General features: G+C 50.6%; 29 protein-coding genes across 29 annotated transcripts; 13 read left to right on the top strand and 16 right to left on the bottom strand.

Moving 5' to 3' along the window:
• Positions 1 to 14515: 14515 nt before the first annotated feature.
• On the bottom strand, positions 14516 to 18624 carry QBC33DRAFT_574652 (uncharacterized protein). Its single transcript, XM_060430768.1, has 4 exons — positions 17604 to 18624; positions 17423 to 17551; positions 17130 to 17324; positions 14516 to 17001 (listed from the first exon to the last, which is right to left on the bottom strand). The coding sequence occupies exons 1-4, from the start codon at positions 18222 to 18224 to the stop codon at positions 14755 to 14757; spliced, it is 3192 nt and encodes a 1063-aa protein (XP_060278107.1). The 5' UTR covers positions 18225 to 18624; the 3' UTR covers positions 14516 to 14754.
• A 310-nt stretch (positions 18625 to 18934) lies between these two features.
• On the bottom strand, positions 18935 to 20943 carry QBC33DRAFT_316855 (uncharacterized protein). Its single transcript, XM_060423545.1, has one exon. It carries the CDS (start codon positions 20757 to 20759, stop codon positions 19005 to 19007), a length of 1755 nt encoding a protein of 584 aa, XP_060278106.1. The 5' UTR covers positions 20760 to 20943; the 3' UTR covers positions 18935 to 19004.
• Positions 20944 to 22140: 1197 nt separating this feature from the next.
• On the top strand, positions 22141 to 22810 carry QBC33DRAFT_564344 (uncharacterized protein; the record flags this gene model as incomplete). The annotated part of the gene is made up of 2 exons (XM_060430371.1): positions 22141 to 22597; positions 22653 to 22810. The coding sequence occupies 2 exons, from the start codon at positions 22141 to 22143 to the stop codon at positions 22808 to 22810; spliced, it is 615 nt and encodes a 204-aa protein (XP_060278105.1).
• Positions 22811 to 23129: 319 nt separating this feature from the next.
• QBC33DRAFT_564343 (uncharacterized protein) lies at positions 23130 to 25443 on the bottom strand (the record flags this gene model as incomplete). Its single annotated transcript, XM_060430370.1, has 3 exons — positions 23130 to 23803; positions 23859 to 25013; positions 25065 to 25443. The coding sequence occupies 3 exons, from the start codon at positions 25441 to 25443 to the stop codon at positions 23130 to 23132; spliced, it is 2208 nt and encodes a 735-aa protein (XP_060278104.1).
• A 312-nt stretch (positions 25444 to 25755) lies between these two features.
• On the top strand, positions 25756 to 33524 carry QBC33DRAFT_564342 (uncharacterized protein; the record flags this gene model as incomplete). The annotated part of the gene is made up of 7 exons (XM_060430369.1): positions 25756 to 25915; positions 25976 to 26026; positions 26089 to 26502; positions 27173 to 27643; positions 27696 to 28792; positions 29783 to 31746; positions 31814 to 33524. 7 exons carry the CDS (start codon positions 25756 to 25758, stop codon positions 33522 to 33524), a joined length of 5868 nt encoding a protein of 1955 aa, XP_060278103.1.
• Positions 33525 to 33909: 385 nt separating this feature from the next.
• QBC33DRAFT_564341 (uncharacterized protein) lies at positions 33910 to 34850 on the bottom strand (the record flags this gene model as incomplete). Its single annotated transcript, XM_060430368.1, has 4 exons — positions 33910 to 34077; positions 34152 to 34286; positions 34310 to 34711; positions 34827 to 34850. The coding sequence occupies 4 exons, from the start codon at positions 34848 to 34850 to the stop codon at positions 33910 to 33912; spliced, it is 729 nt and encodes a 242-aa protein (XP_060278102.1).
• A 344-nt stretch (positions 34851 to 35194) lies between these two features.
• Positions 35195 to 35579, top strand: QBC33DRAFT_603709 (uncharacterized protein; the record flags this gene model as incomplete). The annotated part of the gene is made up of 1 exon (XM_060432205.1): positions 35195 to 35579. Exon 1 carries the CDS (start codon positions 35217 to 35219, stop codon positions 35577 to 35579), a length of 363 nt encoding a protein of 120 aa, XP_060278101.1. The 5' UTR covers positions 35195 to 35216.
• Positions 35580 to 39758: 4179 nt separating this feature from the next.
• QBC33DRAFT_603701 (uncharacterized protein) lies at positions 39759 to 42564 on the top strand (the record flags this gene model as incomplete). Its single annotated transcript, XM_060432204.1, has 3 exons — positions 39759 to 42159; positions 42426 to 42444; positions 42560 to 42564. The coding sequence occupies exons 1-3, from the start codon at positions 40150 to 40152 to the stop codon at positions 42562 to 42564; spliced, it is 2034 nt and encodes a 677-aa protein (XP_060278100.1). The 5' UTR covers positions 39759 to 40149.
• Positions 42565 to 47146: 4582 nt separating this feature from the next.
• On the top strand, positions 47147 to 47503 carry QBC33DRAFT_603698 (uncharacterized protein; the record flags this gene model as incomplete). Its single annotated transcript, XM_060432203.1, has 1 exon — positions 47147 to 47503. One exon carries the CDS (start codon positions 47147 to 47149, stop codon positions 47501 to 47503), a length of 357 nt encoding a protein of 118 aa, XP_060278099.1.
• Positions 47504 to 51574: 4071 nt separating this feature from the next.
• QBC33DRAFT_520056 (uncharacterized protein) lies at positions 51575 to 53868 on the bottom strand (the record flags this gene model as incomplete). The annotated part of the gene is made up of 9 exons (XM_060426335.1): positions 51575 to 51598; positions 51674 to 51717; positions 51937 to 52075; positions 52109 to 52160; positions 52360 to 52553; positions 52769 to 52849; positions 53026 to 53174; positions 53616 to 53727; positions 53815 to 53868. 9 exons carry the CDS (start codon positions 53866 to 53868, stop codon positions 51575 to 51577), a joined length of 849 nt encoding a protein of 282 aa, XP_060278098.1.
• A 4732-nt stretch (positions 53869 to 58600) lies between these two features.
• QBC33DRAFT_520055 (uncharacterized protein) lies at positions 58601 to 59243 on the bottom strand (the record flags this gene model as incomplete). Its single annotated transcript, XM_060426334.1, has 2 exons — positions 58601 to 58684; positions 58734 to 59243. The coding sequence occupies 2 exons, from the start codon at positions 59241 to 59243 to the stop codon at positions 58601 to 58603; spliced, it is 594 nt and encodes a 197-aa protein (XP_060278097.1).
• Positions 59244 to 64896: 5653 nt separating this feature from the next.
• QBC33DRAFT_564333 (uncharacterized protein) lies at positions 64897 to 65217 on the bottom strand (the record flags this gene model as incomplete). Its single annotated transcript, XM_060430367.1, has 1 exon — positions 64897 to 65217. One exon carries the CDS (start codon positions 65215 to 65217, stop codon positions 64897 to 64899), a length of 321 nt encoding a protein of 106 aa, XP_060278096.1.
• A 3333-nt stretch (positions 65218 to 68550) lies between these two features.
• Positions 68551 to 70526, top strand: QBC33DRAFT_564331 (uncharacterized protein; the record flags this gene model as incomplete). The annotated part of the gene is made up of 7 exons (XM_060430366.1): positions 68551 to 68877; positions 68959 to 69013; positions 69036 to 69232; positions 69301 to 69582; positions 69739 to 70107; positions 70165 to 70295; positions 70376 to 70526. 7 exons carry the CDS (start codon positions 68551 to 68553, stop codon positions 70524 to 70526), a joined length of 1512 nt encoding a protein of 503 aa, XP_060278095.1.
• Positions 70527 to 70716: 190 nt separating this feature from the next.
• On the top strand, positions 70717 to 71578 carry QBC33DRAFT_564330 (uncharacterized protein; the record flags this gene model as incomplete). Its single annotated transcript, XM_060430365.1, has 4 exons — positions 70717 to 70792; positions 70849 to 70899; positions 71092 to 71283; positions 71433 to 71578. The coding sequence occupies 4 exons, from the start codon at positions 70717 to 70719 to the stop codon at positions 71576 to 71578; spliced, it is 465 nt and encodes a 154-aa protein (XP_060278094.1).
• Positions 71579 to 73031: 1453 nt separating this feature from the next.
• On the top strand, positions 73032 to 74409 carry QBC33DRAFT_564329 (uncharacterized protein; the record flags this gene model as incomplete). The annotated part of the gene is made up of 7 exons (XM_060430364.1): positions 73032 to 73111; positions 73138 to 73265; positions 73306 to 73487; positions 73559 to 73727; positions 73815 to 73881; positions 73919 to 74199; positions 74291 to 74409. The coding sequence occupies 7 exons, from the start codon at positions 73032 to 73034 to the stop codon at positions 74407 to 74409; spliced, it is 1026 nt and encodes a 341-aa protein (XP_060278093.1).
• Positions 74410 to 76726: 2317 nt separating this feature from the next.
• On the bottom strand, positions 76727 to 78501 carry QBC33DRAFT_316828 (uncharacterized protein). Its single transcript, XM_060423544.1, has 2 exons — positions 77594 to 78501; positions 76727 to 77524 (listed from the first exon to the last, which is right to left on the bottom strand). Exons 1-2 carry the CDS (start codon positions 78299 to 78301, stop codon positions 76790 to 76792), a joined length of 1443 nt encoding a protein of 480 aa, XP_060278092.1. The 5' UTR covers positions 78302 to 78501; the 3' UTR covers positions 76727 to 76789.
• On the bottom strand, positions 78362 to 79409 carry QBC33DRAFT_603694 (uncharacterized protein; the record flags this gene model as incomplete). Its single annotated transcript, XM_060432202.1, has 2 exons — positions 78362 to 78609; positions 78668 to 79409. Coding segments are annotated over 2 exons (990 nt in total), but the record flags the coding sequence as incomplete, so codon positions are not given.
• A 1845-nt stretch (positions 79410 to 81254) lies between these two features.
• QBC33DRAFT_520050 (uncharacterized protein) lies at positions 81255 to 85395 on the bottom strand (the record flags this gene model as incomplete). The annotated part of the gene is made up of 15 exons (XM_060426333.1): positions 81255 to 81308; positions 81395 to 81700; positions 81881 to 82162; positions 82311 to 82569; positions 82614 to 82705; positions 82802 to 82945; positions 82986 to 83053; positions 83170 to 83507; positions 83594 to 83667; positions 83730 to 83812; positions 83926 to 83961; positions 84046 to 84126; positions 84822 to 84858; positions 85010 to 85110; positions 85314 to 85395. The coding sequence occupies 15 exons, from the start codon at positions 85393 to 85395 to the stop codon at positions 81255 to 81257; spliced, it is 2037 nt and encodes a 678-aa protein (XP_060278090.1).
• Positions 85396 to 87354: 1959 nt separating this feature from the next.
• Positions 87355 to 88130, top strand: QBC33DRAFT_603692 (uncharacterized protein; the record flags this gene model as incomplete). The annotated part of the gene is made up of 3 exons (XM_060432201.1): positions 87355 to 87465; positions 87742 to 87824; positions 87913 to 88130. The coding sequence occupies exons 1-3, from the start codon at positions 87374 to 87376 to the stop codon at positions 88128 to 88130; spliced, it is 393 nt and encodes a 130-aa protein (XP_060278089.1). The 5' UTR covers positions 87355 to 87373.
• Positions 88131 to 90264: 2134 nt separating this feature from the next.
• QBC33DRAFT_520048 (uncharacterized protein) lies at positions 90265 to 91948 on the top strand (the record flags this gene model as incomplete). Its single annotated transcript, XM_060426332.1, has 7 exons — positions 90265 to 90324; positions 90605 to 90790; positions 90855 to 91014; positions 91122 to 91196; positions 91501 to 91601; positions 91646 to 91761; positions 91918 to 91948. 7 exons carry the CDS (start codon positions 90265 to 90267, stop codon positions 91946 to 91948), a joined length of 729 nt encoding a protein of 242 aa, XP_060278088.1.
• Positions 91949 to 93539: 1591 nt separating this feature from the next.
• On the bottom strand, positions 93540 to 94826 carry QBC33DRAFT_564325 (uncharacterized protein; the record flags this gene model as incomplete). The annotated part of the gene is made up of 3 exons (XM_060430363.1): positions 93540 to 93935; positions 94030 to 94300; positions 94369 to 94826. 3 exons carry the CDS (start codon positions 94824 to 94826, stop codon positions 93540 to 93542), a joined length of 1125 nt encoding a protein of 374 aa, XP_060278087.1.
• Positions 94827 to 97237: 2411 nt separating this feature from the next.
• On the top strand, positions 97238 to 98278 carry QBC33DRAFT_603691 (uncharacterized protein; the record flags this gene model as incomplete). Its single annotated transcript, XM_060432200.1, has 2 exons — positions 97238 to 97576; positions 98114 to 98278. 2 exons carry the CDS (start codon positions 97238 to 97240, stop codon positions 98276 to 98278), a joined length of 504 nt encoding a protein of 167 aa, XP_060278086.1.
• A 233-nt stretch (positions 98279 to 98511) lies between these two features.
• Positions 98512 to 99238, bottom strand: QBC33DRAFT_603690 (uncharacterized protein; the record flags this gene model as incomplete). Its single annotated transcript, XM_060432199.1, has 2 exons — positions 98512 to 98622; positions 99065 to 99238. The coding sequence occupies 2 exons, from the start codon at positions 99236 to 99238 to the stop codon at positions 98512 to 98514; spliced, it is 285 nt and encodes a 94-aa protein (XP_060278085.1).
• A 1093-nt stretch (positions 99239 to 100331) lies between these two features.
• Positions 100332 to 100922, top strand: QBC33DRAFT_603689 (uncharacterized protein; the record flags this gene model as incomplete). The annotated part of the gene is made up of 4 exons (XM_060432198.1): positions 100332 to 100466; positions 100535 to 100703; positions 100798 to 100805; positions 100893 to 100922. 4 exons carry the CDS (start codon positions 100332 to 100334, stop codon positions 100920 to 100922), a joined length of 342 nt encoding a protein of 113 aa, XP_060278084.1.
• Positions 100923 to 103254: 2332 nt separating this feature from the next.
• Positions 103255 to 105543, bottom strand: QBC33DRAFT_582099 (uncharacterized protein; the record flags this gene model as incomplete). Its single annotated transcript, XM_060431314.1, has 5 exons — positions 103255 to 103296; positions 103401 to 104176; positions 104282 to 105154; positions 105216 to 105365; positions 105522 to 105543. The coding sequence occupies 5 exons, from the start codon at positions 105541 to 105543 to the stop codon at positions 103255 to 103257; spliced, it is 1863 nt and encodes a 620-aa protein (XP_060278083.1).
• Positions 105544 to 108071: 2528 nt separating this feature from the next.
• On the bottom strand, positions 108072 to 108924 carry QBC33DRAFT_520042 (uncharacterized protein; the record flags this gene model as incomplete). The annotated part of the gene is made up of 2 exons (XM_060426331.1): positions 108072 to 108644; positions 108898 to 108924. The coding sequence occupies 2 exons, from the start codon at positions 108922 to 108924 to the stop codon at positions 108072 to 108074; spliced, it is 600 nt and encodes a 199-aa protein (XP_060278082.1).
• A 1443-nt stretch (positions 108925 to 110367) lies between these two features.
• QBC33DRAFT_564318 (uncharacterized protein) lies at positions 110368 to 112897 on the top strand (the record flags this gene model as incomplete). Its single annotated transcript, XM_060430362.1, has 3 exons — positions 110368 to 110513; positions 112436 to 112530; positions 112587 to 112897. The coding sequence occupies 3 exons, from the start codon at positions 110368 to 110370 to the stop codon at positions 112895 to 112897; spliced, it is 552 nt and encodes a 183-aa protein (XP_060278081.1).
• A 1340-nt stretch (positions 112898 to 114237) lies between these two features.
• Positions 114238 to 116221, bottom strand: QBC33DRAFT_482523 (uncharacterized protein). The gene is made up of 2 exons (XM_060425367.1): positions 114534 to 116221; positions 114238 to 114453 (listed from the first exon to the last, which is right to left on the bottom strand). Exons 1-2 carry the CDS (start codon positions 116151 to 116153, stop codon positions 114307 to 114309), a joined length of 1767 nt encoding a protein of 588 aa, XP_060278080.1. The 5' UTR covers positions 116154 to 116221; the 3' UTR covers positions 114238 to 114306.
• Positions 116222 to 120231: 4010 nt separating this feature from the next.
• QBC33DRAFT_462534 (uncharacterized protein) lies at positions 120232 to 120537 on the bottom strand (the record flags this gene model as incomplete). The annotated part of the gene is made up of 1 exon (XM_060425074.1): positions 120232 to 120537. A coding segment is annotated over one exon (306 nt), but the record flags the coding sequence as incomplete, so codon positions are not given.
• Between the last annotated feature and the right edge of the window lie 1496 nt (positions 120538 to 122033).

The following is a 122033-nucleotide window of genomic DNA, read 5'->3' as shown; positions in this document are numbered from 1 at the left end:
GCTTGTAAATCTGTGTAAGTCTGCGTAATTGATGATGATCTTACAATTTGAGGCCCTGATCACGCTCTTATATGGAAGCGCAGAAAATCTGGTCCGAAGCTGACTCATCCTAGCCTGAAGCGGCCCGTGCCTTTTCCATTCACCACGTTAGCAAATGCTACAAGTCTAGCATTCTTTAACCTAGGCTATAGCAATATAGCTAGAGTTGTTGTAAGAGTTGACAGATTGCCAAGACTAGTCTAATTAGGAAAAGGCTACCAACTTGTTATTAAAGGGCTTTTAGGCTAGGTTAGCTTTGTTATGCTAGTTAAAGCGTTTGCAAGTATCTTAATTATTGCAGTTGCTGCATAGATTATGCTAATCATAGCTATAGTCCTTGTCTTAAGTGTTACTATTGCAGAGTTAGTTGCAAAGCTAAGCGCAGTCTTTGTTGCAGTTTTGATTGCAGTTGTAGGAATTTAAATTGCCTTTCTAATCATTCTTTTAGTTAGTATAATAGTTGTTATGCTAGTTGCTACGCTAGTCATTACGCTAGTTATTACAGCAGTTGTCACATAGGTAGTTAGACTAACGCTAAGAGAACTTGTTATACTAAGTATTAGCTTTAATTTGCAAAAGTAGAATCTTCTTCTCAATATCCTACAAAAAGGTTAGGTAGTTAATACCTTCCTTAAGAGAGTCGATTAGGTTGCAAATAGCTTAATCAAATCTTTCCTATATAGTAGTAAAAAGGTTATTGTCTGCCTACCTTTTAATAGCCTTGGCAAAGCAGTGCTAGCGTTATATATACTAGCATAAGCTGCTATAATCTTCAAAGAATTTGCATAGCAAGAAAGACATAGCCTTAAGCTTCCAAAGGCTTGTCATTTAGTCAAGCTTAAAACGCTTTTGCAAGTCTGCAATAAATCAACCTAGATTGCTTTTAAAAGCATTGCAGTTAGCTAGCATAAGCTTGTTAGTATACTACAACAAGGTTAGGCTATAAAGCAGTGTTAGGATTAAGCTTGTAAAGGCTGCTTTATCCTTTGCCTTTCAAAGAACTTCTAGTTGGTTAAAAAAGGCAAAAACATCAATGTAAACATTTAACTTGCCTTTAGTAATCATCCTATCCTTATTAAAATCCTTTACATTAAGGTTAAATACTTTAACATTGTCTTTCTTTAGACAATAGCCAAAGTAGTTGTTGAAAATGCTAGCTAAGATAGTAAATCGCTTCTATTGCTAAAAGGCTAGGCTATTTTAGTTAGAGAAGGCTAAGCTTTCTTAAGTATAAGCTAAAGTGCTGCAAAGGTTTAACTAGTTGTTAAATTAGGTTTGCTAAAAGCTACTATGCTAATTAAAGCAAGATTAGCTAAGGCAAAGCTAAGTAGTTAACTAGCGTTAAGCTTAGTTAGCTATATCAAAGCGTTTCTCAAAGCAATCTATACGCTTAGAAAAGGCGTTAATATAGGTGTTAAACTTCTTAGCCTAGATTATTAGAAAACCTAGCTTTTTTATAATCAAGTTGTTGCAGTTAGAGGTTAAAAGCCTAAGTCTTTCTTCTTTGTTGTTAGAAAGGCAAAAGAAGTTAGACTTGTGCCTTAACTTATGCTTTTAGAGATTGTTGTATAGGTTATTCTATATAAAATTGCCTGCTTTAAAAGATTCTAAAAGTTAAGTCTTTTAACCTATTATAGTTTTGTCAATATTGTTTAAAGCCTTAAAGCTTAGAAAGGTGTCTTAAAGCTTAGAATACGCTTTAAAGATGTTAATATCTAAGTTAAATAGCTTTTTATTATAGTAGCTTTTCTAAATCTTTGCAATATCTTTGTTAAATTAGTTAATAACTTCAAATACCTAGAGGTTTAAGGTATAGTATTAATTGCTTGATTTGCATAACTAGTTGCAGTTTTAGTAATAGAATTAGGCTGCAATATAGATAGCTAAAAGCTAGTTATTGGTAGGCTTGTTGCATAGATTGTTAATAATGTTGTAATTGTTAATTAGTATGCTGCTATTGTTAAGGTTTTTGTTTTTGTAATTAAAGTAATACTAATTAGTATCTAGTTAATTGTTAGAAAGGTTGCTAGCAAAGCTAGGAGGTTTTTCAGATTGACAGCAAAAAGGACTATCTAAGTAGGCAAGAGTGGCAAAGTCTGCCATTAACAGTCTTGCTTGCATAGGCAAGTGTCTAGAAACCAATTAGGCTATAGTAACTAGTTAGATTAGCAGGTTTAGCGTTGAAGGTAATAGCAATATAAAAGGCAAAACAATGTAAAAGTAGTGTAATGCAATGCAAAGAGTTAAGAAAGAAAGGATTTTCTTTGCAAATAAGTTGGCAAAGAAGGTAGGAAAGTAGTGAATATGCGAGAGACTTGCTAGTGAATACGCAAAAGGCTTAGGTATTTAAAGGTTGGTAAATACTTAAGCAAGTATTTAAACGTTAGTAGGAAGAGGCTTAAATACTTGACAGGTTAGGCTTAAATATTTGACAAGTTTGGTTAAAGCAGGCAAGTAAATAGTGCTTTACGTATAGATTAGTCTAATCAACACGTTAAGAGCTTGCATGTAGCTAACGCTATTTGCAAGCTCTTGGAGTGATTTTGGTATTACTAAAATTAGCAAAAATTAAGGTTTTTGGTGGTTTTGGTTTGTATTATAACTCTAACAAGTATATCTATGCTACTAATTTATAGCGCGTTAGCAAAAGGCTACTTTAATAGCAATCTAGTAATATTATACAAAGTAAAAGTAGTAATGATATTTGGTAGTTTCTATGCAGAGAGTGCATAGGCTTTGACTAACCTACGCTAGCGCATAGGCTAAGTCACAGGCTACTAGGGCTAATTTAGGCCTTGCCTTTACTGTCTATTTACAGCTAGTAGAAACTATCCTTTCTACCTCACCAAGCCTTACTCATTAGTTATGCATTTATTAGCATATAGTTGCTAGCTATTGTAGGTATTTTTTTAACTTTTTAAACTTTACCTATAAGGTTTAGAATATATTTTACTGTATAAAAATTATATTAATATAAAGCCTATAGCTTTAGATATAGCTTAAAAAAGCTTTACTAGAATTTTATTAAGTAATTAATGTTTATTTTAGTATAATGCTAAGTGAAAAAGCATTTTAAATAAAAGCGCTAATTATGCTAATAACTTTAATAATGCTAACCTTTATATATCTTGCTAAAACTTATTTATCTTACCTTTTCTTCTTTAGTTTGCTAACAAATATGCTTATTATAGATTTTTTTAATGCTTTAGCTATTACTTATTGTTGAATTTTAAGCTATTTTTCTAAAAACATTGTATATACTTACAAATCTTTTTAATATTTTTAATATTCTTTGTTTTATTAGCAATCTTATTATACCTTTTGATAAGCAAGGCAATATAATTGTTACTTTTTAACTTTTAAATGCTAGTAGTATTAAAATCTTTTTTAAAGTAAAGTGTAGCTTTACTATATAACTTAAGATTAAAGTCTTAGTTTTAGTTTAGCTTTTTTGAAAGAAAAGGATAAATAATGTTTACAATTAAGATAATTGCAAGCATTAACTAAGATAGTGTTTAATAAGATTAACTAAGGTAATAGTAGTAATATTAAATGCAAAGAGAGAATTTCTATATATTATGTTTTAACTAAAGACTTTGTTTTTATAGCTAAATATTAAGGTTTAAATTATAATTTACTAGGTTTTTAGCATAACTTATTAGCAACTTGCATTAAGTTTAAAGTTAAGTTTAATGTTAAGGGGTTTTACAAACATAGAGTGAAAAGCTAGGTAGGTGACAGTGGTAAAACAGTAGGGAAGTAAGGGGTTTAATGTTGTGCAAATTAATTGCTAGCCTCTCTTCTTTGGAAAAGAGGTTAGCTCTTTTGAAATACCTAATGTCTTTTTCTTAAAGCGTTATACATAATCTAATCTACTTTAGTCTTGTCCTTGGAAGTTTCTAGAGATAATGTAGAGATTTTCTAGTAACAACCTAGTTTGTAGATAATCTGTAGATAACATGTAAGCCTTTGTTTACGCATTCTTATAGCCTTTGCCAATCTACTAATCTTAACCTAAGCTTTTACTTGCCAATCAATTCACTATGTAGCCTTTTTAGCTAGCTATCTATATGCCTTTAACAAAATGCTTCTCTTTAAGTAAATCTTTTTAAAAGTTGTCTACTAGTATACTAGTAAGTTTTAAAAGCATGCTAGAAACTTTACAACAAAAGCCTAAAAATCTTTGTGCTTTTTTAGTAACTAGTTAATAACTAGGTTAGCATTAAAAGGTTATAGGTATTAAGCTGCTGCCTTTTTTTGTAATCTCTTTCCAATACAAAATCTAAGAAACTTTAAGGTTGCTAGCATAAAGCTACCTCTTGGTTTTAAAAGACATTTAGCATATAGCTAAAATGTTATAAACAGTTGCTAGCACAAAGCTACTACTTTTTGTCTTCTTATAATTCTATCTAGTAGGCTTTAACTAGCAGTTAGTAGCATAGCTTTCTAGTTGTAGAAATCTAGAGAATTTTCTTTGTCTCTCTTTTAAGTAACAATTTTGTAATGCTAGTAGTAAGCAGTATAGCATAAAAGAAGTGCTAATAAGGTAGGATATTAAGGTATAGTCTAGTTTAAGCTTGTTTTAAATAACTTTACTAGATTTAGGTATCTTACAAAGATAGTAAATCTTTTAATTTATAAGCTAGCTTTAGCTAATAAAAGCCTTACTTAAAAAATATATAAAGGTCTTGCTTTTTTAACTTTACAATGGCTTTTTCTTTTAATTACCAAGTAGAAATTTTTAACTTTTTTTAACAAAAGTTATAGCTGCCTTTCCTGTAACGGGTCGCAGGACCTAGGTTGGCAGCGAGATAGAGGCACGGGGGTGATTAGTCTGACTGACTTATACGAGGTGGCTAATTGGCACGGGTTTTGAGGGAGAAGGCGGTTGCGATAGTATTGCTAGTAAATTAGGTAGGAAACTGTCTTAAGTAGCTTTTTGGCTAGAACGTATATTGAAGCCTGCCTTTGTAAACCTTCGGGCAGGTCCATCGCGGTTTTTAACTCAGGGCTGCCTGGCGGTCCCTACGCGGGCCCCCCGCGAGGACCCCGTAAGACTGTCGACTAGGCTAGCTAGACCTTCCTACCTTGCAGGGTAGGACCGTACTAATTACAAGGCTTTCTAATTGAAGGCTGCGCTCGCGCTGATTACTCGAAGCTACTTTATGTGGCGGACTAAGCCACCTTAGCCACTGGGCTTTCCCAAGCCTCGCACGTGGAGGCTGGGGCAATATTGACCTAGGCCTTTGGGGCGTAACATTTCCCTTTTGGTTTTTCTTTATCATTAATACTTTACTACTTTGCTATTAGTTAACAATAGCTTTTGCTACTTTGAATGCAAATGCTGCTGCAGCTTTAAATGCTGCTACACTTTGCTATTCTCTATATAGTATATATATTTTTCACATTCTTATAACAATTTGTAGCTAACTTTTAAATAGGCAGTAGTAAATAGCTATTAAGCCTTTAATAGTTAGACTCTTTTATCTTTCACTTTAAATAATGCTAAGGTTGCATATATGCCTTGCTTAGCTACTTGCTACTAGTGTCTTTGCTAAATAGTAGCTTAGAAGGATAATATAAATCTTGTTAAGTTATTTCCTTGCTATAAAGACAATTTAAATAGATTGCTTCTTTATCTTTATATAGCTAGGATCTTGCAAGCTAACTAAAAGGTAGGTAGTTTTCTAAAATGCATTTACTACCAAAGTGTTAGCAATAAGATATATATTAAAACATGCTCTTTTTTAATTAATCTACTCTTATAAGTTACAGCTAACTACTTATAGCTTACTAAGTCTTTTGCAAATATAGCTTATAATATTACAAAGTTGTTTTAAAATGCTGTTTAATATAATAACTTAAAAGCAAATATAATAGTATAGTTGCTAAGAATGTCTTAAAAGATAGTAGCTAATCTTTTGTATAGGCTAAGATTAAGAAAGCCTAAACTATTGTTAAGAAAAGTCTAACAGGTTTTACAAATCTAAAGACAATGCTATCTAAAAAACAAAAAGAGATAGATAATGCTAAAGCTATAGAAATCCTTGCCTAAAAAGTTGCTGCTAAAGAGTAGATAGCTAACATGCTTAAGGATATTGCTAGTGATTTTTATAAAATACAGTGTAAAAAGCAAGCGCATTATAAAAAGATTACTAACTTGTTGCAAAAGGTGCATAAGGTAATAAAAGTTATAGGCAAGTCAATAAACAAGCTTTATAGCATGTATAAAAGCTTTGTTAAGTTATATAATGTAATAGTAAGTTGCTTAAAAAGCATTAGGTAATACCTAGCTAACATTTATAATAGCATGTCAATGCTTTAGCTAAAGCAGATAGCAAGAAAAGCAATAAAGGTTTTAATGCTAAAGCTTTTGAAAAAGGTAAAAAGGATAATAATAATAAGGCTAAAAAGTAATAGTTAGGTTTTAAACATATATTTGCTAGCATTTTGGTTTTTTAATAAAAAGTTTGCTTTAAAAAGTCTTTTAGTAATACCAAAAGCTTTAATAATCTCTAATCAATTTTGTCAAACCTGCTTTATAGTCTGCAATAATTTTAGAAATAATATTGCATTTTTTAACCTAAGAGTTTTCTTTTAGTCTATAGCCTAGCTATTTGATAAAATATTTGCATTAAAATGCAAACCTTTAATGCCTAAGTATAGTTTTAACCTTATATTAATCTTTGTTACTGTCTTTGATAGATATTTAAAAGCTTACAAGCTTTTTCCTTAGGCATTCCCTTTACTTTTCTAGTAATAAAACTAGAAAAATGTTATAGATTTAATAGTAAGATAAAAGCTTAAAGCAATATGCAAGTTTAGCAGTTTTGACAAGGTAGAAGATGTAGAAAAAGCTAAAATACTTGTTAGATAGCTTTTAGCTAGGTTTCTTTTGGCAGATATAATAGGCTAATAAAAAAATCTAATTATTAACTTTAAATTCCATTAGCATATGCTTGCAATTGTAATATTTTTTATAGTTAACTTAATTGTTTTTTAACAAGCATTTTATTGCTATATAAGTGCTTTGAATTTGCAAAGCATGCGTTTTGGCAGCATTAGAATATATAAACTGCCTAATAACTTCTAAAGCATTATGTGGTTTTTTTAAAAGAAAACCAAACAAAACCTTAGCTAAGGCATACCTATAAGCTAAATGCTTGCTAGTATTATAAATATGTTCTGCTAAAATAAGCTAAAAAGCCTAGTTATCTTGCTTAAAAATGCAATATATATAAAAATAGTGTTTTAAATTTTAATTCTAACGCTTTATTTAACTATTTGTCTGCAAGTGCTATGCAGTAGATAACTAACAAATCATTGCAAATAAAATGCAAAGAGTTTTTTAAAATCAACTTGTAAATAGAAACCTTTAGTTTAAAACAATGCCTAATAGCAATTTAAAAAATTAAAAGATATGATAAAACAAAAGAGTTGCTAGTTTATTTATAGTAAGTTAGCTAGTAGTAAAGATATATAAAGTAAACTTAGATAATTAGCATATAGCTACTAAGATAAAATTGCATTTCTTTCCTTTTACTAACTATAACTGCAATAAGCTTGTAATAAAATCAATCAATATCTTTTAAAATAAATAGTAAGATATTAGTAAAAAAGCTAATTGCCTATAAGGTAGATAGTAATAAGGTTTAGTATGCTAGCATATTAAACAACTAGATATAATCAATTGCATATTCTTATTAATATATTTTAAAAGTAAAATTAACTAATATAATGTAAAGTCTTAGCTATATCTTAGTAACCTTTTATTAGGTTATTATAATAGGCTTGTATTAGCATTCTCTTTAATAAACTATTGTTAGAAATATAAATGCGATTTTTAAAATATAGCAAGCTATTAAAGTTTATTTGGTACTATAACTTTCTAGCTTAAAACTAAATATATGCCTTTTACTATCTTTTGGCAACAAACCAGTTTAGCTATTAAGTAGCCTAGACTTTGTCAATAAATAAAAGTTAAAGATTAACAATAGCATAAGCTTTATCTAAAACCTTATTAAAGTCTAACTATACTATGCTTAGGCTAAGAGAGATTTTGAATCTTTTTATAATTTCTTGCAAATACTTTCTTTAAAACTACTTAATCTTTTTAGTAGTCTTATAATAATTAGGTTGTCTTAAAAGACTATCTACTAGGTTTTTAGCTTTTAGCTAGTACTTAATAGTAAAGTTAAATTTTGCAAGGTTTTTTAGCTATTAGCTTTGCTATACACTAAGCTAAGGTTTTGTAAAAAAGTATTTGTAATTTAAGTAGTTAGTTAAAACCTTTACTAGGTTTTAACAGTAAGCTATATATTAGCACTATGTTGCAAAAGACTATATAATAGCAAAAAGTTTAGCCTTTAGTATACTATAGTATAGTTTTAGCCTTTTAAGCTTTTGTAATAGAAAAGCAATAGGCTTTTAACAGTCTTTTTCTAGCTAAGAAAGTATTGCTTTAATAGCAAAATCTAATATATTGGTTTTGATGCAAATTGGCAAGGCAGGATTAAAATGTCTTAATATTAGCATTTTTTTAAAGAGATTCTTTAGCCTAGAGATAGTAATAAGTCTTTAATTATCTAGCAAAAACATAGCCTTTTCTTTCTGCAGTTAGTTAGTTAATAAAGCTATTATTTTAAAGTAGTTTTTAATAAATTAGCAGTAAAAACCTATAAATCCTAACAGCATTTAGATATTATAGACACTATTAAATGCTAGCTAGTTTTCTACTGCAATAACTTTGCTAGATTCTATAAAAATACTACTTAAAGTAACTATAAATCTAAGAAAGTTAATTGTCTATATATAAAAATTATACTTTTGTAAGTTAATATAAAGCCTTTAAGCAAATACCTAGTAAAGCATCCTTTGCATTGCTAGAATATAAGTCTCTATATTTTTAGTATAAATAAAGATATTATTAAGATATATAATATAGATAGTATTAACTATTTTTGCAAAGGTATAGTTAATATATTTCTAAAAGGTTGCTAGTGTATTGGTAAGACTAAAAGGTAAAACTATATATTTAAAATAGCTATATTTAGTCTAAAATACAGTTTTCTATTTGTCTCTTTCCTTAATATATGGTTAGTAGTATGTATTTTTTAGGTTTAAGCTAGTATAGTATTAAGCTTATAACAGACAGTTTAAAATCTTGTAAATTAAAGGTAAAAAGGTTTGATTCTTTTTTATAACCTTATTAAGTCTTTAGTAGTCTATGCAAAGGCATAGTTTGCCTTTTTTTTTTAAGACAAAAGGTATAAATGCTTTTGCTAGACTAGTGGAAAGTCTAATTTATCCCTTTAGCACTATATTGTAAAGGTATTAGCAAAGAATCTCTAGTTTCTTCTTAGCAAATAGGTAGATAGGCTTTTAAAGCAGTTATGCTTTGTCTTTAAGTTTGATTAGGTGATTTTATTTGCAATTTAGCATTAAAATGCTAGCTATAAGATTGTTAAAATGCCTTATGTTTTAATATTCTAAAAAGTCTTTGGCTTTAGAATTATCTTCTAAAACCTCTAAATCTTTACTAAAACCTTTCTATACTCTTGTTAAAGTAATAATCATAGTATATTAGATGCTTTAAGCTATCTTGTAGACTAATTTCCTCCTTGTCGCTAAAGTAATACTCTAGAGATATAATAGGTAAGTTTAGGCATTGCAAGTATAATTAATGCAAACCTTTGTCTTAAGCTAAAATAGGCTAAGAATAACTTGATATAAGCTTGTAATACAATTAGCAATCTAAAAAGGTTGAAATTGCATACATAACACATTTTATATATCTATAGCTTTCTATATTACTATCTAGTTACTCTAGGTAAATGCCTTAATAGTTTGTAAGCTAATAGGCTAAAAAACTATACTAGCTTTTTTGAAAATACAAGCTAAGTCTATTTCTTTTAAGAAAGCATAGTGACGTAGTGAATGGAAAAGGCACGGGCCGCTTTAGGCTAGGATAAGTCAGCTTTGGACTGGATTTTCTGCGCTTTCATATAAAAGCGTAATCAAGGCCTTAAATTGTAAAATCATTATCTATTACGCAGACTTACACAGATTTACAAGCAGCACTCTTTACACCTTAGTTATTTCAAAGCTTTCTACGCAATAATACTTGATTTACCGCATTCTATTCCTTCTTTACGCCTTCAATTCAATTAATTACGCTACTGGCGTTTTCCTACCTTACTTACACAACTAGATTTAGGCACTACTGCGAGACGTATTAGGGCTAATCAGGGTCACCTAACTAGTCACATGCGCTAAAGGTAAGGAAGGGGTATGATTTTATCTGCCTGCTAGCTAATCACGTAGCTGCCGCTACCGCTAAGAACTACGCCTTAGCGGCAGTATACTACATTGAGAGGTAGGTAGGTAGGTAGTTTTGTGTCTCTCCTCCTCAATAGTTAATAACATTAGCTTAGAATCTCCTGTCTATCAAAGCAGTTACTAAAACCTATTGTCTACCTAACTAAAGATATACTTTTGTTTTAACTAACTTTAAAAATAGCGCTTTTAGTTTCTATCAATTGGTTACTATTATAGTTATATAGTTGCTAAAAAGTTTCTAGTTTGCTTTTAAAGCTAAGGCAGCCTTAATGCAATTAGTAGCAATATAGCCTTTCTTTTTGCAGCAATAGCAAGTCAAGTGTCTTAATTAGTTGTTAAGTTTTTGCAATATAGCAAAAGTATTGCTAGTTAATAGCGCTAACAAAAAACCTTGCAAGTTAAATTAACTATAAAACTATCTATCTTAACCTTAGTTTTAAAATATTACTAAAGGCTTGCTAAAGCAATCTTATTAACACAAGTCTATACTAACTAATTCCTAGCAAATGCATAGCATGCTATTAAAAACAATTTGTTAGATTATAGCTAAGTCTAATTTAATAAATAATAGCCTTATCTAGTATCTTTCTAGTATAGCTTTAGATAGCTTAGCCTTTAGTATTGTAAAATTGTCTAGAAAGTTTTAAACCTTTTGCCTTAAAGTATAGAAAATGCTTTTATAACTAAAAAGGCTATTTAAGGTTTTTAAAACTTAAATGTTATTGTTGTCTAAGTTATACTTTAGCTACTTTTTAATATCTTTTAGTTACTTTTTAGTAAGCTGCTATTATAATTAGCAGTTAGAAAGTTTAACTAGTGTTGTTTAATTGTGTTAATTAAAGCACTAATAGCAGCCTAGATTTTATTATACTCCTAATAAAAGTCTAAGCCTTTTAGATAGCATTGGCATAACTTAAAGATAAAAAGCTTATACTTAGACTAGCTTAATCTTTTATACTTTAGAAAAGAAAGAAAAGTCTTTGTCTTATTTCTTTGCTAGCGTTTAGCTAGTAGGTTTTTAAAAAGCTGCATAAAAGTGTTAAAGTCTTTACCTCTCCTTAAAGCTACTAGTCTATCTCTCTTCTTCTACAAGGTATAAAGTTGCTTTTTGTTAGCAATCTTATAGTTAAGTCTCTAGTGCTTTTCCTCTACACTCTTAACACTCTAAAAGGTATTAAAGCTAGAAATCTCTAAGTCTATAGTCTTAATGTTAGCAATAGGTTACATATTAGCAATAGGTAGCATAGTAGTAGTAAGGTTTTTGTCTTAGCATAACAGTCTATGCTTTCTTTTAAAAGTTAAAGTGATTAATATGTCAAAAGGTTTTACAAATATAAAGTAAAAAGCTAGGTAGATAATAGTGGTAAAATAGTAAGAAAGTAAAAGGTTTAATGTTATACAAATTAATTGCTAGCCTTTTTTTTTAGAAAAAAGGTTAGCCTTTTTAAAATACCTAACATCTTTTTCTTAAAGCGTTATACATAATCTAATCTACTCTAGTCTTGTCTTTGGAAGTTCCTAGAGATAACGCAGGGATCTTCTAGTAACAACCTAGTCTGTAGATAATCTGTAGATAATACATAAGCCTTTGTTTACACATCCCTATAGCCTCTGCCAATCCACTAGTCTTAACCTAAGCCTCCACTTGCCAATCAATTCACCATGTAGCCTTTTTAGCCAGCTGTCTATATACCTCTGACATTTAAGCTTATGCATACTATAGTAGACATTAGCATTGAGATTTTTTTCAAGATTATTAAGATTAAACTAATAGCAAGTATTGCTAGGTTAAGTATCTTTACTAGATATTGCTTAGACTTTGTTTAACACAAATTAAAAAAATTAAATAAATATAAAGCTTTGTAAAGACTTACTTTAATAGTAGTATAAATAGCATTATTATATGCAAATTCTACTTTATAAAGTAATACTGCCTATTTGTTTAAAGCTTTAGCATTTACTATTCATAGATAGTAATTTACTATTTACATTATCTTTTTAGTCTAACTGTTTATATTTAAGTAATATGCTATAAATAGTTGCTATTTAGTTAACTTTGCATTTGAAAACTTTTGCTAAAAATTACTTATAAATAAAAAGTCTTAGTTTATTAGAACTTTTAGTAAAGTTTTAAATTAGCATTTTATATACTAGTATAATACTACTATAAACTTTAAAGCTATTAATATCTATTACATTAGAGTATAAATATCTAGCCTTGTAAACTAGTAGATAATTACTAAGATTGCTTTATGTATATGCCTATTAAATAGCCTTAAGTATAGCTTAAAAAAAGCTTTACTAAGATTTTAGTAGGTAATTATCATTTTAGTATAATGCTAAGTAAAAAAAGCATTTTAAATAACTAAAAGTGCTAATAATGCTAATAATGCTAACCTTTGCATATCTTGCCAAAACTAATCTATCTTGCCTTTTTCTCTCTTAATTTGCTAACAATATGCTTACTATAGGTTAGTTTTTAGCTTTTTAAAATACTATAGCTATTTTTTATTGTCTTTTTCTAAGCTATCTTTTTAAATATACTGCATGTCTTTTTATACTTAATAATTTAAAAGGCAAAGCATTTTTCATTAGTTAACTGTTAGGCTTTAGCAGTATCTAGTAGCTTTTTAAAATATAGTATAGCTTTGCTATATAGCTTAAAGATTTTGTTCATCTTTTTTAAGAGAAAATAATAGGTAATTTTAATAATTAGCATAATTGCAAAGATTAACTAAAGTAGTTAGAATTTAATAAAATTGTTTAAGATAATAGTAGTATTAGATTAAAATAGAATTTCCACATATTATATCTTAACTAAAGACTTTGTTTTATATAGCTAAGCATTAAAGTTTACAGCATAAGTTATTAGCAACTTGCATTAAATTTAAGGTTAAGTTTAAGCTTACGCATACTATAGTAAATATTAGCATTGAGATTTTTTTAAGATTATTAAGATTTAAACTAGCAGTAGGTATTACTAGATTAAGCATTTTCACTAATTATTACTTAAACTTTATCTAACGCAAATTAAATAAATTAAATGAATTAAATTACAAACCTTTACGCTATAAACTTTAAACTCTATATTTTAAACTACAAACTTTAAATTTTAAACTTTAAACTTTACATACCTAAGATTTGAAATATATACATAATAAAGTTTACTTTTAATTGCATGTATTTAATAGTTTGCTAAGACATGGAAAGGCAAGACAAAAAGCAAATGTCGCTAGTTTGAGATATCTAAAGACTACGACAAGGTTTACAGTTACACAAGAGAAGTACGTGGCTAGACTAAATTAATGTAAAGTGCATATCTGGAACCTTAGCTAAGCTAGCAGTGGCAAAAGGCATGCACTTAAGTAAAGTGGAAATAGCTAAATGCCTGCGATGGAAGAGAAAGCAACCAAGTGGATCAAGAGAGAGAGAAAGGACTAAGCGTCTAAGTGTCCATTGGGTAATCCGAGGATCCAAGCCGACGGACAAAGACACCGACAGGCAGGGTCGACAGGAAGACCAGACCACAGCAGCCAAGTCAGAGGAGAGAAGTGCCTACAGTGAAAAGCGGGAGGGGAGGGGTGGAGGGACCCAATTGTCCCAGTCCGAAGTCCGGTCCGAAGTGGAGAGCACCGGAGTGCCCAAGCCAGGACGTAAAAGCCGGGAGCCGGGGCCAAATGGGGGAACAAACCGAGTATCCAAGGGAAAAGCGAGCAGAAGGCGAGTATCTAAGCCCAAGCGAGAAGAAATTGAGTGCCTTAGTTGGTTGGGGAAGGACCCTAGGTGTCCGAGTCTCAAGTATGAGGCGTGACTCGGAAGAGTGAAACGGTGTCGACAAGTCCATGGCGGAACAAACCCAAGTGTCCGAGTCGCGTGTGGAAACCAACCAAGTGCCCAAGTTAGAAGGGGAAAGAAAGACCCGTGCCGAGTCCGAGTCCAAAGTGGAGAAAAGCAAAGCGCCCAAGTGCCCGAGTAGCGGGGGTTATGTGGGAAGAGACTGTGTATCCAAATGCAACAGGGCAAGAAAACAAGCGCCCGAGTAGATGGTAAGAACAGAATAGCTCGCGCGTGGATCATGGAAACACCGATGAGCCAAGATCGACCGCGATGTCGTCGAAGATGGTATGTTAAGGTTAACCGGTTAGGTAGTGGGGATGCTGCGACGGTGCGGAAGCAACGGCCAAACCCGATGCACCCCAATAGTAAAACGTTGTCGGCTGAAAAGCCAACACCGCGAGTGGCGCATGCGGCTGATTGGTGCCGTGAGAGATGCACCGATCTCGCCTGCTGTGGGTGGAAAAAAGTTAGGTGTTATCATGGCATTAGGAGGGGGTAGCCCAGAGGCAGAACCATGGCCGTCTTGGTGCCAGAGGGTGTTCAGGGTTGGGCTAAGATCAATAAGGCTTGTTTTTCAAGCTGGTTGTCACCGGTGTGAGTGGGGGGCGAGACAAACTTGGTCTTGTCTGTGGTTGGGGTGGAGTTGTTCTGAGGGGCAGGAGACGGGGTTGCTTTTTCCTGTCCTGGGGACTTGACCGTGTCGTTTGGGACCGGAGATGAGACAAGTGTCGTCGCGGCGCTCTCGGTGGCGGCGCTCTGGGGGAAATCGGCCTCGAGGGCAGGGACGGAATTGTAGAAGACGTCGGGTTCGAGCGTGGAGCTCTGGGAGACACCAGCCTCAGGGGAGCCCTCGAGGACACCGGCCTTGGAGATGGGGGCGGGGCTCTCGGTGAAGGACAGACCCAAGCCAAGTTGCTGGTCTGGGGCAGCGACAGGATCGGTGACCTGCCCCAGCGCCTCAGGGGTGGTGTAATTCTCCTCGTCACCGTCACTGTCGTCGCCCAGGTTGAGCTTGGGAATTTCCGAAATCAACCTCCCCCGCGACACTATCCCCCTCACTATTCTCTGATGACGTCCGACCTCCCGCATCCTCTTGTGGAAGACCGCGGTCAACCACACAGCGACAGAACCATAGAGCACCAACCTCCTCCTCAACCCCTCAAGCGCCTCAACCGAACTCATCATCTCCCCTACCAGCGCCTCAGCCGCCGACTCGGACATGCGCCGCGCCTCGCTCACCGCCTTGGCAGCCGACGCCGCAGCCCTCTGCGCCCCATCGACGGCGCTGGCGACAGCGGATCGGGGCGTGCCGACGCGGGCTGCACCGGCACGTGGCGTAGACATGGACGCGGGCAGAGCCGTGTACACGCTATTCAACTCCACGGCCTTGCAGCGCAGGACGCGAATCTCCTGCTTGCGCGCCGCCATCTCGCATGCGATCCCCCGGATCTGCACGTGGACCAGACCAAGGCGGTCCGCGGTAACAGCGGCGCGGACGTGCGCGGCCTTGAGGGCGAGTAGGAAGTCGTGGACGGGCGCTTCCTCCGCTTCCACTTCGGCCGCAAATGTCACGGCGGCGCGCTCGACGGCGTGCTTGACGGCCAGGTCGTGCTCGGCGCGGACGCGGGCGAGGGTGCCGGCGACGCCGGCGACGCCGCGGGGCACGATCTTGAACCGCCGGCTGGCGTAGAGAGCGGCCATCTCGGCGCGCAGGGCGTTGCTGTCGGGGGTCTCGGGGACGGGATCGGCCTGGTTGCGGCGCTTCGGAGGCCCGGCTGGGTTTCCGAACATGGACAGGCAGCGGATGCTCTCCAAGATGAAGACGCCGCAGTCGTTGGCGTTGGTCTGGCGGGGCGTCAGGGCGAAGGTCCTCAGGGTCGTGTTGAGCTCTTCACCTAGCACGGCGCTGAGAAAGTCGACGGCTAGCTCTACGGTCGGGTGTTTGTAGAGGTTCAGATTCTCCTCCACGGGAGGGATGGGGCCCATGGAGTCGACTAGCTCGAGACAGCCGTCGCTTCGGCAGTAGACGACCAGACGCCAGTGAGAGCGGTTTTCGTTGACAATGACGGCGATCAGGTTGCGGTTCATCTTGGGGAGATACTTGTGGCGGACCTTCTCAGTCAGGGGTTTCGAGTTGCGGAAGTGTTCTAGCTCCAAGGGGTCGACGATGGCGAGGTTGTTGGACTCGAACAACGAGGCTATGTGCATCATGGCCGAGTCATTGACCCAGTTGCCTGGCGCGAGCGATCGCAGATCATGCTGAACCGTGGTCTCCTCAGCATCGGGCGTAGACGATCGCGCGGGGCCGGGGGTGGGTGCCTTGATCGGCGAGGCCGGGGGCGGGGCCGGCGAGTCTGGCCGAGCCATGAACTCATCCGAGGTGATGTCAGCCATGAACTCGTCCGACTTGACGTCAGACTGGAGAGGCCCAATGCCGGGCTTGGGCTTGGCCGCGTCTTCACCAGATTGCGTTCCCTCGGCGAATAAAAGCCTCGCCAAGTCCGGTTTATTCCCAACAGTCTCCGACACCACGGGAGAACTGTCATACTGACGCTTTGGATTGACCGTCGCCAAAGAAGTGGTGGTCAACTTGGGACGCTTGTTAAGGGGGCGCTTGGCGGTAAGAGGCTTGAATGAATCATCAGACTCAAAGTCATCGTATGGATTGGCCACGGGGACTTTGGTTCCGACTGTGTTGGGCGACGACGGCCCAGCCTCAGCGTCGTCGGTCATCTCGTCCAACTTTCGTTTCACGTTTCGCTTATTTCCTCGTCGGAGAGGGAGCGACTAGCACGGTAGAAAGACATTGTTAGGCGGTGATGACGTAGGATAGAAAGGAGAAAGAAGCGGCCGGGGCGGTCTCCCAGGATGGTGGGAAGATGGAGAGGCACGGCGGGCAGCCGAGGAGTACATACTTCTTCATCGTCAATGTGCATATGACCGTCGTCCTCGGTATCTTTGTCAGTGGGCTGGAAAATGTTTGGCATCTCTTCGTCTTCCTCATCTTCCTCTTCCTCCTCCTCCTCCTCGTCGTCTTTCCGAACCTTGTGTGCAACCCGGGGTTCGGCTCGGGTAAAGGGAAGGCGTGAAGAACGGCGCGATGGGGTACCCTGGCGTCCAAATTGAGTGAGATCATGTCCTGGTATCAAGGAGAGAGAGAGAGAGAGAGAGACGGAGACTGGGGTCTAGAAGTAGAAAGTTGACTTACCTGGGTGTATTTGGTCCTGACAGCGCTGGGGATGGCTGATCCCTTGTAGGTCGGAAATGCGCGGCTAGATGATGCGGCTGGCGTACTACTCTGGCTCGACCCGTTCGCAGCAGTGACGGTCTGAGAAGACTAGACATGTTAATTAGTCCACTCTTCTTGGGTGTGGCAACTGCAAACTCACCTTGGCGAGATTATCCATCGCCGTCAAGATGTCATGCCGAATGAACTTGGTGAGATCCTTGGAGAGGCCCCTCGTCCCCTCGCCCCTCGGCTGGGACTGGCGGGACCGACGCACCGTGTTGATGGCGTCGGCGAAGTTGCGAAGGGAGATGACATCTTCCGCGTCGTAGCCATCTGGGCCTTTAAAGTGGCGGAATTTCGCCGCCAGCTCCTTGAGCATGGTCGGCTTGACTGCGTTTGGGGCCAGCAAGGCCAGCGGCCAGAGGTTGCGAAGTCCGAGACCCGCGGTGATGGACTCGGCACATGATTCGTAGGCACCCTTGAGGTTTTCAACCATGTCGCTGTACAGCAATGCGGCCAGCTCCTCAAGGTCGGTCAGGTCAAATGTGGTGGCGAGCCAGTAGCCCGGAGGCGTACTGGGATGGACTCCCTTGAAGGATGCCTCGAAGTGGCCCCACTGGCGCTTGACTTGATCTTCCGGAGCGCCAGCAATGGCGCTCCAGGCAGCGTCTCCCACCAAGTCGACGAGCTTGCGATCTTGCTCGTCCACGTGGTCTATGATTGGTCGAAGGCTGGATTCCGGGCCCCGAGGTCGGGGTCCGCCAGCGCGTGCGGACGACATGACGTTGTGTACCCACTTGTGAACCGTTCGTTGCTGCAGAAAGTGCAGGAATTTGATGCGAGATCGACGGAAGATCGATCGAGATTGGGGCTGAACGTGGCGCGATGTGGCCGAGATGGGTCCGAGATGGCTGAAATGGCTGAGATGGCTGAGATTAGATGAGCTTAAGAATGTAGGCTAATGTGCAAGTGTGTGTGGTGTGGGAGAGAAACCCGGAAAAGATTTTCAGCCAGGGCAAGACAACTCCGTGGCGCGGGCGCTTGGACCAATAACAAAGCCCACGTGTCCCATTGGATTCCATCTGATTCGACCTGGGTGGTTACACGAGGATTCCCCCAGCAACGCCACATTTTTCTCTCTTTTTCTCGTCAATTGTGGCACCAAGGACGTCGACTGGAATATTGCAGTGGAAGATGGATGTTGGATATTTTGTCGCCCAGACTTGGGCCTGCGAACTTGCTAATAAGCATAATTCTTACCGAACCAATAACAGAACTTATGCCAGGTTTTGCGCATTAGTGGCGGTGCTAAGCAACAAGGTTCGGCGGAGGCAAACCGGGGTAAGACGTACTGCGACCTTCGATCGAGCCAGAATGCCGAGTCTCCACTCTGCGGCGTGCATCGCTACCACCTGCCGCATTCGTACCCACCCATGCCTGTTAGTGCGGTGCTTAACTTGCGAGGATTCCCGAAGCCACCAAAGCCACCAAATTAATCGAGACTCCCATTTTTCTCCTTCATAAATCGGTATCCCCCCGATACCCCATCTCTTTTTCTTTATCAATCGTTATCCCCCAGTCGGAAATTCCACAAAGTCCTCTCCAACAAATCCAACCTCCCAACCCCAACCTGAAACCCCATCGCCAAACCCTCAGCAACGCCCTTATCCAAGCCCCTCCCACCTCCACGTCCTCCCCCTTGGGCAATCCTCCCCCACTCCTCCCTCAACTCCCCCTCAAACTCCTCCCGTACCGCCACCACCCCCCGCGCCCGCTTCTCCACCTCCTCCAGCGCAGCCTGCACCCTGTCCACCTCCTCGCCCAGCTCTGGGTCATGCCGTCGCGTGCTCTCGACCAAAAGGCTCGTCAGCGATGCCTCGAGGATGCGGCGGCACCGGTCGAGGGTTGCGAGGTGGGTTGATGCTGAGGCGATGGAGTCGATTAGGATGGTGTGGGGGGCGCGGAGCCGGGGTGCTGGGGCTGGGTTGGGTGGTTGTGGTTCCGGTCGAGTGCGGAGGGGGAGGGTGTAGAGATGGTGGGGATTAAGATGTCTGCCTTGGACTTGGACAGTCGTGGGAGGATCTTGCAGGTGATGAAGGGGCCGCGGTTGGGGTTGGGATTGCGGAGGCTGGTGATGTTGAGGTGGTTGAGGAGGAGGTCGAGGAACATTCGTCTCGGCCGGATCGGGTAGTGGGATGATCCGGTGACGGGGAACGGGGGGATACTCCGGCATCGTCTTCCTCCCTCCCTTCTTTTTGCTCTTGGGGGGTGCAACCGGGGGAACATGTGCGAGTGCGTTGCCGGTACCCTCCTTGTCCCCGGGAGTCGCAGCTGGGTTTGACCGAGCCCACGGAAGGCGCGCGAATGCATTGCCGATGATGCCTTGACGAGGAGCGGGCTGATCTGGTGCTTCTTCTCCCTGCGTGTTCCCGGGAGGTGGGTAGCCGGTGCGGACCGCACTGCTGGAGGCGGGCCCGGCATGCCGAGAATGGCGTAGCCCGCGGGGTGGCAAGGGATGCGCTTGGGCTTTGGGAGACGGCCTGGTCTCGTTGACTCGACGAAGGTCGCCGCCCTCCCCGCCATCCCCGCCATCACCATCTGTACCCCCATCCGTGGATCCGTCCGTATCCCCATCTGAACTCCCGTCCACGCTCAGTGCACCGTCGCCGCCGTTGTCCCCTACGTCGCCATAGTCTTCTTGCCGGGGCTGCGGCTGAGGCGGGGCCCGAAGCGGAGGCAAGGGTTGAGGCCGGGTTTGGGGCTGACCCTGCGGCCGGGCTGGAGCTTGGGGCCGGGGTTGGGGCTGGGGTCGAGCTTGCGGTCGGCCCTGTGTCTGGCTCTGGGTGTGGGGCCTAGCCTGGACCCGAGGAGGTGGCCGAGGCTCGGGCTGGGTCCGCGGCTCAATGATAGGCGGTGGCGGTCGCTCGACCTCAGCCTCAGCCCCGGCCACCCCCCGGGGCGTCCTCTCGTCGCCATCCCACCCGCTCTCAGCCCAGGCCCTCGCCCACGGCGCCCACCTCACAAACCGTCCCTCGGCCTCGGCATCAGCACCAGCCACCCTAACAAGCGGCGGCGGGTCCGCCTTCAGCAGGCAACCCAGCTTATACTCGAGGGCCGAGCAGATCTTGGGGTGGACGACGCGGTTGAAGGCGGCGTCGAAGGAGCAGTCGAGAGCCTCTGCGATCTCGAGCCGCAGGCGTTTGTGCCACGTGTCGGCGTCCGGGTGCTCGTGGGCGGCCGACGACCGGTGGCTGGGCGGGAACATGTGCCGCACGTCGAGGGGCCCGAGGCGGTGGCGGGCTAGGAAGGCGCTCATGATGCGGTGCTGGCGGCCCGTCCAGGGGATTCGCTTACATTCGCCTGATGCGAGGGCTGCGATGGGGGTGCCGTTGACCGTCTAGGGGGTGGTTAGCTTGGTTTGGGATGGAAGAGACGGGGTGGGAATGCATACATGACGGTCATTGTATGTCTGGTTGACCATGCGCTAGGTGTGTGACTGTGTGGACTTGGTGGGAAATTAAATTCTGGTAATAGTGTGATGATCCTTTGGAACTTGAGCTAGGTAAGTTGGGGTTTGAGCTTTCAGAATGGTGGGAGAGAAAAATAAGCAGCCCTGCAGCCTTGCAGGAGTTCCTGCCAATGCTGGTCGCCTGCGGACACATGCTTTGGCAAACCGGTTCGTCCAATGCAGCATGCTGGATCTGTATATGGTTCGCACGTACCGGGGGTGGGTTTAGCGACAAAAGGTCCCTGTGTAGCTTGTATTGGAGAGTACCTGGAACTAGCGCCGTTTTTGCGGCACGCCCGTTTCTCGCTGCTGGTTAGCGCCCGACCAAGATTCTCCGTTTTATTTTCACCCTGCACAACGACCGTGTCTGGCAGCGGGGCAAACCCCTTGTCCGAGACCAGTCAAGAAGCTAGTTAAGCGGTGTTAGCTTGTCGCTTATCTTTATAACTCAAACTCAACTGGCTGGAGACCAGATCGACACCATTATAGCGATGCCTCAACATTCTGACTTGATTTAACTCGCAGAACGACCACAACACCCCATGCATTGTAGGCTGCAAATGATATTTTTGGTGTCGCCTCGCCGAGGCATTTATTTCTGTATCGGCAACATTTGGTTGCGAAACTAGCTGCGACAGGGCTATCAATTGCTCTTGATCTGCCGGTGAGCCAGAATGCATTCTTGCTTGCTTTCTAAGCCACGGGGTGGTAGATGAATTGCAAGACTCGGTTCGAAATGTATGCTCAAAAGCGTGCCAAATGCATGCCAAATGCGTGAGAATAACTTCGTGTGGAGCTTCTATCTCGCCTGGGACCCAAAACAAGATCCCGCTTGGTACAGATTAAAGAAATCCCGTCCCATCAATGATTGGGAAACCCCTCAGCCCGTCACTATTAAATGGTATAATCCATCTCACAAAGATGGCGTCTTTGCCTAGGTCTTATGTCCTTAGGCTCCCTTTACTTGCCCTTGATGTCCAATGCAAGCTCTGCCCAGGCAGACAACGGGAACATGCATGCTGTTTGCAGCTGCCTCCCCACTTCCCGCCAGCTATAAACTCCGTCATGCCATGCTTCTCTTCCCCCAACCCTCCTCAATCTGTGACAACCCATCGAGACAAGTCCGTCCTTTCTACAAGTAATATCGTGGATAGATGCTAACATGACGATAGTCTGAGCCACACTCCCGATGGAATCACCACCAATTCCCCGAGCCCGCGGCAACGACAGCAGGCAACCACCATCCTCCAACCCCGCGAGACCACCAGTCAGCCCCGCCCACGCCGGCAACATGGGCTCTCCGTCTCCCTCGCAGTCGACATCAGCCTCGCGCCGCGACTTCCTCGACATCGTCCGCCGCGGCGTCGACGGGCACAACCTCGGGCCGCGAGAGGCGGAATTCGTCGAGGAATACATCCGGCGGCACCCCAGCCAGGACGCGGCCTCGTCGGGCGGACCGCCGCTCTCGCCGTCGGCGGTGACGCTGTCGCAGTACGGGAATCTGCCCAGCCAGGTTGGCGATGTGCCGCAGCACCTCGTCGAGCGGAAGATGAGGGAGACGTGGGACGAGTTCCGGTCGCAGGCTGTACGCGAGGCTGCGAGGGAGGTTGAGGCGGAGGCGGAGGCGGCGCGGTTGCGGGAGGATGGTAGGACTCATGCGCACCCCGATAAAAGTCCCTGCTGACAAGTGTGATGCCACAGCCAAGGCTAAAGCCAGTGATGCCGTCACTGCCCAGCTCAAGGCTGATCTTACCCAAGCTATTGACCGGTACCATGCCGCGCTTCAGGAGACGGTGGATTGGGACAAGGAGATCAAGCGGCTAATGAGTGAGCTCATGCTGCACGCTGTTTCTCAGTGAGGTTAACGAGGGTATTTCTGACCGAAGATGCAGTGTTGCGGGTGGATGGTGGATTGTCAGACAGGTCATAGCCATTGTGCTTTTCTTGGCGGAACTATCAAAGTGGTCGTGTAATCCAATGATTTCGAGGCCTAGACATCTGTTTGTCATAATAGAGTCAAACCCGGGTTCCTTGATCATATTGCCATTCTCGTTCAAGTTCTCATCCAAGGTCTCATGCAAATACCCTCATTGATCGATCCCGAAGAGAACCCCAGGACATATGGATACTCCTCCCAATTTCACCACCCCTTCAAGCAAGTCTAATCTAAGTCTCCCGTCAATCCTTCTCCGTCATCTCGGCCTCCTCCTCCAGCCACGCCAGCAGACCCTCGGCAAAGTCGCGGATCTCCTTATCGCTCTCCATGACGGCGACAAAATCACCGGGGCTCCGGACCATACCCAGCCGGGCCTTGATCGTGGTTTTTAGGTCTCTCACCTCCTGCGCCAGCTTCTCACAGCGCCGGACATCAGCAACAAGGGCCTTGTGCGCCCTCTTCGTCGCCTCGAGGCTCTCCCCCGACATCAGGCAATACGCCCACGACACCTCGGCAGCATATCTCACCAGCGCCATATGCGAGTCCGTCGCCGCCAGCACAACATCCGACCCCCCACCACCGTCCTCCCGCTTCTCCTCCGCAACAGCCGCCCTCCTCCGCTCCCTCACCTTCCCCCCGGCAACCCTCTTATAATCCCTCAGCCCCAGCGCCAAGCGACACGACCGCGCGTTGACGGGCCCCACACCTCCGCCGGCCTCGTCCAGCCACCGGCGCACGCGCTCCTCCTGCGCAACGCGGAAGGCAACCGCGCGGTCGACGACGCCCTCGATGCGGGCCAGGTGCGCGAGGACGGCTTCCTGGGATGCCGACACGGCGCGGGTGGCGGCGCCGACGGAGGCGCGGTAGGTGTACCAGGTTGTGGCGGGGAGGGGGGTGTGCGTTGCTGGGTCGAGGTCTGGTGGTGGGTTAGGATTGGGGGGAGAGCAGAGGAGGGGGTGTGGCTTTCTTACGGTATTTCCCGCTCTGGGATTTGCCGGTCCAAACTTTCAACATGGGCCCCTCGGCGGGGAAGAGGGCCATGTCCCGCAAGATGGCGCGGACCTCGTTGGTCTCGTGGCTGACCTGGTCTTCGAACCCGAGGCCGAACTTGTCGCTGAACTTGCACGCCTCCTTGGCTATCTCCGAGGTAGAGCGATGGGGGGATGTACTGTCGCCGTCCTGCTGCTTTTGGAGCACCAGCGTGTCCCACAGCTTGACCAATTCGCCGACATGGTGGTCAGGAATAGCTTCGTCCTCGACAGCCTCGTCAGCTCCTGCCCCCTCGATTCCATCCCCCCCCAACCAACCCTCCGCCATCCTCCTCGGATCAGACCTCTCAACCTCAGCCTCAACAACCACCGACCCATCCATCAACGCCCCCCTCAAATCCACAAGCGGCCGCACCGGCATCCTCACCACAGGCGTAGCACCTGCCCCCGCCAACTCCGTCTCAGCAACATACACCGTCGTCGTCGTCATCGTCATCGTCGTAGTCCTCTCTCCCCCGCCCCCCAGACACGCAACAGGCCGCACAACGCACCCCCACGCCGCGGCAACCTGCCCGGACACGTACACCTTGGCCCGGTGGCCCTGCCACCCGGCGACGAAGCGCGGGTCCGCGACGGCGCCGAGGAGGGCGCCTGCGAGGGCGGCGATGGTGCCGAGGGTGCGCCAGGTTAGGAGGGGGTTGGCCGGTGGGGCAGGAGATGGCGGGGTGGGGATGCTTGGTTGGCTGGCCCGGTCGGGAGTTTCGGCATCGGGGGTGGGGCCCGGGCCGTAGTACTGGCGGTTGTCGTGGTGGTTGTTGTGGATGTGGATCTGCCGGTGGTCGGCTACGATGGGGGGGCCGTTGGCTGGGGGTTGGATGCTTGTCCGGAGGAAGGTCTGGAGGGTGGCCTGCTGGACCATTTCGGGGGGTGGGCTGGGGACCGACGGCGGTGATTGTACGGCGTACTGCACCAGGGCCTCTTCGAATGCTCCGGGGACTTTGTAAGATTCGGCATCAACGGCGGGCATGTGAGGTGTCGTCTCGTTCGTTCTCTTCTTGGCACTGCTGCCAGCGTGGTGTCTCGGGACTCCGTCCGACGGATTGAAGCCAAAAGGGATTGTCGACGGTGCTTGGGCATCTGCAAAGTGTGAGAACGGAGGACAATGCAGGTTCCGAGCAGACAACTTACAATATTCCTCATCCGGGCCAAGTTCTTCGAAGACGCGGCCACGTTGCTTGGAGTCGCAATTCTCGCAGTCATGCACCGACGCGGTGGAACTGGCTTGCCCGCTGCCTCTTGACGACCCCATTATAGTCTCCTGCTTCTTCTTCAACCGCTGTAGATATTTCGCGTCAAGCACCCGCCCCTCTGACCTCTGACCGTCCTCGCTGATCGGGGGAGGCGGGATGCCCGCAGAAGATACAGAACTGCCCGATTTCCGACTGCCCTTGCCTGCGGTGATCTCGTCCTGTTTGGCCTTGAGCTGCCGGAGATATGCCGGGCCGAGAGTCTTTTTTACCGGGGCCTGATGACCGGGGGGGTCTCTGGGGGGTTCGCTGCTTGACATTTTGCATGGGCTTCGAGTAAAAACAAGTTGGAAGTGGAAATTATGTGGAGGTGAAGAATGAAACGGGAAAGTGCAGGGTACTGGGTCGAGATACGCGTTCGTTGGTGTGGGGCTTGACGCTAATCAGTTTCTTTGCTGTCACATAGGATAGGACGGCCGTTTCCCTCGTACACACACCAACTTTACCGAAATAAAACTAACTGTCAAAACTTGACTGGTTAGATCAAAGGACTTCCCAACTGAGAGTTCTCGACCGAGGACAAGACTTGTCAACCAAAACACCCCCCAGCCGATGCAGTTGTCTCACGAATCATGGAGCAAAGAAGGCAGATGCCGAGATATGACCAACGGCGCGGCCATGTGAGAGCCGATGTGAGGGCCGATGGCGCCATCCCCGCCTGGGCGTACTTTGGGGTGGCAGGGCTAGGGCTGGCGTTGTTGCTCATTTTCTCGTGGATCCGCGGCTGGTCTTGTAAGTACTTTCGCCTTTATTGTACAGCCTTTGGCATTAGCTAACCATCACATTTCGCAGCTCCCCCATCATCAACGAACCCCCCCGACAGCCAACTCGTTCTCTCCGATGGTAAATGCCCTCCCCCCCCCCCTTCGTCTCCAAGAACAACCCTCCCTCCTAACTCTCCCCAGACCCCCTCACCGCAATCTGCACCACCTACCGAACCATGCGCACCACCGCCCCCTTCCCCCCCGACAAACCCCCGCCGACGCTCTTCGACTTCCTCGGCGTCGACGTCAACGCCCCGCCGTACACGCGCTACCAGTACCCTCATCTCAGCTCCGCGCGCGACGAGTTCCGCTGGGCCCTAACGCAGTCGTACGCCAAGGCGTCGGCGCCGCTAGCCGCGCGGTTGGGGGGCGCGGTGGTGCGGGCTGGGCGGAAGGGCGGGGGGAGCTGGGTTGAGCGGCGGTACTTGGTTATGGTTGCGTCGTATAATATTCTTTATGGTAATAAGGCGAGGGATTATTACTTTAGGTATTTTATGAGGACGGTGAGGGATAAGAGCGACAAGGAGAAGACGGTGTGGGTGGCCAGGGGGTGGGGTGAGATTGAGAGGTTGTGTGGTGAGAAGCTGAGGGGGTGAAGCTAGGCAAGACTTTGAGTCATGGGGAGTTTGTGATGCTGCCCTGTCAAATTCACTAGAAACATGTATGGGCATGAGAGGGCATGTGGTATGGATATCATGATTTCATTCATTCACCCCTGTATGCTGTGAGAGTAACCTTAGGTTAAAATCGGGTTACATCACATAATGCCGATACTTTATCGAGATTTATCAGCAATCTAGGATCTAGAGTACACGTGCCAATGCAGCACTGGGGAAATCTCCGCAAATCGCTCTCTACCAGCTCCCAGAGATATCCCCGGATAAGGTCTTGGTTGTGGGGGCTGGTGTGGAGCTGCTCTAATAGGTACCACTGGCACGATTTTTTACACCTGGTAATTATATTTCGACAGATGGAGTATGGATATCCTGCGAGTAGGTAGATCTGGAGGGGTTTCTGGCCCCGCAGGCAAAGCTGTGCGTGGGAATACAGCCGTGAAACCAGAGCCCGCCCAACCAATTATTCCCCAAGCTTCCCCGTCTCAATCTCCTCTTCCATTCCATTTCTACCGTCTTCCCGCGCGAGCAAAACTAGGGGTATTCATATTGCCAACCCAAGCTCTCTTGCCTACCCGATCAAGGCGGACACAGCTGATCATCTTAAACAGCCTGTGCTCTAAAGACTCGCGCTCCCCAATCAGAAGTCAACCCGTTAGCAAAGCAGATGGCATCTCCCGAAGAGGGCCCTGGCTCGGGCCAGCCCGGTGCCGAACCCAACGTGATTATCGAGAGCATCACCCCAAAATACACGCCCGGCAAGGAAGATACCAGCCCCGACCTCGGCCCCGGCCCGGTCCCGAAATCGAACAAGCAGCTCCGAGCCCAGCAGATCCTCGCGTATCGGAACCATCTCCTCAACATGCCCGATGTGTCCAAGATAGGCGACAAGACACGGCAGCGGCAGCTCGACGCGATTACTCCCGACGTCATGGCCTGGGCCAAGAAGCTGTGCCCGTCCGGCGACCCGGGCGAGGGGTGGGACAGCAAGTGGGAGAATGGGAACTGCAGGAGCCTCAACTCGTCGATCGTCTGGATGAGACGGTGGGCGGCGGATGTGGAGGAAGGTGCCGATGCAAACGGTACTTGCTGTGATGCCCTCCATTTATTGGGTTTGCTGACACTGTGCTCCAGTTACACCTCTCGTTACTCCCGCTCAAGCCCAACCCGGTCCCCCTGACGGTCCTGAAGACGCCACCGAGGCCAGTCTATCCGTCGAAAAGAGAGTTGGGAATCTGGCAGAACAAAACCAGAGGAACTCGTCGGAACCCAGAGACGAGGCCGTGTTCTCTCCCAGATCAGGCTCCCCGGTTGGCTCGAAAACTGCCAACATCAAGACAAACACTGACAGTGAAAATCCCACTCAACCAACACAGCATCTGCTGCAGCATCCAAGTCAGATCGGATTCAGGAACGTGTTCTCCAACACCTTAATTCCAGCTCAGACGACGATCCCCTTAGCTCAGCCAGATCCGCCACCAGCCGCCACTCTCTCCCCCTCATCAGCTCCCGTGCTAGCCCCCGTTTCAGTCACAGGTCTAAGCCCAACCTCAATAACCCCCGCTCCAAACCCAGCTCCGTTGCTACCTCCAGAGCAAGGCACCCCCGCCAAGACCTTTACTCCGCCATTCCTGCGTCCAGCCCCAGCCCAGGCTCTAGTCCCGTCACCCCTTCGCTTCCAGAAGACCAGCCAAGCCCTCCACGTCAACCAATCCGCCCACATGCACGCCAAGCCTACGCCCTTCATGCAGCACAGCATCCAGAAGACACAGTTCCACAGGACAGACACGAGACTGTCAACAGTCCAAAAGAAACAGGACAACCGTCCATCCACCAAGCAGCTGAACCCGAAGGCGGATTTCACCCCACCAAGCGGTGATCTACGGACTGCTGGTTCAAGATACGCCAGTCCCAGTCCCGGTCTCAGCCTCTTTGACATGTCTCCGCACCGCCCATTGCCCGAGATCCCAGGCGGTGCCTCGCCGGCGGTCCGGAATGCGACGACTCACATGTCTCGAGGAGATGACACGCGCCCAGGTGCAGGGCAGCAGGCCCGTCACACCATAGCTCCCGAGATACCAACAACTCACGCCCCAAAGACAGGCACCGCGCTAAAGCCCAACACCCCCGTGACGGTGGTGAACTCCAGCCGGACGGAGACCTGGATCGAGGACCAGCTACAGGGGGAGAGTGCATCTAGTAGTCGTGCTAGACCGACCAAAACCCCCGGTGTGAGGGTGACCATGAAGAGGCAGGCCAGGGAGGGAACGGTGGTCTTGGACAGGCTGCCTGCAAGGGGGGATGGGGGGCCGGTTGTGGACTGCGGAGACGGGAGCTGTGGGAGGGGGAGGTGTAGGCGCTGCGTTGACAGGTGGTGGGTTTGGTATCAGGCGAGGCATGTGCGGCGGAGGGGGGGGAAGCCGGGGGACGAGGGAGTAGGGGATGGGTGGTTGGGTTGATGGGATGGGGTTTGGGGGGGTTGGGAATATCTCTTTGGGTGGGCTTGAGAGTGGACTTTTGGGAGTTGTCGCTTCGGAGTGGTTGACTAGGAGCAGGCTTATGGGAGTGATGTCTGGCATGGGTTCTCGGGACAGTTTTCGTGGGATGGGTTGCAATTAAAGGTGGGTTGAGTGGACATGGCATTGTCCTCTGGGTTGGACAGGGGGTGCAAAAATGGCGGCTTAGTAGGTTGTTTTTATGGGATGGAATGTTGGGAATAGAATGCTGGGAATGGTCTTGTGCGACCTCTCCGGAGCTAATCACCTGTAATTGGATTTGGAAAATAGACTCGGTGAGTCCGAACACAGTTCACCTCACCGGTCGAAGACGGCTTAGTGTGGTAGACCAATGCCGCTTCCCGTTCGGCACAGGAGAGAGAAAAAAACTCCCCCCCAAGTCTTTCATTCATTTTCCTCAATTTATTTATTTATTTACTTATTTATTATTTTTTTTGGCAAGGACATGTCCTTGTCTCTCATCTCAAAAAGAGACATTTTGGCATTCGTTCTTCTTGGTTAATGCTGAGCGGTTTTGGTCTCCCCTTCCGGACCAGGCCTACTGTTCACTCGATCAAGGCTTTTTTCATCAATCCGAAGCCACTCCTCCACCCCGCCAGGATGTGTCGCGCAAACAACGAAGAGGTAGACTGCTCATTTACTTGCCTAATTTTGTTCCTTATCTCCCGTGCAATTCCGAAAGTCGCACTGACTGACGCTTGCCAGGACATCTGCGGCGTGCCCGTGAGCTACTACCGCGACAAGCTCACCGCCACCCCGCGCGAGCGCTTCCGCCTCCGGCTCTGCCACGCCGAGAAGGCCAAGATCCTCGCGGCTCTCTGCCGCGCCGACCTGGCCCCGCTCCGCAGCCGCGACGTCGACCAGCACGACCGCTTCTTCCGCAACCTGTACGGGCGCTGCAACCTCGACTTCGACTACCGCCCGTACCGCCTGCGGCAGGTCGTTTACGACAAGTTCATCGACGTCATCCCGGGGCTCGTCCATGCCGCGAGGAAGGCTTTGGGGGGAGGACCCGGAGGTAGCGGTGGGGGTTGGAGATGGGATGCTGAGGCGAGGAGTCGCTTTGGCGACGAAGCGAGCGTCGCGGAGTGGCTCGCCGCGAGGGACAATGTAGGATTGCCGGGTATCGGCCTTGAGACTCAGAACTTGAGGGAGAAAGTCCAACTTCGGGGTGGCCCTGAGAACCAAGTCTCTCCTCAAGACGTCAGACGGTTGACCTCGACTGACGGGGACATGGCTGAAACCCAGGGCATTGCTGAGACCAGCTGGGACAGCTCGACTGGCCAGAACATGGTCAAGACAGTCCGGGATATTGCCTCGACCGGCCAGGTGTTGTCAAAATTGGACAGGGACGGCGAGAAGCAACCGTATCTGCATGATGGCCCTGCTGTGGGGAAACAGGACCAAGCCCGGCTGGACGTCGACGTGCTCCTCGCAGCGGCAAGCAACAACAAGGACGGGGTAGGATACGTTGGCCAAACCCCGGGCGGAACGCCGAGGTCCGGTGGCTTCGGACTGTCCACGAGGCATGCACCACGTCTCGAAGATAACCCCGGGAATTCGGTCAGAGTCGAAGGCCGGTCTCTCCGGGAGCAAAACCAGCCGCACCTCGGCTACCGGACAGAGCATCAGCAGCGCAGGACCCAGGCTGCCGAAGACGTCGACATGCTCATGGCTGTCGTCGTGACGGGGCTTCCGTCAACACCGACGTGGACGCAGACCTCGGCAAGAGTGCCAGCTACGAGCCCCCGCGCCGGCGAGCGTCGGGAAAACGACCCTCAGACAGGTGCCTCTCCCAGCTCGCCGCCCGTGACGACTCTTCCTCTCAGGCCTCGCGCCCCACCGACCACGCCGACATCACGAGCCGTCCCAAAGCCAGCTGCTGTTTCCGCAAGCATCGGCCGCCGTGCCGCTGAGCTGGCTCGTCAGCGCCTCGAGAAGCACCAGCGTGACGCAGAGCCTGTCACGCCTACTCCCGTGAGAAGAGGGGATCGCCCGCAGAGCACCGTCACCAACGATTTGGAGTACGCCAAGCTGGAGTCGAGTCTCCTCACTCTCGATCACACAACAAGGGACCGGCTTGCCGCCACCAACGCGTGGATGAAGCTGTCTTCGGCTGGACCGCTTCGAACGGCGGACGATTTAGTCCCGGGGGTAGATCGCCGGACCAGCACCAGCATGGAAGTTGGTCTCGACGCAGACGACCATGGCCGTCCTCGGTCGAGGCTGGGGCAGAGGGGCAGCGACGCACTCCGACTCGGAGCCCAGGACCAACCACCTCCCCACCGTCCGTTATTCCCGCCGTCAGCCGAGAGGCGAATCCACGACCTGAGCGCCGACAATCGCGCAGGTAATAATACATCATCCCCCTTCGGCCCTCCTCTGCACCTAGACAAGAGACCCCGCGGCTCCGGATCCGGCGACGGAGCAGCCCTGCACGAGAAACGTCGTCGTGTCGGCAGCGGCAGCGACAACGACGACATGTTTGCCGTGATGGCGGAGCTCAAGACCAGGTTCGATCTCATCCGGAACACCGACAGCGACAGCGGCTCGGGCTGCCGAAGACGTCGACATGCTCATGGCTGTCGTCGTGACGGGGCTTCCGTCAACACCGACGTGGACGCAGACCTCGGCAAGAGTGCCAGCTACGAGCCCCCGCGCCGGCGAGCGTCGGGAAAACGACCCTCAGACAGGTGCCTCTCCCAGCTCGCCGCCCGTGACGACTCTTCCTCTCAGGCCTCGCGCCCCACCGACCACGCCGACATCACGAGCCGTCCCAAAGCCAGCTGCTGTTTCCGCAAGCATCGGCCGCCGTGCCGCTGAGCTGGCTCGTCAGCGCCTCGAGAAGCACCAGCGTGACGCAGAGCCTGTCACGCCTACTCCCGTGAGAAGAGGGGATCGCCCGCAGAGCACCGTCACCAACGATTTGGAGTACGCCAAGCTGGAGTCGAGTCTCCTCACTCTCGATCACACAACAAGGGACCGGCTTGCCGCCACCAACGCGTGGATGAAGCTGTCTTCGGCTGGACCGCTTCGAACGGCGGACGATTTAGTCCCGGGGGTAGATCGCCGGACCAGCACCAGCATGGAAGTTGGTCTCGACGCAGACGACCATGGCCGTCCTCGGTCGAGGCTGGGGCAGAGGGGCAGCGACGCACTCCGACTCGGAGCCCAGGACCAACCACCTCCCCACCGTCCGTTATTCCCGCCGTCAGCCGAGAGGCGAATCCACGACCTGAGCGCCGACAATCGCGCAGGTAATAATACATCATCCCCCTTCGGCCCTCCTCTGCACCTAGACAAGAGACCCCGCGGCTCCGGATCCGGCGACGGAGCAGCCCTGCACGAGAAACGTCGTCGTGTCGGCAGCGGCAGCGACAACGACGACATGTTTGCCGTGATGGCGGAGCTCAAGACCAGGTTCGATCTCATCCGGAACACCGACAGCGACAGCGGCTCGATGGGGGTTTGGGCTCGTCGGGATGGCGTGGTTGGTAACGGGCTGGATGGGTTGGTGATGGTGACGGGGACGGAAGATCGGGAGGGTGGGTTGGGGACTGGCAGCCGGGCCCGACGTGGCCATCCCGAAGAGAGAGCGGGGGTGGCGCTTCCGGCAGCGTCCGAGTCTCGGCACGATCTCGTAGTCGATGGCCATGCGAATGTCTCCGTCTCCGTCCCCCCGAACCCCGGCCCGCGCCATGGCATCGCTCGCCTGGGCCTGGATAGCCCTTCGTCCGGAATACATCAACTCCCATCGACGCCTAGGGATGACGAAATTGACCCGGCACACTTGGCTTTGATCCCAAGGGCGGGCAGACAAGATAAAAACGGACGGCACACTATATCCGCCCACCACACCTCCCCTCCACCTCCCCCCCGCCAAGTGTCGCGCCAACTCGCTCCAACTGCAGTCGAAGATTCCAGACCAGTGAACCTCCCCTACAGACCCAAGGGACAGGTCACCTCCGGGCCTTCCGACACGCAGAAAGTCCTCCATCGCACAGGCAGCCTCGGGAGGCATAGCCCAGGGCAGCCAAGATGGAGCAAGTCGCCATCAGGACGCCCAACCACGGTCACGACCAGGCACCCCCAGCCTAACATCAGCACCGCAACTCAGACCACTGCATTTCCAAGGGGTATCGATCGTCTCCAGCCAAACACCCCCCCAACAGCACCACCTCTGCCGATCCGCACGTACGACCCATCCGCCCCCTTCCAGCACATCGGAGAGATACTACTCCGCGATGCGTCTCCCCGGGCCGGACGGGGATCAGATCACGCGCACCACCACCACCACCACGAGAGCGTGGAGTCGCTGCCACGCGGGTCTTGGGGTACTGGGAGGAGTGGGGGGAGTATTATCCCCCCGCCGATCCCGACAGCTACGAAACCGTCTGTGGGGGAGGTTACGGGTCTGGAGATGGAGCGGGATGAGGTTGGTTTGTGATTGGGGGTTGGGGAGAGTGGTGGTGGGGATCGGAATGTGGGTTGGATGGTGAGAGAGAGGTATGACGATTGCGCTAGCGGGTTGAATAGGTTGGTTGGGTTGGTTATCGAGGAGGCGGGGGACGCATGCGTGAGGAATGGTACGGACTCTTCTGGGCGGCCAAGCACATCGTCCTGTAGGGGCCTGATGGCCGGTGCATCGGATTCGGGCCGGTGCACCGATCTCCTCGTGCTGCGTTGACGCGAAGTGGCCGGAGCCAAGGTCTCTCGCATGGGTCGCAATGATTCGACCGGGTGATCCAATTCGCTTCTGGTGATGGTGATGCAAGGAACGACAAGCAAGCGGTCGCGACATCGCTGACCGTTCCGATGCGGCCGAGCGGATACTACACTTCCGGGATGCCGTGCGGGCGTCGAGGTCTAGTGGTCGCGACCGTCCCCGGCCCGTACCGGGCGCCCAAATTCTGGATCAGGTTCGACAGCCCGGCTTTCGCTGCGCCGTAGACCTCGTTGCCGAACGCTTCGAGACCGTCCACGGAGCCGATGCTCACCACCTTTCCGCCCCGCTCTGAGCGGAGGAGGAGGGGCATCGCCGTTGGATGCAGAGGGATGGGGCTTTGAGCGCGACGGCGATGTCGAGGTTGAATTCGCCGTTGGAGGATCCCTTGTCCCGACCGAATGCGCTGGTCGGATCCCCGAAGAGGATGACGGCGTTGTTGACGTGGGTATCCTCGTCGCCGAACACGACGTGAAGGTAGTTAGTCTGCGCCCTTCATTGCGGGGAACCTGCTCGATGTACCCGGACAGGAGCTCAGATTGATAATCGGCGAGATCCGGCATGTACCGCTGCTGTTTGACAACGTCCGGGAACGCGACGCCGGAGACGGAACAGCCAGCCAACCTGACGTCGGCGACCACGGCGCCGGCCTGCAGGCGGATGGCGCGTTCGCCGAGATCCGCCATGAGCTGGCTTGCACGGGCGAACAGGAGATCCCCCGTGAGGATAGCGGCGTTGTTGCCGAACACCTGGTGGCGCTCGGGACGCCGCGACGCTTGTTGGCGCGGGCGGAACGGAGTGGTCGGAGCACGATTGCGGACGGTCCGGTGCCCCGTGCGCTCGAATTGGCGGAACGGCTGGAAATCTGGCGTCCGTTCCTGGCGCCGGGCGTCGGGCTCGTCAAACCGCGCCTGGGGCGCCTCGGGGTCGTCGAATCCATCGCGGAGTCAATCGTAGCGTCGCAGCTGTTGGGTTTTTCCTCCCTGCCAATGCGGCGCGCTACCAGAAGGACTCGACTCAGCATACTTCACGCCAAAGGGGCGGATCCATCCGCGTCACCAGTACTGGCTTCGCTACGCCAAGTCAAGAGCTTGGTGTTAGCCTGCTTCAGTAAGACCAGGACAGGAACGGTGTCGAGACCGACACCCCCCGACGTGTAGAGACCTGTCCCAGCGGCAGGGCGGGGATCAATCTAGACTAGGGTCTCGGCTGTGGGAAGATTGGTCGGGAGGGCGACGGTGGTCTTCGACGCATCGCAATAATCACTGAAGATCGAAGACGAGGACGAGGAGGAAAACTATTCCGACCCTGTCATATCCGCTTTCACGACTCACTCTCGCACCCTTTCGTGCGATTCCTCCATGCGCAAGCTTGACCTTGATAAGGGGTTGTCAACCTAGGTCTATGCGCCGGTAAATGTCGACGAAGACGCGCCAATCGGTGCTTGACATGCCGACGTCCGAACCCAACATCATCCTATTCTCCTTCCAGCAGAGCTCTCTGGGGCGACACGACCTGCGGAACAAGGCCGGCGACGCGGAAATAGGCCCGGACCAGCCACAAGATTGGCACGAGGGGCCTCGCCGTGGAGATTCACTCGGCACCAAAACATCGGTACAGCGGACACGACGCGCAGGGCCCCTCCACGCTCAAGGCGACGATCCCCGAGGCATGGTGAGCTGCAACAACTACCTGACCAACACGGAGACACCCGAGCTGCACGAGCGCTTCCTCGGGCCGCGCTGGTACAGCTCCGACGTCGCCAGTCCCCAGGTCTAGCCCTTGACTTGCCTCAACCACGAAGCGCAGAATGACTAGGCCCACGCCAACCTCGCCCAGCTGCCAGAGAATAGCCCGTGGATCCTGCCGTTCCACGGCAGCCGGCCGCCTCGATCGTCTCAGAACTGCCGTGGAAGCCGAAAACCGTGTTCTCCGGTCACTGGCACACGAGCGCGGTCGGAGGGGTCGACAGAACGCTCCATGTGAACTCGCTGATGAGCTTCTTCACGAGCCTCGACTACACGCCTTGCTGCGCCTGGGACAAGGAACATTTTAACCTGATCAAGATATGCCGATGCAGTTTTTTGGGGACAAGTACCTCCAAGAGTTTGGGATTAATGTCCAAGCTGCCATGCCAGTAGTTCATCCTAGAGGCTTGATCTTCTGATCGAGGCCTTGCGATTTGGACTTGCTGGGCAGGCACGACCTCGTCCTCGTTGTAAGCAATTATGCCTCCTTCTTTCACAGTTAGCACCTGATGTCATCATTGTCTCCCCAAACACAGGCGGGTGGACGATCAACCATTTACCCTTGAGGGAACCATCGACGCCTTCTTGTTATTTTGAGATAACAGTTGACGTCGATGGGGGAAACCTGGTGGAGAGCAGAGCCTGAGCCGATCGATTTCCCACCTTGGCTGGCTGAGGTTGAGGCGCTTCCAGAAGTCCCACCATGAAAATAGCGCTGCTGAAGCATAGGGCAAGAGCTTGATCATGAAGTTCGGCCCGGATTTGTGGTAAGAGGTAGCTTCAGGTTAGCATCCACCACACCCAAGCTACGCTGTGGAGGTAGCTGGATAGATTCGGATATCAATTGACATGGAATGGCTCCAGGTGACCGAGTCTGAGACGTCGCACTGTTGTTACTGCGGCGACGCGGCTGCTACGGGTCGGGCGATTGGGGTAGGTCGGAGACGTGTCCGTCGCCTTGCCGTCTTCGCTCTCCGTCCGCTGGGCGGACAGGTCTGACCCCGGCCCCAAGATGTGCAACAAACACCATTCCACCCCACGGCACGCCTCAGCACCCATTCACCCAAGCACATTCGTCATTTTCAAGACATAATCCATCTTCCGCGCGCCATCCGGAAGGACGGGGAACTCGGAGAAGAAAGCGGGGTGTACGGCTTTCCACGGACACTTCCCACGTGCCCCGAGACACCCGTCGAGGCCGAACCATGTTCGCGCCACAGAGGACGTCCGGGCCGAGGTCGCGTGAGAGCACTTCTAGCTATGCTTTGCGGCTGGGACCGAGGAGATGGCTGACGCCTGCTAGGGCAGGTTCGTCGAGGGCGTGTACTTGTTCTGGAAGATACGCTGGGTTGCCAGGTTCGGGGAGATACTAAAAGATAATCTCACGGATGCTTCTGGGGGTTCTGACGAGTCGGAGTATCGGGGTGCCTAGTCAGGTTGGTGAATCGACAAATATGTCTTTTGTTAGACTAACGCAGGCGCCTGGGGTCTAGCTTTATTGACTTCATCTTCCCGTGGACAGGTGTCCTCCTGGAAACCAGTCTCGGCAATCGACGTTGGGTCCACAGTATCATTCATGCCAGACTTTGTGCGATCCATGAGGAGCGAGGTCCAGGCATCGAGGGGTGTTGGCGCATCCACGTCTCGCTGCATTTTCTCCGTCGAGACGCTGGAAATCGCCTCCTTCAAGAGATGGAATGCTTCTACGTGAGTGGCCTTCTCCGCCCTCGGTCTTTTGTGGTTCGGCTGCGGCGACCAGCATCTTCGCTGGGTCTGGATGGCGCGAGCTGGCCGTTTGCCATATGTCAGGAGATTAGTCGTACGTCTCACAGATCGGATATCCAGTTTTCTAACACCAAATCCCGTCGAATTTCTACTTTTATTGCGCATTGGCTGACGTTGTCATGTTGTGCAGCGATGCAGGTGTATGCTAGCGAAATAGTGTTGGGGAGGTCAAGGCTGTTATTAGTTTCTCCTCTACACTGCGACCAATGTCTGTTCCATATTTTCGTGTGCCAAAACGGGGCGGTCGCGTTTGTGGCAAGGCCCGTGGCCGCCGGGAGGTGCGGTTCTAGAGCAGCGCAAAGGGGGACTGCTTCCATGGGGGCCGCAGCTGTTCTGCAAGGACATGTGGTTCCGCGGCTGAGGCACGATCGCCGTTGTGCCGAGCGCTACCCTCGAGTACCCCGACGCGCCGGGCAGGCGGGTCAGCGACTGGGTCGCCAGCCCGGGGGGGTGGGGGGAGCCGGAGCCGGAGCCGGGGGCCGGGACCGGGAACCGGGGACCGCCCTGCCATGGATATCGCTTGGCAGCTGGAGCCTCTGGAAAAGATCAAATGCGTGCCCGCCCTTGTAGACGACTTCGTCGTCGTCATCGTCGTCGTCGTCGTCGTCGCCGCCTTCGTCTAGGAGCACCGACCGCCGGCGCCTAGTCGCGGACCCCGTGGTGCGCCAACATCGCAACCTCCCACATAGACAACAGGAACCACTTCCCGAGGCTGACAGCTGGCAATGCAGTGTGTTGAGCAGTCCAAGCTGGAGAAGTTCGACAGCGTCAGCCGAGACTGTCCCGATTTGCCCAGCCTGCAGCGCCCAGCCTGCAGCCTCAACATTGGAGATGGGGAACGTGGTGACACGCAAATAGGGCTGACAGCCTCGTAGAAAGCAACCGGAGCACATCCTCGAGAAGATGCCTCATTAGAAGGGGCCCATCAGACGGGGCACGGCGGCCCGGGCCAGCCCGACGTAGTGCCGGGCCATCTCCGCGGGGCCCCGGCTCACGACTGCCCGGAGTGGTAGTTGGGGCTGAAAATTCGGCCACGATGCCTGCCAAGAGCGGCGCCGCATTTATTTTGGCACTGTACCCAGCAGCACAGGACGGCGACGGTACGGTGGGCACCCTTTAAGTCCTCGCTTGCGAGACCGGGATTGGGGCAGGGCCACGTCACGGTCTTTGGCGAGGGCAACGACAAGCGCGAGCCCCGGGAGTTCCGTCGCGGATCGGGGCCCCGGAGGTCCGGCATGGCGGCGTATCTATAATGATCCGTATGCTGGTCGGTGACTGATGGCGTTATTGGCTGTGCCGCTCACCGCCACCTCTCCCTCCGAGATTCGATGGTACTAGCTCGTCCTGTCAACCCTTCGCTTGGGGACCTTGGCTCATCGATGTCACGGCGCCACCATCTGCGATTGTCGGGCTATTGAGGCCACATCCAAAGACACCATCTTGGAGGGTCAGGTGCTTCAGTAGCTGCCCTGTTGGCAAAACCCTCCCGAGAGACAAGCTTAGACAAACTTGTCCCGCACGTCGATGCTTGACTTTGAATCCCATATGTCGTTTGATAATACCCTGTCATGTTCTGTTCCCTTGATAACACGGAGACGCATGAGCTTATCCTATCCCAAAGCGAGCGTTTCCGTTGCGAGTTTAATGAGATGGCGTTGCACACCAAATTTGGGATTAGAGGTTAAAGGGTTGAGATGCAAAGGCGGATTGACGAATATGTAAAATGCCAGCTTCGTCCATCAGAGCAATCACCTCGGCGGGGGATTGGGTTTTGTTGGCAATCCCAGCGCTGGAATGGCTGTATGCAAAGAGTCGAGCAACTTCCGGGATGCTGCACCCAACTACTTGACTACTTGACTTGTCAGAATCCTCGTGGGCAAGAGAAGATTGAGATTCCTTACACCGGGGAGGTCGGTCAACTGGCAGGTCTTGGCGGAATCGGGGCAAGCTGTCCAGGTCCTTGGACGGTGGACTGACATAGAAGTCAACGATGCCTTTGGACTGCTCGGGCCGACCTTTGACAACACTTCAGTTCGAGCATTTGTAATAAGACGACTCCGAAAGCGGACGACAAAGGGTTTGTTCTATACCGCTGCAACTCGTCCAGGCCCTGAAATATAAGCACATCTCAACCGATGCAAATCAGAAGGTGCATTCCGCACGGTCATATGGGACGGTGAAGCATGGTTCTCAGCGGAGTGATTGAAGGAGGGAGATTTGGAGGCGGATGGGTAAAAGGTGGGTTTCAATGGGGATGACGATAACGTGAGATTAGGCTTCAGGGGCGTTGTTGGGCTTTGTCAAGGTGTCGGATTTGGCAAGGCAGCTCGGCTAGATCCGGCGTATGTCTCTGGAGCACGTGCAAGTACAGTATTCCGTCATTCCGTCTCCATCTCCAATCGCAAAACACCAAAACACCAAAACACCAAAACACCAAAACTCCATGACGCTGTCAGTTCGCTGGTAAATACCCGACCTCATCATTGCCATTGCGTCAATTTAGCATATTCATTTCCCCTTTCCGTCCAAACGCAGCAATCACACACGCCTGCGTATCTCACAATCGGGGACTGGCGGACTCGATCACGAGACTCGGAGACTCGGTCCAAGGGAGGAATGTGGCGTCAACCAACATCCTTTGTTAACAGTTCTAGCGCTTCAACTCCCCAAGTATAAATCAATCGCCTTCCCTCCCCAGATGTGAGCTGTCGCAAGCCATCCCAGCAGCCCCAAAATTCCCCATCTTTGTCGCGCAACCACTTTTGCGAAAGTTCCACACAAAGTCCCCCGTAACATCACGGTCTGAAACCAAAGCTATGGACGCCGCCGCCATCTATGATCCGCTTGGATTTGACGATCATGTCGTCGAGTCGGAATACGTATACCCCGCCGGCGTGGAGGACGAATATGACGGCAATGCTGTCATGCTCAATCCCCAACCGGCCGAGCACCATATTCGCCGCAACTTCAGCTACCTCAGATTGCGCGTTGGCTTGGACCCCCAATTGACGCGACCGGAGAGTGTCATTGGGGAGGGTCCTCTGCACGACGGCGACGGCGACGGCGACAGCGACGACGCCAATGACGCGTCCCCGGTAGCTAATATGCAGCCGGTCCAGCTTTGCTTCCACGATTCATGGCGCCCATCTGGGGATCCCATCTCTCTGCACTTCCAGTCTAGTCCTGACTACCAGAATATGGTAGTCCAGACCCGCCACCCCCCCATCGTCGAGCCCACGGCGCCGAACTACAGCTGCGACTGCGGAGATATCTATCTCAATCCAGTCAACAACCCCGCTCCCGCTTCCCCCCCGATGGCCGGTCTCAAACGCTTGTTGAGAAAGGCTGGGGCCATTTTCTTTGCTGGGTCGATAATCTTGTCCATTATTTTCCACCGCGACACACCCTGTCAACCAGCTGGGACACCCCACTGTGAACCAGCTGGGACACCTTACTGCACTCAGGAGGTCGACACAATTCTCCCGCTGCACCAAAGCCTCATCGACATTGCCAAATTGCACTCGACAATTGCCCCGCACGCACTCCTCTTGCAACCAGGCATGAAGCCAGAACCTTGGTCCCCCACGACCCTTCTCGTGGACTTGAAGTCCCTAGCCTATCGGGTGCTGGTGGATCTGGACGCCATCTTGCCTTCTAGCATAGGGGGTGCGCATTGGGACATATACGAGGCAGCGATGCGGCATCTCCAGCAGGCCGACATGCTCTGGTTCGAGCAGAAGACCCAACTGGCCCACGATCTCACTGCCCGGGCCTCATCCTGGCTAGTCGTGGCGTCACACAATCTAGGCTCACTCGAACCAAAAGAAGCGGCGTGCAGAGTTGCCGCCAACGCCACGACCAAGTCCGACCACACCGGAACCAAGTCATCTTCCTCGGAGAAACCCACAGACAACGACACATGCCGGGACAGAGTAGCCCAGTCCGTCCTCGAGCAAGTCTTCATCGAACGCCTCCTCCCAGACTCAACCCTCCCCTCAACCCCCTCCCAGCAATTCCTCGGCGTAGGCCTCAACCTCGCCGCCCTCGCAGGCAACCTCTCCCTCGCCCACGACCACCTCACCAACCTCGTCCGACTCGCAGACTGCCCCGACCCAGAAACCCCCACCTCCGACGACGCACCCGCCTCTCCATCCTGGGGCGACCGCCTCCGCACCAAAATCGGCTGGACACCACCACCACCCCCTGATCCCAACCCCAACCACCTCCTCTGCACCCGCATCACCACCCACATCCAACCCCGCCTCGCAGCGCTGGCCACCCTCACCGCCGGCGTTGACCACGCAAGAGACGTAGCCGCGGAGGTGGAGGCGCGCGTCGACGGCCTCAGGTACGTCGTCACGGCTCTGCTGGTCGGGCCGGCCGGGGAGGCGGGGGAGGAGCAGCACCCCGAGTGGGAGGCGGTGTCGGAGGCGCTGTTTGGGCATGTGGAGAGGGAGGAGTGGGAGGATGCTGGGTTTGCGGTGGGGGTGGGGAGGGGGATGTGGGTTGAGGTGGAGGGGGGTGTGGGGGTAGAGAGGCGGTGGGTTTTTGTTAAGAGGGGTGAGGCGGATGCGCTGAAGGATCTTGCTCGGGTCGTTGAGACGATCCGCCCGGCTGATAATGCGGCGTGGTTTGGGGAGTATGTTATTATCTACGACGGATCGGGGGATGTGTCGGGAGCGACTTGCGGCCGCGTCCGGTACCGGCTTCCTGGGGTTGCTGAGATGAGGGAAGCGATCGACTTGGCTGCTAGTGTCATTGGCTACGAAGCTCGCGGCACCTTGGCGGAATGGCAGCGCCGGGATGCGGCGTGGGAGTCTCCGTGGGTAAGGTCGTCTGCGGCGTGGCAGGTTATCTGGGAGGGTAGGGATAGGGGATTGGGAGAGAACTTTGGCAGCAAAGGGGGAGAAGACGAGTTTCGCGATTCTCCAAATCAACAATAGCCTGCTAGCTAGGGTAGATAAGGAAATACAAGGGTATATATATTACTGCTGTTAAGAAAAGTAAAACAATAGTTTATATTACTAAACCTTTGGAAAAGACAGTAGTACTTTAGGTTTAACTTTAGTTTGCTAATTTTTATATAAAATAGTTTTATATACAATGTTATTGTATGTGAAGTTTGTATAGTTTAAGTTGATATAGTTTGAGTTGATATAGTTTAAGTTGATATAGTTTAAGCTGATATAGTTTAAGTTTAAGTTAATATAGTTTAAGTTTGTATAGTCTAAGTTGTTAATAGTTTTATAAGTATTATTTACAAGCTTTTTAACACTATTATACTATTAAATATATAGTTTAAACTATATTAGTTAAAGTACTTTAGTTTAAAGTATTTTAATTTAAAGTGTTTTAGGTTAAAGTATATATGTAATTATCAAGGCTTGAAAAACTATAAAATAGAGTAAGAGGGTATAGAGAAACGCTAGCCTTGCAAATAATGATATTGATTAGACTTTTACTAATCTCTGCCTCTTTTCTCAATTAGAGTAATCTTTGCTATATGTATGGAAGTGGAAGCTCTACTCTTAGCTCGCCTTTTAGGCTCTCCCTTTAGCTATTATCCTCTTGATACTTGTCTAGTTCTAGCAACGCCTAGTCTAGGCTACGTTTTTGTAGTTAGTAACGTAACTAGAGACATAACTAGAGACAACTATGTTTAGTCTTTGTGTTAGGCGCGGCTCTCGCGTTAATTAGCTATAGTAGCTGCCTTAGACTTTTATTGCGTTAAGCTGCAACATTTTCTAGCGCGAAGGGTATAGCTGCCTTTAATAGTAATAAGCTAAAGCTTGCAAGGTTAATCTAGTAGCTAGTAAATTCTTTAGCATTTATTAGGTATTTTAAGCTATATATTTGCAAATCTAATGCCTTTGATACTAACAATTTTTTGGGGTTTTTATAGTTTTATTTATACTTGCAATGCAAATTAAAGCATTGTAGTATTTTTTATTTATTTTTTTCTTTTTTTTGCGTTAGATAAAATCTAAGCAATACTTAGTAAAAACGCTTAATGTAAAAGCATTATAATATAATATATATAGTAAGTATAACTTGGTATCAATGCTATACCTTGCATTTTATTCTAATAACTCTTTTAGCAAGTTAAAAATATAACAAAATCTTAATATGCATTTCCTAAACTATAATCTAACCCTATTTAAAACTAGCTTTTCTTATTATATATAACAAAAACCTTATTGCTTTTTATAAAGTCTCTTTTTCCTTTAGCTTTTGCCTTTCTATTCTTTTACATTTCAATTAATTTGCTACAACTATACTTGCAATTACAATAACATTTAATGCTATAATAATGCTTAATAAAATAGATAAGCTAAATTTTTACTTAATTGTTATTTTTAAAGACAATTTGGCAAATGGCATTTAAATAATAGCATAAACTTACTATCTTTATAACCTTAGCTTATTTATTATTACTAGATTTCTATTTGCTAAGATAAAGCTAACTAATTAGCAACTAGTTAATCTTTGCCTTTTTATATATGCTATTTAGCTAGCTAATAGAATAGTGTTAGCTAAATCTTATCAATAAGTTAGCAATATAGCATAGCATTTAGAAAACCTTGCATAACAATTAGTAAAAGCATTTAAAGATGCTGCTAAACATTTATTACTAAAAGAAAGCAAGGCTAAGCAAGACAAGATATAGCTTTAAAAGCTATTACATGCTATTAAAGTACTGCAGATGATTTAGTAAAGAGAAAGCAAAGGTAGTTGCTTAAGAAGATAAAGCTTAGACATTAAAGTAATTAGCTAGAAATGATAGATAAAGCTAAGACAAGATTTTCAGCTTATATACTAAGTATTTTAAATATAATTAGATTAAATTAAGAAAATTCTACTAAGTAATATAGTAAAATTAAACACTAAGTTTCTTTAGAAAAATTGTAATCACTTTATACTTTATAATTTTAAAAAGCAAAGCATTGATTATTCTTTAACTTTTAAGCTTTAATAATATTTAACAGTTTCTTCAATTATAGTATAGCTTTGCTATATTCATTTAATTTATTTAATTTGCATTAGATAAAGTTTAAGTAATACTTAGTAAAGATATGTAATTTAGCAATACTTACTACTAGTTTAATTTTGAAAAGTTTTAAAAAATCCTAATGCTAATATTGTACTATATGCAAGCTTAAACTAAAACTTTAAATTTAATGCAAGTTACTAATAAGTTATAATATAAATTTTAATACTTAACTATACAAAACAAACTCTTTAGTTAAAGTATAATATGTAAAAATTCTCTCTTTATATTTAATACTATTAGATACTATTTTAATTAATTCTTCAAATTATGCTAATTATTAATATTGTCTATTTTCTTTTTTTTTAAAAAAGATAGATACAAAGTTTAACCTAGATATCTAAAATATGCAATGTTTTCAAAAAGATAACTTAGAAAAACGTAACAAGCAATAGCAATAGTATTTAAAATAGCTAAAGTTTAATCTATAGTAAATATATCTATTAGCAAACTAAAAAGGGATAAAAACGCAAGGTAGATAAGTTTTGACAAGATATGCAAAAGTTAGCATTAGTAAGTTATTGTATTTATTATTTAATTTGCGTTAGACAAGGTCTAAGCAGTACCTGCTGCTAGTTTAATCTTAATAACCTTAAAAAAAATCTTAATGCTAATGTCTACCATAGTATACGCAAGCTTAAACTTAACCTTAAACTTAATGCAAGTTGCTAATAAGTCACGCTGTAAACCTAGTAAATCATACTGTAAACCCTAATGCCTAGCTATACAAAATAAAGTCTTTAGTTAATACACAGCATGCAGAAATTATATCTTTGCATCTAATATCACTACTACTATCTTAGTTAATCCTATTAAACACTATCTTAGTCAATTTTTGCAATTATGCCAATTGTCAACGTTACCTATCCTCTGTCTCTAAAAAAGCCAAACTAGAACTAGGACTTTAATCTTAAGTTGCATAGCAAGGCTGCACTTTACTTCAAAGAAAGTCCTAATACTACTAGCATCTAGAAGTTAGAAGGCAACAACTATATTGCCTTGCTTATCAAAAGGTATAACAAGATTGCCAATAAAACAAAGGATATTAAAAACATTAGCAAGCATATACAATATCTTTAAAAGAATAACTTAGAATTTAACAATAGGCAATAGCTAAAGCATTTGAAAAAGACAAAGTTTAACCTATAATAAGCATACTTGTTAGCAAACTAAGAGAGTATAAAAAGGCAAAGTGGATAAGTTTTGGCAAGACATGCAAGAGTTAGCATCATCAAAGTTATTGGCATAATTAGCGCTTTTGTTTAAGATGCTTCTTTACTTAGCATTATACTAAAATAAACATCAATTACTTAATAAATCTTAGTAAAGATTTTTTTAAGCTATACCTAAAACTATTATCTAATGTTTATTATTTAATATTCATTATCTAATTTTATTAGTTAGAGTCTATAATCTAAAGTATAATATCTAAAGTATGAAATTTAAAGTTTATTATTTAAAGTTTGTTATCTAAAGTTTATTGTTTAAAGTTTATTATTCAAATTTTGCTGTCTAAACCTTAATGTCTAAACTTTATTTGTTAAAGTTTGTTATGTAAAGCTTTTTTTATCTATAGTTTATCTTCCTATCTTACAATCAACTAGTCTATCTCGCCAAAGCGGCACATTTACAAAATATTCATAGCGTAGCTTTACTCTCAAGTCACAACAGTAGCGGCAAGATTTTACGCAACATTTACATAGTTTAGGCAAAGGTCTAATTCTTCCTTAATCTATTTTTTAGTCACCTTTTTATAACTAGGTGTGGCGTAACAAATTCCAGACTTTTAAGCTAAAGTGTAGCACTCTTTGTACTGCTAGTTTTAGCACCACCGTGAATATCTGCAGTTGGCATACTTATTAGTACTGGCAGAATTGTCAGTACTAGCAGAATTGTCGGTGCTGAGAGCTTTGTCAGTGCTAGCAATGTCAATACAGACATTCTGGATTTGTCAAGGGCTTTAACTAAGTTTCGTCCTTATCATCATAGGCGCACAACCACACCCTTCTGCGCCTACTCGCGAAGGGCGACGCTAGCGTCCGCCATGCTTCGTGCGCTAAAGGTCAGTCATGGTAAGCCTATAGAAAGTCAGCAACCGTTGGGCAAACCTAACCCTAAGAAAGGACGTTATGATATCAAGCAACCAGCTTATCAGGCAGTTCGGTTTTGCGTTAGAATCGTTGACGTTGGGATGACACTCTTCTGCTAGTATTTACTATACGTTGATGATAACAGTACTGCCAGTACCGCCGATACTGCCGGTACTGTTGGTACTGTTGATAATGACAGTTTATGTCGGTACTGACGGTACTGACGGTATTGCCGATACTGGCGATACTGGCGATACTGCTGGAGTCTTCTCTTCCTTCCACGGAATTCGAAGAACAGCAGTTAAAGCAGATCGGTTTGCCTCTTTGAGAGGGGCTTTATCGTGGCTAAGATTACGATGATTTCCCACAATGTGCCCACACGTTTGCGTGCAGGCAACCTCCCCGACAAAACAACTCCAGTAAATTGCCCTGGCAACAAAAGGGTCGTCGCAGGCCTACAGCTACTTGGACACCCAGCGGATGTCCTTGGTGCGAAGGATGACGCCGTGGTTGGTGACGGAACCTGGCAGTCTCAGGGAGTCGGAGCTGAAGACCTGATGCTTTCTATTGTTGTTGCTTTATGGCTTTTCAAGGCAAGTGATATGATCCAGTCCTTGATGCGTAAGTGTATATCAGTGAGCAAGTACTGGCTGCACCATCTGCAATGATATCATCATGGTTTGTATGATTTGCACATCTAGCGCGACTGGCACGGCACCGCCGTCGAACAAAAATAGCAGCGTCGGAGCCAGCGGTATGGCCGGCGGCGCTGGCGTACTGTTGCCGGCGTCCATGTTGCGCGGGGAGAAGAAGCGGGCGCGCGGCCGCAAAGGCACTGTCTACAACGAGGAGTACATCGTCAACAATGTACGGCGGCTGGTTGAGTGCGTCGGAGTCGCCGGGGACGAGGTCGCGCGGCTCGTCTTCGGCCTGGCAGGAGATGAATGGCCGAGAGGGCGAGGGCTGTCGAGGACCTGCTACAGAGAGGAATCCGCGCAACAACTGTCAATCCGTTGTGGAGATAGACAATGAGAGCACGATTGAACTTCCCCGCGCCAACCAACCACACCATGTTAGCCTTGAGATTCACGTTCCTATACCTCCATTTGTTCCGTACAACTTGTCTAGCATTCCAACCATGGATATCTCAAGCCTTCTCAACATGTTCTTGCGCTTTTTCCGCCTTAGGCAAGCGCCTTGGAGGATAGCCGTGGCGACCTTGCGTGCTGGCGACCTGGTTACCTGGGACGACATTGGGCTGGGCGGCAGCGGGCGTCTGTCTTGTCAACGATGCTTTGGCAGTTCCACGAGTACAAGCGCGGCACATTTTGACATGGCGGCATGGCATTGCAGCTACCTGGATGCGGCTGTCTGACGCGAGGGTGGCGAGCTCTGAGGCTCCGGCCTTACTCATGGCGACGCGCATGGCTCTTTATGGTGTGGTTGGCGGAGAAGGTAACCAGCCTTGGAAACCTGTTGGCCCTCAGCGGACGCTCATCATCGAAAATCCACGGCCACGGCGGCACCGTACCTCTTGAAGCTTTTACCGTGGTAAATACAACACCTTGCCTTACCAGCTGGACTATCACGACGCTGGGTTCATGGCACCAAGGCACCAGAACGCTTGAAATGCCGGAAGCAGAGGATCAAAAGGAGACTATGTTGGAGAATAAACTTAGCATTGCGTGTAACTAGGTATTATCAATGGTATTTTCTGGCAGAGTCTCCAAGTTGGCGCTAGAGACTTGAAAGCAGTGCTGGGAGCTCTGGGTGTCGATGTTGACGAAGAAACTGCCTATGAGAAACCAGCTTGAGCTGTTGGCCTTAAGAGAGGACGCTGTTAGCCAAGTCACTTATGGTGGCTAAGAATAGCTGCACCTTCTCCTTAATGTCTAAGCCTAACTTCTACAAAGGCAGGGGCAGGTTTGGTGGGAAGGCGCTGGGAGGTGGGCAACTTGAGAGGAGAGAGGAAAGTGCTAAAGAGAAAGACATGTCAAGCTGCTATGCTAGCAGTTGCACTTTGCCCCTATCGGCGACAACTTGCAGCAGATAATTGCTAGATAAGATTTGACATGTCTAAGCGCTTTGACTAGGCTTGACATGTCAAATCTCTTTGATTAGGCTTGACATGTCAAAGCTCTTTAGCTAGGCTTGACATGTCAAATCTCTTTAGTATGAATTGACATGTCAAAGATCTATAGCATGACTTAGCATGTCAGAGATCTTTAATGACTTAGCTTGTCAAAGATCTTTTAGTTTGGCATGTCAAATCGCTTCAAGACTTTCAACTCCAGGGGGTTGAGATGAATTATACTGGTGATCCTGGTGATAAGGTGCTCACCCTTGATGTGTCGAGCTATTTCCTTTCCAGTATCCTAGAAATGTTAGTTGGAAGACTATCTTTTCAAGTACGTTGCATGAGTGCAGCAAAGGCCTCGTCGTTACCGTTGTGGACAATGCGCTTAATAGGGTTGTCCTTTATCAAGTGCCACTTGCCCTCGACAAGCGCCTTACAACGTCATTAGCCCACAGTATGCAGCTACCTCCATATGCCCATTCAGGATTCCTTCGCCGCAGCACGCCACGTCGTGCATGACAGACATACAGCACCTGCCATAGCCTGCCTGTTTCCGTGACTTCAGTCGACTCGCTCTCATAAACGTCCTAGGCCGCCAGCTCAGCCCGGAACGCCGAGGAGACGGCTACGAGGCGAGCTGCCACCGCCGTACAATGCCGAGATGGCAGGCAAGTCCGTCTAGCGCGTAACTTGTCTTTACCTCGCATGGCGGGACCGGGGCACGACTCGCCAAGCAATGCACACCTCCACAGAGGGTCTAGACGTCTGTTTGTCGATTAAAAAGTTACATGAGCTTGGTTATATACGATTGTTAGTCCTTGATCTAGATCACGCGTCTGGATCACAGCAGCGTGTCAGTGGCGTGCGACGAGATCAGCGATGTGGCTAGGCTGAAAGTTTGACAAGATTGCGAATACACAGGCGAGGGGATATAGCAACCGCTGGGAGCTGGCTTGCCAAGCCCTTCCGGTCGGTCGCCACCCGCGCCAGAGACCGACATAGGTGGCTCCAACCGCGAACGCCGAGTTCGACCTAGGTCTCGACATTGCAGGTAGGACCTCCAGCCTTGTCTCCTCCCTCAGCTTTATCCTTCCCGTCACTCTCATTGTCTTCCCCTGTTGCGGGGTGTCGTGGTTTGTCAAGGCAAGGGCCTTGGCTACCGGTAGCACGGGCTTGATGCCGACAAGGAGGCTGACGGGGCAAAGCTGTTGGAAAATGGGAGGACATTCCAGTGGTGGTTGGTGTAGGATGTCATCGACCTTGGCCGCCGCCTTGGCCGCCGCCTTGGCTGGGTCCGATAGTATGCCGGAGAGGGCCTAGGAGCAGCCGGTTTCAACCACAGGGTTTATCTCCAGCCACAAGCGCCAGGAAGTTTCGTCTGTATCGTCATCTAGACAAACCATGCGGGTAAGGCTGAGGGAGGGTACTAGGTCTTGTCGGCCGTGCTGCCTAGGAACAACTTGGTCTTGAGCTTGCTGTGTTGCCTATATGGATGACGGCAACGAGCTGTTAGTTCTTAAAACGCCCTCGCCATGGAGCTGGTTGGCGAGGCAGAGATCCTTGCCAACTACCTAGTACGACTGGGGTCACATGGAATTGCACTTTGGTCCTGATGCAGCAAGTAAACCTCAGAAGTCGGTTACGCCTCAGCTATCAAAATATCCGTCTCTATCTTCCCTCCTGTGGACCACAAAACACGACAAAGTCTTGCTATTCAAGCCGTTCCTAATTGTCCTCCCCTTTGACCAAGCATCTCGCCATCGCCAGCACTAGCACTGGCTTCGGCGATTACAACGGGGACGATGAAGCTAAGACCACAACAACGGCCACGGTAAGGTTTTGTACGCAGCGACAACAAGAGCCAGACAAATATAAAATAAATGACAATACCAGAGCGACAGATACAGCGGCAATCGAAACCAGCATCATGATTTTAGCCCTAGCCAGCAAGCAGGCTCGGCTTCATTAGCAAGGCAATATGTAGATTCCAATCTTCAGTTCCCAGCAGCTTAACCCAGCTCCATCTGCCGTCTCCAACATTTCCCAGTTTGTCTTTCCCCTATTGTGACAAACTTCCCGCAAGCCCCAACACCAATCTCAAGCCAATGCCCACATCAATGCCCACGCCGTCTTAAATCTAGAACCAACAAGGCCATGCTGCGTCCATCCCCAACTTTGGCGATGCACAGGCAATTTCCAGGGTCTCGCAGACGCCCACTGCGGCGTGATAGCCGGTTTCATTGCCCGCGGGGTGGGCAGACACAAGTGAGGGTGTGAAACGGCGTGTCGGTGTCAAAAGCCACCAGGCCGGCGAGGATGAGGGCTACACACGCGTTGGCGATGTTGGGACCGGGGGAACCGACGCGGTTACCGCGGCGTGAACGTCTAGGACGTCGAAACCGGTGTTGGTAACCTTGTGCGTAAGTCTCCAATACGCCATTTCCAAGCAGCGTCTAGGGTGCATATCGGAAGCGCAATCCCTTAGCTAGACAATGTACTTGCCAAGGACTGCTTCCTCGTAGCTATATGACAGAAGCAGACCGACTGGCTAGTGCACCGGCAGTCCTTGCAGGCGAGCCCCTTACCGTCGACGTGACCTTCCCAGCGCTGAAGCTGTTCAACCTGCTGCAGAATAGCATGCATGTCTATGAAGGTGAACTTTGGCGCAACTTGACATGCACTTTGACTTGGGATTCCAGCGCGGCCCTCTGAATTAGCCCTCTGGCAAGGAGGTGGACTTTGACGAGGCAGCAGGGGTGTTATGCTACCGCTAGAGTATTTAGATGGCAACAAAATCACTGCGATCCTAGTGGGGCCGCTCTCCCTTGGTCCATTCTACCAGTAGAGGGTAGTCACAACACTAGCTTTGCATAAAAAAACGACACTCTCCCTTGCCTGCCAGCTTCCCTAATCTAACCGGCGGCGGCGATCTCTTCGATATTCTCGATACTCTCAACACTCTGTGGGATGAGGCAGATGTAATTGTTTGAGTTTCTCAAGTTTAATGGGTCACCGGTTTTTGCTATCTATTCCCTTGACTTCTGCTGTCCCTGTTAGACCATATCCAATCTGTCTAATCACCCCGACATGAACGTCAGCCCCACCTTAGATGAAACTGCGCTTACATTTGTCTCGCGCAGCTTCGCGTCCTTGCAATGAGAAAGGTTTGCTGGTATGCTAGAAGAAAGAGGGTCCGAATAATAATGCTAAAGGCTATGATTAACAATATTGGCAGCGAGATATTTCTATGCAAATGGTCGACCTTGGAACCCATATCGCCGCCTTTTCGTATGCATTATTCTTGTCCGTACCAACGGAGTGGGGTACCATGTCAAACTCCTGCAAAAGAAGGAGCAGGCGAAACACGAGCCTTTGATCCATGGCCAACCTTTTTTCGTCCAGCGGCGATGGGGTGGGTGGTGTTGGATGGGAGGAGGGGTCGAGGGTTGCGTGCCGGGCTTTGAGGGCTGCTCCGACACGCCTGCTGGGTCAAAGGGGGCCAGACCGGCGCCCGGCGCCGCCGATGCCTGCGGGGCGTAGTAGTGTTGCAATATCTCTACCTTCTCCAGGTCGGCATGATCATAGGTTATAACAAGAACTGAATCTCCTAACCTAAAACCAAGCCACAGGGTAAATTTAAGCCTGCTTTAAAGCAGAAGAAGGTTTGAGACCGTCCCTTTTACATGGAGTGAGGACGACTCTACTACCTTGAAGACTTGACGACGATTATGAAGGTCTTGTCTTCACAGGTCTTGCGACAATCTTAGACACTGCGTATAGTTAACGGTTATCCCTATAATCAAGTTGGTACTGGGTGTCGAGAACGCGGAGAAGATTCTGGGCGTCCTGGCGTTGAGCGGCGCGTTCGTCGGCCCCGTCGATCTCCGGCTGTCCATGGGCTTCTCCGGCACCCACGGCGAGGAAGACGAGCACATCGCCGCGCTGGTGAAGATAGCTGCTGCCGGCGGGCGTATGGGGTTTCCGGTTGACATAATTATTCGTGGGCTGCCATGACGGTCAATGAAAATCCGTATACCCGAAGGCTACTCCTCGTCTGCTCCAGTCATGTCATGGCAAGTCTCAACGGCAGTCCCTAGTATCTCGCGTATATACAATTGGGCTCACTGTCTATTTCTACGTCCTTGGGCAATTTCTTCCGCTGGCATCTTGCGAGCCATGGCAGAACGAACCGACCAGTGGGCCTACATGATCCCATTTACTTTGTAGTGGATGTCCGGCTTAACGTAGGCAGCCGCGGCATCCACGACCCAACCGTCGCGAGTCTCATCCTCGCGAATAAGCTGCTGTCAACCAGTCAGCATGTCAAAGTCCATCCTGCCCAAGACCAGGTTAACTCTTCATATTCTAGAGGCCCCTATAGGCCAGAGCTTATCCACTCCAACGCACCACAGACAAACGCAGGCTACATCTAAGGCTAGAGCGTCAGGAAATGCAGCTCCCCCTCTAAGGCGTTCACCAAGAGCGCATTTGAAGATGGGTATGACTTGAGTATCGGCACATTGGAGAGGGTCTTATCGCTGTCGAGGGCGTTCCTCTTCCTCTGATGGGCTTGCCGGCAGGTTGAGGCGCCGTCGCGGAGTTCTCGATTCTCGACTGTTGTCTTGCCTGCAAGATCATGCAGGTCATCAACTTTGCCTGCGAGACAATTCACTCTAGCTGGCCATTCTCTCATTGCAAACCACGTATCTAACCCTTTGCGAAGGATGAAGTTATACTCAAGTAAGACAATATCGAGCAAGATTGGCCGCAGTTCCTCGTCGCCTCCTTCTTCCTGTGCGAATGCCTTTGCTGGCTCCTCCTCAAGGGTCGTCGTTGAAATTGCCCACCAGCTTGCCAAAGCCGATGTTTATCAGGGGCAGGGTAACATAAGCTCCAATGTGGATGTTTCCATATAGGAGGAAAAGGCTACTGCTTAACAGCTGTTATAAAGTGAAAAGAGGCAGGAGAAAGTAACCTTATTGGTGTCTGAGGTAGAACAGAACCTAGCTAAGGAGCTGTTTGAAAACGACAGCTTCGCATCGCTCCCCAAGCCTAAACCCAACATACGGACCAATAGCCCGGGAAAGACAGCAAGATCTTCGGTAATTAGGAGCAGAGAATACCAACGTCGCCTGGCGCAGGGCCTCCCGCCGCCGTGAGTTGCATAAGCAGACAATGTCTATGCATTGCGCAGTCGCATTGGCAATACGCAAGTCAACCTTGCAATTATACGCCTAGGTGGAAACAGGGTAAACACCAGAATCACTTGCAAGGCAGCTGTCGCCAAAGAAGCTGGCAAGGAGCTCAGCCTTGAAGACATCGAGGTCTCTCCCCCAAATGCTTACGAGGTCCCAATAGAGATCTTATGTAATTAGATAATGGGGGCGTGCTGCTGGCTGGAGTAACGCAGCGTGCGGGTTTTACCCCTGCCTCTCTCTTGGCTTCCTCACGCCACGAATGCCTCGTCAAGGTGAACTTGCGTTCTCCAAAGTCTTATACTGGATCTTGGCAACCAGGGACAAAAAAGATAGAGGTTAGAGCGAGATACCAGCAACAAAAGCATGGGGTTATGGAGCGAGTCTTATATGGTGTGAGTTGGAGAAGCGGATAGATGTTGGGAGGCAGACAGCGTACAAGGACGAGAAGGAGGCCCTAAAGGCCTAGGGGCCCCTATGCCTGGTATTTAAGAAGAGGAGGGCTTAGAGTCTCTTGACGGCGTTATATTGATGATTCTCGATAATCTTGACAACCTTGGTTTTGCCCTTTTTGTCTAGGCTGTTGACGTTAGCGCTAGAAGTGACGAGGGTTGCAATGGAAGCCACATTACCCTAGGCAGATGCAATTCATCTTCCCTGTGCTTCCAACCTCCATGACCCTTTAATCCTTACAATGCCAGGCGTCCGAAGCCCTGTAGATCAACTGGATTGAGTCTTGCGGGAACACTGGCATCTGGGAGTATATGTTCGGGATTGGGAAGGACAAGCTTGTCAGGCAGAAGTAGATGGCTGTTTGCGACTTCCACGACCTGCGCGTCTCAGACACTAGGCTAAGCGTCTTGTGCTTCTTATTGACCGTCATGGTAAACCTGGTTAGCCTATTGCAGCTGTGGCTAGGCAGCTAGCCTGTGTCTAGGACAAAGAACCGAAGCGCACGCAGGCAACTGAGAGCAGGCGTGACGGTGCGCATGCAGCGCCAAGCCCCCGATCTCGCATGACAGGCCTGCGGCATCCATGACAAGAATTCCAACATGCGCAAAATACTGCGAGAGTTTGTCCCAAAGCCAACCAGGTTGAAATCGGTGGCAGAATATAGTCTAATGCATCTTGACCAAAGCTTGCCAAGTTCCACTTCGCCGAGCAGGGAAGCCCACAACAACGTTTGGATGCCTCAGTGGCTCTTTGGTCAACGTCTACTCTAGGGGCCAGATGCATAGCCAGGCTGCTATCGACCCCACGATGGTTGCGATTCGCCTTCTCTACGCCTTTACCTGGGTCATAGGGGAGGCAAAGGCAGACTGAGAATGTCGAGATTGGGTTAGAGTTCCATTTTTGGAACCTCATCGTAAATTAGTGGCCCTTTCTTGACAGAAGCACCTTTAAAACTATCGAGCGAATCGAGAGATGGGGAAGTTGACGTTGCTTCGGTTGCCGTTTCCTAGGATGCTGTCATGTCAATCACCTCACAGGCCTCTGATTCCATTGATGAATTTCATGGCGGATCTAGCGTAGGAAGGTTTGTCCTAAGGCTAGATCTCCCCAAGACAAGCGATTGCCCTTCCCTATCAAGGTAGAAAAAAAAACGTCACTTTCAATAATGCTCTCTTACGATAGATACTGGGGTCATAAATCAAGAGTAACTCCCATAAGGCAAGCGATACTCACAACCGCGCCCCACATCCCGCCGCCTATCGCCTAGGACCATCCCATGCTCCTCCATGTTCCCCTAACGACTACAACCAAGCTGGACCAGCTGACAAGCTAGTAAAAGTATAAGCAGTGCTTATTCAACGACACCGTGCCGAGCCTCTTTATCTGGGCGCGGGTTGGCGACGAGGTAAAGCTGACGCTGACAAACCCTGACGAGTTAGGCAAGTTGCATAACATTCACAGCTGCGCCTTGACAGGTCCCGGCGGCGGTGCGGTGGTGACGACGGCGGAGGAGGAGAATGAGACCAAGACAGCTTGGTTCTAGCTTCTGTGCCTAGGCTTATACGTGTATCACTGCGCCGCAGACAGCGACAGCGTGTAGGGAAGCACGTAGACGCCAAGAAAGTACTGTTGTCAGGTGCTTCATCAGCCATTAATCACATCACTGAAATTCAATCAGTCTAACCCTTTAATTGCCTACCATTTGCATGAATATGGATAACTAAGAGAGTCGACATAAGTAAGGCAATGGAAATATAAAGGAAAAGAACCAAGCTATATGCTAGACTTGACATGTCAGAGTACGACTTGACATGTCAGATTTCTAGTGTGACTTGACATGTCAGATATCTAGTATGGCTTGACATGTCAGATATCTAGTATAGCTTGACATGTCAAACAACTACTGCAAATAAATATCGCCAACTTCTCCATCCTGCAATACACCCATTGCTACAGCACAACTAAGACGCTTGTTCAGATGCTTGTCCATAAGCTGGGGGAGCTTGTGGGGCGGGAGGACGTGCTGGTCAACACCGTTGGCTTGGGACTGACGCTCCTCCGACAAAAGCGACATCTTGGAGCAAGAATGCGAATTTCATCTGCTTCACAGCTACCTGGCAGATTCACTGCTTCTGCTGTAAAGCGCCACCAACAGTCTCAAGCAGAGCAGCTGTCAGTAACCTCTCAACCCCAAGACATGCCTAACAGTGTCGCGCCCGCTGACCATTTCGATCCTCACGACAACGACGCTGCGGACGGTTCTTTCTCGTTGTCGCAATAATTAATGCCTAATCGCGAAGGCAGTACACGATAGCGCTCCACCAGCTCCTTGCGCAACCTGTTGCCGTCTCGGCACCCCAATCTAACTTGTCGTTGCATATGGCAACCGGCAACCGTCCCTTCGAGAAGCTCAGCGCCGGGCGGATCGGCGGGCCGGGCAAAGGCGGGGAGGTGCCAGATGCGTGGCTGTCTGGGAAAGCACTGGCGGATGCGAAGGACAGCAAACGAAGTTTGATCGCGGCAGGTTTCTGCATGCTGCATAGTTCATGATATCCTGCGTGGAGTAGGCTGCGACTTGTCGTCCTTATCCTTATCCGCATTAGCACTGTCCTTTTCCACTACTTTAGTCAACGTCTCCCCCTCTCCTATCCTCTGACCCTTGCTGTAAACATTATCCCGCACGCTCTGCAGCTAGACTTGCTTTGCTTTCGCGGCGGCCTCCTCTGCGATGGCGGATTGGTATGGTCACCTTGGCGGGGGGCTCTGGCAGCTTCTTTTCTTGTCCTCGTCATTCTCGGCGGGGACCTTGGCGGCTTTGGCGAAATCGATACCCTTGCCACGAGTCCGGCAGCCGACGACGTTGTCGAGGTAAATCCCTTGATTACAGCTAGATAATCCTCGATCATCCTCCGGTCTACGTGGAAACCTTCTCACCTCTAAAGGCTGTGTTAGGCTGTGTTTTATGGTCCAGTGGAAGGAATATCAAGCTAATCGCCAACAGTCGAAGAGTAACAGGGAGTTGTATTATGCGCTCACCATCAAGGTCGCTGAAACTGCTACCCATACCTGTGGTGCCGTCGCTTCCGTCCCTCCAGCAACCTAGGAGAGCATATCGCGGCGTTAAAGTTGTGACCTTGAAGCTTTACACACCGAGTGATGACGAGTTGCTCATGTAAGTCACTAACCAACCCAAGCTCCTCATCTAGTCGCTTTGCCTATGTCTTTTTTACAATAGCCTTGCCAGAGCCATATTGCGCCTCTTTAGAGTTGTGACCTCGTCAAAGTTGATACACTGGTAGAGCGAGAACTAGAGGGCTGATGGTATATCATTCGAGTGTGCCCATTGTGACTAACAACTTGAAAACCCTTTCTACCACCTTCAAGCCCAGCGCGGAATATGACAACTCGGTCCCATCGCAAACACCGTCGGTACTGTTGGCGGGAAAACCAGCTGCCTAATGGCTCCCTGTCCTCATGGCTTTCTCTGATTTGTCGTCTCACTTGACAAGACGTCGTCAAATCTTGACCGAGTGCGTAGCCGGGAATGGGTCAGCCAGTCTGGTGTGTCGGCACCGCTGGGAAAAAGGATCTCTCACCTTCTCGGACCGATCAGCAATCATATATCAAACTGTCCAGCTCTTATCCTCAATGAGACTCCGCAATGACGTAAGGAGAATACGGCAGGAGGTTGTAGCAGAAGGCCCTTCTTTAGGTGACATCTTTGGATGCCATAGTATAAGACATCCGCATACCAAGACTCTTCCAAGGAGGTAGTGTCTTGGCAAGCGAGCCCAGTGGCGGCCCGAAGAGGTCACGGTTGTAGTAGCGGCAGTAGCAGTATCAGTACCTCTGACGCCGGAGCCGGCAGTGGGAGTTGAGGAGCCGGATCTGGCTGCGGCACTAGTGGGCGGTCGTGTGTGGTTGAGGACAATGTAAAGGAGGTGGGCTTGCAGGTGCGGGCGGGCGAGTGTTGCTGTTGAGAGGCGTTTGGGATGAATGAATTGGCGCAAGGGGCTGTGTGAAAGTAGTCTCGCTATGTACAGCGGCGGGAAGTTGGGAAGTTCTAGGGGAGCTAAGTTATTGAAGTTTGCTTCTTGCCAGCATGTATAACATGTCACTGCATTAGAGAACAGGGAGGAGAACATGGGTACATATGCCATTATGGTTGAGATATCCTACTAACATCTCTCTCAATACCACGAAGCTCGTCTTTGCACCACAATCTAGGACTTCGCCCATTTTAGCATCACCATTCTCCCAGCTTCTTCATCCTCTCCTCTAACTCTAGCAAAGCAGCCCTCTCCCTCTCCTCCAACTCCTTTCTTTGTTTCCGTCTATGCCTTTCCCTTGCCCTTTTTTCCTCTTCTGCCACTTTCGCCTCCTTCATCACCTCCGCTCCTTGACCTAAGTAAGAAGAGCCAGGTTTTCCCGCAGAACCAAAACCATCACCACCATCTTGTCCCAAGGCTTTTGCAACTCCATCCTGCACTGACCTAGGAATCAGAATCCTCTTTAAATCACCCTCCATCCTCTCCACCTTCTCCGTCACCCGCTGCATATATCTCTCCCTCATCTCCGCCGCAGCAACCTCAGCAGCCGTCGGCCTCCTCCACACCCGCCGCACATACCCCCACACCACCGCCAACCCAGACGACACCCGCACCCCAAGCCCCAGCCCGGGAACCCCGCCCAGCCTCCTCGCCTCCGCCAGTTGGATAGTGGCACGCGACGACAGCAACGACAGCGATTTGAGCTGCGTCGATAGGCCGGCGGATTCAACACGGCACGCAGAGAGCGCGACTGCGAGGGACGGTTGGATGTTTTGGGAGAGGACTTGCCTGCCGGCTGCTGCTCCGGAATCGATGCGCTGGGCGAGGGTCTCCGCGTCGTGGCTGATCTGGGCGAGTCGGCGCTCTGTGGAGCGGATTGCTATGTTGACGTCGCGGCGGATGGCGGCAAGGCGGGCTTGGGCGGCGTGGTTGCGGTTGGGGAGGTGCGGGGCGAAGAGGATAAAGAGGACCAGGGTCGTTGAGAGGGTGGTTGCCATGGTGAGGAGGAGGAGGAGGCGGGGGGAGGTGCTTCCTGGGGTTGGGGGGGTGAATTGAGAGAGCGGTGCAATTGAGGTCTCCATTGGGATGGGGGCGGAAGGAATTAAATCTAGCCGAGGCTACGGCGCATTATTAGTAGAGAGCTCGGCGAGAAAATTGGCGCATGTTGTTTGTGTCGTGGATCACATACTTGCAAAGTTGAGCAAACGTTTATTCGCAGAGTAGAAATCAAGTCAACCGTGCGTTAGCTTGTTAACTCTGCCGCTGCACAAGTGGGACCATTCCTTGCTTGAGAAGGCATCCAACATATGAAGGAAACTTAGTAGAACCTGCGAAATGATTGAGAGGAGGTGAGGGAAGAGGGCATGCATGGTAGATAAACGGGAGTGGAAACACTGAGCAAGCGGAAATGTGGACCTCAGGCTTACACTTTAAGTGCCGGTGATTAGCCGTAGCCAAAGTCCTCACAGAGCCACCGCAGAAATCTGACGGTACTGCATTTGGCTAGATAATTATTACGGTATTGTGTCTCGATGCCACAGGACGGTACCAGTTTAAATTACCATATCACACAACCGTCTGGATCTTGTTTCTAGTCGTGACATTGTTTGAAGCTTTCTCTTCCCTTTCCCATTTTCATCGCGGTGCAGCCACAGCTACAGACAGCTACGCTTAATTTGGACACTCAACGCCACGGCAAACCAAGAGACTGACCAATATCCAATAACCTAGCAACCAAGGACTGTAGAGAGGGCCAATTTGGGACAGTTTTATTTCAGCCTGTCTGCTCTATCTGGGAATACCAAATTGCACCACTTTTGTGCTGGTCTTGACACTCGCAAAAGCCGCTTTCGTGGAGGACGCCTTGCGGCGCATAGGCGACCACAACCTCAGCGCAGTTGACTCAAAAAGGGGCAAAGCTCTATTTCCTAGCAACCAAGTACTGTAATAAGAGCCAATTTTAGACCAGTTTGTTCTAGACATACAAGGCTATCTAGAGATACCAAATTGGCTAACGTTAGTTTTGGTTTGAATCAAATACGGCGCCAGAGACTTGCTGCACACAGGCTACTAAAACCTCGGTGCATTTGACCCAAAAAAGGTGAAAGAGCGGCATTCCAAACAACTCTGTACCTCAATTGGAGCCAGTTTAGGCCAGTTTGTTCTAGACATTCAGCAGTATCTAGAAATACCAAATTAGTCGACTTTAGCCGCAGAGCAAGTCTTACCAAAGCGTCTTTCTGGCTTTGGGTCAAATGCGGCGCCAGCGTGGCCCAAAGCAGGTAAGGTCTACAACAGCAAGTACAAGCTGGTGGGTTTGCCGGGATACGGCCTGGGGGTTTACCTAGAACGGAAGCAGCAATTAGATTACTTCTAGCAGAAGGAGAAAGTGCTCCCACGTGCGTGCGTATCCCTAAGTGGGTTAGCGGTTGGCATGCCGGAGCAATCCGTCCTAGCGTAGGCTTCTTGGCAAGTGGTGTGAAAGAAATGTCTGGTGATTAGATAGCTGTAGATACCCTGTGGTGACTTATGTTGAAGTTAACGTAAATTAAAATATATCTAACTACCTTGGAAAACCATTTGCTAGCAAATTCCTTGTTTGGAAAACAGTTTGCTAGCAATCTCCTAGTACTGGAAAACTCTTTGCCAGCAAACTATAGTGTGCTAAATCTTACTTGACACTAACTACAGGCTTTTAAGCTAAGCCTGTCTCTTTGTTTGCGCAAAAATGGTTGACTAGATTGCGACTCTGTCATGTTGGTAGCTATTGGCTATGTTTGTCCCAGTAACACTAAGTTATGTTCTAACAAGTCTTCTAATTCTAGCGTTGTCTGATATGTCTAACTAGAGTTGTAACCTAGAGTCTGGAGAGTTTCACCTTGATATGCCGTTACTTACACACATAACCAAAAAGCTGGTGATTATGCCTTAGTGTTAAGCTTTTAGGGAATTACGCCTTCTAGCGCTTTACACTTTAAAACCTGTATTTAAAGGCAAAGTTGCCGACTAGGTAGATATGTGAATATAGGAACCAAGGTTTGTGCACATTGGAGGCCGACTTGCATATCATATCGGAACGAAACTCCTTGCGTCTAGGAAAGGCATGTCCCCACCCTTCAGCCGCCTATTCGCTTATAGGGTTTGACAGAACTATGGTTGGACATGGTTGCATTCTTCTGCATTTGGCTTTGTAATCCCTGCTTTTCTCTATTTCCTCTTTTTTGCCCTACTTTTGACCTCAGGTTTGGGTTGAGTGGTTCGGCGTGAGTGAGGGTATGATGGAAGGTGTCTGGGGATAGAAGGATTTGCTTCTGCCGCTAGCCCCGGGCTAGAACATAAGGTGGGTTAGAAGCAGCAACATCGGAAACCGCGTCTAGCCTAGCAAGACCGAAAACCGTGTCTAGCTTAGCAAAGACCCGTTGACATTGGTGACTTGCTCCACACCAGTCCATTCTCTCTTGGTAGGTCGGGCATTCCATTATGGAAGCTTCTTGTGTCTTTGATTGCAGAAGGAGGCTAATCAGGGGGGAGTAAAAGCCAAAGACGCTATACTGGGCTCTAGCGACGACGAAGGGTAATTATTGTGGCTTTTGTAGAGGCGCTTGACAAGACGCTAGATGTGTTTACTAACAAGCCTGAGACGTCTCTAACGAAATGTTGTCCTTGCCACCTGCAGATTCGCTATCTAGCAAGGCATTTTGGTGCTACAGTATGTTAACGTTTTATGGTCGACAACTCCATGAAGTGAATGCTTGTTACAAAAGTAACAAGGAGGACCGATCAAGAGTGTGTTACATCATGCCACTCACGCCTCCCATGCCGCCCATACCTATGCCGCTACCCAATCCCTTCTCCTTAAACAATAGCCACCTAGAGAAGACGACAACGCCGCCACTATGCATAGCCATAGAACAAGACTGGGCAAGGACTTTTATGGCAGTCGGGGTCTTTCTGGGTAAGCAGCACTCGTTTATGCACGATCTCAAGTGGTTTTTCTAGGACGACCTTCCTGCCACTAACTCTAGCCTCCAAGCATGAGGATCCTACGGGATTTGTTGACCTTAGATTGACATAGCTACCCTATACACCGTTGAGTATGATGTCGGTGTCTGTCATGGTAGTTGGGCTAGTTTTGTAGCATCCGGCAAGCGAGACTACCTCGTGCATCATCTTTAGTTTCAAGTCATGCTTGTCAAAATCCTCTACAGGCTATGGAGAGAGACCACGATGAATTGTCCATGCCACTGTCCTCTTACATACCTTGAACCTCATCTGACTGAACTGGCAAAAGGCGAAGATCCATTGGTTCACAATAACCGGGACTGAATCCTCGTCGAGTAGAAATGCGTTGATGACTTCTGATCCTGAGCAGGGTGTAACTTCTATCTCTACATCTGAATAGTGCGATTCTCATTTCTGAATTCTACGCAGCTGTACTGCCTTGCGGAGTTGGTAAGCCACTTTCTTGTCTTTGCCTGTGCTCTAAGAATTAAAGAAGTCGTCAACCCAGACCTGCCCCTTTGGCACGCCCTGTTGCCGGTATAGGTTGATGATGTGCAGCGCTGGGGCGACAGTGACGGGCGTGTAAAATGAGAGAGCGACGTCGAACTGGGTGCTCACCTTGCCTAAGCAACGGTGATCAGTTTCCCAACCCCTGTCTAATTCTAAGCTTGATAAGTAGGTACACTAGATGTCGGGGCTGTCGGCGAGAGTCCCTGAGGGACAAGCATAGAAAGACTGCTAGAAAACATGTTTGGCAGGAGTATGAGAAGTGGGGTTTTTTTCCCCCGAAAAGCTACGCGCCTGCGTCGCCATCACGCAGTCGCGCCTGCGTCGCCATCACGCAGTCGCGCCTGCGTCGCCATCACGCAGTCGCGCCTGCGTCGCCATCACGCAGTCGCTGCTGCTCTAGCGCAACCCAAACTACCGTAGACTGGGCCCAGATGGATTATGAGTTTGAATTGGTTATCATTATCGGAGAATGGCCGGGAATGCCACTACAGTGCTGGCCTTAACGCTAGAGCTGTGCCTGCGCCCTCCCACCCCTCCTTGACCTCAGCCTCCTGCTCTGGCGCAGAGGAACTCGCCTAGGACAGCCCAGATGAATCCCAAGCCTGCAGGCTTGCACTAGTGGACAAAGCAGTGCTTTGGCGCAGAGGAGAGCAGCCCGGCTTATATAGAGCCACAAGTACAAGCCTGCCTGTCCAGAGGCTAGGGACATTAAGGAGCAGCAAGTCAAGAGCCTGCCCAACTCCTACTGCATGATCCTGCTCATTGCGTTGTGCCAGTTCCTAACAGAGGTTGGCTCCTTGCCAAGCACTGGCACTCCCAGTTTACCTAAGCTGACCGTGCTTATGACCATAACCATGTCCGTGGTTGCTGCAAGAGGGTAACTTTCTTGCACAGACCAGAGCTGGGAAGAGGGTGAGCAAGACGGAGAGAGAAAGAGAGTATCAGCAAAGACTGTAGAAACTAGAGACTTCAAACTCCAAGATTCCAAGACCTGTGGTTGGGAGCGCGCTCTCGGCAGGTGCAGGCAAGATATTTATCACGCCATCTGGGATAGGTTGCTGGTTGGCTGAATGTGTAGGTGTGGAGTTCTAATTATAAATGGATGGTGTTTACTTTCCTCTGTGGGTGATAGAGGAGGGCTATGCGGCTAAGGGGTTTAGCATGCAGGTCAAGTAGTCACTGTTATGCACAGTCACATCACGGGCAAACTATGAGAGGCGAATAGGATGTGCCCATCCCAGACTACCTTCTGCTGTGTTTTTCCAGGTCATTTAGGTAAAGATGGCCTTATCCTTCACGTAGCGCTCCATGCCATCAGCGGCGAAGTTGATAAGCGCCTCCGCCTAGCGACACGGCCAGCGATTGTCGCGGTCGCGGTCGAAGCGTGCGGGCTTGATGTTTGAGTATTCATCTGTAAGACTCTGCAAGTCTTATATAGACAAGTTCTAGGGAGGGGCAAGCAAGTTCCAAAACCGAGAGGACGAGCTAGCATGGCCTGGGAAGCGGCATTTGCTGCCGATAATTACAATTGCAAAGGATAGCAACCGGGTAGTTGGAGATGGCAATTTACAGAGAGACACCAAATCAGGCGCGACTTTACAGATCATCAACAGTCAAGCCTCCTGTCTTCATGAGACGACCGTGCAGGCTAGGCCACTGACTGGATAGCAACATGTGGATTGCGGTGCAAGACGACGTCACCAAGTTCTGCCTCATGCACCCCAGTGGCACGTCTATCGTCAAGGCGAGGCGTGTCACGGCGGTCGATCAGTCAAATTTCGAGATGGAGCTCTCGAATCGAGGAGAGTGAGCGGGAGGTTGGTAAAGGATGAGGTTAGGGGACAAAAAAGGGGCCCCATTTTGTTTCTCGAGTACGAATCGAAAAACTCTGACAAAAAGAGAGGAGAAGAAGTTCACGCAACACCCATGACATGCGCATCAGCGCCCTCCTACCGCCGGGGTATACCTTCTCCTCCTCATTCAACGACAAAAAATATAATCCAATTTCGTTTGGTAGGGATTCCTGCGGTTTTCAAGCGCATCCTTAACCCCATCGCCGTCGCGACCAAGTTCCGGCGCCGGTCCCAGCCCTGACGAGTCTGTCTGCCACGCCACCAGGATGCACTTTTGCTAGTCAGGCTAGTCTAAGAGGTTAGGTCTGTTGGTGACGCCGAGTACAAAGACACCGCCAGCAGTGTCCTCTCTGCTAGACATGCCGTCTAGCCCCGCCAGCAACCAATACACGATTCTGTCCATGACTCCCCTAAGCGGTGGCAGCGAGCCGTAAACGTTGAGTCGATCTGGCCTGCCACATGTCTGGGTACTTTTGCTACTGTGGGCCGACACGCGGGACTTTAAGCGCCGCGTCGCCGACCCGGGCGACTGGGAGGCCTTGCTGAACGGGAGTGTCGTTGGCTTTGGCTGGACAAACGGCGTGATCCTCTTGTCCCAGCCGCGCATGTTGCAGAAGGTGTGGTCCTAGATCGCTCGACAACTTATGCGCACCGCTTTCACGTCGGCCGTATTGGCAATGGTGACATTTTTGCTCATCTGCAAGGCCATGGGGTCTTGCTATCACTGTTAGCCTCTCAACAGGCCATATCCTCCCTCTTCTCTTCTCTTATGTTTTGGGAGGATAGGAGACAGATATTAGCAGGCAGGGAGATAACCTAAGCTGACTAAAAAAGGCAAGATCTGCCTAGACTCAAGTTTTGACACTCACGCCGCTCTAGAGGCTCGCAGGAGCAGGCATGATGCCGTTGGCACCATTGTTTTGTGGCTGCCGAGCCTGAGATAGCAGAATTCTCGACCTTCCCCCCAGCCGCCTCTCGCGCGTCAGTCTGCCTGCCAGAGCGGATGCAATGCATCTTTTTGTATGTCCCTGCGCCTATGAGGGAGACGCTTTTCAGATTCCAGAGTCTCCACCAATACAATGAACGGTATGATGGAGAGAACCAAAAGGTCATTGCTGAGAACACCGACCTCTTCCAGCGCCACGACGGTGGCGTAGCGCGCGTCGGCGTCCGCTGGGGTGACGCATGACTGGGATGATGAGTGGCCGCGCTTGACGCCGCCGCAGCACTTTTTGAACCAATTCAGGGGCCAAACCTAGAAATCCTATTAAACAGAATTGACAATAGAGTAATAAATAGGTACAGATGCCTTTATAAGTCTCAAGCATGCGCTTGATACATCGCCTTCCCAGTCTCTAGTGTGGTCTCTCATTTGCTTTTGCCGAGATAGTAAGCTTTGTCTTAACTTCTCCTAGCTTTTCCTTGTCTCTCTTTAGGAGTGCCTTGGTCCATTGTTTCCTGTGTCCACAGACACCGTCCCAACCTGCGAGCTCTTTGCAAGTATTGTATTCCGAGGGTTAGGGCATGTTTGCCTTTGCAAACCATATCTGCAAGACTGATGGTGCTCTTCTATACACCTACAAGACGCTTGGCCTTAATGCGGTTTTAGAGACTTTGACTAGCCCTAATCTTTCTTGCTATGGTTTTAAGAGAGCTAGTGATACTCCCCAGCGCACCAACGTCCCCTTTTAGGAGACGGCGGTCTTATGCTAAAGCCTGAGAAGGTCTAGAAAATAAAAAGTATTAGCATAGTTTAAAGGGAATAAATAGTGCCGAACGCTAGTTTCAAACACCCTAACGACCCCCACGTCCCGTGGTCGCGCGTTGTCTCCTAGCAGTATAAGTTGGCAGTCAAAAAACTTTAAAAGCAGGACAAGGTGGCAAGCAATGCTCTAACTTTTCAAAATAGGGTGATTCTATCTAACTTTCTTGCATGAAAATGAAACCAAAAGCCGAATCCTCTGACTACCTTTAATGGCAGATTGTGCAGGTGAATTACGAAGCTGCATGGGTATGGCTTAAACGGGACCCTTGATGGTGGCATAACAGGTGGGTCGAAAGTTTCCTCCTGGAATGCCGAGACTCTAGAATCCTACCTGCAGAGTCAGTTTCTTGAATCTTTTGGGAATTTCACAACACTCTTCTAGAGCATGTCAGTGTTGTTTCTGCCGCCGCTGCCGCCGCCGTTGGACGGCATCACGCCGCCGGTAAGCCTGGGAAACATTAACCAGCCGGGCACGCGTTCCGGCCGCTACCAGGGTGGCTGTCGAACGAGGCGTCATCATCAAGTCTGCCGACAGTCTCGAGGTCGCGCATAAGGCCACTCATGTTGTATTTCCCGGTCCCCGGCCTTGGTTCGTAGGTCGTGTCGCTCTAGAGAGCCCTACAGGGTGGAGAATAGGATGATGTTGAGTTTGGACGGGGCTGGTAGGCCTCCTCATGGGGTTGACGTAGTCTTGCTTTGTTGCGGTATATCGAAGCAACTTACCCCAGCTCAAGACAAGCAGTAGGAAGAACAGAACGGGGCTAAGGTTTAACTATGAGCTTTTTAACTGCAACCACTTTAATAGTTTTGTCCAGGCTCTCAGCACCATTGACGTTTGCGTCGAGAACAAAACCCTCCCACCTCGCCACCTTCTGTAGATGCTCCTAGCACTCGTCAATCTTATTCCGCCGAATAGATGAAAATACCAGTACCCGACATCATAGCCAGTTCTAGGTCGCAGCTTATCCGCACCCCCCAGGTTTACCACCTTGGTAACCTTGGGAAATGATTCCCAACTATACCCTGGCTAACTCCCGAACGCGTTAATGCACCAGCTTCCCCAGTCCAACAAGCAGGTTCTAACAGATCTGACTGACAGGTTATCGATGTCTATCTCTATATCCTTAGGTACCTAACCAGACTGAGTCTTGATGTTGCTGCTGTTCCTGTCGAAGGAGAGCCACTGCAACTCCATTCACGCCTCAGAACCTGCAAGGAGAGCCACGTATATCTAGCAGCATCGAGTATAACTACACAGTCTCTAAGTTTGTCGGCCTCGTCGAGGTACTAGACAGTAAGCGCAATGGTGGTGTCGAACGTCGTCTTCTCAAAGCAAAGCAGGCAGTCTGGTTAGCACGACGTTACACATAGAGACTCCCACCACTTGATCTGTCATAGGCTAGGTTCGCAGGCTCTCTTTCCTCCCACCTAGGCGCAAGCGGCGGCAGTAGCGGTGGCAGTGCCCGGAGATGTCTTGGGGAATTCGAGTCTCCTGATTCTCATACTTCTGTTCCCGCATAGACGATTTGTAGTTCATCTATACAGCTCTAGCAGGATAGTTAAGTAACTAATTCTGTAATAGACAATATGGTGCGCTTTAAGAAGCTCTAGTACTTCTTTGAACGCATATAAGCTATTGACGGCTTGAATTTTGGTGGTGATCGCCGACGGAAGATGCATGCGATAATTAAGGGAACCGAGAATCTAGAAAATGTTAGGTGGGCGCAGATTTAAAACTTCGTACGCTTGGTAATACGGGTGTGTGCGCGAGAGAGAGAGAGAGAGAGAGAGAGATAATGCTAAGACTGATACTAACGGTACCTGACGGTACTGGCGGTACCTACTGGCTGACAATACTGAAGATACTTGACGGCTGGCGATTCTTAACAGCTGATGCTACTAACGACAGTTGACAGTTGATGGCACTGACGGTACCTGGCGGTACTGACTGGCTGTTGATACTAGCGATACTTGACAGTTGACGGTACCGACAGTACCTAACGGCGCTGATGGTAGTACTACTAATCCTGCTGGTACTGTTGGTATTGCTGATACTGGCTGACAGCACCAAATATACGGATCCTGCCGGCACTATCGGTACTGCCGGTACTGCCGGTACTGTCAATCCTGCCCGACGCCTGGTAACCCTCGGCGCTTGACTTGAAGCTGGGTCAAATGGCTGCCGCGACGAGCGAGTGCGAGTCGCCGGCTCTCGACATCCACATGGCAACCGGCTTGATCGCGGTTGCGTTCAAGGTCAAGGGTACCAGCTCGCTGGTCCTCATGCTGCTGCTAGTCGTTGCTAAGACCTTCACGGGCAAGATCACCTCGTGGAATGACCTGGCCATCACGACGCCCAAATCTAGCGCGAGCCTGCTGTTGGAGAAGATCACAATATTTTTCCGTTCGAACTTCTTGGGTACTACGCACAACTTTGAGAAGTACCTGAACATGACCAACGCAGCCGACTATCCAACTACGCTAAGCAAGACGTGGACAGGCGTTGGCTAAGGCAAGAGTAGATTAGCAGGCGTGCAGTCGGCCATCACCTTGACCAAAGGCTAGATTAGATACCTTAAGTAGTCCTATGCGGATAGCGGAAGCTTGTCGATGGAGCAGATTAACAACGGCGGCAAGCGTGGGTGCTAATGTTGCGGCAGCCACCATTGCAAGCCAGGGCGGCGACGACCTAACGCTAAAGATTCAGTACATACCTACAACCCTAGGTGCCTACCCAATCATCCTGTTCACCTACGAGACTGTCTGCTCGAAGTATAGCAATGCGACGATCGGTGCAAACGTGAAGGCATTCCTCACGTATACGTCCCCGGCTGCCAGCCAGAACCTGCTCCCCACGGTCTAGTCAGGTGCCGGCGTCGGTCTTGACGCAGGTCCAGTCAGGCGTAGCGAAGATCAGCTAGTCAGCAACCCCCGCTGCGCGCTGCCCCGCTGGGCGATCGGTCACCGATCGATGCTCCGGCAGGCTCTGCGCTCAGACATCTGAGCCGATGTGTGCGGTCCATCAGAGAGCAGGACGCCATAACAGACGGAGGGACTGTGGAACACCAGCCGAAACCCGAGCAGCACCCGTATCTGAACTCTGGCCTGGTGGAGGATCTGTATGCCAGTCCCCCGCCGGCGGATGTCCTCAATCTACCGGCGTCGTCGGACGGCCCGATCATCGTCAGCTTATCGGACCTGCTCGCGGTAGGCACCTGCTGCCGGTATTCGGCGCCGGGTCGACCAGTGTCGGCGGTGGACGGGCCCGAACCGGCGACTGGATCTTTGGGATCCTAACGGCGGGCCCCGGGTGTCTTCGTCATCGCCCTGGTCACGCTCGTCGGTGTGCTCCTAATCATCCAGGCTATCCCAGACATCGCGAAGGACAAGTCGAACTTCTTCGTCTTCGGCTACGCGTGGACAAGCAATCCGAACTACTATCACTTTGGGATTATGGGGCTGCTTGAGGCGACTGTAATCACCGTGGCCATCAGAATGATCATTACCGTGCGATCGCCATCGGCATCGCCCTGCTTAGGCGCCTGGTTATCCCAATCGCCTGCGTTGTCGACCTACTCGCGGCGATCCCGTCGATCATCTAATTACGGCATCTGTGGCTTCATGATCCTGTCGCCAAAGCTCCAACCCGTCCAGCGGTTCTTCTACCACTTTGGCGCGATCCTAATCAAGGACAAAGGCTTTATCAAGGGATCGATCTTCGACGGTGACATGGTCCTCGCGATGATTTTGCCGATCATCACAGCCATCTCGCGGGACCTGTCCGCCTAGACGCCATGGTACAACATCGAGGCAGCGCGGGCGCTGGGTGTAACCTGTTGGGAGTTCATCCGGCTTGCGGTACTGCCCTACGGGCGCCCCGGTGTGGTCAGCGGCGAGATGCTCGGCCTTGGGGGTGTTAGGTGAAACCATCGCCATCACACTCATCTTGTCCCCTCTCCGTGTCCGGCGCGAAGCTGAATGGCTCGATCTTGAACGGCAGTGAGACGTTTGCGTCCAAGATCGCCAACGGCGCCGCGGAGTCTGGCATTGACCTGGGACTGTACATCGCAGCCGGCCTGGTGCTCTTTGGGCTCACCTTTGCTGTCAATGCGCAAGCAGTCGTCAACCGACGCAAGGAGTTCAGCGAATAACCAGCCTCACCGCCGAGCCTGCTCTCTGCGTCCGGCGGTTCGGGTCGTCGCAAGTTCAAGAACAACCTCACCACCGTGCTGGTCACGTTATGTCGCGACCACCTCCGTGATCTCCGTGCTGATCGCGCTGCATGTTGCGATCTACCTTGTCGAGTACTGGCTTGGCTGGCTTGCCAAGATAACCACGTTCATGGTCGACGTCCTGACTGGTGTTTTGTCGACCGTAGCAGCACTATTTTTCTACACGGTCTTCGTCATCCACTTGGGTGCACAGTTCGCAGTGTCTAGGTATCGATCACGCTAGTGCTGCTGATAATCCTAGTGGTCGTCCGCACCACAGAGGAGATACTCAAGCTTGTGCCGAACGAGCTACGTGAGGCGTCCTAGACCCTCAGCATTCCCAAGTGGAAGACCATGCTTCCGCATCATGTTGCCGACCCCGTTCACTGGGATAACCACCAGTGCGCTGCTTGTCATCGCGCGTGTGGCTGGCGAGACAAGCCCGTTACTGATTTCCGATCACTACAACCTCAGGACCAACACCAGCCCGCTCAACGGTGCCTAGGCGGCGCTGCCCTTGATGAGCAAGGATCAGGTGCCAAACCTCGCAGCTACTCACAGCTTCACTGGCAGGCGCAGGCTGACTACGTCCCGGATCAGATGTGGGACGCGGCGCTGACCCTGATCATGATCGTTATGATCGTCATGATCTTCAACCTCATCGCTTGGCTAATTGGTGGATTCAACAAGGTCTCGAGTTAGGAACTGGCATGGCCAAGCGCATCGATGTGTCCAACCTAAACATCTACTATAGCAAGTTTCTCACCATCAGCGACGTCAACTTCACTATCTAGCTGCGCTTGGTCACGGCCTTTATCAGCTAGTTTAGCTGCAGTTAGTCGACAGTGCTGCGCACGCTCAACCGCATGCACGAAGAGATCGCCGGTGCCCGCGTCCAGGGCAAGGTTGCCCTGGACGGCGAGGACATCTACGCAGTACCGTCAACCCCGTCGACGTCTGTCGCACCATCGGCATGGTGTTCTAGCGGCTAAACCTGTTCCCGACGATGTCAGTCTACGACAACGTTGCAGTTGCCCTTGATCAAGCTCGGCTCGAAGCGGATGTCTAAGAACAAACTCGACAGGGTTATTGAGAACTTACTGTGTTCGGGGAACCTCGAGGAGAAGGTGCGCAAAACCAGCTAAGCAAGCCCGGTGCTAGCCAGTCGGGTGGTTAGCAGCAGCGCCTGGCATCGCATGCGTGATTGCGGTGAAGCCGTAGGTGCTGCTGATGGACAACCCTTGCTTAGCCCTCATTCTGATCTCGACGCTGGCAATCGAGGACATCATATAGCAGCTGAAGTCTGACTACACGATCGTCATTGTCATGCATAACATGCAGCAGGCCGCACGCGTGTCCGGGTCCAGCGCGTTTTTTTTTAATCTCGCTGGAATCGGCAAGCTAAGAAGACAGATAGTCGAGATCGATGACACCGACAAGATCTTCTCCAATCCCACCGACAAGCGCACCGAGGACTAATTACATCTTGGGACGGTTTGGGTAAGTAGCCATCGTTCCGCTCGCAACTATACCGAAGGAAGAATCTATGAGAGACGTTTATCACGACAAACTAGACAGCATTGGCAAGGCCATTTTTGAGATGACGAACCTAGCCGCTGGTGAGGTGGACTGTGCCACCAGCCCCTCGATGAAAACCTCGCGTGGGCGGAGGCGGTTATCGAGGCGGACAAGCGTGTCGACACATTGCGTGACTCGCTAGAGGACCGCGCGTTCCAGGCAATTGCCCGCAGCAGCCGGCGGCTACTAATCTGCTCGTGCTGATCAGCACAACCACCTCACCGCGAACCTAAAGCGTATAGGCGACCTCGCCCATCACATTGCCAAGATTGCGCGCCTGCATTCCCAGAGAGCACGGTGCCGCTGAAGGCGCGTGACGTGATGTCGCAGATAGATGGGTGAGGTGGCTCGCTCGCTCGTTACCAAGGTTCGTGGTGGACAGGCGCGGTATCGTCCTCGCGAACGAGATTAAGGCATACAAGCGTCTGCTAATAGCAAAAATGATACTTGCAGAATGTTTTACAGCAGTAGATTAAGACCTTCGAGTGGTATTTTTATATCTTTAGTCGTTAGTAATGGTATGGTGGCTTTTACACTTTTCCCCCACGCTATTCTTTCCCTTCTTCCGAAAGCGCACTCTGACACAAGCGTTGTAACAAAATACAAAAGATATTTGGAGAATGCCTTGAATTCGTAGACTAAGCCTCTTCAAGGTTGGTTCCAAATCTTCTCCAGTTAAGTTTTAACTGTCGAATGTTGCTTGACAACTCCCTCGATTTTCTTACATTTCTGCCCAAAGCGCATCACCACGCAAGCATTCCCTGAAGACATGATTAGCCAAGGACGACTCGATAGACGCGCTGCGGCACAAGCTTTACGCTAGTGCTTTTGCCGAACTAGGCGCGAGGCACCGGGGCGGCTATCGACATGACGCTGCTTGGGCGCTTCTACAAGCGGTACGCCGACCACGCCGTCGCCCGACACACGATCTTCATTGTGACGGGCAAGTGCCTGGAGTACTAACTAGTTGCAGATCGACGTCCGAGCTGGAAGGGAAGCAGGATGCCGTGGCCGACGCAGGAGTCGATCGCTTTGTCACGCCCGAAGACCGGCTCAAGGTCAGCGACGTGGTGCTTGACCGCGCCGCGGTTCTGGTGACTAGTAACCGTTGCCATGCGCTTGCTTGCCCTCGTTTGGCAAGAGTTCCGGCTGCTGAAACTACTTATGAGCAACGCCGACCCCGTGCTCACCAGCCGCGTCATCCTGGATAGAATGTGGGAGCCGGAGTACACTAGTGATTCCGGCAAGCTGGCGGCACATATGCTGCGACTGTGGAAAAAGCTAGAGCGCGCGCCGCACAGGTCAAGGCATCTGCAGCGTCAGGTACATTTTCAAACATTGTGCCTGTTTGACACATGCCGCTCCTTAACCTAACGTTTGCTCGGAACGTCGAGGTAGTTCCCGGTTCATCGAGTAGCACCACCTCGTCGCGGCCACTCGGCAAGGCCGGTGAACGGTTCGAGGTGGAGGTGCAGGGCGACTTGACTGTCGTCATCACAATCAGGGGCTGGCAACAGCTTGTTCACCGGCCGGCCATGCACGGCACGCCGAGCTCGAATAGAGGTCCTCGCTACCATTGGCGTCTCCGCTGCCGCGCTCGTCCATGAGTCCCTACGCGCAGTCGTTGACTTTGACCTACCGCTGGTCTAGTCGACTCGTACGCGGTTGGCATCGCCTTTCTGGTTATCGACAACAAAGCCGGCGCAGCCCGCAGCTGGTGACAACCTCTAGCTGCTGACTAGCTTGGGTAACAGCTACACATTGCGCCACCTTGCGGTCCCGGACGGGAGCAAGGCTGGCGCGATGCTTACCACCACCGCGCACGGGACGATCACTAGGCCAGCAGCGGTCAAGGCCATCAAAGGCGGTGCCGGCTCCTTCAGCTGTATACCCCTAGAGGATTCGACGGTCAAGAACCTGGCCAAGAGATTCGGTGAGATCCTAGACGAGGGCCAGCGGCGGCTAATTGTCGCAGTCGACGACAGAACCTCCCATATTGTCAGCCTGCTGGCCGCCAAGCTCGATAAACGTCGCGGTAGAAGGTGAATGCGGCGCTGTAGCCCTCGGCCCTGCACAGCGACGAGATTGGTTTTGTTATCCGTGACGAAGTTCTGGATGACCTTCAGGCGAGCACGGTGGCAACATCGTCGTAAGCGGCATGATAGACAAGTTGCTGACGTCGGCTGAGTCCATCACCGGCGGGGACCTGGTGCGCAGTGCCTCCAACCGCACGCGGGTGGCCTGATCATCATCACCGTGGACAAGGTAGTGTGGGCGCAGTATCGGCATATTGCGCGCACAAGGACGCCGGCGACGCCCAGAGGTGGACGGAGAGATCGAGCTCCAGATCACGACACACCACAGTTAGCGGCTTGCAGGTCGCATCTTGCATGATCAGGACTCGCGCCGCGTCGCGCCGCGCCGTTGGGTACGGCGAGCGCTAGCTCCGGAGTGAGGTTGGCTGGCGGCGGGCGCGCGGGTACTGCGGGTACTGCGGGTACTGCCGATACTGTCGATACTGCCGATGCTGTCGGTACTGTCGGTACTGTCTGAACTGTATGTCGGTACTGTCGGTACCGCCGATACTGCTGGAACTGCCGGTACTGACAAAACTGACAGCACTGAAGATACTAATGGTACAGAAGACTCTGCCAGTACCGACAATTTTGCCGGTACTAACGGTATATTAGCAGATCTCTCAATATTAACAAGATTCTTAGTATCGTCAGTCCTAACAAGATTCCAAAACCAGCAATTTTGCCGGCACTGACGGTGACGGTACCGACAATTTTACTGGTTTCGACAGTGCCGAAAATCCTGCCAGTACTGTTGGTACCGACAATACTGCCGATACCAACGGAATTGACGGTACTGACGGTACCATCGGAACTACCCGTCGATACTGTCGATATTGAAAATCATTACGATACTAATGCTACGAACGGCACTACCAGTACTACTAGTACTCCCAGCACTGCGGCACTGCCGGTACTGCCGTTACTAATAAAGCTAACGGCACTAAGGATACTGACGATACTGAAGAAGCTGTCGGTACTGACCGTATATTGGCGGAATGCTTAGTACCGGCAGGATTCTCAGTACCGGCAGTATCAGCAGGATTGACAGTCCGAGCAGTACGGGAAGATTCCCAGTATCGTCAGTACTAGTAGGATTCTTGTACCGACAATTTTCTCGGTACTGTACGGACGGTACCGACGATTTTGCCGGTACTGACAGTACTGTTGGTACTGCCGGTACTGCCAGTACTGCCAGAATTGAGAGTGCTGCCGATACCTGCCGATACTAACGGTACTGACGGTATTGCTAGTACTGAAATCTTGCCGGTCCTGCCGGTCCTACCAGTCCTGCCAGTCTAGCTTGTACTGACGGTACTGCTGATATTGCCGGTACGCGATACCGCCGATATGGCAGTAGTGCCAATTCATGGAGTCGAGGAGAGCCCGTCTTCGTCTGTCTGGTCCAGCAGGCTGCCAACGTGGCGCTCCTTGCCAGGTTCCCCGCCGGTACCGGTACTAGTGCTGGCGCGCTGCCGTGGAGCCTCTCTAGGCAGCGGTAAATTTGCAGGAAGGAGATAGAGCACTCTACTGACCTAGTTCTTGCGCAGGGACAAGCGTGGGTCCCATTGAGATAAGATTGGTTCTAAGGGGTGGATGGTGGGAGGCAGCTGTTAGATTTGGCTTTGGATGGGCTGTCGATTCTATCTCGTCACTGGAGGCGGGGCTCCTGGAGTTTTCTTGCGGCTTGGGAAGCTTTGTAGGAGTGGCATCTTGAAGTTATACTCCAACAGGCTTAATCTTATGCGTACTGGTAAAGGAGCTATAATTATACTTGGAAACCCTTTCGTAGTCTTGGACATGCCTAAGTCTAGCACGCGCAGAAGTAGAAACGAGTTCGCAGTACAGTACAAACTTAACCTTATATACTTACTCCTACTTCGCACCAGATAACTAGCTCTTCACGCTTGTGACAGGCGCTGAGGTTATAAGTTGAAGTATGAGGATATTGTCTCTCCACATGTCCTGCGATCCGTTGGGCGGCTTGAGAGGTGAGCATGGCGGGGGTGTCTCTTAAAACCTTGGGGTGGCTGTCCAACTAGGCTATCTATCTGAGGAAAAGCGGGATCGATACTGTTTCCATGGATACCTTAGCCTCTAGCTTGAACGGCAGAGCATCCTATGCACACACCACCTCTAGCAGTCCCTTATCAGGTACACTACATGCGCACGCTTGGCAGGAAGTGCCACTAGGCGCAGAAGAACATGTCAGGATCAGGCACTTGGGAGGGTTAGAGAGGAATCAGTTTGGGATTCGAGACGTCGAGTCAACGGTTATGTAGCTGGTATTTTGGGACTTCTGGCTATATACAACGGAGAAGACGCTTGAGGCCCCAACATAGAGACACGGCCAAGCAGGTTTCTCGACAAGACTAGAGGTGCTCATATAACTAAAGCCGTAGTAGACTCCCTACTATGAGACATAGGGGGATGGAGTAAGACGGCAGAGCAGGATGCATCGACAGTTTAGCCATGACAAGGTAGCAAGGTTATAGCTAAGGTATTCTAATAAATACAGAGTCAAAGACATGCCAACTCCCGATTCCAAAGCTACATCGACGGCCTAGTCAAGGCGTTCCTCGCAGCAATGCTGGCAGTGAACTTCTGCCCAGCGTACACGAGCAGCCACACCAACACCCGAACCGCGACATTTGCCTGGCAGCTCCTCGTCCACTGCATCCCCCTGGACGCCGAGCCCCGGCCGTCGTTGGCGAGGATCTGCCGGCAGCTCTGGCAGATGATGGCGAGCGCGAAGCGGCTGTCGGCGGGGAGCAGGTCGTCGTCCACCACGTCGTCGTTGTGGGCGCCGCGTGACGAGAGAAGCGCCAGGAAGTCCCCCGAGAGGTTGAGCAGCGGGTCGACCGAGAACAGCTTGCCGAGCACGCGCCGGTGGTACTCGAGCAGGCGCACCAGGACGGACGCGGTCGAGTACGTGTCTAGCTCGGCTTGCAGCGGGGCGATGACGTTTTGCGGGACGAAGCCGCCCTGCTGGAGTTCGCGGATCTTCTGGCACAGGAACGACATGCGCTGGTGGCTGGTGAGCCTCGCGTCGCCGCGGTTGCTGGTGGTGGTGTGGCTGCTGCCGGTGGCGGTGGCGGTGATAAAGGCCTCAAGACCAAAGGGGGCGGCCCGGCAAGTGGCGGCGAGGAACTGGGCCGCAAGCAGGGTTCGAAGGGAGGCTGTGTTGTCCTGCTTCTCGATGCCTTCACTGCGATGGCCGCAGAGGAGTGCCGCGTTGGCGAGGAGATGGATGCCGCAGTCGAACATGTTGACTTGTCTTGGGCACTAGAGAGGAGGAGTCAGACAAGCACTTGTGAGTTGGGGAGATGATGGGGGGGAATGGGGTGAGCTCACCTTGGCCGGCATGACTGCCACCTCCTTTTGCTCCGCCGCATCGTCGGTCCCTCGAATCCAGCAGATGACACGCCTCACCCGCTCGGCAGCCGCCGGAGCAACCCACGCCGGCGACATGGAGTCGTAGTACGCCGCCTCGCCGGTCCCAGCGACCCAGTAGGCCAGGCACCAGTGGGAGTCGCGGTGGATAGGGATGACGAAGGCGGCCTGCCCGTCCAGCTCGCGGAACCGGCCTCGGTTGGGACGCCGCGCCGACTCAGACAGGATGCTCGACACGGTGAGGCTATCGACAAGCCCCGTGGGGCGCGGACACGTCGCGGCGAACTGGCGGATCAGCTGGTTGACGATGACGTCGTCCACGAGGTTCGTGCCCTCGAGACACGCCACGTGCCGCAGCCGGCTGACAACGGGATGGGACGACAGCGTGGAGGATCCGCGGCGCCGGCGAGGGACCTGGTTCTCCTCTTCGGCGTCCTCGTTGTCGAGATCGATGAGGTGTCTCTTCTTTGCCGGTGTCGTCGCCGGTGGCATGCTGGCGGTGGCGGCGCGGGTGCTGCTGGCCTCTGCGATGACTTCGAGCTTCAGCTCGACATGGTCGGGCTCGGGGTCCAGTTCGGGCTCTGCACCAAGGTCGAGACTGGGCACGGGCGAGGGCGACAAGTGGCTGCGCTGGGCATAGAGAATCGAAGCGGCTTCTTCGTCGTGCATCGGCGACTGGGGACTCCGGCCGCATTCCAAGGGCGATAGAGGTTCATCGGCAGGGGGTTCCTAATCTTCCCCGTCCTGGCCACCTTCTGCTTGCTCGGACACGAGGGGGTCGCCGCCGTGGAGCGGGGTTTTGACATGCTGGGCTAGGGTATGCGTCTCCAAAGTCGGGATAACAGACGGGCCTGCCACTCGCACCCGGGCGTCATCGGCGGTAGCCATCAGAATCGTGCGGTCCACGTGTGAGACGGCATCGCCAGGATCCGATCGGGGGCCTGGGCCAGATCGTGGGCCTGGGTCGGATTGGGTGCCTGCTTGAGACGGGGAGTTAGTCAAGGGGCTTGCAGGAGGGAAGGCGAGGGAACAGACGTTGTTGAACTTTGACGCGGTCAACATCGTTGGGCGAGATCAAGACCTTCTTGTCGCATGATGCCCGCGCAAACAAGGGAGTGTCCGACATGTCGTCCTCGACAAGGCGGCCGAGACGCCTGTTCCGCGCGCGCAGTATCGCGGGATACAGGTCCATCAACGCGTCTTCTTCGCCCATCCGGTTCTTGAGGGCGCGGAGGCTCTTTCGCAGTCGCTCCGACGTGGCAGCGGCTGAGCCGAACAGGAGGAACAGGTGCCAGGCCGAGGGCAGCCCCAGGCTGGAGGCGAGGCCGTTGAGCGCCTTCTTCATCGTGTCGGGCGCCTCCCACAGATCGACAAACTCGACTTCGAGAGACGCGCGGAGGAGGTGTAGGTGGATGTTGTCCATCGCCCAGGCCCCGAATGGCTCGTCGTACCACTCGGCCGTCGACGAGACCCGCACAACGGCCCGCCATTTCTCCCGGAGCTTGTCTCGCTGCTCAAGATATGCGCTTTCGAGCCCGCGGATGCATGCCTGGAGCTCCGCTTGGACCCCGGCACGTGACCGCGCAGCAGAGGCGGATTGGCCGGGCGGGGGGAGCGACGAGATGCGCGTCGAGCGCCGCATCTGCGCGGGGGTAAAATATAACGGGGAGATAGAAGATTGAGTGCTGAGTATCGCAGGGTATTTTTTAGACCGGAATGAGTGTTGCGCGATTGGGGGGAGCCCGAGTGAATACCTGCGCGGAGGAGGGAAAGTGGGATGAATGGGTGGGGGACGCGTCGACGCGTTGGAATTGGCGGGGTTGTGTTGGCTTTGATCACGTGGGTCTTGATTTTTGGAGATGGAAGTACGTACCATGACATTCTTACGTAAGACGCGCGCCTTCGGTTTTGAGACGCACGAATTTGAGAGAGGTCCAGATTACGGAAGTACATACCCCAGCAATCTTACATAAGACGCTCCGTGGCACACCTAAAATTTTGTGATCACGTGGATCTCAATTCTCGGAGCTGCAAGGACTAGAGCCTCCCCAAATGTGAGAGTGGTACAGAAGCATATACCCTCGCATTCTTTTGTAAGACACTCCCCTCAGTCTCAAATGCGCGCCCTCGGTTTTGGGAGAGGTGCGGCGGATCTGTGCCTCCAACCCGTGCCACGCACGTCCCAAGTCCACGAGGGCCAAATGAAGTGGCGCATGGCACGGGTACGAACTTTGGCCTCCATATTCCAAGGATGAACCGAGCTATTGCGAACTTTGCGAAAATCTTCAACCACCAACCACACAGAATGATACCAGATTCTTCAGTTTTGGACCTGCATTGCTTATCGCAATCTAAAATAGGTCCCACTTTTTCCAGCTACCGACTTATTCGCAAGATATCTTCAATGTACACACTTTGTGTCCTATCAAGCAACCTAGCCTAAATAATCAGTTCTAGGAAAAAGTAAGAGTGTATTTATGACGGCGATTATCTAAGGAGCAGACAGATATAGTTTATTTTCCTACACCCTAAGTGTAGCTGGTTAGGCAGGTCTTTTTGTCATTGCCTGTCAATGTATCTGTGTGCTGGAATCTGCACAGCGGCAGGTTGCGGCAGCGCTGTGGGCCCGCATCTACTTCATTCCGAGAAAAAAAAGTTGGCCTATGTGTCGCATGCATACATAGGTCTTATATCGGAAGCGGGGAGGGTATTGTTTAAGGTGCGGAGTGTCCAAGCGCATGAGAACTGCTGCGCGCGCAGGAGATTTGCGATACTGACGGTACTGACGACAGCGGCTGACGGTACAGGCACTGCCGATAGTTGCCGATGATTGCCGAAAATTTACATCCCTATCATCGGCGGCACTCAATTGAATGGCAGTACCGCCAAAATCAGTGCCGCTACCAACGGTACTCCCAAAATCAATGCTCCTACCTGTGGCACCCGCCAAAATCATTGCGGTACTACCGCGGGGTTAGTACCGCCAAAAGCACCGCCGCCTCCTGTGGCCCACAAAATCACAGTGCCGCCACACATAAGGTACCGCCAAAGTCACAGTCCCACCACAATCCAAAATCACTGCCAAAGGGTACCCCCAATCAACGTACCGCCACGATCGAAAATGGTTCGTTCCGCACGGTACCGCCAAAATCCAAAATCACGATGCACCGCAATCGCAGTTCCGCCACAATCACAGTACCGCCGCATCACAGTACCGCCAAAATGCAAACGTGCCGCCACAATCACAGTGCTGCCAAAATCCAAAATCCCGGGACCGCCAAATCACAGGATGCCGCACAGACCCCCAAGTATTGTCCACTGTAGCTGGCACCTCGATCACCTCGATTTCACTACACCCGCCAAAGGCTATCGACCTACCCCGCATTTTTTTGGATTCCGGTTCTCTATCGCAGTGCCGCAAAATCCAAGTACCGCCCAACTATCACGTGCGGCTAAAATCATAGGATCGCAAAAATCACGCTACTGCCAAAATCCAAAATCACGGGGCCGCCAAAATCGCAGTGCCGCCACAACCACAGTACGTACCGTCCAAAATCCAAAATCAAGTGCCCGAGAAAATCACAGGTGCCGCCACACTTATGGTACCGCCAAAATCACCACATCACAGTACCAAAATCATGTCTATTATCAACTTAACCACCCATTCGTCGAGATCCTCTTTGACTTTAGCAGGGCCGGCATAGCCCGTTAGAGACAGCGTTGAAACTATCAATGGGGTTGGTGTTGGCATTGTTGACTTACGTTGGGATTGGCAAAGTCAACCGTGTCAGGTTTGGCAGCAGCGACAGAGTTCGTATTGGGAGGAGGGCTGATAACTCTGGAGACCTCGGCACCAGAACCGGTACCAGAGCCAGCACTAGTACTGGCAGCAACGGGGCCACTGACGCTGTCCCTGTGTTTCTTCCCAACTTGCTCCTTGTCGGCACTCGCCTTGGCTTCTCGCCTTGGGCGGCTGATGTTGGCTACGATATCTTGCGCCTTGGACCGCCTGGGCTTGACAGCAATGAGGTTCTGCGACGGCTTGACTGCCGGGGTGGCTGTGGTTGGCTGCGGGCCCACCAACTAGTAACGTCGATCAAGGATTGAGGGGCGGAACTATGGTCTGAATTCTCATGCGGTTCAAAGATGCCTGCTGCTAGACAACCGCGGACAGATTGGCGAGTTTGCCGAATATCTTGAATGTCTTTCTGGCTGGGCAGATGTGATTGTCATCTGCTTAGCAGGTACATCGGCTAGGTGCAGCGACACCTGTCGCTGGGGGCCGACATTGGAGACCTTGCTCTTCTTGGGCGTGGACGCGGGCTCCGACGATCTTCTGAAACGGGAACGGGTGTCGGAGGTATTGGCAGCGGGGTAATTGTCATGGCTGGGATTCTCAGAATACTTGTCGCTCTCCGTGTCACTGGGGCAAACAGTGATGGAGGCCCAAACATCATCCTCATTGGCGACGTGAGAGACAATGTCTGCCCCTGTATCTTCGCCGGCTAGATGCGGGAGCCATTCTGTTAGCTAGTGCTACACATAGATATCTGATATTGGTCCTAGGCAGAATGAATGAATGTATTTAGGAAGCTTAGGGTTTGAAAGTCATGATATCCTCATACTCAACGCTAACATCGACCCCCACCAGAGCAAAAGGTAGGGCCGGCACCCTTACCACCCTCACCACCATCCCCACCACACCCACGACGACGGCGGCGGCAGCAGCAGCGCCGCCAATGTCTTCACCTCCGAGATGCGAGACCGCCAATCGCTTGGCGGTGCCTCGGGCGCCAGCGACGTAAACACCACCCGGGATGCCAGGACTGGCTCCAAAATGGAATTCAACGACAGGCACAAGGACTGGGATGGCTATGACTTTGCCTACACTGCACTGCCTGATGAGCCCTTGCTTGAAGGTGATTCGTTCGAGCCAACTGGGAAGAAGGTAAGAAAGCGAAGCAGAGCGTGAAAGGCGCACGTGCTGACTTTACTGCTGTCGAGGAGACAAGTACCTCTGAGCCGGCGCAGGCTCCTGAAGAATCCAGAGCCGACACTGGAGACTAGGCAGTCCTGGGACAGACAGAATCACCGGCGGAAGTCTCGGATAACGCCAAGCCGATTAAGGCGTTGCGACGATGTGCCAGACGGGCCCAGATCTCGACGCACTTGTATGCCGTGGAGCAGGGAGCACCCGCTACTGGGCCCCGGGAACATGGGGCGCGACGACAAAGCCCAGGTCGGTCCACCCATGTCGCGCCCGGAACAGTGACGGGCACGCTCAAAGGCTACGACGCGCTGATGAACCTGGTTCTAAATATGGTTCCCTCCAGCGACCTGGTCGACAACATACCCGGCGTGTGGGTTTCTGCGACGTCTCCGCAGGCGTGGATGTTGGGGAGAGTGTCAGGTCGTTTTTACCTACGTCCCTATGTGCATGCCCAACCTTTTCTCCTAGACAGAGTGATCTGAAGAGGTATTGTGAGATGTGACGCTGCTGCCAGAACGAGTTCTCCTACTTTACCGTGCTGACCTACTAGGGCCTTGCCTTCTACTTCGCACCTCCACCGAAATCCCCCGGCTGGCATGCTTGTTCGACAAATCCAATCTTCCCTTGTCGATATCCCAGCAGACATCTGCCTCGGCAATATCTCGGGGCTTGCCGCCGCCGCCCGTGGCGACGAGAATGGTTGTGTCCAACATGGTCTCACCATCCCTGTCCCCATCATCTTCCTCTGACCAAGCATATCGGAGCAACCTCAACCTCAGGTGGACGGACATTGCCCTCATCCGTAACGGCAGCTGGCTAAGCAGCCTCTCGCCCGTGGCCTGGGGCGTCCTGTTGCTCTTTGATGTGTGCACTGGATAGCATAGTCTGCTCGTCGGGTTTCCAAAGCTTTCTCTTCTCGGCCTGCTGAGGAGCAATTACTGTCGCAGTAGAATCTTCGAGTCTATGCTCACGATTTTGGCGCTTCCGTTTTCGCCTTCATCTTCGTATACCTCCAAGCTAACCTCAGGCATGATAAATGGCTACACTAAGAGGCTGCAGGGCTGTATGGACGTGGTTACCCCCCACCTGCCGGAACTGATCCCTTACCTCTTCACCCTCCTCGATGACGCCAAGGCGCTGGAGAACAAGCTTAAGTCCCTCGGCTACAAGCTTGTCTCTGACGGGACTGACTTGCACATAGGCCTACACTGCGAGCGGTTCGTTTGTCTAAAGGGCTTGGAGGTCTCTACGAGCGAGAAGATGTACCATGGATGACTTCACTGTAAAAGCCAACGACACGGACCTGCTAGGCAGAGCAACATATAAAGACCGTCTTTCGCTGTTTAATATCATCCGTTAAGATCCGTTTGCATCTCAGATACTAAATACCTATTACTACTTGCCTATCGCTCAATCTGTTTACCAACTACCGCTAATGCAACTGCTGTTGCAGCAGAGGTGGTGGTGGCCCTTTGGGCGTGCACCTCCTTGATATTGAGGTCTGCTGTGCGTGCATGGCAGCAGTCAGCAAGGGGTTCTATCGTACGTCAAGGGTGTATTCCCATTGGGGGAGATCGACGGGCGGCACAAAGGCCAACCCCAACCCCTGGATGAACCACGTCTTTGAGATCTACGCTCTTCAAGAAGCGGTGGCCCGAATGGATGCCGGTAATTAGTATAGCCTTGCCTTGCCTTGCAAGATAAGAATGGTTTAGCTAGAATGGGGAGGATTTTTAGACAACCCTTGCGAAGAACCTGATGCACTTAAAGTGTTAGGGCTAGGCAGCTGACAGCGTAGACAAGGCCTGGGCAAGTTGGTTCCATTTTTTAAAATCGACGCCGTAGGGTAAGGCCTGCAATGCCTGCGCCAATGATGGCCATATGGGGCTTGGGGGATTCTATTGCGGGATTAACTTTTGAATTGGGGACACAAAAATTGTAGTTTCCGCCTCTGTTTTTTTGTTGAAAAACCTTGAAATTTGGGAACCAAGACGACAGAGTAACTAGCTGGTTCTGGGTTGCCCCTGAGAAGGCCGGGGTTGAGGAAGATAGGTCGGGCTGTAAGTAATCTTCTCTTTGGGTTTTGGAATCGGAATGAGTACAATTTGAACCATTTAACAAGGAACAATTGGAGGGCAAGTCTGGTGACAGCAGCCGCGGTGCTTCCAGCTCCAATAGCGTATAGTAAAGGTAACTAACGTTTTCCTACCCATTTAACAATGGCACTAGGGCAGATCTAGCCAAAAGCAGTGAAGCTCGCTACCTTAGACTAATCATCGTCGCTCGTCGAGGAAGAAAGACCTCACCAGCTAAGTAAAGATGAGGAGGGGTGGCTTGTGCCTCACAGCTGCATATTGGCAGACCATCAACTAGGGTCTACCACTTACGTAGGCGTGCGCATCCTCGCCAGGCGCCTCCTTTGCCTTCACGAGAGCCGGTTGCTCCAGAGTCAAACAAATGGGAAGAGAGGGCTTGCGTAGCGGAATTGCTTGCTTGAATAATAATCAACGCCCAGAGAGGGCTCGAGCACCAATGATGCTTGTCGCGAGTGTGATGACCTTTAGAGAAGAAGAATGAAAGCCCTTGGCCAGTTTATCGTTCAAAACTAGTTGGTAGATTGTTAGACTTGCAAAATCTAAGGCGTCTTCAATGGCAAAAGCGAGGTGTTGCAGCCCTGAGTAAGGCACTTACGGATGTATCCAGGGTCCCGGAAGGTTTGGCCGATGCTGACCTCGCCGGGCTTTATTAGCAGTCCTTTGCGAGGCTGATGCATGGCCTGCAACCAGCAACCCGCATGGCCCTGGGGTATGGAGCCTGTTTCTGGTGCCCTCGAGAGCAGAAGGAGCTAGACTTGGATATCATCATTGCTCTGGCCTTGGTAGAGACTGCGAAGGACAGTCGATGCCGCATTAACTATGACTGACCCAAGCAAGCCCATTATATAGATATCTGCAAATGTAGCCTCCTATTCATCGACTGCTTCTGGGTTAGGTCGCAACGGTACATGGCATGACCTCATGGAGTAGACGAGGTAGAGGACGATAGCAGCAAGAGTTCCTCTAGGTCGAGTTCTATGTCAGATTCGAACATAAGGTTAGTTGAGCTTGGGCTTGCCCCCCCGTTAGTCTCGGCGATCCAAGGACAGGAAAATAAACCAGCGCCTCTGTAGCAGCTATCATTACTCGCCCCCTGTTTATAGGAAGCTTGCGGATGGGTTTTTGGCAGGTGGCGTGTAGTTTCCGTAACCCGACGTTCATTGGCTTCCTCCTTTCCTCCCTAACTGCTGCGACTGAGCTGAGAATATCGTTTTCCCCTGTTGTCCTTCACATTTTACTGATCACTAAGGGATAATTAAGCCAGTCTTGCATATGTAGGAAACCTGTCCTGGCGGCGGGGCGGGGATTAGTCTGGACTAGGGTCTTGGGTGTGGGAAGATTGGCTGGGAGGGCGTTGGGGTTTTTGACGACACATTGCAAAGACTACTGAAGACTGAAAACCACAATGAACGGTGCACTTGACGGGCGCAGCCGGTGTGCTAGTTGAGAAGGACGGCGCACAGAGGCTGACCTGCTTGTACCACAACTAGGAGAACCATGGCCATGGAAATACTGTTATAACTTGTAAATGGAATCCCATCCCCACTTTTGCCACCTTGTGGATTCACCTTTGTCGGGCCCCCCCTTTGTTGGTTTCATCGAGCTAGCTTTCTTCCCAAGCTGAAGAACAGATCTCTGGAGGAAGTCGATGAGTTGTTCAATGCGAATCTTTGGGAGGGAATCTGCTTGAGGTTATGTGATGACTACTCTGACTTCTTATACTATGTGCGTAATCTAAACTCTGGGGTATGGGATTGAATAGCTTTGTGTTTATAGAGACCTAACTTTGGGTCGGAGGAACACTGCTCTCAGGTACCTGGCTTGCTAGGAGTATCTTGACGCCTAGAAGGCGGGCTAGAAGACCTCTAAGAGACCTAGTGGCCTTCTATAGCCCCTGCATAGACAGTTGCAAAGCTAGTTACAACTACAATGACTATACCTAACGACTTGCGTTTCCTGATTCAACGATAGTATGCTTTAAGAGCAGCCTCTCTTGCTTCTGTCTGTTTTGGAAGCTTATCATCTCCTTGCTGCGGAGGTAGACTAGCCCTAGCACATTTCATATTTCCATACCGACCCCCCTTTGGAACCAACTGCAGGAGGAGCATAAAGCTTTGGTGCGGAAGGGCTACACAGCTTGATGCCTGTCTTGGGTAGCCGATAAGTCTTGCTAAAGGTGTCTATGTCCTTTCAGCCAGCGCTGCTCCTACCTCTTCTTGAGCTCCTCGATCTCTTCCTTGGATCGACGCGGTGATAAGGATGCGCGACACTGAGGGATGGGAGGCGAAGGCTATTATCTTTGGTTAGCTTGGGCGAGGAGACGGTGGACTTGAATTAGGATTTTGCGGGTAGTGGGGTGGGTGGCGGGGCGCTGATGAGGGAGGTTAGGGAGTTGCGCATGGGCGGCATGGTTGGCATAATGTAAGACACTCCTGATCAGTCCTTGGCGACGCTGCTGCGGGCGCCAAGGCTGCGCTCAAGGAAGAAAACGAGAAGCGAGCTGCGAAGGGTTAGAAGGAGAAGCCTGCGAGCTTTGCGGCCTTGAACAAATATATCCTTAACCTATATTTAAAGGTAGCTATTTAAAGGCATTAATGGTATAAGCTTGACAAGTGGCATAATGAAGAGGACTTTGCTAGCACTGTCAAGGCAAAAATGAAGACGTTAAGAGGTGCTGGCGTCGTCACGGCTTTCACTCTCTTTGGCGATGTCAAGGATGAGATTGACTATGAGTTTGTAGTATGGATGTACGTAATCTCTACCTCCGGAAGGCCTTGTAAGACCAAATGAGAATGGACTGGTTGCATTGGAATGGAGACGGGCTTGGCGGTGGGGATCTTGCTGGGGCGTGGAGGGGAACACCATCTTGGGTTGATGTTGATATCGATGCTGCTTCTTCGGCGGCGGCGGCGGCGGGGACGGCGACGGGATGGCGGTGGTCTCAACGGCGCGTAGATGGCCCTGTGGAGCGCCTTCACCGGCCACAGTGTCCCCCGCTAAGGTGTCATGACGCTACACGGTAGCTGTTATGAGTCTGCTGGCACACTCGGTGATCTTTTTCGCCACCACCTTGTCTCCAGCCTCCCGAGCCGAGCCGAGTGGATCTGTTTGTCTCGGCCGCCATCTTGGCATACGGTTCCTCTTCTGAACGACTTGGGCAAAAGATAACGGCTCTCAACTAGATCCTTGATAAGTGGCGTTGAGCTATGTCTGGGGCAAGGTTCTGATGCGAAAGGCCCTTAAGGCAAACATGCTGACACTGGAGCAACCAGGTGCTCTCAGCCAAGAGTTCGCCGCCAAGATCCCAGCCACAATCCAACGCACGCCACACGCCTATCTGCAAGGTCGCGCTGTCCTGGCTCTCGCCTGTCGTCTTGCTCTTGGTGCTGAGGGCGATTGGATGACTGTGTAGAAGGAGGAAGTCTGCGTGGTTGATGGTTTGACTAGAGAGCTACCTCCAATTTGCTTCCGAACAAGACTGGCGCCAAATCCTTGTCAAAGAACCTTGTGCAGCGTTTTTTTCTAGTTAGGTAAAGAAAAAGAGTGATTGACTTGGTTAGAATCTTTACTTTTGCACTCTCTTTAGCTTATCGAAAGGGGAGGGAGGCCTCTGCTCAAGCCTCTATGTAGGTGACGACAGCAAGGACTCCAGCACATAACGCTAGGCCTACATTAAGTCGCCGCTCTGCGAGACAAAGGCGGCGTCATCACGATCTACTTCCTACCACCCCTCTGAAGACTAGCTCCTCACCATCCAACAACAACTAACAACAACCGATAACTTCTCACTTTGCATTCCGGCTGCTATCGTAGCTGACATCGAGGTTCCAAAGCGAGTCTCGAACAACTGACTTCTTCGACAGGCTGTCTAATACCAGATTTTCGCGGCTGACAGCAAGCGTGCGTTTTAAACGGGTCTCGGCGGCTGTAAAGGAGCGTTTGTAGGGATCCCTCTTGGCTAGCTCTAGTATACCCTGCTGTAGTCGCTTGAGGGGATTGAAACGAGAGCTCACAGCCCTTTCCTAACCAGCGGCGGAGGGAGCAAGCTCAAACTAGCGGCGACGACAGTCAAGACAGTGTAAGTCTACACCATATGCACTTGACGGCGATTCTCTAAAGGAAACCCACTTGGTGGTATGCGATTTACTTCTTAGCCTAGGCAAAGATTTACAAGAATATAAGTAGACGGACGATAGACATGGGATTGATTCGTCTAAGAATTAATTAGTAATTACATATTAGGTGAGAACCACTACTCCTACAGCCCCGGCAGAACGTCACATCGTTGGCGATGGCTTGAGAGCCTAGAGATGATGCCATCGCCACAAGCGTAGTTAAAGGGAAAAGGTAAAAGAAAAGATCTAAAAGAGGCATTCCCAGCCAGTGCTACAAGCCACAAGCCCATGTCATGGCCCTCTGCTTGCCAGAGATGGCGGGAACCCCGTCGCAACCACGCCACTCCCCCAAGCTCTCCACAGCAGTCTAGTTTTGTGTTGCTCCAGCTGTTGGCACCAGTCTCCCAGCCCGGCGATCCAGAGAAAGCGCCCCTAGACGGCTAGCAGCTTCGGTTTGTTCTTGGTTCGAGACAGTAACCACCCTGCTGGGTAGTGTGCCATCCCTGTCGGAATATTCGTTGACCTTGGGCTGGAAATTTGAGACTGTGCATCTGTTTGACTAACATAGCCATTTGAAGGGATGGGGAGAGGAAGGATGGAGAAGTGACGCGGTAGAAGGAGTGCTGGCGATGAAAGGGAAGAAGGGAAAGAAGGGCAAGAGTGCGAGACAGAGTATAGAGGAACCGATATGTGAACCTACTGCTGCTGCTATCGAGGAGATGTTTAAGCCTGCCTAGCCTTCTGAGGAAATTAAAGTTGAGGATGCTTTGGATCTAGGATAAGCAGAATCCTGCCCTCAGAGACTATAGCAGAGGCTATTCCTAAACCCAAGGATAAAAGACCTGTCGAGGTTGCCACTCCCAAGGCAGGCCGGGCGGGACTGGGCCTCAAGGCGGTGGACGTCATCGTCTTGGCGGCAGAGATGGACCCCTTGTGTTCGGCGGGCAAGAGAAAGCCGGGGATCTGGCCCTCGAAGCATCAAAGCACAAGGCCGGCTAGGAGGAAGACCTGGCGAAGTGAATGGAATGCGGCGGATCTTGATAAAACAGGTGGAGCTACAACGTTCTCGCTCGTCCATCCCATGGGCTGCGGGCAGTCAGTCGACCGCTGCGACTGCGACTTGCTTGTCACGGCCTCGTCAAGCGGCTTCTCCAGCGCATCGCCGCCCACCGTCATCTGCTTTGCCCCAATCGCAACCCGAAAAAGTGTCACCTTTCGGCTTCGCCGTCAGACGCCGGGGTAGGCGGGTCCTCGGGAGGACTGGAAGAGACGACTCTGGACCTGCCGCCGGTCCGACTCTACCTGTCATCCTACGAGTGGATAGAGCCCAGCAGCCGGGAGCGCCTACAATTCTTGGACATAGGCACCATCTGCGGGTATCCAATGCGCACAACTTGAATGCCACGTCTAATATGATGGCTCCCACACAGGATGCCCCGGCTATCCAGGATCCGCAGATTGTCGGAGAGTCTGGGGCTGTGGCTGTGGAAAGTCAGAGGCTTTGGACAGATGATCTTAGTCAAAGCGCCAAACCAAAGCAAGCACAGCCTGGAAGCTCCTTATGCACAGCACATAGTCTCAATGACGGGCTGCACATGAGCAGTGGCATGAGCCAGCACAGCCAGCATGGCACGCATGGCTAGATATCCCCTCAAGAGTACTCGTCAACCAGCGCGTCGCCGCACATCAAGCTTAACCAAGCGCCCCCTTAGCTTGGAAACTAATAGGCTCTAGGTTACTGCCTGCAATAGTTGTTATGGGATGTGGTTAGAGCCCCGCCCTTGGCCAGTACCGGAGCCCAACCTCGTTTCTGGACGGGATGGGATACTTCGTCGAAGATTACGAGCTTCAATTATCAGGCAGTACCGTCAGTACTGTCATTATCGATAGTATCGGCAGTACCGTCAATACCGTTAGCATTGACAGTACCGTCGGTATCGACAGCACCGGCAGTACTGTCAGTACCGTCAGTATCAGATCGGTAGTACCGGCAGTGCCGTCAGTACTGTTAGTATTGACAGCAAGCCCCGGCCGCCCAGCGCCCAGGTGCCAACAAACCCAAGACCCTGAATGCAGCCAGAACCCTGGCATCGCGCGACGGCTCTGCAGGTCTACCTGCAGATCCCAAGGGACTTATCGGTGCCGCCGCTAGAGAGGGGAGCGGCGTGAATAGCCCAAATGGTATGAGAATCACGAATGGCGCCGAAGTAAAGGAGGTGAACGGGGGGCGGCATAAGCATGCCTGCTCATGACCACTCGTGGGCCCCGAGACCGCAAACTCCGGCTAGTTCGCGATCGTACCAATCTGTTTGTCGCCAGCCCCGGCTCCGGCACTGGCCGCAACGGCGCGGGTGGGAGCAGTGGTGAGGATGATGAAAGGGCTTCGATCTAGGGGCAATTAGTTATCGCATTGTTGACTTTGCTAGTCACGTTTTCTTGTATTTTGGCACGGCGCTGGGGGATGATTGTGCAACTTGGAAAGAGGGGAGGAAAAAGGGGAGAAAAAGACGGAAGGAAAAGGGGGGGCAAAGGGTGGGTGACGCACCGTGCTGTTGTCGTCGGCCCGCTTCGGGGCCCGGCCTTCGCGGATCTTGCAGGCTAGGATTGAGGCTGCGTGGAAGGCCGCACCCGGATCCCTCCGGGCCCAGCCTCCTGGCACTGTCACAGCTCCCGGTCCACCACCTTCGGCGAAGCCCAAGGGCCCTCGCCAACAAGCCGAGCCAGCCGTGCGGGACCCGATTGTGCCCCTGAGCGCCGAGTCGGGCGGCGTAGGTCAGCCCCCACGCTCGTGAGCGAGCCCGTCGTACCGCAGATGTCAGTGGGCCACACCGAGATCCGGACCGCGCCTGGCGAGGGGCTCGCGGAACCCCAATCCCCGGGATCACGCTGTCTCGTCACACGTTACACACGCTTACGTGCGTCTAGTCGGTAAGGGCAAGAAGCCGCACGTCGTTGTTGCCACACCTGGTTGTTTGCTTGATCATTTAGAAAAGTCAAGGGGTTCTTGCTGCAGAGACTGAAGTACCCGATTCTAGACAAGGTTTCTCTAGAACGCTGACTTAACTAACCATGTTGTTTTCCTAGCTGCTTGACAAAGCTCCGGTCTCTGAATTAATGATTTTTCTGTGGTATAAGATCTATGCTGCTATGCTTCTAAGCAATATATTTGTAACGCCTGTGCTATGATTCACACCAGACCGGTGCTCCAGGTGGTGCTCCGGCTAGACTAGCAATTCGTCGGCGACCTGGATCAACACGACCTATGTGAAAGCCAGTCCCTGACCTAGGCTGGCAGCCGGATAACGGTATTCTCGGCATTGTCGATCCTGATCCGCACCCACTTGGTCAAACCTGGCAGGCGTTTGCAATACACATGCAGTCTCTTCCAAGTGGTCAAACATGCTGTCTAGCACTGTCTAGTTGGTCGTTATGTCAGACTGCTTTACCTGGGGGATGCTGCAGCTCTGGCGCACTACGGTATGCGTCGTGGCGAAAGAGTTGACGATCAAGACGTCTAGGCCATCCAACATCACAAAGCGGTAAGAGTTATTACCGTAAGGGCCGTCATCATCGAACAGCAACCTAACCCGAAATTCTTGCACACGATCACTCTCTTGCTAATGCTGTTGTTGATCAAGCTGGTCTTAGATTCTGAGAATCTAAGCTTGTTCGTGATACTAATGATCGTCTAAGACAGATACGCAGACACAGAACGATTCGAGAGCCCAGGGGGGACAAAGTTGTGTCATTCCAGCTCTAATAAGGATTGGCCGTAGGTTTCCTGCCTCGAGGGTATCCGCGGTTATGTTTCTCAAAAGGGCAAGGTTGATGGACGCGGGGTTGATCTGTGGCAACGCAACGTCTATGTTAGATCGGCAGCACTGGCAGTATCGGCAATACTAGCAGCTTTGCCAGTACCGGCAGTACCGGCAGTACCGTCGGTACCGTCAAAATTGTCGGTACCGTCAGTATTCTAGCCGAAACCAACAGGACTAGGCATACCTAGCCATCTTCAAAGGACTACATCAATGGATCTTCCACGTTTCGTCAGTGTCGTCACGGAGTTTGGACGTAGTCCTCCCGCGCAGCTGGTCGCTTTTGAGGTATAGCGGTGTCTCAGGGTCACGCCTAGGACGCTGGCGGCGTGATTGACATTACCTGGGGCGAATTCGACCGCTTCATTCGTGGGTTTGGACTCTCAGCCCTTGTATAGTTTCTTCTTAAGGGCGTTGACCGCGGCGTCGAACGGAACCTTGGATGTGAGTTGGACAACCTTGGTCTAAAAGTTGGGTGAGTTGGAAGGCAAGAGTTTGGCAATCTCCTCGGTGGTGAGGCGCCGCAGTTAGGGTTATGGCATGCGTCGGCGGTAAGTGGACACGCGATTATTATCGACGATGGGGGTTTGGTAGAGCATGTTGTCGAGATCCCTATGAAGTGCCGTATCGGGTCGCTTTAACTTTTTGTGGAAACTCCTCTCGCGGCTGTCGATCTTGCCTGTGCCAAAGCCTTTTACAAATGCAGAATACAGCGTCTGTAGTATTCGATCGCAGAGGCGGTGTCGCTTGCATCTATGAGATCACGTATCTTTCTTTCTAAAATCTCTAGCAAGCAACTTCCAAGTCCCTAGTGCATAAATATAGAAAAGCCTCTCCCTTGGGTATCTTTAAGTTAAACTCAACAACGCATATAAGGGCTCTGCTGTGCAATCACGCGTCAGGATCCGACTCGCCCGAGCTCATCGCCGGGGAACTAGACGACGCAAAGGCACTCTCCACCGTCGTGCCACTCGCATCCCGGAGTTTCTCGTCTGCACCCATCACTGTGCCAGGGTTAGCAGCAACCCGCAGCTTCGGGACATCGAGAGATGAAAGCTCGCTGTCCATGAAGAGCGCCCATCGCAAGATGTCGCACCTAACCTGCTTTTTCTGCTGCCGGAGCCCTGCTTCGCATCCCCCCTGGTCACTGGCGATTGTGCTCGCAATGTCAGCTATGCCATGCCAGATACTCTCGCAGAGGAAGATACTTATGCTGGGGTTGCGGGGGTCATCGACCGCACCTTCGAGGATGCGGGCGTGTGTGTGGGTAAGGTTGATTACGACAGCCTGGTAATATTTAAGCAGTCAGGAAGGAGTGTTCCGGATATTACTATGGCTGCAAGAGACTTCGAGGGATTCTTGGTGGCAGGGTGCGACGAACCGTGAAGCGGCGAACTGGCTCGACGACTTGCCGAGTTAGTTGCTGCGATAGCAGTATTGCCAGGGCACAGATCTCGCTCTGATAGACGGGAGGGAGACCTTCGTCCTCATTGTCTAAGTCAGATGACGAACTGTAGGTATCGGTTGCGATGATGCCGCCTAAGCACCGTGAACCTCGCATCATGGCCAAGCCAGACCATCCAAAGTTCGTTTTGTCGCTGTCTTTCTGCCCTTGGTTGAACGCAGAGTGATAAGGATCTCGAAAGTTGAACCTGTTAACGAAAATCTTGTTAGTCGGAATTTTCAATTCCTGTTTGGACTGAGGAACAGGACAACATACGGTTGTCGTCGAGAGAGCGCCGGATGCAATCCAACCAGGCCACTCTTCAAGCTCTCCTCACTTTCCAAGCACCGCCATGTAAGAGAACCGGCTATGAAGGCGTGGGTTGTAATAAAGTTGGCAGCCTTGTCTTTTAGGTTTTGCGCCTGAGGCGTGCGCGGATCCCATCGTCCTTCGAGGGGTTTGGCATCGAGCAGGGCATCGAGCTGGGCATCGGAGAGACGGGAGATGATGGTTGGCTGGGTTGTGACGGGAGGGAATATGATCCCGCACAGGGCATGTCTCGCGAGCTCAGTTGCGTCATGAGGAAACAGTAGTGCTTGTGCTTCGTGTTGACTATGGGCGATGGCTTGGATGAGTTTGTGGAGTGCGTAATACGCGGTGTCTGGGTGTGGCTGCGCAGGGTTTGCGCGAGAGTGGAGATTTGTCGACGAAATGTGGCTCTTAGTTGACGCCATAGTTGAGATAAGGAAAGAGAAACAGCCTCGTGCTCCGAGGCCCCTTCGCTAGATGAAACATACGTCACCGTGTTCGCGACCAGCTTTTTCGCCGCCTTGTCATCCCTTATCCACCGAAGCGGCAGCCACCACCGGATGGAGCCGATCAGAGCGCAGTTCCAGTGCGGGTCTTGGGATGCTGGTTCTACCAGCCGCCCGTACTTCAACGCTGCTGTGGATGCCGTTGTGAAAACGAAGGTTGGATGACTCGACATTTCCTCGCTGGGGTGGATTGCTCCCAATACAACCGCGGTCTTTTATTTCTTAGCCATAATTATATGTCCATTCTGTAAGCCCTGCTAATACTTCCATGTGTTAAAGGCATCGGCCCATTTTCGCAGCTCTCGAGAGAAGCTCATGAACTGTCTCCTTCTAAGCGAGTTCAAGCGTGACCCTTACGATGACCTCAAAGGAACCGTTGAGATTCAAGAGACAGCCGAGGTGGCAGCATTTCTGGCGACTTACCATGCTGCAGTATCTTCATCGAGAAACAGTGGAGGAGAAGGAGCAGGTCTAGGGCAAAAAGAAAAACATTGGTAAGTCAAGTAACCTCAACCTCGATCTTAATCTATATGCTAGATCTGTGTGCAAGAACATATCTTGATAACAACCTCGCGTCCTGCCTAGCATGGTTATGCTGTCGCAGTACAGATTGGACATCTCTATCATCCTGGCCCAGTACGAACCCGAGTGGCTCGACTACATCCGCAGCGGCCACCAGCCCGTCTTCTCGGAGGAACTTTCCGAGAAACACATGGTACGGATGAGGCGAATAGGGCTGTACAGGGCCAAGGAGCCTAGCCACATGTACCGCCTTGCGCATATTCTTGCAGCTCTTGTGATTAAAGACTCCCGGGACGCCGCCGCTGCCGCTGCCACTTTTGGAAGACGACCTGGGTGTTTGAACTAGCCGACCACTAGAGTAGGGGCTCACAGCACTCGACGGAGCCCCATCTCAGACGTCCATTCTTAGTCGCCGAGCTTGGAAATGGGAATTCGGGACGGTTAGGTCGAGTCTTAGGTTGCCTAATAATTAAGTCGCGGGCGGCTCGATCGGCTCGAGACGCTTCGACGGGCGGGCGAACCGCGCGTCCCTTTCGCACCGGGCTTCTTATCAGCATCGGAGGACGCGCGACGAGCGTATTTTGACGTTCGAGACCATCGCAGAGCTGTATGCACGTGCACTATTGGCAGTACTGGTAGTACCGTCAGGAGCATCAGATTTTCAATATCGACAGTATCGACGGGCAATTCCGGGTGTACCGACGGTACCGACAGCACTGTCAGTACCGTCAGTACCGACAGTACTGACAGTATTGACAGTACTGACAGTATTGACAGTACTGGCAGTACCGGCAGTACCGGCAGCAGCACTAGCAGCAAGTGTAGCCACATTTAGGAAGTCATCGTCTAGAGTTTCACAGCTAGGACCAGAACGAGGGTGGCGACAGACGACCTGATATGGACCATCGCCGAGGTTTGCCTGAGGCTTCCCGCCGCCCGTGGTAAGGTTCTCGCCACAGGCTTGATAATTTAGCCCATCTACCTAGCCGCTGCCAAACGGTGGGTTCACCTGGGATTGCTGGTGCATGTCTTAAAACTCAGCAACGGCCAGGAATTTCTGGACGCTGGTCGCCGGGGCGCGAGGTTTCCCCGGCCCCGTTTTGAAACATTTTGGGTGAGAGCGATCTGAAGCTGCGTGAGGGCCTTCGCTGGTCCTGGTCCGGCGCCTCGCGGGAGAAGGCGGAGGTCGAACGGCTCTTGACTGAGCGGGGCAGCAATGCGGTCGGTGTGCTGGAGGCAGACACCGCAGCAGCGTGGTTATTTATGTCGCCAACGGGAACGTCAACTATACTAGCATATGCTGCATGGTGAAACAATCGGTGCCTAAGATGAATGTGCATGTCTTCTCGCGGGCGAGAATGCCAGCCCTGACGCTTCTGGTAAGGGTCATCTTCTAGTCGTTTCTGCTTGCCCAACCCATCCGACTCTTCCCTATAAGGCGGCCATGTCTTATTTGATCGCACGGCAACCTTTTCTTGCTATGACTTCTCGAGGCTTATGATGATTGACCAGATTGCCCCAATACCTCGACTGCACGAGTACGAGCTGGCGCTCCAGGCCAGTTGAAAATGCCAACATAAGCTTCTGCGCCTCCCAATTGTACTTCGCATGGTCCACGGGGCCAGCGGAGGAACCTCTGCCAAAGATCCGCCAGCGGCTAGCAACAGCGCAGCAGTCACCATTCTGCGGCGTTTAAGCATCAGGATTGGCTAGCTGCAGCTGGGGACAAACGTCTTGCTGTTACCATTCCTCACGACGTCGTAGAAGCCGCCGTGTCAGCCAGACTCCCCTCTGCCTCTGTCCCCAACATGCTTGCGGCTATCACCAACGGCACAGCAGCTGGGATAAGCGCCGTCCCTGGGATTAAGGGCACCGTCGAGGCAGCTGTAACGAATGGCCTCAAGACTGCTTACGCCACCCACCATCTCCAATATCCCAAGGTCAATTCATCCCAACGTCTCGCATATCTACGAAGAACCAAAGACCAAGGCGAAGGTCTTGGCGTGAGAGCCGCCATAACGTTCGTCCTGCACCATCTTTCCCTTCGTGGCATTCTTAGGCCGCAAATTGAACTCGTGCTCAACGTCGGCGCGTGTGTGGCGGAGCTCCAAAAGCTGGCAGAGGGGGTTAAAAAGGAATCCCTGTCGGTTTGTGAAGAGGTTGTAGGAGAGTGTAAAGCAAATAGCTGTCCGCGAGCTGCGAGACAGCCTCCTCCCGCTGACCACGGTTCTGACGCCGAGGCCGGATGTCGTCGTGGCGACAACGGCGGGACCTACCTTGTAAATAGGAATGGACACTGCTAGATCAAGTGGTGCAAAGGACTAGTTTCGATCAAAGGGTGAAGATACTATCTGCCTCTGAGTCTCTGCCTTTCCGCCCTGCTAAACCATCCCAGTCGCCTGGGATTAAGGATCCCGCCTTCAAGGTGACCCCTTTGCCTTTGTTGCCCAGAGACCATGACTCCTCAAATCCCCGAACTCATCGGGCAGGATTTGGCTGTGTCAGGTGTCTAGGCCATTGGTCCGCGGACCAAATATGCCTACAGGTTCCAACTGAACCTCCCGACCTCTAGACCCTGCATCTCGCGCATGAATTTCCTCCACAGCCACTACAAGAAGGCTGGTTAGATCTCCAACGTCAACTTCCTCTACACGCTTTCCGTCTGTGTGACCAAGCCCATCTAGTTCATCAACCTGTGCAAGTGGCGCCCCCTTAACCACATGGAGATCAACGCCATTGGCTATTTCTGGAAGAGTTTTGGAGATTCTATGCAGATCGAGTACAAGGGATACCTCTCTATAGACATGTGGAAGGACGGCATCGAGTTTGTCGGGGACATCACTATCTAGGCAAAGGGATACGAAGTGTACATTTCACTTGACGAGGATGGCACTGGGGTTGGGGCCTTGCATGGCAAACATCATGTCTGAAATCTCAACATCTCCGACATTGCTAGGATTCACAACGCGGAAGACGGGATGGGGGTTGCGGGCGTCGCCGAAGGTCGCTCCGAACGGCATGATCTGTAGCGAGGCCTCGCCCACGACTAGGCAGCTGTCTACCGCATCTTGTCTCCCATAGTCTACCGCGACAGGCACAGGTTGATGTGCTTGTTGAACCCCGTCTCGTCCGCGGCCTGGGGCCGGCTGCAGACCAGGCAGTTCCACCACTCCTCCTCCTCCAGGGCAGGCTCCTTTGACTTGGGGGTATCTCCTCGAGAGCGCTTACAGCTATTCGGCAAGGACTTGTGACTGCTCTCACACCACAACGAAGGTCCTTGAACGTACCGTCAAGGATCGAGATTATGCGAAGAGGCCTTTCGATGACATAATGTTGGAGATGTTAATAATGACAAGTGCTGGGGTTGATGAGATTGTGGCGCCGCTACTCTTGGTCTCACTTAAGGAATTGGTTGTCTAACTTTAGATGGTACTAAAATGATGATTTGCTATATCCTATAATTGAACTAAGCTGAGGTGAAGCCAAGTTACCAATTTCTCGAGTCAATTGCCTGTCACGTAGCACGCATGCGTCCTTAAGTCTTCTTGAGACGGGAGTTTACACTTCCTCGCTCCACATCTTGATATCGTGCATGTGGATCCTGTTCTCCACTCCTCGCTCTCGCTAAAGGTTACGTTGGTAATAGGGTTCGCCGTGGGAGGGCCGTGGCCACGCCAGCTCTGGCCGCCGCTACCGCCGAAGGTGTGCCAGTCCTTGAGCGTGATGTCTAGCTTGTGGGTCGAGCGCTTGGAGCTAAGGAGGGAGCTGAAGATTGGGACTAGGAAGGTCTTGACAAGCGGAAAGACCATAAGTCAACGGGGAATGGACTGGCATCCAAAGCGATGATGATTAAACGGTGCGGAAAAGGCCCCCGAGGGCTGAGAGGGTTGGCAGCGTACTTGCAAACTTCAGGCGTTGTGTGAGCAACAGGGATGTTATTTTGTGCTTTTGCAGTGGTTTTCGAAGTTGACCCTCCCAGTAGCTCCTCGCTGTTTCCCACTTCTTCTGCAGCCGCCTGAGGCTCCAGACCAGCCCAAGGGCGACGACGGCGCCCGCCTTGGGATATGTGGACGGCGTTGGATCTTGATGTCGATGTCCTCTACCGAGACCACCTCTCCTAGGCGCCACCCGACTCCATGGACCGATACCACGGCGTACACACACAGCAGCGTGCAGTCTTGAAACCTTGCCAGCGCCGCCCTCGCAGCATATAAGACTTTGTTGCCCCGCATCTAAGTACTCAAACTTAGCGAAAGTTAACCATTCTGGGATTAGTCGCAATAAGCGTGCTTGCCTTGGCTCTCGGGCTCGGGCTCGGGCTCGGTTTTGTGTCGGCACCTAGCTTATGTGCGTCGGCTGTCACGATACTGTCACCCCTAGAGGACGATATTGACGAGGCAGTCAAGACCCATTCGACCTTGTCCTCTGCTCGGCCGCCGAACATCCTGGGAGGAGAGGCAGCGCGCTCAGCTGCTGAGAGCTCGTAGTTGACTTCGTCGACCGCTATGGTCTACCGTTTGCTTGATGCTCTCCCGAAACCAACAAATATTTTGCTTCTCTGCCTACTGCGATAACAGCTACTGCGGTGGAAGAGGCCGTCCTCCGTTACCAAAAGCAGTTGCTGCATTGAAAATGGAAATATTCAACGGGCACACTTCGCATACTCGTCCGCGATCAGCCCATCTCAGGGACTTGAGATACCTCGTCTGCCTCCCAAGCAAGGGAGTTCTTCTGTCCTGCCTAGAGCCTAGGGCTTCGAATGCTTGCTTACCTATGCGGGGTCTTTGGCATCAGTCGCCCTTATTCACTTGATGGTAGCTCGTCCGCGCATGTCATCAACTACCACGTCGGCGTTGGCGTCATGCTGGGCTTTTGCGCGTCCTCATCGGCATAGCCCTGCTCATGGAGCTCGAGAGGCCCGAGATACAGGTCATCCTCGTTGCACGCGAAGCGGAGACCGAGAAGGCGGCTCCAGCGGCTCCAGCAGCAGCAGTGGCAGAAGAGGCGGTGGCACATGGCGTCCACCACGTCAAGCGAGTCGGTGCAGACGACAACGCGGAACCGCTCGGCGCCGCGCGCTGCTTGCCGTATGTTGCACGCCGCAGCGGGCCAAGATCAAGATGTACGAGTCCGTCATCAAGCAATGCATCAAGCACCTCGAGAGTAAGGGGTACATTACGGACATGAAGAGCGTCGAGCACCCTAACAAGAAGATGTACATCCGCGCCGACCTGCGGCGACGCCCTGGAGCGCTTTGGCAGCGGACGCGTCATGGTACGTTTACATATTTAAGGGGGGCCTGCAGACAGGCGGGTTCGTCCCACTTCCCCACGCTCCTCCCCTTCTTCCTGACCCTCCTAATTCTCAGCCTGCTCGGTAGGTTCTCAGCCCTAGCCTCTTCACATCCCGAAGCGAGCCAAACGCCTTGCCGTTCTTTAAGGGCGTGCATATCCTAACCTACAGCTGCGAGCCGCCGATGCCAAAACCAACTAGGAAGTGGCTGCCTGCCATGCATTGCCTAGCCACCTCCCTCTGCACCGCCAGGAAGTCATATACCAAATGGGAGGCTAGCCTATATGTGATCCTTGTTGTACTTGCAAGCAGCGTGCTAGGTGATATATAGACATAGACAAATTGTTAGGCATAGCGGAAAATACCTGTTACTAAAGTCGACCCTCATAATAGCTCAGATGTTGCTGCTATTTAGCATCAAATCCACCATCTAGCCACTAACCACCTAGCATCTAATGCTTAGGTCTGTTATAGGCAAGCATATTGGCTACGTTGCAAGAGTTGGTATAGTCGTCTAATCAATACACTTAAGCATATTGCATACGCTATTGCTGCAGATATCTATTGTCATATGCAATATCTATGTTACGCTTGTAGTGTCAGTCCTAATAATATTGCCATACGCATTAACATGCAGATAAGCCGCCACACAACGTTGCTTGCATTTAGTATTCCACACAATGTTGCTTATTCCAATCAACTTGGTAACCAGTGTAATCAGCAGTTACAGTCTAATAGTCTGTTTGCTATACCTAGCTCTCCAGTACGTAATTGGCATACTAACCCTAAACGCAAAGGTGCAGATGCCAGCGCCAGCCAGCACAACCAAATAGTTCTTCGCAATCAAAGTCCTTATCCAGTTCTCATGCTTAGGTATGTCTCTATAAAGGATCTTGTACCTCCTGACAACCATCCTCGAAAATACCCACCTCAACCCACTTATCAATAAAAACATAGACAAATCGCTAGCTAACATGCTACTTGTCAGGCTATCCAACACCAGATACGCAGTCTCGCACATACTCACAAACCTATACCAGAACAAGCTCGCAACTCTGCCACTACTCACGCAACTGCTTGCGCCAAGTTTGTGTCTATATTCACAAGGCTTTTGTATAGGCGTACAGCTAGAGCTGCGTGTTCGCGTGTTTGTTTAGCTTGCTACGTCATTCACCTCGTTTGACACAACTTGGTAGATGACATTGTCAGCTAGTAAGACCCTATCATAGCCGCGGTGGTGGTGGTGACTGTCTTGGTCGTCATCATAGTGCTGACACAAACACTAGTCCAAGGTCACCTTAGTCTCATCAATCACCAACATGATGGCCGACACTACAATGGAGTCGCTTCCGCACCCCAGTCCAAATATAGTAATCGTGGAGGTCGTGTCTCCAATTCCAGTCAGGGAGGTGGAGGTGCGTATAGACGCAAACATAGCCAAGGTCATGTTAATGAAGATGGAAAATGGCTTGTTCTATGACCCCAATCTGGTTGTCCTACCCCTTCGGGCTCATATGACCGCTCGCCGCTTTTGCTCAGGCTGGATCAGGCCCGGCTCAGCTTCGGCAGACATCGGCTCACCTTGCCCCACAAAATAAATCAGTAAGAGTAAGCCCAGTACACAAACCAAAACCAAACCATGGCACCCAAGAAGAATGCTACGGCGCGCCGTCCGCGCCGTCAGAATCGCTCCCGCGATTCTGATCCCCTTGATCAATCGAATCCGAACGCTTCGTGACGACCGTCCCTGACTGGACGCGTCCAAAGAACAACGATGTCAACCAGTAAAACAAAGCGGCAAATCTGCCCAAATGACCGTTCTTCCTAAACCTAAACACAAAAGACACACTGATCTACGGGAACCACCCCGTAAAACTGAACTTCTGCTATGCCATCTTGTCCTAAACGCTGCCGTTCTCTCCTCGATGCCGCCTTGTTCCTCCTGACACGTCCTGACTGCTGCCGTCTTGAACAAGACCCAGCGTCGGAAATTCTACTCACGTGACATCTCCAGTGTCCACCGCTGACGGACACAATACAATGGCACACGGGTGAACTTCCCCAGACAGTTGATAATCCAGAACGCCAGGTCATATTAGTGTAGTCTTCAGCAAATTTCTACGTGAAAAAGTTGAAAACCACTGATTTAAGAGTAAAAGCCAAATCAAGTAGACCTGAAAAAAGACTGTAGCCAGATCACTCTCTTATTTTCCAAGATGCACTGTACTAAACGGATTACGGAGCTTTATAGAGACCCTTAACTGGAGATTCGAGGTTGCAGTTTTGATATCAGCCTAACATAAGCGACGAAAACTATCATTGAGAGCTCCTTCTTTCGTGAGTGCGCCTGTGCTGTCACCGCTTTAACCTGCTTAGCAGGTGTGCTTGCCTGTGCTTGCCCAATGTGTTCGGCTCGGTCGAGGCTGAGTTTGGCCCCCGAGAGTAGCATTTAATCTTCCATACTCGTGTTTAGTGAATACAGGCTTCATCTTCTAGTAGCGAAGTGTGTGCCGTGGAAGCCTATTGAGTATCGCTATAGCAGTGCCATCGCGTCTTCCTTAATCAAGTCGGCAGCCTTTGCGTCATGTCAGCTATCATTGATGGAATTAAAAAAAGAAAAAGATGGGGGGAGGACAAGTTGGGTGGGAAGCTAATGACGGAACGTAAAGATGGTCTTACTCTCTCGGCGACAGCATAGACAGTCTGGCAGGTATTAGCGCCTGGAAGAGTAGGCATAATACTGGCATCAACGACACGCAGGCCCTTTGTGCCATAGACGCGCAGACGCTGATCGACAACACCCCCGAGGCTCAAAGGTAGCATGGAGCAGCCGCCGGCAGGATGGTACTCTGTGGGGGTGAGGGTTTCGGCCAGCCAATTCCTGATGTCTTCGTCGGTCTGGATCCGGGAGCCGGGAGTAGATTCGACGGGACCGAGGGCAGCATTGGTGGTATTGAACCAGTAGCGCCGCATGAACCTGACCATCTCGGCCATAATGAGGGCGTCGGCCGGGTTGGTCATGGCTCGGTAGTCCACAAGCGGTTCCTTGCCGAAGGGGTCCGATGGGTCGATGGAGATGGTGCCGCGGCTGAGAGGATGCATGTTGAAGAGAGCTCCTGCTATCGGACCACCTTTTAGAACTGCATTCAAGAACGTAGTTCCTTTGCCCACCATCGACGCCGACATTGCCTTCAGCTGCGCTTTGTACCCAGCGACCACCGTCGGGTCCGTCCCTGCGGGCAGCAACGCAGCTGGGTCCTGTTCAGCTACTAGGGCAGCGAGCTCGGCGAACCGTCCTGGAGATACGACCGGCATGGGTAGCCAGGCTGCGGCGTTACTGATTGCTATGGAATTAGGTCCTGTCCTGTTGGCTGCCCACACAGCGTTTGCCCAAGCCCGAAAAGTTGCATTATCGGTCAGATCCGTTAGCGCTGGGCTAATAGTCCAGTTTCTCACTAGAAATTTTGTACGAAATTAGAGAGTATATCTAGATAGTAAAGACTCGTAGGGAACAAGGAGGGAGTAGTTGTTGTTGGTGTTTGTGTATTTTTTTCTCTTACGGTTGACATTAAGCGCCACCCAGTGATGGTCCTGGAAATTCTGACCCACTCCAGGAAGTTCGACAATGGTGGTGATGTTTGCAGACGCGAGAAGCTTCTTAGGCCCGATGCCGCTGCGTTGAAGAACTTGAGGGCTGTGAATGCCGCCTGCTGCGATAATGACCTCTCTGCCTGCGCGGACCGTTGTGATAACGCTTCCGTTCTGCATTCCTAGGAACGTCACTCCCACGGCTGTCGTGTCGTTCATTAAGACCTTGAGGACCTTGGTGCTTGGTAGTAGCTGGCAATTCTCCCTCCTGACATTATCGTAGTGGCCTGTTCGCGCATAAGACCTGTTTACGCTGCGAGGATCCATGAATGTCGGAAACCAATACACGCCGGTCTTGCCAGCTCCGCTATCGGGGGGGAATTCGACGCCAGGGATCTGGCGGAAGGCATCTACCAGCAACTTGGTTCCTGGAAACTGATAAGTCGGCCACGACGCGTACACACTAGAAGTGTTCCCCCAGAAGCTGGCGTCGTAGGTGATGTTGGACGAAGCCGCAACTTCAGGAACTGGAGGAGCAAAATGCAGAGCCTTCTTGAAGTACGGGAGAAGGTCGACCCATCCCCAAGTAGGGTTAGAAACAACAGTGGAGGAAGGAGTAGCAGAGCTGACCGTCCAGTAGCTTTGCCATCGATCGTAGTCTTCCACTGTGCCTCGTACAGTCATCATGGTGTTGACTGCTGAGCTCCCGCCGACAACCTTCCCAGCCAGGACAACGGCTAGCTGGTTTCGCATGCTAGTTTGAGGGACAGAAGATAGAGGGTACAGGAACTCCCCGGACATGGCCTGCTTTCCAGTGCTAACATTGTCAATCAAGGATGAGTTGACTAGGCAGAGCAGAACCGATTAGCAGTGAAATCGTCTGGCGCCTTGGGCAGGAGCAGCTACCGAGATCTCCATGCTCTATGACAAGCACACTTGTCTTGCCATCTTCGCTGAGCCGATCCGCGACAGTCAGGCCGGACGTGCCGCCCCCGACGACGATGTAGTCATAACTTGACCGTAAGTCGCGGGCGTTGCGCACCCTGGTAAATTTTTCTTTTTCGTGTACATCGGCATGTGCGCCTACCGCAAATCCAGATAGGGCGCACGATGCCACGACAAGAGAGAACCGCATGTTTTGTTAGGAGGATCTGACAGTTGGAGAGGACAAGAGACGAGAAACCACGTCAAATGCTAGAAGCAAGGTTTCACGCCGTAGGGGCAGCCCATACATGTTGCTGATGCTGAGATGCAGCGCACTTATGAATTGGGCATCAGAAGGCGTTCGGCTGTAGTTATTCGTTCAAGCGAAATGCCGTGCAACTTTGCACATGCAAGAGCGGGGGGATATAGCCGGAATGGCACCTAGTTGGAGAAGCTGGCATTTTGCCGTTGTCTTGTCTTGTACCGTGTGAAGGACTGGGGAGGAGAAGTCAAGAGCAAATCAATGCGGAGAAGTGTGAGAGGGGGATTGGAAGATTGGGCGTTGGTGTAACATTATCCACGCCTTTTAAGATAATTAAATAGATTGGTCTGGCAGCAGGCAATATTCGAGGCCGCCATGTACATACCGCGTGTGATTTACCCGTACAGGCAATGTAAGAAGAATTTGAAGGGTTTAAATTACTTAAAAATATTACTATGTTCCGCTGCACAAGTTAAGCAACTCGACCTACTCCCAGAACATGGCGGCAAGAGTCAGTGCCGAGAACCGGAATGTCGGTAAGCCATGGCAATTCTTTTGTAACTGTGAATGTGAACTGGTTCCCATCTTCCAGCCTAGAGCCAGAGTCCCTTGAATGCTTCAAAAGGGATCGCTTCTCCTTTGCCGGCGAATAAAGTCACTATCTGCCCAAGAACGATTTCTTGGATGATCCACAACCTTCTCCCTATGTGTCATGTGCACTCGAGTCGTATTGGCGGGAGGGTCACGTGCCGCCCTCGCAGCGACCACGACGCGACCCAGCGGCGATCTTGGAGGATGCGGGATTTTTGAGGACGCAGGATGCGGGGTAATCCCCAGTAAAGAAGGAAGCAGGCCCCCGTGGTATGTCCAAAGGAGGGCAGCGATCAGTCTCTACATCAATACACACCTACGTTGAAGCGACCCAGCAGTAACCTAGCAGCGAACTCGACGCGACCTCGCAACTAGTCCACAGTAGCGACCGACTCCTTCACTCTGTACAGAACGCACCTAACACTATGGATGCTGAATAAGTGGCTGGAGAGCTGGTATATTTTGAACTGGTCGAGGGACTCCTTTTGGGAACTCTAGGGGCTGAGTGCTGTCTAGTAGTTTTGCTAGGCGTGTACTACCCACGAAACTATGTATCTCGCTAGTGGTCGGTGCTTCAGGAAGCCATTCGTCGAGAGATGTATAAGTGTATACTTGCTGTGCCTTGGCGTAAATCTTCTGCATCTGGGAAACTTGGCAATTCAACACTTTTTCCCTCTGAATAAATCTCCCTAAAAGCGGCATGGGATTCGCAGGGGCCAGAATGATAGTTTTCGTTGCTTATAACAGTAAATATTCTCCTCTAAACTCCCCTCGCCAAGGCTGGATTAACGAGACTCGATAATCCAATGGACAGTTTCACAGAAATCACCTAATCAGCAACTATTCCAGCTGCTTTTTCTGCTTGAGACTGTTGATATGACGTCGGGATTAGTTGACAAGCCCGCAGTCATAGGTCCATCTTACTAGTCGCAAGCTTGCGAAGCCCTGGTCAAGACCCTTTTACCATCGGTCGGCCGAAATCTTGAGAGCGTTCTGCAAGGGCGGCAGGCCAGTCTATTCCGCCCGGGGCAATTGTTCAAAGCAGCAGAACAGGAGAGAGGAGGACGAAAATCAGGCCCAGGGGACCAAATTAGGGTCTCGGCCAGGACCAAGAAGCGGCCCCGACGAGACTTTGCAGAGTGGAGGGTCCATCCAGCTTCAATGTATCCACAAAGTACGTACCTTTTTCTGCCGTAGTAGGTACGTACCCTTTCTGCCGTAGTATGTAGGTACAGTCCGTACCCTTTCTGCCGGCCCAAAAATTTCTAAACCATTTCCGGTACCGTTTTTTGGCATCCAACTTCAGCCGCTCGCCTTGCCATTTGTCCACCGTAACTGTGGGCAGTGTGGATAGCTTATTCGTAAGACTTGCCATCGCCACCAGAGCCTATCCGTCACTCACGCCGCGCACACCCACGGCTGTCAAATACCCAGCAAGCCCCTTTAAGTGGCCATTAGATCCAACCCAATTGTATCGTGAACCTTCTAGCCGCATACTTAACATCACAGAGACAAAAGTTACCTCGTTTAATCGTGTTTACGCAATCGGATTACGGGTGGGTAAAAGGCAAGTAGCACCTACTCTATTCTTTGAGGAGGGACTCACCCTCGTATTCACGAGCTTATAATGCCAGGCGAGCGGTAATCGGCATATAGTTATAGCAGGCAACTACGACTACGCCATCCTTCCCCTAACCCTTTCCATTACGGACTTCCCAGGTCGCAACCGCTAAAGCTAGGCTAACCCATACCGCTACGGCTTGTCGTCGTCACGCCCAATAACTCATTAATTAATATCTAAGCCAAGTGATCGTTTACTCCGGTAGGTAGGGAAAGAGACAGGGTGGCCAGGTAGCGGGGCCAAGAAGAGCAACCTCGCAACTCAACTACCTTTTCAGACCACGGCAAGTATAGCCGAGGCAGCCCGAAACAGTGACCCCTTGCTCAGTCTAGCTCAGCCTGGCTCAGGCTAAGGCGGCAACTGCTCAGTTCCAAAGAAGGAAAGGGAAATTCCTGCTGACCAGATTGGGGTCATGTTCTCTGTGTTTCCGAATGCCACCAAGAGGGTCATCACGGAGGCTGGGTGTACATGATGGACCGGACCGGAGACAAACGCCAACGCGAGGGTGAGGAAGAGGTCGAACGGTGAGGCTGTTGTCAAGATTACGAGGTCCGTGACCAAGATCGCACTGGGGTAGAGGCTGGCGGTGTCCGTCTAGTATTCTTGTCGAAGGAGTCGGAGCCGGGACGTAGCCCTCGCCGAGGCGGTCGTCGACGACTCTCGCGACGGAGGCACGCAGCTTGTTCACCGCGCCGTCGGTGTCATCGGCGCCGGCGCCGGAACCGCCGCGGCCCCAGACAACGTGCAGCTTCAGGTTCGCCATGGCGAGCCTCGGCATCAGACAGACCGTCTTCCTCCAACTCCTCAATTCTTGGTATTTTATTTGGCCTAGGCTGTTAATTGAAGATAAGTCCCGCAAGCAGGCGACTGGATACGGCAGCTCGTTAAATGACGACTCTTGCGAAACCTTTGGCAGGTTGGCCGCTGTAACTTCATCCTGTCGTTCAGTTGTATGATTTTGAGGTCTCACGCCGTTTAAAAAATGCCGTGGGCCATCTCTTCCGATATGGATGAAGGCATGTTGTCTTCGTCAACGAAGTAATCGCGTTCATCCAGTTCAAAGCCTTGATCGTCAATCCACATCCGATTTTCAAACTTGACGAAACTCTTTCCCAGCCCTTTGGAGCAACATCCAATTCATCCAGGTTTTCGCAGGCGGAGATAGCGCAACTTGTCTAAGTATAACCTACGCTGGCAGATGGTTTAAGGGCAGGCATTTTCGCTGATGTTTAACCACGCTTTGCCAAGTTGGCGCCTCAGGAGTCACTTCATGAGAATTGAGCCTTTGTCTTCATACCCGTTTGTGCCAACATGTCGATAGACGAGCCTCATATCTGGAGAGGGAAGTACGAATATATTTGGAAAAGAGTGAAGACCTGCTCTGGGTTCATGGGCGAGTTTGCGGCATTATTAACAACAGTAATTGTCCCTATCGCAAACACCAATGAGGGAAGATGCTGAACAAATTGGCGAAGCCGAAGATGGAGTGAGAGAGGGTGGAGGACAAAACGAAGAGGAGGAGGGAAAGAGCGAGGTTAACGAGGTGTATAAAGAGGGTAGCTTGAGGCTAATAAAGGCAATGGCCAAGCAAGCGTGACTGCCACGAAAGACAAAACGACACAGACGCAGGATATCAACCTCTTTGCGTACGCCAATCAGCCTCAGCATAGGTACCTTCACAAGCCTGGTGTCTCACAAAGATTTAGGGCGTCCTGGGGCAGGCATAGTTAAGACGTCCGGCAGCCTTATAAAGGTACACATCGTGATAGCTTCGGTTTAGTGCCTAGAGCGCGGCAATTGCAGACCAACCACTGCCCACAATGGCTACCTTCTTCCTACGGGGATGTACGAATGTACAGCCCTAAGTCAAGGACTGAATGGAAGAAAAAGGGGCAACCTGTGCGGATCATCGTCGCCTAAGAATAGCCCACCAGTGCCGGGTCGCGCTAACAAGTCCGGACACGAGAGAGCTCCGTAGACCGAGAGAGATATCGTTGTTTCGCGGGGACCGTCTTTAGAGCCCGCATATCCTTCCTCATTCTGGGATCCACAATCTTATACCTGCCCTTAACGCCTCTCGGCCAGCCTGCGATACCGCAGTTCGCGCCCCCCGCGACAACCATCTTGACTTCCTTGCGAGCCTTATTCCTCGCCGCGTCGCTCATCAACCTCGTGATGCTGCTGGCTCTCTTCCTCTAGTCATGCCCTCGTTGCTGGCTACAGGGTCGCTCTTCTTCTTCATCTTCTCTAGCCGCTGGGTAGCCCTGACATTATACTTTGCCTTCATTGATCGCCCGCAGCTTCACGCCGGTTCCACTTCGCGGTGGCGTTTACAGTAACACGTTTGTCAAATGGCCGCATGTCAAGACCAGCACACGGAAGCGGAGCGTTCCTAAGCGTCCACACTCTCAGCTCATGCGACATCTCTTCAGACAATGGGCTAGACGTCCTCTGCGTAATTCTCCTTTCCTTAGGAATCAGTCACAAGACACGGAGAGAGGCAGGAAGAAAGAACTTGGTGATTTAGCTAGAGGTGGTTTCGGCAGACCCGCACAGCGGGCCCAGCGACGGCTTGAACGGCCTCGTCGCCAGCTTAGACGCCACCGATATGGACAAGTCCAGGTCCCTGTAGACGCTCAACGGCGTTTACTTTTCGCACGATGTCTCGCAGCGACACCTTGGGGTTGCCGAACAGGCAGACCTTGAGAATTTCGTCGCTCGTAACGCGCAGCCGGTTGCAGGTGCCGCAGAAGTGGTGCGTTATGCTCGTGATGCACCCGACCCCGCCCCGGGACCCGGGCACCTGGTACGTCTTGCTCGTGTCGTTTCTGTGTGTAGCCGGGGACCTTCCGCACCGGCGCCCTCGCCGCCTGCCGCCCGGGTCATTGCCACGTTGGAGGCGATGGTCGGGGCTAGGCAGCTCACTACGACCATCCCCACAAGGATGTAAAGTCCCTACTAGTTCACTAGGCTCCAGCCTGCAAGGCAGGGCGCTTAAACAGTCAAAGAGATTGCGAGAGCAAGGATTCTTGCCAAGTCAATCACTCCTTTTCCTTACCCAACCTCTAAAAAAATTGCATAAGGTTTTATAGCAAAGATTTGGCGCCAGTCAACAGATGCAAAAAATGGAAGACGCAAGGACGTGTCTCGAAAATGCTGTCATAGTGCAAATTAAAAATACGAGACTGACAATGGATGAACGATGCTTTTGGAAGGGTTTCAGGCTTTAGGATAGCTTCTGAGAGCCGTCCCGCCCTCGGCTTGTTCTGACCCAACTCACCCAATTGCGTCTTGTTGAAGTGGAAAATAAAAAGGGGCTGAAAAGCAACCATTCCCATGTTTAGGGAGAGGGAAGATTGGCTGAACTGGGATGGATAGAGAGGGGTCTGATGCGGGAACTAAGGAGAAGACGAGATATTCCTCGTATACACCCCTAATCTGATATCCTCAGGCCTGCGCGGGGTGTTACGCTACCTTGTCGAGCACAAGCACGTCTCGTGCGTCGTCTTGACAGCGGGGGGGCATCGAAGAGGACTTCATCAAGTGTCTTAGAGACACGTATATGTCGTCGTTTAGTGCGCGCGGGGCAGAACTCCGCGCCTATGCGATCTTCATCTGGTCGCCGCCCCAGCCGTTCCCCCCGAGCTCCAGCGTAGCGACCACTCTGTGCCTCCTATAGTACCACCTCCTAGCCTAGATGTCTGCAAAGTTCCGCACCGGGTTTTGCGCTATCTATCTCGAGAAGCTTGTCGAGGCCGGTCTCCTTCCTGGGACGGCAGCCGAGATTCTTAGAGGCGTGATCTAGGCCGAAATCTCCCTAGAAAACCTCTCGACCAAAGGCTGGCTTTAGGTGATTGCTGCGACGCATGAAGTCGGCGTTAGAACTACCGCTATTGTAATGGGCGGGCGCATAGAGAAGCTAGAGCATGTGGCTAGCTACCTAATCTGCATCTGCGATCTGCAACGACGCACGAAGACGTTTCACCGATTTCATTTCCCTGACCTTCGGGCACATGGAGGACCCCTCGCCCTGCGGCGCCGGTCCGGGCCAGGTCCGACATTCCAAGAAGCGCTACTCCTCCACGCCACGGCCCGTCTTAGGCAGCACCCTTACATCGACAATATCTAGGCCAGCTAGCCAAAGCTCGGTCCGCAAGGCGTCGCCCTAGCCTTGAGCGCCGGCGTCAATGATCTTGACGGCACTTTGATGAACGGGAGCATGTCGCGGGCCGCCGGCTCGAGCTTCGAGGAGGACCTTCCACCAGATCGCATAGAGAACCTGATCCTCGCCGCCGCGGCACTTTTTACCAGACCTTCGACAGGGACCGGCAATCACTCAGCTACACCCCAGCTCCGCTCCAGCCGACTATCCAGACCAAGCTGTCGCGGCGGGGTCCTGATGAAGTAGGATCAGACGAGCACGAAACCGACAATCGCCGTCATCAGCGGAACCAGCATGGAAGGCGGCGAGGCAGCTAGACGCACGCCGGCATGTCAAGTCACACTAAAAATCTTTGACATGTCAAGTCATATTAAAGACCTGACATGTCATGTCATACTAAAGATCTGACATGTCAAGCCGAGCCTAAAGGACTTGACATGTCAAGTCACACTACAGATCTTTGACCAGCTGATGATGATCAGTAGCTGTTAGGTCCAACGTGTGGAAGCCAGCCTGGCGAAAATCCGCGGCGAAGTCCCCAAGGCCTAGATCCGCAGCACTGACAGTGCCGCCGCCGTCTCCGTTGCCGACATCGCGGTGCTCGCCGTTCCCTATGCGGAGGAGGAAGGGCCAATAGCGCTCAAAGTCGCCAACTGGCTTGGTAGCAAGGTTTTGATCGACGTGACAGTGCCCCTTGTCCCGCTAAATGTTTCGCAGGTAATACTGCTAGAAAGCAGGTCCGATGTCGTCGCCTGCTTCTTGGCGATCGTGTGCGCATCGTAATCGTATCAGCCTTCCAGAATACCCCCACGCATCGCCGGCGCAATCTCCCGCATAGGCTAAATCGTAACGTGCTGGTCTACAGTGACGACGATTCGGCGTGCGAGATCGCGGGCGAGCTCGCCTCGCCTGGTGGCATCAGGGCTGAGCAGGCTAGCCCTCTAGCCAATTCCGTTGCCGCGGAGGCGCTTACCTTTGTGCTGATCTTAATCAACCGCCGCTACGGTATCGCGAGATCCGGCATTTAGATTACCAGAGCCCCAGGTGAGACATGGTTGGCGACGGCATAAGCTTCTGGATTGCCCTGCTATTCCGCAGCTTTAGCACCAGGAACAGCCAACTCGCGCCAGCGCTTGACACACCGTTTCAGCATGCATCGCCCTCATCAACCGGCTTCTCCACCAGACCGCTAGATTCATTCTCAATAAGATCGCCACCGCCGATAACCTCGTAGTAAACTGAGATCCAAATGTCGAGGCAGTTGCCGCCGAGCTCAGCGTACACGTCCCCCTCAAACCTTCAGGCTGGGTGCAAGTCTCCTTTAGGCTGGAAGACTCGATTCTCCAAGAGCAGCGGCTGAATATCAGAGATGGGAATTAGGCCGTTTAAGTATTCCGTGGAGAGAGAGGCGAGTTCACAAAGTGGCTCAACGTTTGGAAGGTTGACTGGTATGATGGGTGCAAACTACGCGGAGAGGCTCACATGGAATTACCATGCCTTACTTATTGGCCTACATATGGTGCTTAAAAGGTGCGTTCATGTGTGATATCTTAAAGTCAGTTCTTAGATCCGAATGGGCGGACTACCCTTCTTGAGGCAGTCGGATGCGGCGACGAGGTCACCATGGATAAACTGTTTGACAGAGGAGCAGGCGCGGACGAAGAGAACCAGACATCGCTCCGCAGAGCAGCAACTTAAGCCGACGTCAAGAGGACCCGTCTTCTTGCCTTGAAACCCGCTAGGTTTCTCAACGCAAAGACCAATGATGGCAAATCAGCTTTGCACGTTGCTGCTTTGCATGTGCTTGCGTCAACTTGCAAGGTCCTGTTAGACAGGAAATACCTCGCAAAATAAGACACCAACGTCCTTCAACAGACACCACCACATCAAGGATACATCGCCAGAGATTTTAAGTCTGTGAAACTGTTATTGCAGCGAGGCGCTGATCCTAGTATTGAGGACTGACAAGTTTGTCTCCTGTTTGATCACGCCGCATTAGCCATGAAAGCACAGCTGCAAACCGCCGGGCTTATCTCAGTGCCGCTGAGAAAAGGACATTAAGTTGCATTAAACGCGGGACCGAAGGATCGCTTGGATGATCAGGGCTTACCCAACCCTTAGGACATTAACCACTAACCACCTTGCTTCAAGACTGTAAATCCAATGTATCACAGTACTGTCCGCAGACCGAAAATGTCAAAGTCCACACTCTAGAGGGTGGACAAAGAGATTTCTAAGGCCATGTCAAAGATTGACGACAGCCTTGACTAGTCAAGGCGTCTCATTCCAGCGACGGAATCCGAAATACCGCCTCACCCCCAGCGCGGCTATCACATTCATACTAATGTTGGTCACGCATATTTTGCAAGTTCGCGGTGTGTTCAAAGGCCTAGGAGTAATCTAACCCGAGTATATTTTGAGTTCACTCCCAATGTAATTAATCCCCACCACCTAGCAGGTTTGCCCACAGCCAAGGCTCAAAGTCATCTACCATCCACTGGGCCAAGCATCGCAACGAAGCTAAGATCTGATAGCAGCCACGAAGAGTTTTCGTGTCGCCGAGAACCATTGTTTCTAGTAGAAGCTAAGTGGCAGGACATAAGAGTCAGCAAGGTTCAAAGTTAGGAAGGGGGATGTAGGGGAAGAACAAGGGGCATAACGTACAATGTCCTCGCTCCGGTCAATGGTAAAATGAAGCTGCCAGACAGAACCAGACACTAGAAGCATAGGAAGAGGGGGGATATCGGTCGGTGCTACGGGAGCATGGCGGTCCTGGCCTGTCGTCATAGTCGTTGTCGCCTGGATGGCGGACTGGACGCGCAGCAGATATGCAGCGGCCCAGACGGAGAGCTGGGCCTTCCCCTCGTCGACGGAGCCATCGGGAGTCTTAGTCTCGATGCTGACGCCGATGGGGCGAAGGCACACCGGCGCATAGGCGGTATGGTTGACCGAGCGGGCCTCCCTGCCCTCGCGGGATAACATGGCTCTCGCGCCGCGCTGCACCGCGGGGCTGGACAGCGTCATGCAAAAGTCGACCATCTTGGCCTCGAGGTTACTGCCGCTTGTGTGCTGCGGGATGTATCGCTTCTCGATTGTCGCCACCGTCACGTCCCAAAACGAGACCGGATTGTCGCCTCGTCGGCTCCGTGCTGGGCGCGGCGGCCGTGGCTGAGACTCTTGCTGCATTGCAGTGCCGGGGGAAGGGGTGAGGAAGAAGGCCTCGAGTGCCAATTCTAGTAGCGGTGAATGCACCCGGGCATTCCATGTCGGCTCGGAGACCTGCTCCGAGTTGCAGAAGCGCGTGAGTTCGCAGATGTGCCGGAGCCGGCCCAGCTCCTCGCGCTGCTGCTCTGCCGTGCGCGGGTGCCATGATGTCGGAGAGTGGTGGTAGAGACTGGACTCGGGGAGGTCTGGGTCCTCATTGACTGTAAGAGACGCAGCAACATAGTCCTGGATCGCCCGAGGCACAATGTCCCTGCCAATGCAGATTCTCCTTAGCCGCTGGTATAGAGGTATCGCGGCGGGCGGGAGCTGGGATGCATCATCGAGGAAATCGGAGACGACGGGTTTGTCCGCGAGCTTGAGGTCCGCCATCCTCTTCACAGGACTTGTCCTCCGACGCTTCCCGGATAGACCCGAGTCTGTCGTCGTCGTGGACTCGCTGCCAGCAATTGATGGCGTTTTTGGCGGGCCAGGCAACGCGTGACGGAGCCTCTGGGTATATCCTGCAGCTCCAGATGACTGGCTCATCAAAGAGGTTGGAGATGTTGGGACAGTCCTCCTATGGACGAGGCCTGGGCCTGTGGGTTGTCTCGGGGTTCGATCAGGATCGCTGAGCAGTTCCGCGGCCGGGAACACCCTCCTTGGCTCGGGCATAGCGATGGGTATATCTACATCCCCGCCACTGTAGCTTCCTTGTACTGCCGATTGACTGACCGTCGTCGTTTCGTGGTCGTCGGTATGTGTGGGGGGTGTCGCGATTTTCCTTCTCTTGCTGTGGGGACCTCGTTCTTGCTCGTCAGGTCCGCCACTTGTCGCGCTTGATGAACGAGGAGAGGCTTGGTATTCGGGAGTGCCTCCCATGATTCGAATGGGGGTAGAGGATGGCCGTTGTCGTTTTCTTGACGGGATTGCGGCAATTGGCGCGGTGGTTGAGGGCGGTGATGAGGGCGGTGATGCGCGCGTCGTGGGCTTGGATATGCGTGTCCCAACGAATAGTGTTGGTGACGGCAGCTCTTCTACCCAAGCTTGGATAATTACCCGTGCCTTGTTGTCGCCGCGCATGTCTACGCTTTTTGACTGTGTCAGATTCTGTCGCAAAGTTGTGCCCCTGTTGTTGTTGTTGTTTTTGTCGCGTTTTAGCCCTAGCAACCTAGAGCGGGGAAAATGCGGATTATTGCGGCTGCCGAAGCTGCACGTGGTCCCGTCCCCCATATCTCTGCTTGGCACTGAAGCTAGCGCCCACATGCCGCGCCAGCTTCTGTCAGCTGGGAGGTCACGTGAACGGTTTGGGGACCCCGCCTCTGGGTCCCAGCTTGTCGTCATAGTCGCCGTCGCCTAGATGGCGGACTGAACGCGCAAAAGGTATGCAGCTTTGGAAATGCCCACATTCTAGAGGAGAGACACCTTGCCGTCGACAACTCCAAGCGCCTCTTTCTCATAGTCCTCATAAGCTAGAGTTACCCTTGGTTTATCCTTTCCGTGGTTGTCAAGCGGCAAGTACTTACTCCTAGTCTCTAAGTTGACGCTCACGCTGCACAACCCAAGCGCGTCTAGGAGGTAGACTAGCTGCGTTGCTTAAAGTAAGCCGCGCTATGCAATGTTCGACGCAATTTCAAAGCCACCTCTCAATGCGTACTAATTGGCAGCGACGATGAACGGGCTTGTTTCCCACGCACTGTCACCTCACGTAGCTTCGTGATAGGCCGCTCGTTAGCTTTAATCTTATCAGTAGAGCTTAGCGCCGCTGTCAAGGCTAGCAGGTACTGCAGGAAGCAAGCGCGCCTATGCCACCGCTGGCATGACAATTAAAATAACCTGCGGCACGCTGCGCTAAATTTTGCGAAGTGGTAAGCTAGCCCTTTAGGAGCTTACTAACTTTGCAAAATTTGCCTTGGTAATTTTTTTACAGTTAAGGCTATACGCAACGGAAAAAAATTAGACTTAGCTAAAGGCTCTTTAAGAGTGATTTTGATTTTGCAAAACAAAGCATAGTATTAAATAAAGTAAAGCAAAAGTAAAGCACTAGAAACAACTTATTTCTTGCCTTTTCTAATTCTACCATCCTTTCTCTTCTTAGCGCTAGATTTACTATAACTATTTTAATGCAAAGTTTATAGCTTTAGCATTTAGGTTAGGTTTAGAGAAAAGTAAAGCAAATTGCTTTACTAAGCTATTGCTTATGCTATAGCATAGCAGATAGCTTTAAAAGTAGCATGTTTGGGTTAAGTTTAAGGGTTTTGCACTTTTTATCTGCAATAGTAGTAGGCTTGCTTGTGTTTGGCCTTTAGGTTAAGGCTAAGAATTTGTCCTCTAGGAGACACTAAACCTTTACCTCTAAGAGACACTAGACTTTGTCTCTTAAGAGACGCTAGATTTTTACCTTTAGGAGACACCAAACCTTTAACCTCTAGGAGATGCCTAATCTTGTCTTTTAAAAGACACTAGATTTTCCTACCCCCAAATACAGCGACAAGCACAAGCTGTGCTCAAAGAAAACGTCATGTAATTTGAAATGGCGCTAGTGAAGACAGGGGGCAGAGCTCGTAGAGAAACAGAAGGCAGAGCTTGTAGACATTTTCAGCGGTAAAATTGACAAAATCAGTATGCGCATAAAGCTCAAATGCAGGCGAAATCTTTAGTGCCATTTTCAAGTCAGTAAAATGCTTGTAGGTAGGAAAAGCTATAGGTTTTGTTTGTTAGCATTACCCAAGCTAGTGTAGCGTTACAGAGGCTAACGACGCATTGGCCTGTTGTCTGGGGTAAATAGGGGCAAACGGTAGTGTAAGGCTATAGTTGTAACCATTTAGTAGTTAGCCAAGACACGCATTCAAACCACCATAGAGCTATTTGTTTGTTTGCCTAAATACCCGTTTCTAATATGCAAGTGTGGAATTGAATGCGTGGCAGGCAAGGTCGTTAGTCATTTGCAAGCAAAGCATAAGTCTATCAAGCCTAGCAAACGGTTAAGGATTGCAGAATTGATAAGCCAAATCCTAGACATTACAAGAACCTAGAATAAGTTGAAAAAGTTCAAGTTCCTGCCACCCACCATCCTACCCATCCTGTTTATTAAGCTACTAGTTGTTAGTTTAAGGTGCAACCAATGCAACTTTGTCAGCATAGAGGTGAGAGAGATGCAGCGACATTGCTAGAATGATTACAGATAGGCAAATGATTAGAGTAAAGGCAGTAATGTAGTAAAAAGAGCAAAGCAAAAGCAGGTTGTGCTATAGACAACAGGCATGCATTGTCAGCGATTTTTCTAGTCAGGCTTTAGAAGCAGTTGGTTTAAGGTTAGCTAGGGCAGCAAGCTAGCAGTGGTAGCAAAGGTAGGTGCAGAAACATTAGAGAAGTAGCTGACACAAATCCATGCAACCTAGACAGCGCAGTTCAAGTCAAAAAGGCAGTTAATTAAGGCAGGCGACAAGAAGGCTAAGCCAAACAGGTAGTTAGACTGCATTAGTTAGCCGACGCATTTGAAAGGTTTAGACCTAGCCTAGTTGCGCAGCATAGTTAAGCCAATTGGCAAAGACAAGGTAATATTGCAGCAGATATGGGAAAGCATAGAGCAAGTGATAGAGTAGGCAAGAGAGGCAGTAGTAAAGCAGCATAGGCATGCAATGTTGTTCAAAATTAACAAAAAGGAGGTTTACGTCAAGCAAAAAAAGCTGTTTGACAGGTAGATAGAGGAGGATACGTAGGCAGATTACAAAAAAGTGTACTGCAAGTTGTTATATTACATGCAGCAGACACAGGAATAGGATAATGAAAACCAGCCGCCATATATATTCACCAAAAAGCAAGGTAATTTGTTTGACAAGTTTTGCAAGGCAGTAGAGAAGCGTGTGCAGGTAGAGAGCATAATGCTATTAGATAAGGTAAAGCAGCAAGGGTGTAAGGACTAGGCAGACTAGGCAGACTAGTTATGTTTAAATGCAACAGTTGCGTTTTTCAACTACTAATACAAAGACATGCCATACAAAAGCGCATTAATTAGCAGTTTGGCAGTGTTAAGATTGCGCAATGACAACAGTTAGTACAAGCTAAAGGATTACACGCTAAAGTATTCAGCAGTCATCAAGGTAACGCAAATGTTAGTCATGTATTAGTTAGTAGTTAAGCAGCAAGACAAGGTAGCAGCATTAGAGAAGACAATAAGTGTAGAGAAGGCGCAAAAGGCAGCAACTAGGTTATTCAAAATCACCTAGCCAAAGGTTAAGCAGTTTATAACAATCGTGTCAGACAAGTCTAAGCCAAGCCTAATAGATTAGATATTCAATTCGCGCATGTATAGAATGCAAGTCTAGTTCACAACGCTAGCGGCAGAGACAGTTGATTAGGTTAGGGATTAGATTACATACCAGCAGATAAAGATTGAGACAAACAATTTGGCAAATATGTTGCACAAGATAGTCAAAAAGGTAAGGGCTAAATTAGGCAAGCTATTGATAGTAAAAGGCGATGATTTTAGGTTAGTGCTAGCAATTAAGTAAAGGCAGATAAAAGACAACCATAGCAAGGACTAGGTTAGATATTCATTTTTGCAAGACAATTGCAACAAGTGGTTGGCAAAGAGTTAGGGTTAGATAGTGCAGCAGATTTCGCAGCAGGCAGACAAGTAGAAAGAGTAGATGGCAGCAAGAGGCAGCAACAAGATGCTATACTAGGCTAAAGCAGTGCGCAAGTATAGGTTAGCAGTAAAGCAGTTCTAGGAAAGGTTATTGCAATTGATACACATGTTAGGGGAGATGCTAGCATAGTCGTAGGAGATTATAGAGATACAGCACTGCAACATAGTATATAGCAAAGTGCGCAACATATTAATAGACTAAGGCATGGCAAGTTTTGTAATGTCATATCACAAGAATTACCACAGCATAGGCAAAGTCAAGGTTATACACTAGTACTTGCCACGCAAGGTAGGCAAGTTATTAGTGTGATATTTGTAGTTAGTGTTGCCATTTTGGCAGCAGATGCAAAGGATAGTCAAAAAGGCAAACAAGCCAAGTGCATTTTTGTAGGCAGACGAGATTGTAAAGCGCAAGGACAAGGCTATTAGAAAGGCAAAAGTCAAAGCAAAAGAAGGCAAGGTTAGAGACAAAGGAGAGGCAGAAAACAAGGTTACACAGGCAGCGTAAATCTAAAAGCAGAAGTAGACACTAGACCAAATACAGCAGATTATGCAGCAGCATAGCAGGCAGTATCTAAAGGCGCAGGTTGGCATAAGCATGTAAAGGCATATTGCAATTGCAATTTCAAACCAGTATTTAAACAAGGCATTTGGAAAGGACATAGGCAAGGATAGCAAGTTTAACAAAGACAACAAAGGCATGTTAGACAGCATTTGGGATTTGCAAGCTAGACATAGCATGCACGTAGCAGAGATAATATATGCGCAAGAGTTGCAGCAGGAGGTGTTTAAGACAGTTGCATGGCAGGATTGGTTCTAGGCAATCAGCTAGAAATAGCACCGATTTTTCAAGTTTGGCGCAAAAGACAGGGTTGCAAGGTTAGGGTTAGGAGAGAAATAGAAGCCAGACATGTTTGACAGCATGCAAAAGGAGGCACAGTTCTAGCAGTTTACGCAGTTGCAGCAGGTAGACATAAAAGGTCAGTTAAAGGTCATAATAGAGAAAAAGGCACAGTTTCGCAGCATGCAAAAAAAGGTAATCTAGGCAATCATCTAAAGAAAGAGTCCAATTATGCAGGTAGCAGGGATAGGGAAGGGTAAGAGCATGTCGTTTATATTGCTAGCATTTTGTTTGCTAGAAAGAGTAACAATTGTAATAGTGCTGTTAGTGGCGTTGCAAGAGGATTTGCATAGGCAGTGCAAGTCATGCAAGATCAATTCACATGTTTGGCAAAGCTAGAAGGCAAACCAAGCAGCGTCAATCATATTTGTGACGCTAGAGTTAGCAGTAACAAAAGGTTTCTAGTCATTTGTCAACTAGTTGCAAGCGCAAAGGTAGTTAGACTAGGTTTTTGTAGACAAGTGTCACATAGTGTTAGACAGCAATAAGACATTCCAGCCGCAGTTAGGCAAGTTAGGCAAGATGTTGTGGAAGATAAAGGTGCAGATAGTGTTTTTGACAGCAACATTGGCGCTAGCAGATGTAAAGGAGTTTTTCGCAAGGATAAGAATAGACAGGCAGCAGGTTTGTTTGTTTAGGTCAGCAACGACAAAAAAAAACGTAGGTTACTAGGTAAAGAGAGTTTCGACAGCAGAGGTAGAAGACAAAGAGGTGTGCCAGGTTATACAGGAAAGGTTAGAAAAGTATAGAAGCAAAAAGGTAATCGTATATAGCAGAAAAGTCAAGCAAGTGGAATAGTTAGGCAAGTTATTGTCATGTCTAGTGTTTTACAGCAAGGTAGATACAACGGAAGGCAAGACATGGCAGTTAAGAGAGTAGGTCAAGGGTAGTCAAGTAATTGTAACAACAAACGCATTGGGGATAGGCATTGACATTGCAGACGTGCAGATAGTAGTATATGCAAAGGCGCTGCATTAGTTACAAGATTATGCGCAAGAGAGTAGGCAAGCAAGGCAAGACAGGGAAGCAAGCAAGGCAGTAATGGTTTGCAAAAGCAGCAGTAGTCAGAGGCAGCAAGAAGAGGGGATAGGCAGTTAGATAAAGCAAAAAGAAGAGGGCAAGGATAGGTTAGTATTAAAGGCAGCAATAGAAGAGTTTATAGAAAGGTTACAGTGCTAGCAGGTAGTATTAGACTAGGTGATAGACAGGCAGGAGGGCTATGTGTGTTGCAAGGAAGGCAAGGAAAGATGCAACATGTGCGAGTGCAAAGAGAAGTTAGGGTTAGTGTTAGGAGAGACAGCAGCAGAGGTAGAAAAGCAGTTAGGGTTAGGGTTAGGGTTAGGGTTAGGGTTAGGGTTAGGGTTAGGGTTAGGGTTAGGGTTAGGGTTAGGGTTAGGGTTAGGGTTAGGGT

This window comes from Phialemonium atrogriseum (assembly GCF_030411735.1).
Source record: "Phialemonium atrogriseum strain 8032-3 unplaced genomic scaffold QBC33scaffold_52, whole genome shotgun sequence".
In the NCBI taxonomy this organism is placed as follows: domain Eukaryota; kingdom Fungi; phylum Ascomycota; class Sordariomycetes; order Cephalothecales; family Cephalothecaceae; genus Phialemonium; species Phialemonium atrogriseum.
The sequence above is the reverse complement of the archived record's forward strand: the minus strand, read 5'-3'. Positions and strand labels throughout refer to the sequence as shown.

Coding starts and splice junctions, on each gene's coding strand:
- QBC33DRAFT_574652 (XM_060430768.1), bottom strand. CDS start 18,224: ATGTCGTCCGCACGCGCTGGCGGACCCCGACCTCGGGGCCCGGAATCC. Junction 17,325..17,422: donor TCAGGACCAAATACACCCAG/GTAAGTCAACTT, acceptor TTTGGACGCCAG/GGTACCCCATCGCGCCGTTC. Junction 17,002..17,129: donor TGCACATTGACGATGAAGAA/GTATGTACTCCT, acceptor CTACCGTGCTAG/TCGCTCCCTCTCCGACGAGG.
- QBC33DRAFT_316828 (XM_060423544.1), bottom strand. CDS start 78,301: ATGCACGACGAAGAAGCCGCTTCGATTCTCTATGCCCAGCGCAGCCAC. Junction 77,525..77,593: donor TGGCAGTCATGCCGGCCAAG/GTGAGCTCACCC, acceptor CCTCCTCTCTAG/TGCCCAAGACAAGTCAACAT.
- QBC33DRAFT_482523 (XM_060425367.1), bottom strand. CDS start 116,153: ATGCGCGGCGACAACAAGGCACGGGTAATTATCCAAGCTTGGGTAGAA. Junction 114,454..114,533: donor TTGACCGGAGCGAGGACATT/GTACGTTATGCC, acceptor CCTGCCACTTAG/CTTCTACTAGAAACAATGGT.
- QBC33DRAFT_316855 (XM_060423545.1), bottom strand. CDS start 20,759: ATGAGCGCCTTCCTAGCCCGCCACCGCCTCGGGCCCCTCGACGTGCGG.